General features: G+C 44.4%; 1 protein-coding gene across 1 annotated transcript; it reads left to right on the top strand.

Annotated features, from left to right (window-relative positions):
• The first annotated feature begins 5590 nt into the window (after positions 1 to 5590).
• Positions 5591 to 99388, top strand: MOB3B (MOB kinase activator 3B). Its single transcript, XM_040417178.1, has 4 exons — positions 5591 to 5727; positions 17162 to 17682; positions 52713 to 52915; positions 98601 to 99388. The coding sequence occupies exons 2-4, from the start codon at positions 17265 to 17267 to the stop codon at positions 98628 to 98630; spliced, it is 651 nt and encodes a 216-aa protein (XP_040273112.1). The 5' UTR covers positions 5591 to 5727; positions 17162 to 17264; the 3' UTR covers positions 98631 to 99388.
• The last annotated feature ends 44791 nt before the right edge of the window (positions 99389 to 144179 follow it).

Raw genomic sequence — 144179 nt, forward strand, 5'->3', positions numbered from 1 at the left:
CGTCTCCTCCCCATTGCCCCAATGCTCAGTATTAGCATACTGAGCAGGGAAAATACCGGGAGGCACAGCGCGGCGTAGGAGTGCTATTTTAACAAAAGAGGCAGGGTGGTAGCATCAGCGGGGGGTACCCCGCAAGAACAGGTACTTATCTCAATTAATAAAATCTGGTGAAAGGTCCTCTTTAAGTGCACCGAGGGCAGGCCAAACCCATTATGTGTACCCGTATGCCTCTGGTTCCCTCTGCTAGCTCTTTCCTCTCCTGAAAGGGTCAGGTTCCTGCAATCAATATGGCTGTATTCACACCGTTTGATATTTCCATCAGTGATTGTGAGCCAAAACCAGGTGCGGCTCTAAACATAGAACAGGAGCAGATCTTTCCCTTATACCTTATGTCTGTGGAGGCTCCAATCCTGGTTTTGGCTCCCAATCACTGATGGACATCACTGACCAAATACTGATGTTTGAATAAGGCCTTAGGAGAAAGAGGGACTAACAGGGGAACGTAGAGAAGCAAGGGTACACAGGCCTGCCCTCCGTACATGTAACTGCTCATTTACATATAAATTAAGTGCTTACTCTTCAGAATGAAGTAACGGATCACTGAGGCTGAGTTCACATCAGAGCCTATGAGCCCCATAGACTATAATGGGGTCCGTTATGTTTCCGCTCTGAGGAAGATTTTTGAAGTGGAGACAAAAGTCCTGCATGCACGACTTTTGTCTCCGCTTCAAAAATCATCCTCTGAGCATTATAGTCTATGGGGCCCAAAGGCTCCGTTATGTGTCAAATCCGTCCTTTCTGTTCTTCTGCTCCTATAACGGATCAGGAGAATGGAAAGGCTGAACGCTGATGTGAACTCAGCCTAAGTGATAGGTATCAGTACAGGTGAAACTCGAAAAATTAGAATATGGTGCAAAGTTCATTTATTTCAGTAATGCAACTTAAAAGGTGAAACTACCATATGAGATAGACTCATTACATGCAAAGCGAGATATTCCAAGCCTTTATTTGTTATAATTTGGATGATTATGGCTTACAGCTTATGAAATCCCAACGTCACAATTTTGAGGTGCCCTTTGCTCAGGGGTATGGATTAATTAGCCGACTAGAGTGAGACACTTTGAGCCTTTTCCCAAAATTCTAATGGGAAAAGGCCTGCCCCTCTTGATTGATGTCCAAGTTCCATGCACCGTTGATGAAATCCCGCGCCTGCGCCGTTCACTTCTGTATTCGGCGCAGGTGCAGTGAGTGAAGGCCGCGCTCCTGGTGCCAGATTCCTCACTGCGCCTGTACCGACTACGTCACAGTGAGGAAGCCGGGACCAGGAGCGCGGCCTTCACTCACTGAGCCTGCGCCGAATACAGAAGTGAACGGCGCAGGAGCGGGATTTCATCAATGATGCATGGAACTTGGACATCAATCAAGAGGAGCGGGGCTGGCAGAACCGAGGACCTGGGCGGGATAATGGATGAGTGGACGGAGCCTCTAGGTGCTGAATCTACGCACACATAGCACCTAGAGGCTCATGAGCATATTATAAAAGTGCTTATTTTATCAGAACGGCTGCAGGGAGAAACGTAAAAAACATACTGTTATGTAGTGCTGACATTAGCGCATCGCTAATCTCAGTCAGCTACATAATAGTAATTCTGGTGGTAGAAACCCTTTACTGCAATTCCTTTTAATTTGCATTAATGAAATAAATGGACTGTTGCACGATATACAAATTTTTAGAGTTTCACCTGTATATCCAGCTGAGCTAGCCCTACAAGGCGGTGTGCCTGGAGCCAACTACCACAAAAATAGAAGCATAAAAAGCATTAAAGGGAATATGTTACCCCGATTTTGGACTTTTATCTGCAATTATACATGAGTAGTACTGTAGTTAAAGAGGACCTTTCATGGGTCCAGGCATTATGAAATAAGTAGCAGGTTATGTAGGGATCTAAGAGCGCTATTTTTTCTGGGCCCCGCTCCGTTTCGCCCGCTGTGACCCCGTTCACTATTCCCGCTTGGTATGCTAATGAATAGCATCGGTACAGGGAGGAGGAGACTTCCCTGTTTCTCAATGGGCGGCTCCTTCTCCCTGGCTGTAGCGCGGTCCAATCACAGCGGGGAGCGTCACAGCCAGGGAGAAGGTGAGTTTTTTTTTTGTCCCTGGCTGTGACGCTCTCCGCTGTGATCGGGAGAAGGAGACGCCTATTGAGAAACAGGGAAGGTTCCACCTCCCTGTACCGATGCTATTCATTAGCATACCAGGCGGGAATAGTGAACGGGGTCACAGCGGGCGAACGGAGCAAAGCCCAGGAAAAATAGTAAGCGCTCTTAGATCCCTGCTCTATGCCCTACATAACCTGCTACTCTAGTGTCTGGACCCATGAAAGAGCCTCTTAAAGGAGTGCAGATCTTTTGACACCCAATGTTTATGGATCACGCTCCCCATACTTCACATATTGGGAAGGGGTTAAGGCAACTGGTCTGGGGTCTGTATTTATTTAGGGGGTCTAGTGCCTGTAATTGGTTAGTCATTACCTTAGTATGGAATAGAGTGGTCTCCTGTGCTATTCCATGCTTTTTCTCTTGCTTTATATTGACATACTGACATAGACGGTGAAGGGGGCCCACTCATGTAACCATTGCACTGGGGCCTACCAATTTGTAAAAATGGTCCAGTTTCGGAATACGTTGGGGTGCATGCGGACCTACTGATACAATTGGTGCTTGAAAGTTTGTGAACCTTTCAGAATGTTTTATATTTCTGCATAAATCTGACATAAAACAATATCAAATTTTTACACAACTCTTAAAAGTAAATAAAGATAACCAAATCAAACAAGTGAGTTAAACATATTAGACTCATTAGGTCATTTATTTATTGAGGAAAATGATCCAGTATCACGTCTGTGAGTAGCAAAAGTATGTGAACCTTTGCTTTCAGTATCTTGTGTGACCCCTTGTGCAGCACTAACTGTGGATTAGTCCTGCACCTCAGCTTGAAGGATTTTAGCCCATTCCTCCATGCAAAACAGCTTTAACTCCAGGAGATGCTGTGTCGGTATGTGGTGCCCAGGTATTTGGCGGGCATTATAGGGGTTCGATTTGACTACCACCACCATATTTCACAGATATAATGAGGTTTTTATGCTAGCATGCAGTGTTTTACTTTCCCCAAACATAGCGCTTCTGATTTAAACCAAAACGTTCTACTTTGGTCTCATCCTTCCAAAAAACATTGCTCCAATAGCATTCTGGCTTGTCTAGGAGATCTTTAGCAATCTGCAGGCGGGCAGCAATATTTTTTTTTGGAGAGCAGTGGCTTTCTCCTTACCTCAGGCAGTACCGATGATGCCATCACCTGCCACAGTATCGCCTAAGCCCCGGATGTTCTAGACTAGTGACGCCCTTGTGCAGAGTGTAAGCAGGAGCGTCCCCACAGAGAGCAGGTCACCTGTGTTCGCCAACGCTGCCCTCTCAGAGACACTTCAGCTGCCACCTGTGGTAAGATGCCCATCTCACCTCATGGCAGATGCTGCCCTGCAGTTGACTGAATCGATCCTCCCACAACTATACATCGATCTGCTCAGCTCCTCCTGCTCTATAGCACACTGCCTGCGGATTACACGGTCTTTTCATGGTGACAGGTCCTCTTTAAAGAGGACCTTTCACCGATTCTTACCCTATGAACTAACTATACAGCCATGGAGAGCGGCGCCCGGGGATCTCCCTGCACTTACTATTATCCCCGGGCGCCGCTCCGTTCTCCCACTATGCCCTCCGGTATCTCTGTTCCCTAAGTTATGGTAGGCGGAGTCTGCCCTTGTTCTTCTGTAGCGCTGGCCAATCGCATTGCAGAGCTCGCAGCCTGGGAGAAAATAACCTCCCAGGCTGTGAGCTCTGCGCTGCGATTGGCCAGCGCTAGGGCAGACTCCGCCTACCATAACTTAGGGACTGGAATCTCCGCCTACTATAACTTAGTGAGCGGAGATACCGGAGGGCATAACGGGAGAACGGAGCGGCGCCCAGGGATAATAGTAAGTGCAGTGAGATCCCCGGGCGCCGCTCCACATGGCTGTATAGTTAGTTCATAGGGTAATAATCGGTGAAAGGTCCTCTTTAAATCATTTTTGTATTTACCTCACTAGACAAGACGAAGGGAAATGCAGAAAAATGTAATGTGGGCCCTATCCCTCATAGGCTGCCATTTCTCTGAATCCATTGCACAGACAGGACACCCAAGATGCTCAATGCATACCTCCCAACTCTTTGGACTTGGGGGTCATTGAGTGAAAGTCCATTTTTCCTGCATATTTATACACTTTAATAGTTTTCTTAGGCTACTTTCACACTTGCGGCAGAGTGATCCGGCAAGCAGTTCCGTCGCCAGAACTGCCTGCCGGATCCTGCAAAACCTATGCCAACTGATGGCATTTGTAAGACTGATCAGGATCCTTATCCGTCTTAAAAATGCCTGATCAGTCAAAAAGTTGCATTGAAATGCCTGATCCGTCCTTCCGGTGTCATCTGGCAAAACAGATCCAGCATTTTTTTTTTCATGCATGCGCAGACCAGGACAGCTCCGGCATGCCGGTATTTTGAATGCCGGATCCGGCACTAATACATTCCTATGGGGAAAAATGCAAGTCTTCAGTTTTTTTGGCCGGAGATAAAACTGTAGCATGCTACGGTTTTATCTTTTGCCCGATCAGTCAAAACGACTGAACTGAAGACATCCTGATGCATCCTGAACGGATTACTCTCCATTCAGAATGCATGGGGATATACCTGATCAGTTCTTTTCCAGTATAGAGCCCCTAGGACGGAACTCAGCGCCGGAAAAGAAAAACGCTAGTGTGAAAGTACCCTTAGCGCACAATAGCGCAAAAATTATCTGAATAAAGAAATTTCTAAACTCCAAATTACATCAAAAAATAAAATAATATACAAGACGGGTGTAATATAAAGGTAAGGAACCCCTTTCTAGATCAATATTGTAATTGTGAAATTGCAAATCTATCCCTCAGTGTTGAGCGCATTGAGCTTGGGATCCTAGATTGACGTTTGAACGCTATACGGAGATTCGTCTCCATACATTAGTAAAGTACGGGCTCCAGCGATGGAAATTCGTTACGGTGAATACTTTCAGACTTTGATTTTTAAACCATTTGAAAACTTGGATAGAAGTTGGCTTTGGTACCGAGGTACCAGTAGGGCTTCAGCCCACAACGTTTTGGGCGAATTGACTTCGGATCTTGGATCCGAAACTTACCTCAGAGGGACTTGTCACAAATAGGGACTGTCCCTCTGGGAGTTCTGCTAAATGTGTTGCATTTAACTTCACATCACAGTTTCATACTGCTAAAATATAACCCCAATACTATCTGAAGACTTGTCCATGTCCAGCAGCAGTGCCATGTAAAAACCCGAGCATGCACAGGACTTCGCCTCTCAGATCGCAGCCTGTTTGGGATGCGCGCCTTTTGTAGTTGGTCTCTGACCAGGGGGCGTGCAGCCCCAGCAGTCACCACCAGGGGGAGCAGGCTGCCGTGTAGAACACCTAAGAATGAAACACCCATTGGCAAGACATGTCCCTGTCCTCCTGGCGCTGCTCACTTCACCCAGTGCCGGAGTTCCGTGCAGCACGGGCTCTGGGAACTTTCCCCTCAGCACTTTCTGTTTCGGATTGGAGAAGTCGTCCCAGGCAGCTGGCGTGAGCTCCATGGACAGGAGGTAATGGGGAGCGGTGGGCACAGCGTGTTCTGTGGAATAGGGCATGACCTCGTGTGGCATCAGCCTGCCTGAGCCATACCTGAGCACGTGCTGTATGTCTGCCTACGTGTGCGTGTGGAAGTGGTGTCTTCTAGTTCCTCCTGCAGCCACATGACCAGCTCAGCTCTGCTGTGTGGTGGTGGAGGGCAGGGGACATCTGGAGGGGGGTGCTCCTGGCTGCATGGGGGACTTGTGCAGGGTTCTCACATACCCAGGTCATTTATTCTGTTTATACCCCTATAGCTGGCGGTTTATGTAGACGTGCCGGCCTCTTCAGAACTTTGGCGCATCCACCGCCGGTCTTAGTGTAAGACAGCTTCCTTTAGACCAGTGGTCCCCAACCTTTTTTGCACCAAGGACCAGTTTCATGCAAGACAATTTTCTCAGGGAACGGGTGGAGTGGGGGGTTCTGGGGCGGGGCTTAGGGGGTGGGCGGGGCTTTAGGGGTTGCTGGTCGGCGCTGACTGATTCACGCACATAACAAAACGATATAACGACTATATAAACTGACTAGGGTCTATGCTGCACTGTACCGTATTTTTAACCCATAAGACGCACCTAGGTTTTAGAGGATAACAATAAGAAAAAAATATTTTCCATTACACCTTAGGTCAGACCAGCAATCAGACCCCTAATGTTAATCAGACCTCAGATCAGACCCCCAATGCCTCAGATCAACCCCCCAACCTTCAGCCATCTATCATCCACCATATCAGCCATCATCCCCCATGTCAGCCTTTAGTCCCCCATGTCAGCCTTTAGCCCCCCATGTCAGCCAGCCTTTAGCCCCCCATGTCAGCCAGCCATCAGCCCCCCATGTCAGACAGCCATCAGCCCCCCATGTCAGACAGCCATCAGCCCCCCATGTCAGCCAGCCATCAGCCCCCCATGACAGCCAGCCATCAGCCCCCCATGTCAGCCAGCCGTCAGCCAGCCATCAGCCCCCCATGTCAGCCAGCCATCAGCCCCCCATGTCAGCCATTAGCCCCCATGTTCAGCCAGCCATCAGCCCCCATGTCAGCCAGCCATCAGCCCCCATGTCAGCCAGCCATCAGCCCCCCATGTCAGCCAGCCATCAGCCCCCCATGTCAGCCAGCCATCAGCCCCCCATGTCAGCCAGCCATCAGCCCCCCATGTCAGCCAGCCATCAGCCCCCCATGTCAGCCAGCCATTAGCCCCCATGTCAGCCAGCCATCAGCCCCCATGTCAGCCAGCCATCAGCCCCCATGTCAGCCAGCCATCAGCCCCATGTCAGCCATTAGCACAAATAAAATAAAAAAAAAACACTTACCTCTCCTGCTCCTGGACGCCACCGCTTCTCACCATCGTAATCCTCTTCATCCTGCTGTCGGCTGTGTATCGCGGGCGTGGCACACAGTGTGAGGTCACAGAGCGACCTCACGCTGTGCACAGCCGACAGCCAAGCCGAGGACCAGGAAGCGGTGATTACAGATCCTTCACCGATTCCTGGTCCTCCGGTTCTAATGAAGCGCTTCCATAATGGAAGCGCTTCATTACTACCTCGTTAAAGACCGCCCTGATTGCTGCAGCCCGGCAAACAATCTTCCAGGTCCTAGGCCCGGTGGTTGGGGATCGCTGATTTAGACCATTTTCTGCTCCTAAGGCCTCCTGCACACGACCGTTTTTTTTCCCCTTTTACTGGCCGCTTTTTGCGTTCCGTATACGGAACCATTCATTTCAATGGTTCCGCAAAAAAACTGCCCTCCCCTCCCCTCCCGGCCACCCCCCTTTTTAGACCTGGTGTGAGCGGGGATAAGTTGCGGATTGCGGCGCAAATAACCTTTGTGTCACAAACTGCACCAGAAATACGCCTAATATAGGCGTATTACTGGATAGTCAATGACCTTCAAGGTGTTTTCCACCCACATTTTCTTCCTTGTGCCAAACTCGGAAATACAACTTCCCTTTATACCACTCCACCCAGTTTGATATCATCCAAGGTTGATGCCGATAATCGGGCAAATTGCTTCATGGGAATTCAGTTCTCATCCCTGCTGATGATCAGGCAATTATCAGGAACGTTCGGTTCGTTCCTGATTATTGCTTGAAACATCAGTCCATGTTAAAGGATCTTAAAGGGGTTTTCCGGTAATAATTATTTTTTATCACGTGCCTTCAGCCTACCCCTGAAACAGAAGATACGGTACATACTTACCGGCTCTACGCTGCTCCAGTCCGCTGCCTCCATCTTCCGGTCCTGTTTACATCCGGTGGTGCATGGGCATGGTCACATGCTTTTCTCCAGCCAATGACTAGCTCCAGTGGTGATGTGACCACAAGAAGCATATCACTGGTGAAGCCAATCATTGGCTGGCACAGTGCATGTGACCATGCCAATGGCCAGTGGCATGTAAACAGTGCAGGACCGGAAGATGGAGGCAACCATTGGAGCAGCGTGGTGCCGGTAAGTATGTATCGTCTGTTTCAGGGGGTAGGCTGCAGGCACGTGATAAAAAATAATTATTACCGGAAAACTCCTTTCAGAGATAAAGCACGTCGTGGTGCATCCCTGCTCAGGAAAGTACCATGCTATATCACCTTCTGTCAGTAAGCAGAAATTATTATTACTGTGCATGAGGCAGATCCCAGGAGACAGATCCCAGGGGGGGCGATCCAAGGGGGCAGATCCCAGGGGGCAGATTCCAGGAGGCCTATCCAAGGAGGCAGATCCCAGGAGGCAGATCCCAGGAGGCCTATCCCAGGGGGCAGATACCAGGAGACAGATACCAGGGGGCAGATACCAGGAGACAGATCTCAGGAGGCCTATCCCAGGGGGCAGATCTTATTAGGCAGATTCCAGGAGGCAGATACCAAGGGGTAGATACCAGGAGACAGATCTCAGGAGGCCTATCCCAGGGGGCAGATCTTATTAGGCAGATACCAGGAGGCAGATACCAGGAGACAGATACCAGGGGGCAGATACCAGGAGACAGATCTCAGGAGGCCTATCCCAGGGGGCAGATACCAGGAGACAGATCTCAGGAGGCCTATCCCAGGGGGCAGATTCCAGGAGGCAGATACCAAGGGGTAGATCCCAGGGGGCAGATCCCAGGAGACAGATACCAGGGGGCAGATCCCAGGAGACAGATACCAGGGGGGCAGATTCCAGGAGGCCTGTCCCAGCGGGCAGATCCCAGGAGGCAGATACCAGGGGGGCAGATCTCGGGAGGCAGTCAGCAGAGCATGTTGCATTCAAGTGCAACTGTGTAACACAATAAGACCCCTTGCAGACGAGCGTGTCTGGATTAGGTCAGGATGCGTTGCGAATGCGTTCAGGGAAAAAGGCGCGATTAGTTGTTCCTTTTTTATTGCGCAGGTGCAATGCGTTTTTCACGCGCGTGATAAAAAACTGAATGTATACATACATCTCTTAGCAACCATCCATTGAAATGAATGGGTCCGGATTCCGTGCGGGCGCAATGCGTCACGCATTGCACCCACGTGGAATAATCGCTCGTCTGCAAGGGGCCTAAATGATACCACACTTTTTTAGTGGCAGTCAATGCTAGCCTCAGTTCCTAGCACATATGCCAAATTTCACACAATGGAGGCCAGGAGTAGGGGATATTTATCAGTACATGCGGCACTTTTTATTACAGTATCGTAAACGACACTTTTACTATACATTGTGCCACACCAAAGAAAACGTATGCTGCATGGCCGCTGGGCGGCATATGTCAGAACTATCTGTTGGAGGCGTACATCAGGGAAAACGGACATATACCTCATTGAAAGGAATAGAGACATTCTACTTTAGAAAAGCCGCAACCATCATTATAATTATTTGTAGCAGAATGTTATTCCTCAGCGGAACACAGGGCCAGGATTGATGCTGCGTTTTTTTTGGAAGCCCTATTGAAGTGAATGGGGCTGAGCACGATGCCAAGCACAATAATAACTATACAATAATAACTATACAATGTACAGTGCTGTGCTTGGTGAGCAGAGAGAAGGCCAAGGCGCTCACAGCTGATCGGCGGGGGTCCCAGGTGCCGGACCCCACCCGTCAGATACTGATGACCTCTATCCAGTAAAAATATTTCAAAAAACCCTTTTAAAGAGGGTTTAACACAGGCCAAAGGAGCTGTCGATTGTTGGGAAGGAAGCGTTCACTGGAGGTGGAGAGCGGCACTTACGTGCCGTGAGTGAGCGACGACTGCTATCACTCGTCCTCGTACACAGATTGCACCATTTACTGCCCAGAAATGATGACTGAGCTGTCCGCATGAAAGATTGTTCATTGCTCATTCATTGGGTGATCTGTAGCAAGTTTAGGGTGCATTCACACGACCGTAAGTGTTTTGCAGTCCGCAAATTGCGAATCCGCAAAACACGGAAAGCGGCCGTGTGCGTTCCGACCACACATGGCCGTGCTATATAGAGAATGCACCGCGGACAAGAATAGGACATGCATTATATTTTTTGTGGGGCCACGGAACGGAACAACGGATGTGGACAGCACACGGTGTTCTGTCCGCATCTCTTACTGCCCCATTGAATGGGTCCGCATCCTATCCGCAAAAAAAACTGAACAGACACAGAAACAAAATACGTTCATGTGCATGAGGCCTTAGTTTTTGGTCAGACAACACATTCACGTCTCATGATAATTTTGCGGAACGGATCCATTTTTATGGTTTTGTGAATGCACCCTTACCCTTGACAAGCGTGAGCGGATTAGGTCCAGTGAAAAATGCGCGATTTTGCAAGCAAGTTCATTCAGTTTTGTATGCGATTAAGTTCAGTTGTTCAGGTTTTTATTGCGCGGGTGCAATTGTTTTGATGCATTTTGCACGTGCGTGGTAAAAAACGGAAGGTATACAAACAACATCTCTTAGCAACCATCCGTGAAAAACGCATCTGCGGATGCGATTTTCATGCAGCCCTATTCACTTCTATGGGGCCAGCGTTGCGTGAAAACGCAGAATATAGAACATGCTGCTATTTTCACGCAACGCGCAAGTGATCCGTGAAAAACAACGCTCATGTACACAGACCCATTTAAATGAATGCTTCCAGATTCAGTGCAGTTCGCATCACGCATTGCACCCGCGTGGAAAACTCGCTCACCTGCCAGGGGCCTAACATGGGTAGGTTATCAGGATCGAGTGTTCATAGGAAATGCACCTCTACTCCCATTATCCACTGCAGCCTATTGCCAGGCCTCCTCGGTTCTGCAGAAGTGTTTATGATACCAGCATTAGAATGGGGAGCTATGTAGTCTACAGAAGCACAGCCTGGGGTAAATATTAGAGTTAGATGTTATCTGTGGAATGCTGCTTGGTCACAATACCAGTTATAACACGGTACATGAGTTAAGGTCAAAAGTACAAAGCCTGCTGAGATGTGCATGCGCTAGTAGCCAAGGACTGGTGGCATGGAGATCTCTGGCAGCTGGAGCCTTCCTGTTGCATGTTGTCCTGGCCCCAGGGTTGCCGCTTGTATGTCTCTCATAATCAGCCGACAACCCAAGCGATCATTTTACGGTTATGAAGATAATGTAGCCAGGAGTTTCCATCTGCCCAGGCTTCTTCTAAGCTCACTTGCTTTAACCTCTAAAATGTAATATCCACTTAGGATTTCAGGCTCTTAAAAATGTTCATTTTCTTGCCTGTTGGCCAGAAGCTTGTGTCTAAAGGTCCATTGGGATTAGACATCTATATATCCCGGCATGCAGTGGTCCGCAGCTGTTTAGTGTTTTTTCCTGCGGGCACCACTTAAAGGGACAGATAGTTTATACGCTGCCGCCACTGTGGTAAGAATACGAGCCCATGCTATTAGCAGTCCTGATCCATGTCAGATCATGCTTTCTTCTGGAAGCAATTACACGTTACTGGGCTGTGTCGCTGTGTGCTAAATACAGTTCAGTGTACATCATCCGTAAGATAGCCGTCTCTTCAGAAGGACTGAACTATGGCCAGGACATCAAATTTGTATTCTTGAGGGGTTCTTCTAAACCTGACATCATAGGCTGCGTTCACACGGGCGAGATTTCCGCGCGGGTGCAATGCGGTAGGTGAACGTATTGCACCCGCACTGAATCCCGACCCATTCATTTCAATGGGGCTGTTCAGATGAGCGGTGATTTTCACGCATCACTTGTGCGTTGCGTGAAAATCGCAGCATGCTCTATATTCTGCGTTTTTCACGCAACGCAGGCCCCATAGAAGTGAATGGGGTTGCGCGAAAATCGCAAGCATCCGCAAGCAAGTGCGGATGCGGTGCGATTTTCACGCATGGTTGCTAGGTGACAGTCTATTCACTGTATTATTTTCCCTTAGGCCTCTTTCACACTTGCGTTGTCTGGATCCGGCGTGTACTCCACTTGCCGGAATTACACGCCAGATCCGGAAAAACGCAAGTGTTCTGAAAGCATTTGAAGACGGATCCGTCTTCAAAATGCTTTCAGTGTTACTATGGCAGCCAGGGCGCTATTAAAGTCCTGGTTGCCGTAGTAGTAGTGGGGAGCGGTATACTTACAGTCCGCGCGGCTCCCGGGGCGCTCCAGAATGACGTCAGAGCACCCCATGCGCATGGATGACGTGCCATGCGATCACGTGATCCATGCGCTTGGGGCACCCTGACGTCACTCTGAAGCGCCCCGGGAGCCGCATGGACGGTATGCTGCTCCCCGCTACACTTTACCATGGCTGCCAGGACTTTAGCGTCCCGGCAGCCATAGTAACCATTCAGAAAAAGCTAAACGTCGGATCCGGCAATGCGCCGAAACGACGTTTAGCTTAAGGCCGGATCCGGATCAATGCCTTCCAATGGGCAATAATTCCGGATCCGGCCTTGCGGCAAGTCTTCAGGATTTTTGGCCGGAGCAAAAAGCGCAGCATGCTGCGGTAATTTCTCCGGCCAAAAAACGTTCCGGTCTGGAACTGAAGACATCCTGATGCATCCTGAACAGATTTCTCTCCATTCAGAATGCATTAGGATAAAACTGATCAGGATTCTTCCGGCATAGATCCCCGACGACGGAACTCTATGCCGGAAGAAAAGAACGCAGGTGTGAAAGAGCCCTTATAACATGGTTATAAGGGAAAATAATAGCATTCTGAAAACAGAATGCTTAGTAGGTGATCAATTGAGGGTTAAAAAAAAAAAAATTATTAACTCACCTTCTCCTCTTGATCACGTAGTTGCTGGTCTCTTCTTTACTTTAATGATGAGCTGTGGGCTAAAGGACCTGTGGTGACGTCAGATCACATGCTCCAATCACATGGTCCATCACCGTGGTGAACTTTATTTGGGGTTAATCAGAGGCACTTTACATGATGGCAGGTGTATGCTGACTCCTATTTAACATAATTTTGAATGTGATTGTTAATTCTGAACACAGCTAATCCCCAGTTATAAGAGGGTGTGCAACCACATTAGTTTAGTTTTCTTTTGTTTTCTTCCCTCCACCTAAAAGATTTCAGTTTGTTTTTCAATTGAGTGGTACAGTTTATAGGTCACATTAAAGGTGGAATGATTTATCTTTGTCTCATTTTCTTACATCACAGAAACCTGACATTTTACCAGGGGTGTGTAGACTTTTTATATCCACTGTATATATATATATATATATATTTATTTATTTATTTTTTTTTTTTTTTTTTTCTCTAAAATGCTTCTCACATCCAGTGGCCTTCTCAGTAATCCCCTTTCCTGGTCACGCAGTCCTAGGATTGGAAAATGCAGTGTAGAGACTAGCAGGGTTTTCCTGTTGGCATATAACCGTGTAGGTAAGTGGCCCAGACTATTGTACAGAAAATGGATTTTTGAGATGTCCGATGGGGTCAAAATCCGTAAAGGCAGCGCACGCACCAGCTGTTGTTATCTGCAGTAAGCCCTGACCGCTAGATTACAAGTGACTCCACGTAGCCTCCTCAGCAAGTTCTGCTAGTGGCTTCATGTCAGTGATACATCCCGCCTAATAATGGGGGTGATTGATCGCCTGTGATATTGAGTCCCCTGATTTACGACATAACAATGGAGGCAGATCAGATGTGATGGGTGAGTTATTCTTTAACTTGGGATGACCTCTGTAGCACACACAATGACGGCACAGTGCAGGACATTTATAGGTATGCTATGTTCAGAGTACATGTTAGATCTACTATAATGACAGGCTACCATTTCACTCCTTTGGTAAAATAATACAATTGTTGAAAATAGCAGAGTTCAAGGCTGACTATACACATTGGAAACACATTAGCCAGGCGTACACGCTTAGGAAACCAGAATACGGCACTCCTAGACCCCTCTGTGCTTATCCAATGGGGGGCACAAAGTATTGGGTATGATGTCTGATTACTTCTTATCTCCCACTGCAGACATCATAGGGCTGTCCCTATAAATGCAAGGCTGTATTCATATTCACAAATCCCCCTGATGTATGCCTCCAACTCATTACACTGTAGAGACTTCCAGAGGCAAAACAAATGATACCACGTGGTATATGTTTATTTTTTTACTGAATGCCTCTGTAACAAGAAACAGCATACTGTGCCTTCCTATACAGTGAAAAAATAGTTATGTCCACAAATATCACCCGGGCAGATACCAGGGGTACCTGTTTTGTGGGTATGTTCACCGGTATTAGAAAATAGTGCAAAAACGTGATATGAGCAGAGATTTAGGGTGATACCAGACATCACATCTGGCCGTAAGCAGCTGAGCCATGCCCACCCTCGGCAGCCAATTGCTGTACACTGTGAAATCATATGGGCATTGGCCACCGCAAGTGTGGGTGGCTGGGCCACGTGCGACCAAACACAGCATTTGGTTTCACTCATAGACCAGTCAACGTTTATACAGTGGGGGTGATTTATCAAACTGGTGTACAGTAGAACTGGCTTCCACCTTTTATTTTCCAAAGGAGCTGTATAAAATGAAAGGTGGAATCTGATTGGTTGCTATGGGCAACTAAGCCAGTCCTACTTTACACCAGTTTGCTAAATCTCCCCCTGTGTGTTTAGTCAGCAGCAGACATAAATGGATGTGGACTGAGAAGAAGAATGAATGGCAAACTACAGCTATTGGATGTTAAGACCATTAGTAATAATAATTGAAAAATAAGTACAGTGCCTTAACCCCTTAGTGACCACCATTACGCTTTTTTCACGGCGGTCACTAAGGGGCCTTAGGCTGGGCCACTTTTTTACGGCGGCCCAGTCTAAGCGATGCACGGGTCCCCCCCAGCTCTCACATGAGAGCCGCGGCCCTGCTCTAACAGCCCGGACCGGCAGGAGTGCCGATCCAGGCTGTTTAACACTTTACATGCAGCCGGCAATGGCGCCCGCCACATGTAACGTGCTGACAGAGGGAGCAGACTCCCTCTGTCTCCCATCAGCACCCCGCAACTGTGATTGCGGGGTGCCGATGTGTGTGAAGACTGGCAGGGCTCTGATGTAGGCCCCAGACCAGCCTTCAGTAATTTCCAGCAGGCTGTGCCTCTCTGGCACAGCCTGCTGGTGAATGTTAGACTAGCATTGCCATTAAAATGCAATGCACTATAGGGATAATGCATTGTATTTTAAAAACAATCAAAATACTGTCTGTTATAGTCCCCTTGTGGGACTATTAAGTGGTTAAAAAAAAGAAAAAAAAACACATTTATTAAATAAAAAAATTCCGTAAAAAAAAATTGAAAATACACTTTTCAATGAAAAAAATTGCAAAACAAAAAAAAGCTTCCCCATATGTTTGGTATTGCCGCGTCCGTAATGACCCAGACTACATATATATCACATAAATTATCCCCTATGGTGAACGCCGTAAAAAAATAAAAATAATACAAAGACAGAATTGCTAATTTATTCTTAGTTGCCACCGAAAAAAACCTAATAACAAGCGATCGAAAAGCGCCATTTACTCCAATGATACCAATTAAAAATACAAGTCATCCCACAAAAATCAAGCCCTCACACAACTCCATAGAAAGAAAAATTAAAAAGTTATGGGTCTTGGGAAGCGGCAATGCAAAAAAAAAAATTCTTTTAAAAGAAAAGTGGGTTTTATTGCAAAAAAGTAGTAAAACGTAAAAAATAAATATGTATTTGGTATCACTGTAATCGTACTGACCCAGAGAATAAAGATATTATGTTATTTATACCAAAAAATGAACGCTGTAAAATTTATAACGTAAAAACGCAGTGGCAGTATTCCTGTTTTTCCCATCTCCATCCCATAAAGAGTTAATAAAAGTTAATCAGAAAGCTATGTGTACCCCAAAATGGCGCCATTAAAAACTACAACTTGTCCCGCAAAAAAACAAGCCCTAATACAACTTCACAGACAGAAAAATAAAAAAGTTATAGCTCTTGGAAGGCGAGGATGAAAAAAGGAAGAAAAACACTTGGTCAGTAAGGCCCAAAACAGGCTGGGCACTAAGGGGTTTTCCAAGACTTTAATACTGATGACCTATCCTTTTGAATAGGTCATCAATATCTGATCGACACCCAGGACCCCCACCGATCATCTGTTTGAGAAGGCACCAGCGCTCGCAGTAGCGCCACGGCCTTCTCTCAGCTTTCCCTAGGCCATGTAACGACACATTTCTCAGTGACGTGGCCTAGGCGCAGCTCAGCCCCATAGAAGTGAATGGGGTTGAGCATGATACCAAGTACAGCTGCTATGCAATGTAGGGCGCTGTGGTTGGTAGGCACAGAGAAGGCCATAGCGCTCACAGGCGTGCCAATGCCTTCTCAGACAGCTGATCGGTGGATGTCGGACCCCCAGCGATCAGTATTAAAGTCTTGTAAAATCCTTTTAAGGATTTTTTTTTATTCATTACTATAAAAGACGCATATTTGCATCTCCTCGTCGTTGACCTGCCTTCCTTTTTCTGCTATAAGGATACATGCAATGCATAATGAGCTCATGTAATGTAGAGTAATGGTTGTTTGGTCAGTCAGTTCTCAGACCTCCAGTAACATGCAAATTCAGCTCAGCCAAGCAACAATTTGCAGTCAGTATAGTAAACGGAGATGGGTGGCACTCTGTGTCCAGTTGGATCTTCAGTCAAGGCTGTTCCAGGAACCATAAATGATCAGTAGGTCCTCTCCAGATCTCTGGCATTCTCATAGAGAGTGAATGGAGCAGCAGTGTACATGCTTGACTTGGCGCCCATGGGACCCTTGTTCTGATGATTATTGGGGTTCTAGTGGTTGGACAGTTACTTACCTGCTGTGGTTAGTGAATACATTTGTATTATGGAAAAAAATAAAATTAAATTAAAACGATTTTTCACATGCTTGCTTGCAGTAACTGATGTTAGCTTTGCTAATGTGTTGTTGTACTACGGCTAATGGGTTTTATAATAAAAAGAAATGTTTAATGTCCATTAATCTAATACACTTACTCACCGCTCTTTTTTTCCCAGAATATGAAGTTTCTCAGGAAATAGGCGTCTCTTACTTTCCAGTCCTCCATCTTGCACAAACCCAGTTCACGGATTACGAGGATACAGCACACACATAAAAGACATGTCTATAGGACTAAAGCAAGTATTCAACAAAGACAAAACTTTCCGACCTAAGAGAAAGTTTGATCCTGGCACACAAAGGTTTGAACTACATAAACGTGCACAAGCTTCTTTAAGTTCGGGAGTTGACTTGAAAGCCACAGTTCAGCTGCCCAGTGGAGAAGACCTCAATGACTGGGTGGCTGTTCACGTGGTGGACTTCTTCAATAGGATTAACCTCATCTATGGTACCATATGTGACTTTTGCACAGAAAGGACATGTCCCGTTATGTCTGGAGGTGCAAAATATGAATATAGATGGCAGGATGACATGAAATACAAGAAGCCGACTGCCTTACCAGCACCTCAGTATATGACCCTACTCATGGATTGGATTGAAGTACAAATTAACAATGAGGATATATTCCCTACAAGTGTGGGTAAGTTGAAACATTTCAAGGATGTGCCGTTTAGAAAGTTACCATTCTTTCAAGGGACAATGTCTTGTGTTTTTTGCTGGTGTCTGTGCAAATAATTTATTAGACCTAAATAACAAATCTGGGCATAAATGTGTAGGCATTGCAATGTCATTGGTACGCTTCTGAAAGAGGTAAATCATCTTGAGTTCTGTTGTTCTGTATTTTTTTTTGTCTACTTTTAATAATCAGTTCTGGATTTTTATAACTCCTACTGAAGTGTCTTTTGTATCCAAAATTTGCCAGGCGGCTTTACATCAGGACAGATAGGGTACGTGCACACAGTCAGGTTTCCAGGTTTTGGAAGCTCAAATCAGGAGTGGATCATAAAATGGACAAAAGTATAAAGGATAGATACTATTTCTCTTCTTTTTTGATTTTCCCTCCTGGTTTTGGCTCCCAGAACTGCATCAGGTAACCTGACTGCGTGGCCGTACCCTTCTTGTCCTAAATAACTGATGGTTGTACACGGGGGAGATGTTATCAGTGATTGATAGCATTCTCTGTGTAAGTGTGTATACATCGATAGCTGTCAGTCACTGATAGTTGGAAGTGAGGAGGTGTTTTTAGTGATTAATAGCATTCTCTTTGTGGTGTACATACAGGGGTTGCAGTTGCGACCGGGCCCGGCTGCCTGTGGACCTCCCTGGCCCCTGTGGCAGCTTAAAGGGAGCACTGACTGCAGGGGCCAGGGGGGTCCACAGGCGGCCGGGCCCCCTGAAGTGCCAGGCCCGGTCGCAACTGCGACCCCTGTATGTACGCCACTGTTTGTGCCGCCCCCCTCCCCAGATAACCAATGTCTGACACCTGACGGCTGACGACGGAGTTTAGGCTGAGGGCTGACACCTGATGTCTGACCCCTGACGGCTGATGGAGTTTAGGCTGAGGGCTGACAACTGATGTCTGACCCCTGACGGCTGATGGAGTTTAGGCTGAGGGCTGACACCTGATGTCTGACCCCTGACGGCTGATGGAGTTTAGGCTGAGGGCTGACACCTGACCCCTGACGGCTGATGGAGTATAGGCTGAGGGCTGACAACTGATGTCTGACCCCTGACGGCTGATGGAGTTTAGGCTGAGGGCTGACACCTGATGTCTGACCCCTGACGGCTGATGGAGTTTAGGCTGAGGGCTGACACCTGATGTTTGACCCCTGACGGCTGATGGAGTTTAGGCTGAGGGCTGACACCTGATGTCTGACCCCTGACGGCTGATGGAGTTTAGGCTGAGGGCTGACACCTGTTGTCTGACCCCTGACGGCTGATGGAGTATAGGCTGAGGGCTGACAACTGATGTCTGACCCCTGACGGCTGAGAGCTGACACCTGATGGAGTTTGGGCTGAGGGCTGATGGAGGAGGTATTTTTTTACTGACATCTGAGGGACGAGGGACTTTTGAGTTAGTGGGGAGGGAGTTTTGGCTGACGTCTGAGGTAGTAGGGAGTTTTGGATGAGGGAGGAGGGAGTTTTGGCTGATACAGGAGGGAGTTTAGTCTGACGGAAGAGGGAGTTTGGTCTGAGGGAGGAGAACTGATGGAGTTTGGGCTGACACAGGAGGGAGTTTAGTCTGACGGAGGAGGGAGTTTGGTCTGAGGGAGGAGGACTGATGGAGTTTTGCCTGACGGAGGAGGGAGTTGTGGATGATGTCTGAGGATGTCCTAATATGTATGCCGTACCCCACAGTCACTTCACCTGACTGCACCCCTATGCCCTCATAGTCATTTTACACTTTTCGGCATAGTCTCTAGACTGTATTATCCCCATAGTCAGTACATACCACGATATCCCCACCATACCTGCACAACTTAACCTCCTACCCCAGCTTATTCTATATAATAAAATCCCTCTGTGCCTGCGCTGTGTTCCTTCGTGTGTGGCGAAGTTAAATGCGCATGCGCCGAGTTAAATGCGCATATGCGATGTGCCGATTTAAATGCGCAATGCGCCGGCCAATAAGATTGCAGCGCAGTACACAGCTGTCCTCCCACATCAGCGCGCCGCTGGCCAATAGAAACACATCGCACCTCAGGCCTCCTGAACCGCCGACAGCATCAGCGCTGTCCTACACACCACCGGTACCGCCCACAATTGCGGCACCACACGCCGCTCGTACCGCCCACAGCAGCGCTCCATTATTGTGGTGTGCTGTGTTAGTTTGAGCGCCGCCATTAAATGAAACAGAAGCGCCCCCATTACAGTCCTGTCAGATACAGCAGATGCTGCTGCCATAAGTATTAGCCACCAGTTGCTGCCAGTGGTCTCAGCACCACCAGTCAGTGCCAGCCATCTCAGCCATCAGTGATTGCCACCAGTCACAGTGCCCGCAGTCTCAGCACCACCAGTCAGTGTCAGTCGTCTTAGCCATCAGTCAGTGCCAGCCTTCTCAGCCATCAGTCAGTGCCAGCCGTCTCAGCCATCAGTCAGTGCCACCAACCACAGCCACCAGTCAACGATCAACACCGCCCCCACATGCCGTCCGCACCGACCACACCACGAGCTCCGGCCGCTCCACGCCGCCCGCGCCGTCCATGAAACGCGGTGTGATGATTGCTCTTCGCAGCGGCCAATTCTAGTACCCGTTTTTGTAACGGGCATAATGTCTAGTTCATTAAATTTGCCTTTGCTGTGACTTATCCTTCCATACACCTCTCCTCACTTACATTCACTTCTCTTCCTAGCCTTCCCCCACCACAGTGGGCCTGGACAGTGCTATACTATAGATTACACAAGGCAGGCAGCACTGGGGACTTTCCTAGTGATTTACAGCTGCTTGTTTTCTAGGGGGAGGGGACATAGGAAATGTAGCAGAGTCAGGACCTGGAGTATTGAGGGCGGAAGCGGGCGCCAGAACTGCAGTAATCAGCACAGCCACTCTCCGGCTGTCTGTACTGGTGATGTGTGTTGTTCATTCTGGGAGATGCGCTCCTTGGGGTAGCTGTATTTCCCTTTATGAACACTGCTCATCTAAAGTGGATTTGCGGCATCATTATGATTTCAATTCCTTACTGACTGTGAGTCTGCTGAACTGTAGTCACATAATGGAATGACTACAGTTCAGTAGACATCATAAATGATGATGCTGCGAATCCACTTCAGATGAGCAGTGTTCATAACGGGAAATACAACTCCCACAAGTAGCACATTTGAAACTACCCTAAAGACCTCTTGGCTAATTGAGCAGATGATTATTCAGAAAGAAGCGTTCCTTCCTGACAATTGCCTTCTCGTCAGCGGAGGAGACAGCGATCTCCTCCACAGTATGGGGAGCAGTGATCGCTAATGCCATCGCTCGTCCCCATACACAATCATTGTTGGCCGTCAGCAGAGGCTGTTTACACACCACAATCTGCTGCCTGTGACTACATGAACAATCTTATTACCTGATGAGCGAGCGTTTTGCTCATTTATCGGGTAATCAGCGGCACCTTTACACACTAACGAGCGTTCCTATGAACACTTTTTAGATATAATCTGCCGGATGCTGGAGCAGTGTACAGGGGCCATAAGAGTGAGCTTTGAGTCAACCTATCCCTCAGAGAGTGCAGATCTAGGATGGGGAGAGGAGCAGGACTGCACAGCTAGAGAGGAATCCCACAGGGTCATCCTACTCAGTAAACACTTCCCCCACATCTGACACAAAGCCATACATGGGTTAACTGAACATATGGAGAAGAGCAGTAAATCCAGGAAGACCTTGATTGTTTATAGGATTTAGACCTGCAGTGAGCTGATGACAAGCGCAAGCGCTTCCAGGGTCATCTCAGAACAGCGCGCTGCCACTGCGCTCCTGAAAGGGCTGCCATTGTTCCCTGCATTCATTATCTAGTGTTTCCACGGCTTCATTAATGGGCATTCTTTACATGCCCATTGTATGATAAATGTGATGCCCCTCAGTAGTCGTGTTAGATGTTATTCTTTTGCTTATACCACATAATGACTGGCATACGTTACATACGCGTTGTGCACCAAAATTATGGTGCACGTGTTGTTACATTTTCAATCTCTTCTAAGACATGCTCTTTTTCAAAACTGTTGAGGCAGGAGTGAAAAGTGTAGAAAACTTATATAGATATTGCTGTGAATTCCTCCATGCTTCACATTTAAACATCTCATCTACACGGCCGGTTGTGTAATAGGTGATGGATTTTCTGTGCGCAAATCTGCATGGAAAATCTGCAGTAGATGCATTACTCGCGCAGGAAAAAGCTGACATTTCCTTTTTTTATATATATATATATAAAGCATGTTAAGATGTGAGACGGAGCCCTAATGTAGTTACTTCTTGAGGGCTTTTGCACGTGGTCGTATCTGTTTCGCGGTCCTCAAATCATGGGTCTGCAAAATGTGGATGTAGTTGGTGTGCATCTCGCGATTTTCATAGGATCAACTGTAAAAAAGCTTTTTTTTGTCCACAAAACAGATAAGAATATGACAGTTTCTATAATTTGTGGCCTGGCCGCACGGATGTGGACAGCACGCAGAGGACATCTGTTTGCTGTCCATTTTTGTTTTTTTTGTTTTTTTTTGCAAAGCCATAGAAGTAAATGGATTCGTGTGCGATCTGCAAAAAATGCGGATTGGACACGGAACAAAAATACGGTGTGCATTAGGCCTGACCTGAGCTTTCTGCGATTACATTTCTACATCTGTTAATAAGTTCCAGTACGTCAAGAAGGATCCAATTAAAAACTTCTCTGCGCCGCAATCTCCGACTTTTCCCCGCTCACGCCAGGTCTAAAAAAAGTGGATGTGGCGGGGAAGCAGATGGTCTGATAGGACCCTCTCATTCACCATTTTCTATGCTTGGTTTAGGCATAGAAAATAGTCTAAATGTAAGACAGCTAGGAAGAAGTGGCCGGCGCCTCTACATAACTCCGGCGGATCCACCACCAGCTATAGGGGATATTAAGAATGGCCTGTAAAACGCCAGTCTTAATAAATGACCCCCTCAGTCTTTATTATTACGATTTCTACATGTGTACAACATTCTGTACAACCGTATACAACGGGACCATTACTTAATCACGGACAGCACACGTATCCACTGATTTTATTAACAGCCTTGTTTTTCTGCCAAACTTGGGTCAGTGGAAAAACAATGGACGCATGCACTAGTTTGGTCCATGTTACGGACCGAGGATGTCCATTGAAGTCTACAGGTCCCAGTGACACAACGTGGATGGGATCTGTGACCGTTGTTAGGAGGTGCTCTTTAATACCCATCTTCTACAGTATATAGACTATGGATGGCACAGAGGGTAAAAAACAGAAATGTGTAACAAAAATGGACATCTTCATGGATAAAATACAGTTTTCTTACTGACCATTGGACATGGAGGTGTGAATAAGGGCTTACTTTAGCCTCCTTTCAGGACTGTGTACTGAATCCGGGAATCGCTTGCCCAGATGATCACCGTCCGTCTTTGGTACAGTTGGTACAGACACAATTACCACTTTCAGCTATTGTGAATCGTGCAACCAGATGGTCCACACAGGCCATTAGCCGAGTCTACAAAGCAAATGCTAAGGCCTAATTCTGATGGTGCGCTGGGTCATTAAAAGCCTAGCAGATGTTACACGGGTCAAGAAACAATCTCAGCGGAATATTAATCATGCAGTGAAATAATTCTACAAAAATGTAAATTCATTTGTAGCTGAATAACTTGTAGTAAGAGTATATGAGTAGAGAGAAGCCCCAGATAGGCCTTCAGGATACCTTTAGTTTAGTTTTTAGCCAGACAACATATTCACGTCTCATGAGAACTGTCTGTAAAAAAGAACCCATTGAGTAGCTGTAAAGCTGTGGCAGGGTGTGATTAATATGACGTCCGAAGCCTTTATTACATTAGTAATGATGTGTTTGTCTGCTCTTAGGTTCTTTCTCTTTTACGGTGGTTTTAGATGCAAATCCTGGGTAGTTTTTGACAGCCTGAAGGAGGAAGCCACAGACACAGGCTCCAATTCATGTGTATTTTTGGAGCTTTGCATGTTTTGTGTGCAGACCTAAATGATATTGTAGGGCTCGTTGTCTAGTTATTTCCTTATTATGTTGTAGTTACTGCTCGTAATGGGTTGGGTACATTAGGAAATTTATATTATACACTACAGTGTATAGTATAAAGCACGCGTTCCTAAGGCTGGGTTTTTTCCCATCTGTTTAAGGCTACTTTCACACTAGCGTTTTAGTTTTCCGGTATTGAGTTCCCTCATAGGGGACAATACCGAAATAAAACGCTTACGTTTTGTCCCCATTCATTGTCAATGGGGACAAAACTGAACTGAACAGAGCAGAATGCTCCAAAATACATTCCGTTCCGTTTAGTTGCGTTCCCATATCATGTTCTAGTTTGCTTTCCATCCTGGGATGTGGAGCAAGACGGATCCGTTTTCTCTGACACAATAGAAAACGGATCAGGCCTCTATTAACTTTCAATGGAGTTCATGACAGATCCGCCTTGGCAATGTTACAGATAATACAACCGAATCCGTTCATGATGGATGCAGACGGTTGTATTATCAGTAAGGCCTCATGCACACGACCGTATTTTTTTGCGGTCCGCAAAAACGGGTTCCGTTTTTCCGTGATCCGTGACCTTTTTTTCGTCCGTGGGTCTTCCTTGATTTTTGGAGGATCCACGGACATGAAAAAAAAGTTGTTTTGGTGTCCGCCTGGCCGTGCGGAGCCAAACGGATCCGTCCTGAATTACAATGCAAGTCAATGGGGACGGATCCGTTTGACGTATGGTGCAATTTCAAACGGATCCGTCCCCCATTGACTTTCAATGTAAAGTCAGGAGTTATTATACCATAGGATCGGAGTTTTCTCCAATCCGATGGTATATTTTAACTTGAAGCGTCCCCATCACCATGGGAACGCCTCTATGTTAGAATATACCGTCGGATTTGAGCTACATCGTGAAACTCAAATCCGACAGTATATTCTAACACAGAGGCGTTCCCATGGTGATGGGGACGCTTCAGGTTAGAATATACTAAAAGAACTGTGTACATGACTGCCCCCTGCTGCCTGGCAGGTGCTGCCAGGCAGCAGGGGGCAGCCCCCCCTGTAGTTAACACATTGGTGGCCAGTGCGGCCACCCCCCCCCCCCTCCCCTGTAGTTAACTCATTGGTGGCCAGTGGGCCCCCCTCCCTCCCCTGTAGTTAACTCGTTGGTGGCCAGTGGCCCCCCCTCCCTCCCCTGTAGTTAACACATTGGTGGCCAGTGCGGCCGGCCCCCCCTCCCCTGTAGTTAACTCATTAGTGGCCAGTGGGCCCCCCTCCCTCCCCTGTAGTTAACTCGTTGGTGGCCAGTGGGCCCCCCCCTCCCTCCCCTGTAGTTAACTCGTTGGTGGCCAGTGCGGCCGGCCCCCCTCCCTCCCCTGTAGTTAACTCGTTGGTGGCCAGTGGGCCCCCCCTCCCTCCCCTGTAGTTAACTCGTTGGTGGCCAGTGGGCCCTCTCCCCTCCCTCCCCCTCCTAATTAAAATCTCCTACCCTATCATTGGTGGCAGCGGAGAGTACCGATCGGAGTCCCAGTTTAATCGCTGGGGCTCCGATCGGTAACCATGGCAACCAGGACGCTACTGCTGTCCCGGTTGCCATGGTTACTTAGCAATTTGTAGCAGCATTATACTTACCTGCGAGCTGCGATGTCTGCGTCCGGCCGGGAGCTCCTCCTACTGGTAAGTGACAGGTCTGTGCAGCGCATTGTTTAATGACCTGTCACTTACCAGTAGGAGGTGCTCCAGGCCTGACGCAGACATCGCAGCTCGCAGGTAAGTATAATGCTGCTACAAATTGCTAAGTAACCATGGCAACCGGGAAAGCAGTAGCGTCCTGGTTGCCATGGTTACCGATTGGAGCCCCAGCGATTAAACTGGGACTCTGATCGGTACTCTCCGCTGTCACCAATGATAGAGGGGGGAGATTTTAATTAGGAGGGGGAGGGAGGGGAGAGGGCCCACTGGCCACCAACGAGTTAACTACAGGGGAGGGAGGGGGGGCCCACTGGTCACCAACGAGTTTACTACAGGGGAGGGAGGGGGGGCCCACTGGCCACCAACAAGTTAACTACAGGGGAGGGAGGGGGGGCCCACTGGCCACCAACGAGTTAACTACAGGGGAGGGAGGAGGGGCCCACTGGCCACCAACGAGTTAACTACAGGGGAGGGAGGGGGGGGGGCCCACTGGCCACCAACGAGTTAACTACAGGGGAGGGAGGGGGGGGCCCACTGGCCACCAATGAGTTAACTACAGGGGAGGGGGGCCGGCCGCACTGGCCACCAACGAGTTAACTACAGGGGAGGGAGGGGGGGCCCACTGGCCACCAGCGAGTTAACTACAGGGGAGGGAGGGGGCGCCCACTGGCCACCAGCGAGTTAACTACAGGGGAGGGAGGGGGGGGCCCACTGGCCACCAACGAGTTAACTACAGGGGAGGGAGGGGGGGCCCACTGGCCACCAATGAGTTAACTACAGGGAGGGAGGGGGGGCCCACTGGCCACCAACGAGTTAACTACAGGGGAGGGAGGGGGGGCCCACTGGCCACCAATGAGTTAACTACAGGGGAGGGAGGGGGGCCGGCCCACTGGCCACCAATGAGTTAACTACAGGGGAGGGGGGGGGGGGGGGCGGCCGCACTGGCCACCAATGTGTTAACTACAGGGGGGGGGGGCTGCCCCCTGCTGCCTGGTAGCACCTGCCAGGCAGCAGGGGCAGTCATGTACACAGTTCTTTTAGTACATTCTAACCTGAAGCGTCCCTATCACCATGGGAACGCCTCTGTGTTAGAATATACTGTCGGATCTGAGTTTTCACGAAGTGAAAACTCAGCTCTGAAAAAGCTTTTATGCAGACGGATCTTCGGATCCGTCTGTATTAAAGTAACCTACGGCCACTGATCACGGACACGGATGCCAATCTTGTGTGCATCCGTGTTCTTTCACGGACCCATTGACTTGAATGGGTCCGTGAACCGTTGTCCGTCAAAAAAATAGGACAGGTCATATTTTTTTGACGGACAGGATACACGGATCACGGTCTCGGCTGCAAAACGGTGCATTTTCCGATTTTTTTCACGGACCCATTGAAAGCCAATGGGTCCGCGAAAAAAAACGCCACAACGGCCACGGATGCACACAACGGTCGTGTGCATGAGGCCTAACTGAAGAGTTTTTGCTGAACCCTGCCGGATCAACAAAAACACAAGTGTGAAAGTAGCTTAACGTATACAAAAAATGGTAACGGATGCCTTGGACTGATGTCATACAGTGGCATTCGTTCACCATAGCGTTCCATTGTAAAAAAAATGTATATGTTAACGGATACATTTTTTACCAGACTCTGCAGGATACAAAAGTGTGGTGTTCTACAACTTGCACTCTAAACGGATGGCAAAAACGTGATGTGAACCCTCCCTTAGAGAGGACCAATGAGCTCTACTGACATGTCTGTTTTAGGAAATACATGCAAGAACGGCACAAAGCAGATGTATAGGATACGCTGCTCCATAATGGGTGTTTCATGGAGAAAACAAGTATTTACTAAAAAAGACATGATCCAGTGGATACTCTTTAAAGGGAACCTGTCACCTAGAAAATGCATATTAAACCGCCAGCAGTACCTTATTGCAGCCTGTAGCATGATTATAGGTGTCTGTGTATTTTCTGTGCAATGAGTCTGAAAAAAGACTTTTATTCAACTGGCCACGCTATGTAAATGATAGTCTTGAAGTCAAGGGGACAGCAGCTTTCTCGCCTGAAGTCAAGCTCGCCCGGCCCCCTTCCCTGTCCCCTTTTCGTTTAAATTGATAGGAATTCCAATTCCTTCACCACTGGACGCTCAAACGTAGTCTTGCGCGTGCGCTGTGTCCCTGCAGTGTCGGCGCCTGCGCACTGTTCCACTCAGCTGTGAGGTAGGCTCAATGATAAGGCACTCGCACATGAGAGCCTGCGCATGCGCGAGACTACCATCGAGTGCCCAGCAGTGAAGGAATTGGGTGAAATTTGGCATTTAACTAGGGTTGTTTTTCGGGTTTCGAAATTTCGATACCCAATCGATACTTTTGTACCGGTTTCGATACGATACCAGGATTTCCATTTTTTCGATACTGGGCTGCGCTGCTGCGCATTCTAGTATCACAGAACTTGGAGCACGCTGCTGTCAGCGCACTTGAAGTTCCCTCAGCAGCACAGGGGAGAAGGAAGAAGTCTCTCCCTCCACCCTGTGCCGCTTCTGCCAATGAAGAGAGACGAGAGGAGGAGGGGCGGGCGCACTGCGCCACCAATGAAAGTTAACTTCTAATACAAATACAGGAGGCGGCAGAATCACATAGCCGGCACCCTGCCTCTATGACAGGGCACTGCGATCACCCACAGTTAACCCCTGAGGTGCCGCACCTGAGTGGTTCACTGCCGCTGATCGCAGCTCCCTGTCAGAGGAAAGGTGCCGGCTATGTGATTCTCCCGGGACCGGCTCCTGTATTAAAGGTTAACTGTCATTGGTGGCGCAGTGCGCCCTCCCCCCTCCTCTCCAGTATTAAAAACATTGGTGGTGCAGTGCGCCCCCCCAGTATAAAAGTCATTGGTGGCAGTAGTCACAGGGTCCCCTCCCCTCCTCTTCATTGGTGGTACAGTGGCAGTTAAGATCGGAGCCTCAACAGTGTAATCCTGGGGCTCCAATCGGTTGCGCTACTGAAGCCCTGGCTGCCATGGTAATCTCCCTGCTGCTGTGTGCACTATGCACGGGGCAGCAGGGAGAGTGTAGAGCTCTATCAGGGTGAATAGGACAAGGGATTAAAAGATCCCAGGTTCTAGCCCGTAAGGGGGGAAATAGTTATTAAATAAACAGTAAAAAAAAAAATTAAGTAAAAAAAAACCACCAAAATATTAACTATAAATCACCCCTTCCCAATTTTACATATGCAGACAAGAATAGGCATTTCTATTGGGGTGCCGACCCGGTGTTTTGCGGATCCGTAAAACACTGCGGACGTGTGAATGGACCCTTACGGCACCCAGTCTAAGTGCTGCATGGGTCTCCCATGTAGCAGGGGCTCAGTACTCACATGAGACTTGGGCTTCTGCAGTCCAGGGCGTTTAACCCCTTAGATGACAAGGACTAAGTCTCCTATCAGCACCCCATGAACAAGATCATGGGATGCCAATGTCTTGGCATGGCAGCCTAGGGCCTAATGACGGCTCCAGTCCTTCCATCAATGCACTCCAGGCGCAGACAATAATACATTGCATCTCCTATTAAAGTTCCCTTGTGGGACTAGTAAATAGTTTAAAACAAAGTTTCAATAAATTAAAAAACATGTTTTCCATTGAAAAGAAAGGTTTTCAATGGATAAAATTGTTAAAATAAAATCCCCTCCACACATTTGGTATCGCCATGTCTGTAATGACCCACACTACACATTACATTATCATGTAATTTATCCTGTATGTGAACACCGTAAAAAATAAATAAAAAAATTGCTGTTTTTTGCTTATTCGCCACAGGAAAATGAAATAAAAAGCTATCAAAACGTATGACAAAATAATACCAATGAAATTACAAGCTGTGCTGCAAAAATCAAGTCTTCACACATGGGTCTTTGGATGCAAAAACATTTTTTTAAAGGGGTTTTATTGTGCAAAGGTAGTAAAACGGAAAAAAAAGTTATATGTATTTGGTATCTCCGTAATCATACTGACCCAAAGAATACAGTTATCACGTTATGCTGAAAAATTTATGCCGCAAAATTTACGGTATAATGTAAAAACTCAATGACGTTATTGCTTTTCATTCCCCTTCCCCCAGGAAGATTTATTAAAAGTTAAACAATAAGTTATTTGTACCCCAAAATGGCAGCGTTAAAAACTAAAACTTGCCCCGCAAAAAAACAAGCCTTCATAAACCTACATAGACGGAAAAATAAAGAAATTATAGCTCTTGAAATGCAACAAGGAAAGAAATTGTGTGGTCGCTAAAGTCCAAAACAGGCTGGTCACCAAGGGGTTAATTGGCATTACTTGGGCGCCTGTGTTCAGATAAATAAAATGTAATTGCAGGTTGCAAGCACTTGCTTGTGGTTACATTGTTTGCCATCTTTCAGGGGTTAAAGATTCGTCCCAAAAGTCCTTGCTGCTGTGTCCTCAGGAGGCGTATGAAGCCTGCAGCTTACTCTGTGCCCCATGACCACAGGAGGGGTGCTTATAGCCAGAACCATGGTGACAGACCATGTGATGAGCGCAGTGAAGTCATCAAAGGTCCTTTAGCCAGGTCCTGAAGAAAGTAGAAAGAAGAGGAGATCCGCTACTGGGATGAGTTAAATTTGTTTATTATTTTTAACCCCTCAATGGACATTTTACTATGCATTCTGTATTCAGAATGCTATTATTTTCCCTTATAACCATGTTATAAGGGAAGATAATAATGATCGGGTCCCCATCCCGATCGTCTCCTAGCAACCGTGCATTAAAATCGCACCGCATCCGCACTTGCTTGCGGATGCTTGCGATTTTCACGCAGCTCCATTCACTTCTATGCGGCCTGCGTTGCGTGAAAAACGCACAATATCGAGCTTGCTGCGATTTTCACGCAACGCACGAGTGATGCGTGAAAAACACCGCTTATGTGCACAGTCCCATAGAAATGAATGGGTCCGGATTCAGTGCGGGTGCAATGTGTGAGGTGAACGGAATTCTCGCAGTGCAATCAAAACTGACTACATTAGGCCTCTTTCACACGAGCGTGACGGACTGGCTCCAGATACGTTCAGGGTGCGTTCAGTGAGACTTGGTTCCGCAAATAAACGGAATGTACTCCGTATGCATTCCGTTTCTGTATTTCCGTTTTTCCGTTCCGTTGAAAGATAGAACATGTCCTATTATTGCCCGCAAATTACGTTCCGTGGCTCCATTCAAGTCAATGGGTCCGCAAAACAAAAAAACGGAACACATACGGAAATGCATCCGTATGTCTTCCGTATCTGTTCCGTTTTTGCGGAACCATCTATTGAAAATTTTATGCCCAGCCCAATTTTTTCCATGTAATTACTGTATACTGTATATGGCATACGGAAAAACGGAACGGAAACACAACGGAAACGGAACAACGGATCCGTGAAAAACTGATTGCAAGACACTGAAAAAGCCATACGGTCGTGTGAAGGAGGCCTAAGGCTGCCTTCACATGGATGCGAGTGAACGAACATAAGATCCACACAAATTTCTGTGTGGATTTCTGGACCATATCCACTAAAATCTGCAATTTCTAATAGTGGTTTTTGGTGCGGTTTTGCCACAGATCTCACCCTTCATTGGAAAAGGGTGAAATCCGCCACTAAAACCGCAAACATAATTGACATGCTGTGGATTTAGAAATCTGCAATGGAGGTCAATTTCCACTCAAAAAAAAATCTGCAAAATGTACATGGAATTAGTGTAATCTCATGCCCATTGCTGGTACTGTACTATGGTACAGTTTTTCTGCAGGGAATCAGCACAGAAAAAAAGCACGTATTCCGCAACGTGTGCAGCTGGCCTAAGGGGGCCTTCACATGCTGAAGATTTTCTTTCAGAACTTTCCATGACTGAAAATCAGTTCCACTTATTTGAATGGGGCATCAAGCACATGGATTTCTGCAAACCCCATTGAGGTGGATGGAACTGATCTTCACTTGCGGAAAGGTTCCTAAGTCTCATGCGCAGGAACATAAGGGCTCTGTTCCCGTGCTGCGGACCGCAAATAGCCATTGACTTGAATGATAGGACATGTCTTATCTCTTACAGAGCAAAGGCATGAATCGGAAGGCCACGGAAACCTCCGTGGGCTTTTGGGTCTGTGCCTCTGCTTTGCAAAAGATAGCACATGGTCTATCTGTCGCTGTATCTTGTGGATTGCAGACCCATTGAAGTCAATGGGTCCGCAGCACGGAGTGCACGCGGTCAGTGCCCATATATTGTGGACCCACTGTTTGCTGTCCACAATACATTCGTATGCATGAGCCCTAAGGGTGCTGCTGACCAGACTCGGAGCGTTTCTTCTCTCCTGCATAGGTTACATCTACATCTCCATCTAGACTTTGTTATATTCTACAAAAAAAAAGATGTGAAATTGTTGTCATGGCCTAAGAGATTTCCCTCTTCCCCCACAGTTTGTGTCTAAAATGGTGCTAGTGTCTGCCAAAAATATTCATTCTTACTTTTCAGACACCTTGTACATTTACAGTTGTGTTTTTAAAATGCATCTTTGCTATTTGATGATTATCAGGTTTTTAGCATTGGTATGGCTTCACATCTGCCGCAGCTATTCCAGAAGAACGGCATGCAATCACTGATGGATGAAAGACATGACAGACCCCCTTGTCTATGGTTTCTGACAGAATCTGTGATGGAGGCTCCTAACAGAGCCAGTGTGAACAGGAGCGCCGCTTCCTTCTCAAACAGCTGATCGGCGAGGGTCCCGGGCTTCTGACCCCCACCAATCAGATACTGATGACCTATCCTGAGGACAGGTCATCCGTATCAAAATCCCGAAAAACCCCTTTAATCTGTACAAAAGCATTGATCTAAGGAAATCCAAAAATAGAGGCCTGCAGCCCTTTAACATCATACTGCCTAGGTTCTTCTTCAGCTACAAAGGATCGACTTCCGCTTCATGCCCTCATCCGTCTCTGTTGTTTTGAGTATTTCATCATTCTACAAATCTCAGCATGCCTCCAATTATCATCCTAACAGACGAGCAAGGTTCCTTTCATTCTTTCAGCACTTGTAATGACACATGCATTGCTACCAAGTTTATACTCGCTCATCTGGTCGGCTACACATAAGATGGAGTCAGCATACCAGACAAGGTTCTAAAGTCTTATTTAGGTAGCATAGGGGCACATTTATTAGGTCCTGTGCCGGTGGTGGATCCGCTGAAGTCATAAAGAGGCGCCAGCCTCTACATAACTTCGGCGCATCCAGTGTCAGCTTCTGAGCGGTCTTACATTTATCCTATTTTCTACACCTAAACAGGGGTTGAAAATGATGAATGAGACGTCCCTGCCCACACCACACCCACGATTTTAGACCCTGGATGAGCGGAGCGAAGTCACAGATAGCGGCACAACTAACCATTGTGCCGCCATCTGAGCCTGAAATACGCCTAATTTAGTCGTATATCAGTATAGTGAATGACCTCCAAGGTTGGTTATGTCATTTGCTCCGAACAGTCCATGCAACTCCTGTCATAATAATAGTAAGCATTTCAGCCACCTAATTTCTGTATACAAGTTAATTAACCCCTTAAGGACCCTGCCATATTTCACCTTAAAGGGGTTCTGCAGTTTGTTTAAACTGATGATCTATCCTCTGGATAGATCATCAGCATCTGATCGGCGGGGGTCCAACAACCGGGACCCCCGCCGATCAGCTGTTTGAGGAGGCAGCGGCGCTACAGCAGCGCCGCGGCCTTCTCACTATTTACCGCTGGCCCAGTGACGTCACGACTAGTATCACTGGCCTGGGCGCGGCTAAGCTCTGTTCACTTGAATGGAGCTTAGCCCTGCCCAGGCCAGATCAAATGTGCATACGCCAGTTTAAATTTTTTTTTTTTTCACGGTGTTCATCTGAGGGGTTAGGTCATGTGATATGTTTATAGAGCCGAACGATACTGACGCGGCAATAGCTAATATTTTTTTCCCTATTTTTTCCCTTTTTATTTTTTTACTTTATTTGGGGAAAATGACGTTTTGTATTTTTGTTACTTGAAACTTTTAATTTTTTGGGGGGTAAACTTTATTTTTTAAACTTTTTTTTCACTTTATTTTTTGTCCCACTTTGGGACTTCAACTTTTGAGGGTCTGATCCCCTTTACAATGCATTTCAATACTTCTGTATTGGAATGCATTGGCTGTATGAGTAATACAGTGTGTATTACTCATACAGCTTCCGGCCTGTGAGATCCAGGGGGCTGGATCTCACAGGGTCTCCACCAGAAGGCAGCCCCGATGCCTAAGGAAGGCATCTTGCTGCCTTCCATGCCATCGGGTCCCCCCCTCCCCCCACAGCAGCACGGGGACCCGATAGCAGCGCTGATCCCTGCCCGACATCGCACGTGCCGTGGTCAGCGGTGACCGTGGCACATGAAGGGTTAATGCGCCGGCTATCAGTGACTGCCGGACCGCTACTGCTGATCGGGCAGGCGCAGCTCCTGCAACCGCCTGATCCCCATGAAGTACATGTACTTCCTGTACTTTAAGTCCCGCAAAGAAATGACGTACATGTACGTCATGGGTTCTTAAGGGGTTAAAGAGGAATTCCATCTAAAAGCAAAATATCATATAAGTGGGGTCCCCCCATTTCCCTTGGCTGTTTCCATATTTCCCATTGTGTTATATACAAACTACTCCTAAGCCTACATGCACACGAACGTGTTTCGTTTCCTCGTCCTTTCCGTTGTTTTTGCGGCTAGGATGCAGACCCATTCATTTCAACGGGTCCGCAAAAAATGCGGACAGCACGCTGTGTGCTATCCGCATCCGTATGTCCGTTCTGTAGCCCCACAAAAAAAATAGAACATGTCCTATTCTTGTCCGTTTTGTGGTAGTATTCCAAAGTGGAAGCGTTTAGGAACCACAACATCTCAGCCATGTGCTGAGGAGCAGAGTACATAGAAGTCACCAGTGCCCTGCTGGCTACAACTGCAAGGCTCCAAACCTACTCTGACATTAATATCACCACAAACACTGTTCTACGGATGCTTCATGGCATGGGTTTCCCTGGCCACGTAGCTGCATGCAACCTTACATCACCAAGCACAATGCCAAGCCTTGTTCTGTAGAAGGATGAATCACATTTCTTTATGCTGTAGTCTGAGTTTGGTGATTGAAAGGAGAAAGTTACCTGCCCGACTGCGTTGTGCCTACTGTACGTTTTGGTGGAGAAGTCCTATGATCTTTAGTGCTTCAGCATACCAAGACATTTTGGAGAATTGTATGCTTCCAACTTTGAGGGAACAGTTGTGGTAAATTCTTGTTGAACTGTGCCTCTGTTTTTTAAGCTCAGTTATTTGTGTAAGGACTAAAGCCTTGTGTGTGGAGCCTGTACACATACGTTTGGCTTCCGATGGAACGTGCCATCATTTTGTTTGTTGGATTTGGACAGAATGTAACAAAACAGATCCATATCTGAGGCACATGTACTTCTATGGCAGCCGTTTTACAAAATGGAGATGCAAGATGGTTGTACCTCCAAACTTCTCCCTTGAGTTTCAGGAACAGGAAGCAAATGGCTGTCTGATTTGCACACCCTTCTATACTGACGCTATCCATCACAGTTTGATTGAAGACATGCTTTAGAGCGGTATTGCATTAGATTAAGTCTCGTTCATGTCTAATGAATTATTTTTACAGTTTAGCAGATATGAAACTTGCAGTAGCTGCCATCTACTATAAATGTTTGGAGGCAACTATCCAACATGCTGTATCCACTGGTTGGGAATGTGCAGTCATTGTATTAGAAGCAGTCTGTATGTACAGTAACCTATGGGGAGCCATTTGTATAACTATGGCTGGTATCCAATACCTGACAAGTTTATGGAGCATGTAGAAGAGGTGCTGAGGGCAGAGTAGATGTACAGTAGGTAGTCAGGGCTGCAGACAGGAATGTGTTGGGTATCTTCATATGTCCAGTCTTCTCCAGTAATATTCAGTTAGACTTCATATTTTTATCATTTATCAGTTGTGGATGAACCCCATTAAATGTTGGGTACACAGTAGGAACAGTAATATTCTGTGCCTTCAGTTTTCTTTGAATTGTGCTTTATTCCACAATGCACTTTGAGAAGTTCTGGTCAAATTACTCTCAACTCCTAAAGTAAGGTCAACATGCCTGCAAGGATTTGGCTTCTTGGCACAGTCCAACATTGTGTACAACTATTAAGAAGTCAACAAACTTTCCCCAGACAGCGTGCCAGCTGTGCCATTTATTAAATGCCCCTTAGCTTTTCAAGATATGCTGCAAAGATGATTAGGATCAAATTATTTGTTACAAAGTCTCAAGTTGTTCCCGACCATAGTGCACCCTGTCAGGTGAGAAAAGCTGACCAGCTCCCTGGTTACAAACAGCTAATGCTGTGACGTTTAGGAGAAAGCGTAGTTTGAAGTGAGCTATGAACGAGGAGAAGTCACCCTGGTGGCTTCTTGTCTGGCTTGACTTCATTGACAGGTCTCTACCTAATGTGTATAGGGAGAGACCTGTCAATCAAGCCAACTTTGATTAAAGAGCTGGTAGCTCAAAATGGTAAGACTAGCCTCACTGAAGGGGCTTTCCTTCCACAGACATTTATGGCATATTGATTGTATTCACCAGAAACGTGATTATGGTCTGGCCAAACAGTCTCAATTACAGTTTGTTAAAGGCAATACATGAGATGCAGTGATTTTGACATAATTGCAAAGGCTACTGATAATTATTTTATGATAACAGCTTACGGTGAAAAACATTTAGACTACTGACACAATGAACCTTATTTCAATGAGCTATACAGTGAAAGGGAGTCCGTCACTAGCGACCTCTCTGTCCAACTTAGTGTATGGACACATACAGTTGCAAGAAAAAGTATGTGAACCCTTTGGAATTATATGGATTTCTACACAAATTTGTCATAAAATGTGATCTGATCTTCATCTAAGTCACAACAATAGACAATCACAGTCTGCTTAAACTAATAACACACAAAGAAATAAATGTTACCATGTTTTTATTGAACACACCATGTAAACATTCACAGTGCAGGTGGAAAAAGTATGTGAACCCCTAGACTAATGACATCTCCAAGAGCTAATTGGAGTGAGGTGTCAGCCAACTGGAGTCCAATCAATGAGATGAGATTGGAGATGTTAGTTACAGCTGCCCTGCCATATAAAAAACATACACCAGTTCTGGGTTTGCATTTCACAAGAAGCATTGCCTGATGTGAATGATGCCTCGCACAAAAGAGCTCTCAGAAGACCTACGATTAAGAACTGTTGACTTGCATAAAGCTGGAAAGGGTTATAAAAGTATCTCCAAAAGCCTTGCTGTTCATCAGTCCACGGTAAGACAAATTGTCTATAAATGGAGAAAGTTCAGCACTGCTGCTACTCTCCCTAGAAGTGGCCATCCTGTAAAAAGGACTGCAAGACTGCTCAATGAGGTGAAGAAGAATCCTAGAGTGTCAGCTAAAGAGTTACAAAAGTCTCTGGCATATGGTAACATCCCTGTTAGCGAATCTACGATATGTAAAACACTAAACAAGAATGGATTTCATGGGAGGATACCACAGAATAAGCCACTGCTGTCCAAAAAAAATATATTGCTGCACGTTTACAGTTTGCACAAGAGCATCTGGATGTTCCACAGCAGTACTGGCCAAATATTCTGTCGACAGATGAAACCAAAGTTGAGTTGTTTGGAAGAAACACACAACACTATGTGTGGAGAAAAAGAAGCACAGCACACCAACATCAAAACCTCATCCCAGCTGTGAAGTATGGTGGTGGGGGCATCATGGTTTGGGGCTGCTTTGCTGCGTCAGGGCCTGGACGGATTGCTATCATCGAAGGAAAAGTTAATTCCCAAGTTTATCAAGACATTTTGCAGGAGAACTTAAGGCCATCTGTCCACCAGCTGAAGCTCAACAAAAGATGGGTGTTGCAACAGGACAACGACCCAAAGCATAGAAGTAAATCAACAACAGAATGGCTTAAACAGAAGAAAATACGTCTTCTGGAGTGGCCCAGTCAGAGTCCTGACCTCAACCCGATTGAGATGCTGTGGCATGACCTCAAGAAAGCGATTCACACCAGACATCCCAAGAATATTGCTGAACTGAAACAGTTCTGTAAAGAGAAATGGTCAAGAATTACTCCTGACCGTTGTGCACATCTGATCTGCAACTACAGGAAACGTTTGGTTGAAGTTATTGCTGCCAAAGGAGGTTCAACCAGTTATTAAATCCAAGGGTTCACATACTTTTTCCACTTGCACTGTGAATGTTTACATGGTGTGTTCAATAAAAACATGGTAACATTTAATTCTTTGTGTGTTATTAGTTTAAGCAGACTGTGATTGTCTATTGTTGTGACTTAGATGAAGATCTGATCACATTTTATGACCAATTTGTGCAAAAATCCATATAAATCCCAAGGGTTCACATACTTTTTCTTGCAACTGTAGCTTTAGCTCACCTGATTAAAACACTGTGGCGCCATTTTTGGGCTTATATCTGTCGCAGATTGCCGCGTAAAGGTGGGCCGGGAGGCCCGTCTTATTTATCATTTTGTACGCAGGCATAGATTTAGACCGGCAGAGGATGTACCGTAGTTATGTAGAGGCCGGCACCGGTCTTAATAAATGACCCTCTGTGTTTCTCTTGATCAGATGATCTGTTCCTGATTTATGATACTTTTTTTTTAAAGGGTTTCTGTCATGAGAAATAACGTTATGTAGCGATGTGCTAATGTCAGCAGTACATAACAGTGTGCTTTATAACTCCCTGCCTGCCGCATTTCTTATAAAATAAACACTTTTAAAATATGCTAATGAGACTCTAGCTACTACTGGGGCATTGCTTCAGCACCTAGACCTAGAGGCTCGGTCTACTCACCCTTTGGCACTCCCAAGTCCCGTTGATTGACTGTCGAGTTCTCCTCATCGTCACGTAAATACCGCGCCTGCGCCGTCCCGTTTAGTATTCGGTGCAGTGAGTGAAGGACGCGCTTCTGGCGCAGGCACAGTACAAGCGCAAATGTACTGTGCTTGTCTTGATGATGATAGCCTTCACCCTGTGCTCTGTGATGCCGATGTCCAACTTGGGAACAGAGCCTTGGTTCAACAAAAGAAAACCAATGTTTTAATCAGGTAAACTAAAGCTATGTGTTTATGTGCTTAGTTGGATAAGGCGGTCACCCTTGATAGACTTAAAGGGGTTGTGTCACTTTCGCAAATGGCTTTTATCATGTAGAGAAAGTTAATACAAGGCACGTTCTAATGTTTTGTGATTGTCCATATTGCCTCCTTTGTTGGCTTGATTCATTTTCCCATCATATTATACGCTGCTTGTTTCCATGGTTACGACCACCCTGCAATCCATCTGCGGTGGTTGTACTTGCACACTATTGGAAAAGGCGCCAGCCTCTCTGGTGGCCAGAACCTCGGGAGTGTACATTGGCTGGAGCTTTTTCCTATAGTGTGCAAGCACGGCTTGTTACAGCAACCGATCAGAGCCCTGGAATTTTAGCGCGGGGGCTCCAATCAGAGTACAGAAGGACCCCTTTCCCTTTTTCTAACCACACAGATGCTGTGGTCACCATTGATAATTGCATCTGAGGAGTGAATGCTATGGGGGACTGCCAAGGAAGCCTGTTTAGCTATTTTCAGAGGTCCTATAGCAGTTAATGGAGAGAGTTGCTTATGCACAGAGTCCTCTCCATTCACAGTGGGGTCCTGTACTTGAGATAGGTGCAGGTCCCAGAGGCTCATATTGGACATTTCCAGAGTAAATGCCTAGATGGGACAACCCCTTTAATATTAAATGGGATACTTCTTTTTAATCCATTAATGCATAATTCCGTACATGTACGGGATTAACGGTAAGAGGGAATGTATGGAGCAAGCTTACATGCTGTCATGGACGTACCGAGACATATGGAAGTCCCCGCAACAGTGGGTGATAGAAGATCTGTGAGACTGGCAACACGTGCTTTGATCTGACAGGTTTCCTTGTGGATAAATAGACGTCTGTGTTGTTTCTGATACTGGCCACACCTCTAACCTCCAGGTGTTGCTATTGTAGTCGTTTAACTTTCCTTATTTAGGACTCTTGCACACAAACGTTGTGCATCCGTTCCATGCATTGGGAACCGCAATTTGCAGTCCCCAATGAACGGGCAACTTGAATGGGTCCATGATCGATCCGCACCGCAAAAAAATAGAACAAGTTCTATATTTTGCAGTGCGGAGGCACGGACAGAAGCACCACGTGCTTCCGTGGGGTTCCGATCCGTGCTTCCATTCCGCATCTCCGTGATTGCGGACCCATTCAAGTGAATAGGTCCGTATCCGTGATGCGGAGTGCACACGGGCCAGTGCCTGTGTATTGCGGACCCGCCATATGCGGGCCGCAATATGGCCACGGGCACACACTGTTCATATGCAAGAAGCCTTATAGTTGCTTCTCCCACAATGCTGTGCGGTTTATAGCTTCAGTGGTAGCTGTGGTCTGCTGGTGTTTGGTTCTCGGCTGAGTTCCTGTTGCTGCTATAGCTACGGTAAAGTTAAGTGTTTCCTTGCCCTTTGGCATTTTGTTTTGGTTTATCTGTGTGTTGTTTTTCCCCTGCCCTTTGTTGTAGGCCTGAGGAAGACTCCTGGTAGTCTCAGTCCTGTCACTATCGCCAGTGTCTTATAGGGTGAGTTAAGAATCTAGGTACTCCTCCTTGCTTCAAGTCAAGGTAACCGCGCCCCCTTCCTGCCCCTTTGCTGTGACTGACAGCCGGCTGTTCGGCAAAGGCAGCCGAACTCTCTGCATAAGCGCTGTCAGTCACAGCGAAGGGGCAGGGAAGGGGGCGTGGTTACCTTGACTTGAAGCATGACTAGAAAATCACGCGGGCAGGGGATAAAACAACGTTTTCTAAACTTTTGCATCATTGGCCTTCAGGAAACACGCTGCTGGCTACTCTCAGGTACTGCTGGTGGCTTGGGATGGTTTTTGGAGGTGACAGGTTCCCTTTAAAGGCTTCCGTTTTGCAGTCCGTCATAATACAAGTCTATAGGCAGAAGAACGGATCCGTCCTTCCGTCTTATGGATTCCGTTATTTTCCGTTATAACGGAAAGCCAGAACGGAATCCCTAACGCTAGTGTGAACCCACCCTTATATATGGGCATAAAAATTCCTCGGGTGTTCACAGCACATTTCCCCAAGCAAACAGGGATGCAAATTGAATGGGGATGAACCATTGTATTATTAATAATAATAAAATTAATAATTTTAATAATTATTCTTCCCCATAGAGTTTGATCATTGCTAGATGTAAATGGCATGTTATAAGCGCTGATCAACTTGCTGGATCTGCACTTATTATGGGCAGAAAATTCGCCTGTTTAAAAGAATCCTTAGGCCTCATGCACACAAGCGTATTTTCTTTCCGTGTCCGTTCCATTTTTTTTGCGGACCGTATACGGAACCATTCATTTCAATGAGTCCGCAAAAAAATCAGAAGTTACTTCGTGTGCATTCCGTTTCCGTATGTCCGTATTTCCATTCCACAAAAAAATAGAACATGTCCTAATATTGTCCGCATTACAGACAAGGATAGGACTGTTCTATTAGAGGCCAGCTGTTCTGTTGCGCAAAATACGGAATGCAGAGACACCATCCATATTTTTTTGCGGATCAGTTTGTTTTTCTGTTCATATAGCCATGTTAGGCTGGGTTCACACTTGAGCGTTTTACAGCGCGTTCAAACGCGCTGTAAAACGCTCAACACATGAAAACCAATGCTTCCCTATGGCCCTGGTTCTCACTTGAGCGTTTTACAGCGCTGAAAAACGCGCTGCAAAACGCCCTACGCTCAAACAAGTACTTGAGCTTCTTTGGGGCGTTTTACAGCGCGTTTGTGGCCATAGGACATTGCAGTCAATCACACAAACGCGCGTCAAACGCGCGTTTACTATTGCAAAAAACGCGCGTCAAAAACGCGCGTTAAACGCGCATATCAAAGACGCTCAGGTCTGAACCCAGCCTTAGGGCTTGTTTTTTGCAGGGCACATTGTTTCTAGTGGTACGTGTGCTGAATGCAGTTTGTCCTTTGTAGGTTGTACTAGCATTATTCTAGAATAAGAGAACATCTAAATGGTGCAGTTAGTATTATGCTACATTCACACGAATGTGCTGTTTTGCGGATCCGCAAAACACGGACACCGGCCCTTGTGCGTTCCGCAATCTGCAGACCGCACATGCCACGGCTGTCATAGAAAATGCCTATTCTTGCGGACAAGAATAGGACATGTTCTATTTTTTTTGCAGGGCCGCGGCACGGAGCAACAGATGCGGACAACACACGGTGTGCTGTCCGCATCTTTTGCGGCCCCATAGAAATGAATGGGTCTGCACCCATTCCGCAAATTGCGGAACGGATGCAGACTCATTCATACGGTTGTGTGAATGTAGCCTCAGGCCTCATGCACACGGTCCGCAATTCCGTCTGCACACTTAGGAGTGCTTCCGTGGTGTTTCTTTCCGCTGTTCCGCACCACAAAATAAATATGACATCTCATTTTTTTTTTGCGGTGGGGACAGACCACGGACCCATTCAAGTTGAATGGGTCCGGCCCGCTGCACGGATGTTGCACAACGGCCGTGTGCATGAGGCCTAAATTATTAGTATTTTTTATATTTATGTATTATTTTTACTTTTGTATACCTGTCTGTTCTTTTCTAATTTACCTGGTGATCAGAGGGAGTGTCTATGTGAACGCCTATATTCCTGACACTGGGACTCAGACCTGTCTATGTTTAAGGACCCAGAGGGGTCGGAAACGCGTTAGGTTGGTGCTATTCTTCTACTTATGGACAGTATAACTATGTTTTATAGGTTACATTTTTATACGTTACTCATGCAGTAAAACTTCATTCTGTGCATCAGTACAATTACAGCAAGACCACATTTGTATAGTTTTTCTTAAAAAATGTGACATTTAAAAAAATATATATTTTTTTACTTTGCATCGTCATATTCTGACCCTGATAACTTTTTTATATTTACCTCTACGGGAGATGTGTGGGGGCTCCTTTTTGCGGGGCAATCTGTAGGTTTGATTTATACCATTTTAAGGTGTGCATGACCTTTTGATCAAATTTTATTCCATTTTCTGGGGGGGAGGTAAAACAACCAAAAAACTGTGAATCTGCCATTTAGATTTTTTTTTCCCATTATGCTGTCAAAGTGGTTGTCTGGGTTCAGCTCTGAACCCGGACATACCCATATTTTCACCTAGGCAGCCCCCCGACTTGAGCATCGGAACATCTCTTGCTCCGATGCGCTCCCTTGCCCTGCACTAGATCGCGCAAGTCACGGGCTCTTTTGTTTACAATAACACACTGCCGGGCGGGGCAGCGCTAAAGCCCGCCCATCAGTGCCGGTGACATCGGGCTTCCTGGCAGCCCCATGGAGAGCCTGGTTCATCACCGGAGCTCGTGAAAATGCTTTTGCCCTGCGCGATTTAGCGCAGGGCAAAGGAGAGCATCGGAGCATGAACTGCTCCGATGCTCAAGTCAGGGGGGCTGCCGGGGGGAAAATGGAGGTATGTCCGGGTTCAACTCTGACCCCGGACAACCCCTTTAACAGTACAGGATAAATACTTTTAGTTTTATGTTTTACTAGTACATGCATTTTGGAACACGGTGGTACCAATACTCACTATTTTTTTTATTTGTTTTTAAAATAGGGAAAGGGGGGTAATTTGAATTTTGAATTTTTACATTTGGGGGGAGGGTTACGTTGTAAAAACTTCTTTCCTTTTTTTTTTTTTACTCTTATTCAAGTTCTTATGTGGCAAATTGCTTGATCGATAAGGCCCAAATAGCCTTGTCATTTAGGGGTTAAAAATCTTCCTCCTTTAGATGGGTAATACGTTCTACAATATTAAAGGGCATCTATCAGCAGATTTTTACCTATGAAACTGGCTGACCTGTTACATGTGTACTTGGCGGCTGAAGACGTCTGTGTTGGTCCCATGTTCATATGTGTCCGCATTGCTGAGAAAAAGGATTTTTTATAATATGCAAGTCAGCCTCTAGGAGCAATGGGCTCTGCTCTCTCTGCAATGTCAAGGCCCCCGTTACCCCTAGAGGCTCATTTGCATATATTAAAACTTTATTTGTCTCAGCAATGTGGCCACATATGAACATGGGACTAACACAGATGTATGTGCGCTTGTCAGCTAAGGACAACAGGTCAGCCGGTTTCATAGGTACAAATCTACGTCACCGATGATGCTAGGGAGGCTCGTCCCCATCACGGCCTGCTATTGGCTGCTCCCCCCAACTTTTTGATGACCGAAAACTGGCATAAAGATTATTGGCCCTTTAGGGTGGTCCCACACATAGGTTTTTTTCTGACATTTTTTAAGAGGTTTTGCAGCAATTTCTAGGCAAAAAACCCCACCAGCTCCAGATGTTGCATGAAAGTCTATGGGAAATATTAAATGCAGGACAAACAGGCATTTTTCTGTAGGGGCATTCTTTCAAGCTTGATGGCATTTAAAAAAAAAAATGCAATATGCTCTGGGTGTAGCATTTTGTTTCTGACATTTTCCTATAGATTTTTCTATAGGAAAACAAATACATAGAAAAATGTTGTGTGGCTAAAAACTAACACCCCTAAAACACTTGTAAAAATACCAGAATTATATCGTTTTTTACAATAGAAGAAAAGGTTAAAAAAAAGACTGAGTGTCAGCTCCCTGACTGATGCCGCAATGATAACATCAACTGCTATTAATGAACCATCTGCTAACTTATACATTTAGGACTTAGAGGAAGAGGCACGATGTTATTCCTATTAACAATGGTATGCGTTTCTACAGCAATTGGACTGTTAGGATCTCTTTTTTTTGTTTTTACAGCTTTATGACTAGTACAATTGTATTTTATAGGGTTATTACCATTCTTGAAGTGTACGGGCTTGTCTGCCTATTTTGAAAGAGGCAGTTCATGCACCGTTAGCGTGCACATTCTTTGGCGTACACATGGTCTGCACATTCCAGACATCCTGCTGCTGTCACTAGCTCATTGTCTTCTGACATGTTGTGTAAAAACAGCAATGTACAGATGATCCAAGGCTCCGGAGATGCCCATAAAATGGTATTTTGGTCACTCCAGGCAAAAAATGAAAAATTCATCCTTTGGCCAAAGTCATGATGCTGTATATGTTCTCAAAGCTTCATTGATGCCATTCGAGATCTCCTGCTGTCCCCTACTAGGGCTGTGACCAGAACGCTGCTCTCCGGAGCTACTTCAGAGTCATTCACACGGCCGTATCTTTGCTCCGCATCGGCGGATAGGAAGTGGACCCTTTCATTTCAATGTGTTCACAAAAATTGCGGACAGTACACTGTGTGCTGTCCACATCCATATGTCCGTTCCATGGCTCCACAAAAAAAAATAGAACATGCCCTATTCTTATCCGTTTTGCAGACAAGGATAGGCATTGTTACAATGGATCAGAAAAAACATGGAACATTTTTTGCGGACCACAAACTACATACGGTCGTGTGAATGCACCCTGTGTTCACATCACGTTTTTGTCCCACATTTAATTTATACACATGACGTATGCGTTAAATGAATGCCTCAGATGGATGCCAGTTGGGTTAAAAAAAAAAGAAAACATTAACATATACTTTTTTTTTGCCGGAATCTGCAGGATGGTTTTGCATTTTTTTTTTCCAATACGTATGTTAAAAGCAATCCATTTTTAACGACTGTTTATTCAGTGATGCCTTTCTGAAATAACGCACGTTAAAAATGTCCCCCTTCAATTGCATGGGGCTGTCGGGCCATGAAAACGGACAAAATAGGACATGTCCATTAAAAGAAAAAAAATGCCGTGTGAATAAAACCATGGACTACAAAGGTTCTGAAAACAACTGTGTGATGGATATTGTTCACTGTCATGTCAATGTAGCCTAAGAAATATACACAGACATTATGATATAATGTCCCCCTGCAGGACATTAACAGGACACCAGTGAGGATGAGGCTTGGATAAAGATGTAAAATTTCCTCAGGTTCCATACAGTTTACATTCTCACCGCTGTGGGAGGGGCTTAGTTGTGTGTACCGCCCACTGACATGTACCGTATGTACTGAGAGATAACCGCTATACAGCTGACTCAGTCATAGAGTCATAGAGATAGCAGCCACTTAATGCTGCAATGTGGAAAATATGTGGTAATTAGAAATAAAAGAAGAAAGCCTGAATAATATAAAAATAGACAACACATATAAAAACCAAGTGATGGCTGAATTTTCAATTTTGACCAGAGTGGTCCTTTAAATCTTCATTAATAATGGTGAAGAGATATTCCGGCCAAATATCTCAAGACAAAAAGCATATTACACATAACTGTGAAAATAGTCCCGTCATGAGCCACAAATTGTCCTCTACTCTTCCAGGGTCACACCCACATCACTTAGATTACTATAAACAGAATGACTGTATATATATATATATAGAGAGAGAGAGAGAGAAAATCCTCAACTGTATAAAACTGGATAGAGGGATTAGTCTCCCAGAGATCTGCAGTATCCTGCCTTATACTTCCAGTGGTAACATCCCGTTGTTGTGGTGCTCACACATCACTCTTGACTGGTGTGTATCACATATGTGACGTGTTATATACAGTGTTGCTCTGCACCTAGCACCATAGATGGTGTAACTTTTTATTGATAGGTCCATTTTATCGTGTTTACGATCTGCTGCCCAGAAACAATGGTTTTGGTGTCCACATCAGTGATACCTTCACCCAACAAACGAGCAATAAATCGGTGGTACGTTATCAGGAACTAGTATTCATACCAAGTACTTATCTGGCAGAGGCTGCGCCACCACCCTGCTTCTCCTGGCTGGGCTCTGTTTACCTGCTGCAGCCAGTCACTGGTAGAAAAATGGCAGATCTGTTAGGCTAAGTTCACACGAACGTGTGTGATCCGTGGCCGTATTGCGGGCCGCAATACACGGCCACAGTTCCGTGTGCATTCCGCATCACGGATGCGGACCCATTCACTTCAATGGGTCCGCAAATCCGGAATCGCGGAACGGCCGCACGAGACGGGACCCCTCGGAAGCACTTCGGAGTGCTTCTGTGGGGTTACGTCCCGTACATCCGTTCCGCAAAAAGATAGAATATGTCCTATCTTTTAGCGGAACGGGTGGATCGCGGACCCATTAAAGTGAATGGGTCCGCGATCCGATGCGGCTGACCTACGGCCGGCGATCGTGCATTGTGGCCCGCTATTTGTGGGCTGCAGCACGGGTCAGGCTGCTTTCACACCAGCGTTTTTGCTGATCCATCATGGATCAGCAAAAACGCTTCCGTTACTGATAATACAACCGTCTGCGTGTGTTATGAACGGATCCGGTTGTATCATCTTTGACATTGCCAAGACGGATCCGTCACTAAAACCATTGAAAGTCAACGGGGGACGGATCTGTTTTCTTTTGTGTCTGAGAAAACTGATTTGTCTCCATTAACTTACGTTACATTGTGAGTCATGACGTATCCGTCTTGCTCCGCATCCCTGGACGCACTCAGAAACGAGGCTTGCTGCGCTTTTGTGTGTGTCATGGGAACGCAATGAAACGGAGCAGAATGCATTCTGGTGCACTCCGCTCCCTTCAGTTCCGTTTTGTCCCCATTGACAATGAATTGGGACAAAACAAGCGTTTTCCTCCGGTATTGAGATCCTATGATGTATCTCAATAGCGGAAAGGGAAAGCTGAGCTGGGTATACACAAACATATTTCTGACCGTTTAGATCTTAATAACAGATGATGAAATTATTCAGAGTTAGCCATTTATACATATTTTGTTAGGTTAGAAGACCTTTTCATCTTTCTCGCCAGTTCTTCCTAAAATGAAAGCTATGAAGGCTGGCATAGCAGACGTCGGCCTTGATAAATCAGGGCCAGTGTTGGATTTTTTGTAAGCACAAAACTGCAACCATATAAATTGCATGAACACATTTAGGGATGAGCGAATTGACTTCGGATGAAACATTCAAAGTCGATTCGCATAAAACTTCGTTCTAATTCTGTACGGAGCAGGAGCTCTGTACGGTATTAGAATGTATCGGCTCCGATGAGCCGAAGTTATTGCTTTGCGAAGTACCACTTGGAACCGAACCAGAGTTCGGGAAATGGTTTTTTTACAGTACAAATAAAATTTATGAAGTTACTGCATGAAGCTCCTGCTCCGTACAGTATTAGAATGAGGTTTTATGCGAATCGATTCGCTCATCCTCATCGCTCAACCTTAAACTCATTATTTACTCCCCTCCATTGGGATCTATAACAACTGTAACCTTGGTGCATAAAATCTTATTGGAGCCCCGGTGGTAGATTTTATCAATACTGACAACAGTGGATGTTGTTCTTTTTCTAACCATTTTTTTAATTCTGACCTAACTCTTGATATATCATTACAACTTGTAGATTGCAAATTGTGCTCTTGCTGCAAGTGCTTTGGAACGTTAAGAACCTGTGCAAATGTATAATCTCAGATTAACCTGCTTCTTTATTTTTCCAAGCACGTGCTAAGCACAAAGCATTTGTCTTATGTGCCCCTTTGTCTTGTTCACCTTATTTACCCTCTTTCTCTACCACCCAATACGAGTGGATGCCGACATCCGGAGCATGAAAGAGTGCCAAGCCCCGCTCCGGACAGCAGAGACACGGAGCAGTAACATGATAATGCTCCGTGCCACTCTGTGATCTTTTTACTATAAAATCACTGACATAAAGTTGTCACCATGATTTTGTAGTAAAAAGATCACAGAGAGGCAAAGAGCATTGTCCATCATGTTAGTGCTCCGTGTCTCTGCTGTCCGGAGCGGGGCTTGGCACTCATTCACGCAGCGGATTACCCGCACGGCATCCGCTCGTGTGAAACAGCCCTTAATGTGTTTGTTCACATACTGGAAAAAACAATGGAGACAGGCACTACAGTGGTCCGTGATGCAGAACATACACACCCATTGAAGTCTATGGGTCTGTGAAAAACAGAACACAGCTCACCAAGCACAGCACCGTCCATTGGATAGTGACCGTGCTTGGTATTGCAGCTCAGCCCCATTCTCTTGAATGAGCCTGAGCTGTGCTTAGGCCACGTGACCGATGAATGTGACATCATTGGCATAGGAAGAGACCATGGTGCTGTGGCCTCTTCAAACAGGTCATTGGCAAGGGTGTCGGGAGTCAGAACCCCACGATGAGTTACTGAAGGCCTATCCTGAGGACAGGTTATCAAAGAACTCAACCCCTTTAAGGCTGGGCACTACATGACATGTCATGCAACAGCAAGTCGCAGAGAATTTGCGTGACAAAAAAATACGTGCAACTTGCTGTAGTGCGATTAGTCAGTGGAGTCACTAAAGTTAACTTGACACAGAATCCATCAGTCACAGCCGCAGCATGTTGCGTTGCGACACCATTGACAGTCATTAGATTCATTGTTGCTCAGCACATGTTGCCATGTAGCTCCAGCCCTATAGTTAAAATGAATTCAAAGTGCTACAAAAAGTCAGGGTATGGATGCCGTCTAATGGTTTCATAGAGGCAAATACCTATACAGCAGAATCATTTGTTATCAGTATTAGGCCTTATGCACACAACCGTTGTGTGTTTTGTGGTCCACAAATCAAGGATTCGCAAAACCCGGATGGCGTCCGTGTGCTTTCCGCAATTTACGGAACAGCACAGACAGCCTTTAATATAACTGCCTATTCTTGTCCGCAAAGCACGGACAAAAATAGGACAGGTTATATTTTTTTTGCGGACCACAGAACGGAGCAATGGATGCGGAAAGCACACGGAGTGCTGTCTGCATCTTTAGCGGCCCCATTGAAGTGAATGGGTCCGCATCCGAGCCGCCAAAACTGTGGCTCTGATGCGGACAAAAACAACGGTCGTGTGCATGAGGCCTTATTCCTGCATTTCTCTTTACACCAGCATATACGTAGCTATTAAGGATCGACCGATATAGATTTTTTAGGGCCGATACCGATAATCTGTGAACTTTCAGGCCGATAATTTATACCGATATTCTGTGAATTTTCATTTTTGAAAAAATAAAAAAAATTCCTACACAAATCTACTGAAAATAAATATGTTTATTGTTAACGTGTAGTTGTTTTTTTTAAATCTTTTTTTTATTTATTATTTTTTTATTTATTTTTACTAACTATTAGCCCCCTTAGGGACTAGAACCCTTGTCCTATTCACCCTGATAGAGCTCTATCAGGGTGAATAGGACTTTACACTCTCCATGCTGTTCTGTGCATAGTGCATACAGCAACAAGGGAGCTGACAGGCTTTAATAGTGTCCTGGCTGCCATGGTAACCGATCAGAGCCCCAGGCTTACACTGCTGGGGCTCCGATCAGAAGCTGCCACTGAGGAGGAGGGAGAGGGGACCCTGTGGCTACTGCCACCAATGATTAATACTGGGGGGCTTGGGTGGGGGGCGCACTGCGCCATCAATGATTAATACTGGCATTGGGGGGGGCGCACTGCACCACCAATGATTAATACTAGGGTTTTGGGGGGTGCACTGCGCCACCAATGAAGATACCTCTCTCATTAATTCATATACAGGAGGCGGGAGCTGGCTACAGAATCACATAGCCGGCTCCCGACCTCTATGAGCGTTAGCTGCGATCGGCGGCAGTTAACCCCTCAGGTGTGGCACCTGAGGAGTTAACTACCGCAGATCACAGCTACTGCTCATAGAGGTCGGGAGCCGGCTATGTGATTCTGCAGCCAGCTCCCGCCTTCTGTATATGAATTAACGAGAGGTTTATCTTCATTGGTGGCGCAGTGGCCACAGCCACTTCCCTCCTCTTGTTCTCCCTCCTCTCATTGGTGGCAGCAGCACAGGGGACAGGGAGACACTGCATTCTTCTCCCCTGTGCTGCTGAGGGAACATGGAGAGCGCTGACAGCAGTGCGATCTGTGTTCACGATTCGTTATTGGAATATCGGCAAAATAGATGCCGATAACGTTAAAAATCCTGAATATCGGCCGATAATATCGGTAAAACCGACAATATCGGTAAAACCGACAATCGGTCGATCCCTAGTAGCTATGTCAGTTAACAGATTGCCAGCCGATGGAGAAAAAATGTAAATCAAAAGCAAAACTAGCTAGAAAGCACTAAAATAACTGAATGGATAAAGTCACATAGATTATATTTTTTCATAGTTAAAAAAAAAATAAGATTGGGTTGTGATGTCTATGTGGACGTTTCTGATTTACAGGAGATAGAAGTACTGATTACTTAGTCTACTTTCTATATTCGCCTTTATTTATTTCCATTCTAAGCAAGTTTGAATTGAACTCTTCTATGATTTATAGGCACAGAAAGTAATAGCTGTGTTGCAACATGTCTTGTTTCGTTTTGCTCTTGTTTTTCTGCCGACTTCATCATTTTAGATATAACATTGGAAATCCTATAAGTTCCCTTAGCTCATTACTTGCACTGGGTCATTTTATCTGTCACAAAATTATACTCTGACATACTAGCAATTCTGTATTGATCTCTTCTGAATACACAGCCGTGAGATAAGCTTGTGCCTTTTCGATTTATTTTTTCCATATCATTACTGCATTTTATTTCTGCTATATTTTATCCTGCACAAAGAAAGATTGAAATGGAAAACACGTTAAATGCAGTATAAAAGATGCTGCTGGTATCAGTGATCAAAATAATAGATATAATAGTGTGAACACTGGAAAAACAAAGACACAATTGCATTTTTTTCCTATTCCACCCTATTAAAAATATTTTACAGCTTCATATGGAATATTAAATGTAGTGCCATTAGAAAGTAGGACTTGTTCCGTAAAAAACAAGCCCTCATATGGCTATGTGAATGGAAAAGCAAAAAAGTTATGGCTGTTGGAAGGAGGAAGTAAAAAACAAATCTAAAAAATGGAGTGAAGGGGTTAAACGGGTTATCCCATGATTATTGTCAAAAATGAAAAACGGACAATATACAGTACATGGCGACCTCTTTCTAACAAAGCTAGAACCAGCCCTGTACCTCACATGGATCCAGAGATCTCCTCATTCATTGCTCTGCTAGATTTATATCAGGCTGACAGCTCAAGGGGCGTGTCTTTTCTGCTGCAGATCAGGAGGCGTGTCTTAGCTCTCCCTATCACAGTTCAGGAGGCGTGCCCATGCTCTCCCTATCACAGCTCAGGAGGTGTGTCCATGCTCTCCCAATCACAGCTCAGGAGGCAGTTGACAGATGAAACTGAGCATGTGCGGCCATCTAAGTAAGCCGGACAAAGAAATAAGAGAAAGGACAAACAGCCGGTGGCGCTATACAGATAGATTTTATTGAATAACTCAGTGGCTATACAACATTTTTAATTACATGCAATTACAAAACTATTCAGATCCAGGTGCTGGTTTGAAAACTTCTAGGAGGAATAACAGAACAGCACAACAAGAAAAGATGTTCCAGACGTGTCATATTATGGGGGAATAAATTTCTTTGCTAAAATAGACATGCCTAGAGTGCTGACCGGTTCTTTTTAAAGGGGTTGTCTGTTTTCACAGGAGACCCACGTTTAGATTTGTCTCTTGATTTTTAGACTAAAAGTAAACGACCATCGACCAAACATAGGCTACTTTCACACTGGTGTTTAAGTTTTCCGGTATTGAGATCCGTCATAGGGGACAATACCGGGAAAAAAAACGCTTCAGTTTTGCCCCCATTCATTGTCAATGGGGACAAAACTGAACAGAGCAGAATGCTCCAAAATGCATTCCGTTCCGTTTAGTTGCGTTCCCAGACCGGAGAGCAAACCGCAACATGTTGTAGTTTGCTTACCGTCCTGGGATGCGGAGCAAGACGGATCCGGCATGACCCCCAATGCAAGTCAATGGGGATTGATCAGTTTTCTCTGCCACAATAGAAAACAGATCCGTTCCCTATTGGCTTTCAATGTAGTTTATGACGGATCTGTTGTGGTAATGTTTAAGATAATACAACCGGATCCGTTCATAACTGTATTATCAGTAACGGAAGTGTTTTTGCTGAGCCCTGCCAGATCCAGTAAAAACGCTAGTGTGACAGTAGCCTGAGATGTATCATACAGATCACCAAGTATTATGTAATCATCTAATGTTATAATTCAGAAGATTATCGCTTCCATCATAGTAATCTTGCATTTGAACTGTTTTTCTTGATAGGAATCCCTTTCCCAAGGAACTTTCTCCAGATCTGCAAGAAAATCCTGTGCAGACTATTCCGTGTGTTCGTCCATGTATACATTCATCACTTTGACCGTATCCTACTCATGGGAGCAGAAGCACATGTTAATACCTGCTACAAGCACTTTTACTACTTTGTAACAGAACTGAACCTCATAGATCGCAAGGAGCTAGAGCCACTGGTAAGATAAGTGTATCCATCTCATTGTTTCATCATCTGCCACATTTTCTGAAATACAGGAGAGCACCATCTGCAAAAGGTGGCCCTTGAGACCATTTTTGGTGAAATGCAAATCATCAGATTTTTCCATGCCATGAAGAAGTTAATTTTCCTAAAAAGTATAATACAATAATAGAGTATAACACATTTTCTATCAGATTATATTGCCAAGGACAGACACCGCAGAAGGAGAACTTTGCTAAAGAATTTATAAAGCCTCTTTGGATGGTCCTTCAAAAGCGACCCTCTATTCCAAAAGTAAAATTTGACTATATACATGGGAACATACTTGGTGCCTTCCTTAGAAAAGATGGTACCTGCGTTCTGATCCCTCAACTCCTTCATACAATGACCATCACTTCTTAAGCTTTACTGTACAGATGCTTTCATAAATTCTAAATCATCTCATCCCCCTTCCACTGCCCTGCAATGCACCAGCACTGTGTCCATTGCATCTATGTTTTCCTCTGCAAGTGTTGAAGCTGGTTGACCCAGAGCAGTGGAAGGGGGTGTGGGACATACGTTAGATTTTCTGAGAGTATCTACATAGGAAAATCTAGGACTGCAGCGGGCATTTTGTGAAGAAGTTGGGGGATCAGAATTCTACAATGGAGGCAACCTCATTCCTAAGGAAGGCACCAGGTATGTTGACTATACATTCCCTATTGATAGTCACTTTAATCCTTTACTTGTGCTTGAAGTGCCTGGTGGCCTTGTCTCTTCTGGCCCTGATGACTGTTTTCTTGAAAATGTTGCATTATTTTAGAAGACTGATCCGCATGAATGTTAATGCATACAAGATTTACAGCCATAGATGCTGTCTGTAGGGAACTACCACACAACCATCTTTCCAGGATTCAATGTTTTAGAGGAGGAAAGGCCCATACGTACAGCATCTGTTGGGACGTGCCACCAGTTACTGTTGTATTCGTACAGAATGCCACCGGGAAAAACAAAACTCTGACAGTTTAAGAATAAAGGGATACAGTTAGGTTTTATGTTATCACAGCTCTGTACATAATGAATTATAATATGACTGTGTGCATGAGGCCTAGGGTGGTATTACACTGCCCAATACACGGGCAGCACAAGCGGCGATGAATGATAAAATATCCATCGGCACTCGTTTGTATCGGCCTGATCACACAGGCCAATGCCAACTGAATGCAGGAGAAATAATTGTTACTGCAGTCGTTTCTCCTTCCTTTACTTTTAGAAAGAAGGTATGTACATGAGCTGTTAACAAGCTCTGCCTGTGATGCTACCAAATGTAAGGTATTTATGGTATAAGTAAGTGTTCAACCTTTTAAAATAAGCCAGCACCTCATCTGCAGACAACTGTTTCCGGGTGATTTCCCTTCATCAGTGCAGAGTAGATAGTACTGGCTTAACTGGGTGAGAGGCCTAGGTCAGGATATGGGGACATATTTTATTCCCCAAATCATTTACTTCTATTTATTATCGGCACCACATCCCTGATTATACAGGGAGATGTGCTGCTGATAATCGGGCATCTTTCATCCCTATGAAAGATGCCCATCAGCCTACAAAAGAGCGTTTGCTCATTCATTGGCTGACTGCTTGATTATACAAGCAAATTATCGGAGACGAGCATTCTTGTGAACATTTGTCCCTGATAATTAGCCCGATTATCGTGCAGTCAAATAGGGGCTTTACTGTGTGCAGGCATTGGATTGTGATTAAGGTCCGCATCATTGTTCTCTATGGCAGTGTTAATTGCTGGGAAGTGTTTTTAGAAAGGCTGATGATAACCCTTACTGAACTGTCTGGCAGAGGAGATCACTAAGGGCATAAGTAAATCATTCATATAAATTTTCATGAAACTCCAAGCAAATAAGGAAAAATGACCACACCCCTGGTTCACGTAGTAAGGTGTCTCCTGCATTCAGCATGTAGCTAGGCACCTGACCGGTAGAATTCTCTATGTGCACAACTTTAGGAAAAGAAAGTTTAAAGCTACAGTGGAGGCATAGTTACTTGGACACTATGGGGTAGATATATCAAGACTGGCGGATCCATCCACCACTGGTGTGATATGCAACTGATTTATTAAGCGACAGAAGCCTCTGTGTCCTGCGATGCGCCAGAAAGTGAAGTCTACGCCAGTCTACTTCAGCTATAACTTCCGCCACTCTCTGGTGAAAGTTATAGTACATCTGAGCCATACCCCTTTTTTCTCAGCACTTCAGGAAAAGATGCTGTGCGCCTTAATGTGTGGCTTTTTTACGACACAATTGGGACGTATAGGGCTTGATAAATGTCCCCCTATATCTTGCTCCCTGTTCCTAATGGAATTTGTACGTCTCAGAATTTTATCTGACTGTTGAGGAAAGTACAGGGGTCCCTCAAGATACAATATTTTCTACATACAGTGGTCTTTTCCAGGCAACTGTAAGTTAAAACTAGACTCCGCATACCATGTCTCAGACTCAGATCCAACCAACATGGCCCTTTCTCTAGTATTGGTTGTCTAGTAGCGCCTCTATACAGTACAGTGTGGTACTACATGTCCTGTACTGTCCTCTATCTGTGCCAGGATGACCTGCTCCGTTGGATTTCAGGTGAGGGTGGCATCATTGTATTTTCTGTTACACTGGACGCTATACAGGACCCCTCGTCATAGATAGTGATTTACAGCTCCCAGCAGCCATTTCTGTTAGGACTTGCTTTATGTGTCGTAGTTATCTTCTCATTTTCTTAAATCTTCATTTTCTTGGGATGGCATTTTGGGGCTTTGGAACCATTTACCAGTTTTTCATAGACTTATGGACTTAAGTTAGAATCAGGGACCTACATAAAAATCATTGGGCCCCATAGCAACTATCGAAATTGGGCCCCCATGTCCAGATGCGCCGGATCTGGCACCCCCGTGATTTTTGTTGTGCTCCTGTGACAGAGCTTAACAACAACCGTCACTAGCGCAGATGTGCGACAAAGCCTAATATACAGCTCATCTGCTGCAGAACGTCATAATAGTGATAAGAGAACAAGTCCCATGATGACCAGTAGTTCCAGAAAACTGTTCCGACAGGTTGTACTCTGCTTGAGCTGTCTGTGTACAATGGGCCTCTAGGAATGCTGAACCCAGAGAGCTCTGGCAGGTTGTTTTCTGCCGGAACAGTTTTTTGGAACTTCTGCTGGCAATGTAAAACAGGTGAAAATTTGTGGGCAATACATGGAGGGTTAAAGAGGAGAGAACTACAACTCCCAGCATGTCCAAGCTGTTATTATGGAACACAAGTAGACATTACAGGGAGAGGGAACTACAACCCCCAGCATTACCAGTCTATTATACAGCGTCAGTGGATATTATAAGAGGAGAGAACCACAATTCCTAGGATACCCAGACTGTTATTGTAGGGCATCAGTGAACATTACATGGAGAGGGATACAGTAGGACAAAACTACAACTCCCAGTATTAGGATGTTATGGGCTATCCCAGGACACCACTCACCTCTCTTCCAGGCACACACAGAAGCTTATCCCCATGTAGTTTCACTGCATTTTACTCTCCACCTCTGAGCTCCATCTCCCTGCCCTGGTCACATGACGATGACATCATCACAGGTCCATCAGCTGTAAAACTAATGGCTCTGTACTCTGTATGGCTGCCCTGATCACATGCTGATAACGTCATCGCAGGTCCTTCTGCACAGCTAGCTATGCAAGTGTAATTGGGTGTGGGGCTTTCCTGCAGGTCCACAGGTCCCATAGCAGATGCGTGGTCTGCCTCTATTAGAGGTACGCCACTGATTACAATGGTTTTAACATACAATGGTCTTTCTGGAACCAATTAATATTGTAATTTGAGAGGCCACTGTATATAGTTACATAGAAGTCCCATGTAAATTTCTATGCAGCTGTCATACAGAAAGACTGTGTGTCTATACTGTAACTACCACTCTATAGTTAAAGGGAACCTGTCACCTAGAAAATGTATATTAAACCACCAGCAGTACCTTATTGCAGCCTGTAGCATGATTATAGGTGTCTGTGTCTGGGCCACGCTATGTAAACGATAGTCTTGAAGTCAAGGGACAGCAGCTTTCTCGCCTGAAGTCAAGCGTGCCCCGCCCCCTTGTCCGCCCCTTAGTATTTGATTGATAGGATGTCGAATTCCTTCACTGCTGGGCGCTCGATGGTAGTCCCGCGCATGCGCAGGCTCTCATGTGCGAGTGCCTTATCATTGAGCCTACCTCACAGTGGAGTGGAACACTGCAGGGACACAGCGCACGCGCAAGACTACGTTTGAGCGTCCAGTGGTTAAGGAATTGGAATTCCTATCAATCAAACGCAAAGGGTGCGGGCACGCTTGACTTCAGGTGAGAAAGCTGCTGTCCCCTTGACTTCAAGACTATCATTTACATAGCGTGGCCAGTTGAATAAAAGTCTTTTTTCAGACTCATTGTACAGAAAATACACAGACCCCTATAATCATGCTACAGGCTGCAATAAGGTACTGCTGGCGGTTTAATAGGTGACAGGTTCCCTTTAATATTGCCTTTTTACTTTGAATTTCTGGTTTGCTAATTGCTGCTTTACATGAATAGACCCAGAAATCCATTGTCTTGAAAGATTTCTAGCGGCTCTAATTAAGGATGTAATAGACACAAAGGAAATGAGAAGAGATAGTCAGCATTAGGCAGAGCACGCAGACACATTGCAGTCAGATCATCATCAATATGATCTATCTGGTATACTAATATGCCATTAAATGTCTTTTTCCAGGAGGACGAGTTCTGGATATTACAGTTTGCAATATACCGTCTTCTTTTTAGGAATTCCTAAAATCTAGAATAAATATTGCATGATGGGACCTCGAGAAAATGAGTTTCCTACCCTGAAAGGAGATTGTGCAAATTCCTTGACCTGAGAATGTGAGCAAAGCCTTGTATCATCATTAGCTTCCTCCCGAAGGCTACAGAGGTGCCAAGTGATCGCTTAATCAGTCATGAAGCCGAGTGGTACCTAATTATTAATGAGAGAAGTTCAGGCCCAGGTGGAGGAGAGCGCCTCCGGTCATCGGTGGTATGGTGTCTCCCTCTTCTTTCACGTCCTCTCACCCACTGCTAGTGTTACATGTAGCTCAGTATGCAGGTCATAGACCTGACTGTGCCAACTAGCGTACCATATTGGAGATGTTTGATCAAGATGACAGAATGTGCCCACAGTGACAGGCTTTCATTTCATTGTACAGGCTAGGAAGAGGCTCAGTTCTTATGACTAGTACTATTATTTGCTTCACTAGAAACACCGTAGATCGATGGGAATTTCCTGTGCAGTGTGTGGCCCTGCAGCTTAGCCTTGGATACCAGGGGTCAACGACACAAAATAATTTAATGGCTACCTTTCAGTAGTTTCTTTTGTCACTGCCCTCAGTAATTCACAGTGTAACTAATTTGGAAGGGTTCCCTAATATAACATAACATTCTGCGGCCCTCCATTTATTTACCACAGAACAGAATAATTGCTGCTACATTATGTGCGATTATGGTATGACTGATTGGCGCTATGACTACAGTCTGCACAAACAGTGCTGTAGAGTCTTATTCCACAGGCGCTAGTATACTGCTGATGCTTATCTTTACATGTGAATGCTGTGGTACTGTGGCTGTACTGCCACCAGTGCAATCTATGATGAACTATCAAATCAATTGTACCGTGCAATCATTCAGTATAACACACTATCCTTTTACTCTGGTACCCCCAGATGCTTTATTCTATGACCGTAGGTGATATGACAGCACGATCCACAGAGATAATTACCTGTCCTTGTCACTGTCTTCTTCTCCCATGGTACTACACTAGATAGGTCTCGTCAAGGTCTTTGCTGTTTTATCTCTTTTTGCTGTGATGTTAATTCTGAGTCATAGGGTATAGGTGTACGCTTGAAAGTCTCTGCTTTTACTTCATAAAATAGTTATTACTTAACATTCCCCATATGTTGGCATCCACTGTATTTTTTATTAGAAAGTTTAGAAGTTTAGAAGCAAATTTTAAAATTTGGAAGAAAATTTCCAAAACCCATTTTTCAAAGGACCAATTCAGTTTGGAAGTCCACTTTGTAGGTAAGGATTACATAATAGAAACCACCCATAAATGACCCCATTTTGGACACTACACCCCTCAAGTTTTTCAAGACATTTTAGAGACTGTGTTAACCCTTTAGTTGTCCCACATGAATTTAAGGAAAATAGAGGAGACATTTCAAAATGTCACTTTTTTTTGCAAATTTTCCTTTTCTAACCAATTTTCCTGTAAAACCGCATACTGCAGTTTACAGAAACACCCCATGTATGGCCGTAAACTGCTGTATGGCCACACCACAGGACTCAAGGGAAGGAGTGACATTGTTTTTGGAGGGCAGATTTTGCTGGAATAATTTCCTGGGCCCATGTATTTGAAGATCTCCTGATGCACCCCTACAGTTTAATCCCCCAAAAAGTGACCTTATGTTGGAAACTACAACCCCAAATAAATATTTCAAGGGTGGTAGTAAGCACTTTGTTTCATAGAAAAAAGAAACACTTGGCCCTAAAAATGAAAAATTACATATTTTACAAGAAAATGTCAATTTAGGCCCAATTTCTTCATTTTAACAAGGGATTACAGGAGAAAATGCACCCCACAATTTGTTATACATTTTCTCCTGAATACAACAGCACCCCTCATGTGGTCATAAACTGCTGTATGGGCACACTGCAGGGCTCAGAAGGGAAGGAGCGCCATATGGTTTTTGGTGGGCAGATTTTGCTGGGATGGCTTTTGGAGGTCATATCATATTTGAAGAGACCTTGAGGTACCCCTAGAAAGGAAACCACCAAAAAGTGACCCCATTTTGGAAACTGCACTACTCAAGGCATTCATTGAGGGATGTGGTGAGTGTATTGACCCAACAAGAGTGGCATAGATTATAGAAACAGTTGGCTGTGAAAAATTACTAATAAAAATGTAATTTTTTCCAATAAAATGTTGCTTTAGCCCCAAATTTTTCATTGTCACATGTGGTAACAAGAGAAAATTCACCCCACAACTTGGGGGTGAACAAGGGGCCATAACTTTTTCATTTTTATTGTTGATATTGCTGTGAGGGCTTGTTTTTTGCAGGACAGGCTGTAGGGGGGTTTTTTTGTACCATTTTGGTGACTTTTTTAAATCGCTTTTTATACAATTTTTTTGGTAGGTGAGGTGGTCAAAAATTTTTATTCTGTTTTTAATTTTTATTTTTTTATGGGGTTCTCCATGCAGTATATATTTGATAACTTTATGCTGTGGTTCTATACGGTTATGGCGATACCACATTTATATATATTTTTTCCAGTTTTCCAAGTTTACATCACCACATACTAACATCCATAACATTTTTATTTTTCCACTAACGTAGCTGTCTGAGGGCCTGTTTTTTGCGGGACAGGTTGCATTTGTTATTGGTACCATCTTGGGGTACATTTGAGTTTTTTTTTATTTTTCGGAGGTTAGGGGCAAAAATTGCAATTCTGGCAGTGTTTTTGCTTCTTATTTTTTTTATGGGGGTTCTTCATGCGGTATATATTACATGATAACTTCATGCTGTCGGTTGACACTGTTATGGCGATACCACATTTATATAGTATTTCTGCATAAATTCATTTTTTATTAAAAATAAGTTAAATTTTGCATCACCATATACTAACATCCATAACATTTTTATTTTTCCTTCAACGTAGCTGTCTGAGTGCTTGTTTTTTGTGGGGCGGGTTGCTGTTTTTGTTGGTACCATTTTGGGGTATATATGACTTTTTATTACCATTTTTTGGGGAGGTTGGCAAAACTTGCAATTCTGTCCTTGTTTTTCTTTTCTTTTCTTTTTATAGTGTTCACCATGCAGGATTCTTATATAGATCAGGTAATTTTTAATTGACATTTTTATTTTTTTCAATTTTTCTTTAACACATTTTTGTACCAAGACTCACTTGGTTCTTGAAGATCCAGTAGGTGTGATGGCTCTACAATATACTGCAATAGTCTATTGCAGTGTATTGTTAGTAAGCCTGTCACTGAAACAAAGCCTGATCAGGGTGTCCCTGTCCCTGTTCTCTACATCTTGATGCGCCTAAGTTATGTAGAAGCGCATGAGCCGGTGGCCGTTTAACAAGATTAAAGTCATTTTCTACGCCAAAAACAGGCGTAGAAAATGATGAATGAGGCGGCCTGTTGGCCTGCCCTCTTCCCTGCCCACACCACGCCGCTTTTTCTCAGAACTTGACTGCTATACAGTGAAAAAGGCGCAGATTTTGCCGCAAAACACTGTTGCGACAAAATCTGGGCATTAAATATGCCAAAAAGTGGAGTATATTTTTCCATAAATGACCCCCCCCCCCCCAAAAGGCGTACTTACACGAGCCAACCGAGAGACCTTCTCTGATAATTGCCTGCTCGTCAGTGGAATGGAAGAGCTGCATTTACATGTTGTAATCACCGCTACTGTATGGGGATGAGCAACGGCATCTGCTCTCACTCATCCTCAAACAGATCCATTGTTTCTGGGCAGTAGATTGCTGTTTACACTACATGATATACTGCCCAGAAACAATGATTTAATGTTCTGAATGAAAGATCATTTCAGATTTATCAGGAACGAGCATTTGCAGTAACGATCATTTCAGATAATCTGCCCGACAATTGTGCGGTGTAAATCTGCCTTTAGCTGTATGCACACAACCTGTCCATATAGTCTGTTGTATGAGGAACTTGACGTTTGATCGTGATTATAATTGTTCTGTGTGGGGTCAGGTTACTCAGTAAATCTATAGCAGCTACTCGGTAACTCTAAATTTGGCAGATCTCTAGCAGCCTAACCGGTATAATACACATGCAATGTTTAACTACAACCTTCAAACAGACGAACAAAGCATATATTTAGTGTACGAATGCTGGCTAGTCATTGGGATAATTACAGTTTACGTTTCACATCTGGAGCTGTAATGACTAACCAGCTGCACGTCTAGGGCAGGCGTGGCGGACCAGTTTTTCTCCACAGCTGGTTTCCTTTCAGAGTCATTGCCTTCGAAATAATGGACACTAAATGTTATTGGGCTTTCGAGTAACTGTGTTGTGTGAAGCTTTACGAAATAGCTGTGGTTTTTTATGGCGTGGGTCAGTAATTTGCCGTGTTAAAATAAATAAGAGGAAACAAACAACACATGCTTCAGCGCTACATCAGAAATCCCTTCTGCACAGATTGGACCATCGGTGGCCAGCAGATGACGGCCAGTGTGCATGTTTATGAGGATGTTTGTCTAGGGGTTGATGTTGTGCACGTGGGATGGTTGAGCACAGTCTGAGAAAAGAAAAAGGTAAACATAGAAATGTTATGTCATTCCATAAGAGCCAAGTCTGGAACGGCATGGCATGGTGCCATTTAAAATACATGAAAACCATTTTGAATGCTGGTGCCTGCACCTAAGTGTATAAAGAAAAGGTGCTAATTGGCACCAACTGAAGGGCACAGGTTAAGCTGACTCTTTAAAATGACCTCATCTTGGCAGATTAAAGTATAAGACTCAGCTGGGACTTAGTCAGAGATAGTTCAGCCAACAGCTTTTGCAATTGTATGGCCTTTAGATGCATCTTCTCAAGTCTAAATAAATTTAAAGGGATTATCCAAGACTGAGCAACCATACTTACCCGGTCCGCGACGCCAGTGTCCTTCCTGATCACTCCACGACCATCTTTGCATCTCCCCCACGTGCAGATAACAACATCAGTCGACGGGGGGGTGCAGCCAATAGTAGGCTGCAGGGTTAAAATGCTCCCCATGCGCCTAATGATCGGGAAGGAAACCTGCATCGGGGACCAGGTAAGTATGGTCAGTATCGCGGGTTGGGCACTGGGCGGGGGGGGGGGGGGGGGGGCTGGGGCTTCTTAAGTCTTGGATAATCCCTTTAATTCTTTTAAAAGGGTTTTCTAGGATTTTTCTGAACGGTGGAGGTCCGACACCTGGAACCCCCGCCGATCAGCAAAAAGCAGCGGCACTCCTTTGAGCTTATGAAGCACAGCGCTGTACATTGTATAGTGGCTGTGTTTAGTATTGCAGTCAGCCTCATTTACTTGAATGGGGCTGAGCTGCTCCTAGGCCACGTGACACATGAAGGTGTCTTTACTCAGCCTAGGAAAAGCAGAAAGAAGGCTGCGGTGCTCTCAGGAGCGCCGCTGCCTTCTCATACAGCTGATCGGCAGACCCCCACTGATCAGATACTGATGACCTATCCTGAGGATAGGTCATCCGTATGAAAATCTCAGAAAACCCCTTTAATCTTTCCTCATAATTAAAGGCTCCTTTACACTGCTTGATAGAGCAGACGATTGTCTAAAAGAAATCGTTCCTTCCCTCAAGCGCCTGCTCGTCAGTAAAGGAGACCGTTTCATTTACATGCACGAATCACCCATACAGCATCATTGTTTGCCGGCAGCAGAATGCTGTTAAATGATGATCTAGGTGTCCGCACAAACATTCATATTAGCCGATGAATGAGCATTTTGTTTGTTCATTGGGTAATCGGCGGCACCTATACACCAGCAGATTATTGCTAATGAGCATTGCTATGAACGCTTGTTAGCGATTATCTGGCCAGTGTAAAGGGGCCTATACGCCCTCCATGCTTCTTATCAGTTTAATTGCTCTTCTTTCTAGCTCCAGGGAATCCTTACTATGAACCAGTGCCCAGAAATGAACTGCATTATCTGCATTAGGCCGTACCAAAGCTTTGTAAAGTGCCAATATGACATGCCTTTCCTGTGAGACCATGCCTCTTTTAATACATGACAATATTCTGCTGGTCTTAGAAGCAGAATAATGTGTCAGCTAGACAACACGTTTAAACTCCATTTGCACTAAGTGATTATCCATCAGTTCTGCATCCTGCTGAGAGCTGGTGTATTAATCTGACATGGTATCAGAAAGTATGGCCTTTTTAGTGATATTTTATCATGTGTTTGGCATATCAACCACCCAAAAAGAACTCCCAATTATACAAACAGTGAATGTGTGGCAAATGACATTGTGGTGATGGGAAAGCCTAAGATGCAGTCACAACTGTGTAATATCTGGCTCTTGAGGTAAAATACAAAACTGGCATAAACACTGTAAAGCTACTTTGTTTGCCTCTTTTAATTTTGACATAAAACCTCCCCTGACATTAAAGGGAAACTGTCGCCACCTGCAAGCACTGTTACCTGACACCACAATGTACAGTGCAATCTGCAGTCAGAATTTTATATAGCACGAGAAACTGATTCTGTAAAACTTGTAATTTATACATTTATATCTCTGCTGTTTCAGCCTTCAGTTGTACACGGGGGAGATGTTATCATTGATTGAAAGCATTCTCTGTGTAAGGTTGTATATAGGGCTAGCTGTAAGTCACTAATAGATGTACACAGGGGAGGTGTTACCAGTGATTGATAGCATTCTATATGTGTGCATACATAGATAACTGTCAGTCACTGATAACTGTACACAGGGAAGGTGTTATCAGTGACTGATAGCATTCTCTGTGTAAGTGTGTATACATAGATAGCTGTCAGTTACTGTACACAGGGGAGATGTTATCAGTGATAGCATTTGCTGTGTAAGTGTGTATACATAGATAGCTGTCAGTCACTGATAACTGTACACAGGGAAGGTGTTATCAGTGATTGATAGCATTCTCTGTGTAAGTGTGTATACATAGATATATGTCAGTTACTGTACACAGGGGAGATGTTATCAGTGATAGCATTTGCTGTGTAAGTGTGTATACATAGATAGCTGTCAGTCACTGATAACTGTACACAGGGAAGGTGTTATCAGTGATTGATAGCATTCTCTGTGTAAGTGTGTATACATAGATATATGTCAGTTACTGTACACAGGGGAGATGTTATCAGTGATAGCATTTGCTGTGTAAGTGTGTATACATAGATAGCTTTCAGTCACTGAGCTGTACACAGGGAGATGTTATTAGTGATTGATAGCATTCTCTGTGTAAGTTTGTATACATAGATAGCTGTCAGTCACTGATAGTTGTACACAGGGGAGGTGTTATCAGTGATTGATAGCATTCTCTGTGTAAGTGTGTATATTGTATTTTTCGCTTTATAAGACGCTCTCCCCCCCCCCCCCCAAAGGTGGGGGGGGGGGGGGGATGTCAGCGCGTCTTATAAAGCGAATGGTGCGCTGATACATTGCTGGCCTCTATGAGCATAGAGGCCGGCAATATATCAGCGGGGAGGAAGGAGGGGCTGGAGCCGGCAACTGATGTTGCGATCACAGCAGGGCCCGGTGCAGTCACTGTACTCTATTACACTGGGCCCCGCACACAGCAGTCTTCATATGTAAAGTGTAGTCATTTAATCCTTAACCTCTTGGTTAGCTGTGTTAAAGTAGCGCAATCCTCTGTAGTAGTACTCACTTTCAGACTACCGTAGCAGGCCGGCCGGCCGGCAGCGTAACGTCACTCACTCCATCACATGCCTGCTTCATTAATAAGGTGGGAGGAGCAGGCACGTGACGGAGTGAGTGAAGTTACGCTGCCAGGACGGCCTGCTACTGTAGTTTGATAGTGAGTACTACTACAGAGGATTGCGCTACTTTAACAAAGCTAACCAAGAGGTTAAGGATTACATGACTACAGTTTAGATATGAAGACTGCTGTGAGCGGGGCCAGGTGTATTGGGGGGTCACTATTTACACAGAGACACTGTTATGGGTGGGATCTGTGGATGACACATATATAGCATAAGATGCTATATATGTCATACACAGATCCCCCCAATAACAGTGCGTCATCCACAGATGCCCCCATAACAGTGCGTCATCCACAGATGCCCCCATAACAGTGCGTCATCCACAGATGCCCCCATAACAGTGCGTCATCCACAGATGCCCCCATAACAGTGCGTCATCCACAGATCCCCATAACAGTGTCATCCACAGATCCCCATAACAGTGTCACCCACAGATCCCCATAACAGTGTCACCCACAGATCCCCATAACTGTGTCTCCCACAGATCACCATAACAGTTTCACCTACAGATCCCCAATAATAGTGGTTCAAAATATTTTTTTCTTATTTTCCTCCTCAAAAATCTAGGTGCATCTTATCATCAGGTGCTTCTTAGAAAGCGAAAAATACGGTATATAGAAAACTGTCAGTCACTGATAGCTGTACACGGGGAGGTGTTATCAGTGATTGATAGCATTCTCTGTGTAAGTGTGTATACAGAGATAGCTGTCAGTCACTGATAGTTGTATATGGGAGAGGTTTTATCAGCGATTGATAGCATTGTCTGTGTAGGTGTGTATACATAGTTAGCTGTCAGTCACTGATAGCTGTATGTGGGGGAGGTGTTATCAGTTATTGTTAGTATTCTCTGTGTTATTGTGTTAGAGATATAGCTGTCAGTCACTGATAGTTGTACATGGGGAGGTGTTATCAGTGATTGATAGCATTCTCTGTGTAAGTGTGTATTCAGAGATAACTGTTGGTCACTGATAGTTATACAAAGGGAGATCTTAAGTTCAGAACGAGCAGAGGTTTATATGTATAAATTACACTCTTTTCCCCAAAACTACAGTATATATCAGTTTGCTCATCTTTTCCTGCTTTATAACAAATAATTAATGTATAGAACAACTTCAGCTGAGCTCACCTCAGTAATTTGTATGTTGTGCCTCATCTCTGTTCCCACACTATCTGCCCGTAAGCGCACGCACATCATGGAGAGGACTGCAGAAGTCCTCTCAATGCATTACATGGCAAGTTTGCGGGTGCACAGTAGGGAAACTGTGATATCGACATGCAAATTATTGATCTGAGTGTTCTACATGAGGTAATATTCCCCTTTAACTACTTCCTGTCTTCTGACGTACATATACGGCGGATGTTCGGTCTTTAAAGATAACACCCGCTCAACAGATGAGCTGGCACCATAGTTGGAGGCAACTCAGTTAAAACCACAGCATTTGAGGAGTCATTTACCTGGAGAGGGCTGCTTTCCCCGTCACGGGAGATCAGATCAGTTGTTCAGTTGCAAAAGCAGTTGAGAGCCTTGTGAAGGCACCTCAGTCTGCCATAGTAAAGTTCCTATGGAATCTTACCTCAGGCAGGGCTCAATAGGAACATAATTTTAAAAAAATGCCCAAAAAATTAGTAAGCTCAATAACAAATATCTTAGATCAGTGAGCACAATAGTTTAAAACATGTCCTATGGAGCCAATGTTAAGGCACTTTCACATATGCTCTAAAACTATCTGGCAGGCTGTTCTGGCAGAGGTCATTGACTATAATGGAAATGTGTGCACCAGTTTTTGTCCAGCCGAAACCTGGCGCTCATGCTGGAAAAAAGCCAGATCTCCGCCAGATCCAGTTTATTGTCAACGGGGTCTGGTGGTGAAAGGCATTTTCCAGCTAGGCCAGTTATGGTGAACTCCGCCAGGCTGTTCTTCTGCCAGAGCAGCCAGCCATATAGCTTTAGCGCAGGTGTGAAACTAGCCTTAAATGACACATTTACACTCCTCGACATTGACATTGCAACACCAAAATGGAAAAAAATATTCAAAACATCTCAATTTATTTACACACCTTAGCATGCTGTCAATAAGGTTATTGATGGTTTTCTGAGGAATGTTCTGCCATGCCGAATGTACTTGGCCATGCAAATCATCAAGTACTGCTGCTGGCAGTTCCCTTTGCATTTGCCGACTTATGATGTCCCAGATGTGCTCGATGGGAGACGAGTCCAGAGTGCTGCAGGCCATGGTAGCACACTTAGGCCATGCAAGCTAGGCAGATTAGCATGAGCAAATCTGCTGCCTGGCATTGTCCTGTTGGAAAATGGTTCCCTGGGACACTTTGGAGAGATGGCAGTACCACTGATTTCATGTCCAAATGAATGTAAAGGCAACCTGTTAGTGTACCTGAAATGAAGATTAGAGGGGTCTGATTACCATGCATTATTCCATTTCACACCTTAATACCCTTGTGAAGGTCTGGTTAAGGTATTGTCTGCATGGTCTCCAGACCAATGTCCAGTTATCATTGTGTCCAACACAAAAGTGGTACTCATCGCTGAAGAGGATAGACCTCTATTCCAGGCTCCACTCTGTCTTGCTATACACCATGATAGCCCATGAGTGCGGCCGTGTAAGGTCAGTTGAACAACTGTGCCTGGATATCTGGATCATAGCACAATTTTGTGCAACCACCTTTGTCATTTGACAGGACTTGATACGATTTTTGAGGTTTAATGTGGCCCAAAAAAAAATCATTTCAATCTGGCTTTTATGTCCCTACATGCCACAAATTGGAGCTAGGTGCTTTAAAATGTGATCATCTGCATATCTTAGCGACACCTGCTACTTATTTGATTTGCATAACCATACGTCCTTCTTGGTGTTGCAATTTCAATGTTGAGGAGTGTAGACTGAATTATCAATTCGATGTGTGATACTATTCAACTTAATGTTGAGAGGTGCTAAAAGATGTCCTTTTCCTTACTCTTTATAGGGCCTTAAGCAGAGCACAGCAGATATAAGGATCAACCCACTTGTTTCCCTAGTCTCCAACATTTGCCTCTGCCTACCACATAGAGTAACCACACCAAAAATGGCGTTCCCGAAAGCTATCTCTATACATATATGATAATGACACTTAGCTTGCTTTGTGTGCAGTCAGGGGCCACCCTAAACCACATGGAACACCCCTTCCAGCGATCAAGGGAATCCCTAACAGGTCTATTAGCAGTGGGGTATTAGATGTGGGTTAGTGTTGAGCTTGACTGCTCATTGATCTATGGCAGGCATGGCCAACCTGCGGCTCTCCAGCTGTTGTAAAACTACATTTCCCACCATGCCCTGCTGTAGGCTGATACCTGTAGGCAGTCTGGGAATGCTGGGAGTTGTAGTTTTACAACAGCTGGAGAGCCTTAGGTTGGCCATCCCTGATCTATGGTATTTGTTTATTGTGCTTATTTTGTTTTGGCATATTTACTATTTTTTATTAACTAGAAGTAAAAGTTATACTATTATCACATCTTTTTTTTTTTTTTGCATATAAAGTTTGAATTGAATAATACAATGGACATTGTTATATCAAAACAATTACATACATGTGATAAAGCAGTTTGGTTTCAAATCATATTTTTGTATGCATGGAAACGCTAATAGGGTATGTCATACAATTTTCACTTTCCCCAAATCATCCATATATCAAAACTGCCTTTTTCTAAAGTTATTAATCTACCATTGCACCCTGTGGCAAATCTCTTTTGATAGTCATTTGGTTATGTCTTGCATTGGAGCCTTGTAGTGGGTCACAAGCATCAGCTCACTGCCCTAAGGCATGATGGGACAGCAGACCCATGATAAACCGCAAATGAGGTAAATTTGAAAGAAAAAATTCAAGGAGGAATGGGAGCTACAGTAATTGATGAAAATAAACTGCCTTCTAATTCAGATCTACAGAACATTCGGTTGGAATGTCATTCATTTAGCTGGCTCATGAGAAGTCTGCACCACACTTCTATATGGCTGACACAAGTCCCGCAGTGTTTGGAATGCAGTAGAGCTGCCCACAGAGCGGAATGAAGGAAAATGAGACGTTTATTGCTGCATAATTGTGTGAGTGGGAAACAATTCAAGGAGCTGTGCTTATATTATGCTATCACCACAATGCCTACTGTGGTCATTTAAAATATATGTATTAAATGCCTACCCACGGACATCAAAGTTATCGGTTACACTCAACAACACACACACTGTGTATTTTACAAAAGAAAGACTATAGGAGCCAGAAAATAAATGGTATCATATTGTACATAATGCATCATATAATGCTGCCCCCTACTGTAAATTTACAATTTGAAGGCACAAGAGTGGCCATTTACAAGTCACATAAATTCATCTTCCACTCAGTGAACTAATATTACTGGGGTTACACCAAGTTTCAAGTTAGCTAACTGATCAGTGAGCGTCTGACCAATCCTGAGAATGGAGGTCCCATTCCCCGAGCAGGTACCCTGCCGATCCATTTTCTGTGGGGCTGCTGGAGATAGAAACATAAAAACATTCCTCTAGTTTTCCTAAATCTTTTTCCATTTGGTGTATCCCTCCAGGAACATCAACCCTGTTACAAATCTTTGTGTCATCAGCAAAAAGACACACCTTACCATCGAGGCCTTCTGCAATTTCGCTGATAAAGATATTAAACAATATGGGTCCCAGAACAGATCCCTGAGGTACCCCACTGGTAACAAGACCATGGTCTGAATATACTCCATTGACTACAACCCTCTGTTGTCTGTCCCTCAGCCACTGCCTAATCCATTCAACAATATGGGAGTCCAAGCACAAAGCCTGCAATTTATTGATGAGCCTTCTATGTGGGACAGTATCAAAAGCCCTACTAAAGTCTAGATAAGCGATGTCTACTGCACCTCCGCCATCTATTATTTTAGTCGCCCAATCAAAAAAAATAATAAGATTAGTTTGACATGATCTCCCTGAAGTAAACCCATGCTGTTTTTCATCTTTCAATCCATGGGATTTTAGATGTTCCACAATCCTCTCCTTAACCACCTCCGGACCGCCTAACGCAGGATCGCGTTCCGGAGGTGGCAGCGCTGCGCACAGTCACGCATATACGCGTCATCTCGCGAGACGCGAGATTTCCTGTGAACGCGCGCACACAGGCGCGCGCGCTCACAGGAACGGAAGGTAAGAGAGTTGATCTCCAGCCTGCCAGCGGCGATCGTTCGCTGGCAGGCTGGAGATGTGTTTTTTTTAACCCCTAACAGGTATATTAGACGCTGTTTTGATAACAGCGTCTAATATACCTGCTACCTGGTCCTCTGGTGGTCCCATTTGTTTGGATCGACCACCAGAGGACACAGGTAGCTCAGTAAAGTAGCACCAAGCACCACTACACTACACTACACCCCCCCCCCCATCACTTATTAACCCCTTATTAGCCCCTGATCACCCCTAATCACCCCTGATCACCCCATATAGACTCCCTGATCACCCCCCTGTCATTGATTACCCCCCTGTCATTGATCAACCCCCTGTAAAGCTCCATTCAGACGTCCGCATGATTTTTACGGATCCACTGATAGATGGATCGGATCCGCAAAACGCATCCGGACGTCTGAATGAAGCCTTACAGGGGCATGATCAATGACTGTGGTGATCACCCCATATAGACTCCCTGATCACCCCCCTGTCATTGATTACCCCCCTGTCATTGATTACCCCCCTGTAAAGCTCCATTCAGATGTCCGCATGATTTTTACGGATGCACTGATACATGGATCGGATCCGCAAAACGCATCCGGTCGTCTGAATGAAGCCTTACAGGGGCATGATCAATGACTGTGGTGATCACCCCCCTGTCATTGATCACCCCCCTGTAAAGCTCCATTCAGATGTCCGCATGATTTTTACGGATGCACTGATAGATGGATCGGATCCGCAAAACGCATCCGGACGTCTGAATGAAGCCTTACAGGGGCATGATCAATGACTGTGGTGATCACCCCATATAGACTCCCTGATCACCCCCCTGTCATTGATTACCCCCCTGTCATTGATTACCCCCCTGTAAAGCTCCATTCAGATGTCCGCATGATTTTTACGGATGCACTGATAGATGGATCGGATCCGCAAAACGCATCCGGACGTCTGAATGAAGCCTTACAGGGGCATGATCAATGACTGTGGTTATCACCCCATATAGACTCCCTGATCACCCCCCTGTAAAGCTCCATTCAGATGTCCGCATGATTTTTACGGATGCACTGATACATGGATCGGATCCGCAAAACGCATCCGGTCGTCTGAATGAAGCCTTACAGGGGCATGATCAATGACTGTGGTGATCACCCCCCTGTCATTGATTACCCCCCTGTAAAGCTCCATTCAGATGTCCGCATGATTTTTACGGATGCACTGATAGATGGATCCGATCCGCAAAACGCATCCGGACGTCTGAATGAAGCCTTACAGGGGCATGATCAATGACTGTGGTGATCACCCCATATAGACTCCCTGATCACCCCCCTGTCATTGATCACCCCCCTGTCATTGATTACCCCCCTGTAAAGCTCCATTCAGATGTCCGCATGATTTTTACGGATGCACTGATAGATGGATCGGATCCGCAAAACGCATCCGGACGTCTGAATGAAGCCTTACAGGGGCATGATCAATGACTGTGGTGATCACCCCATATAGACTCCCTGATCACCCCCCTGTCATTGATCACCCCCCTGTCATTGATTACCCCCCTGTAAAGCTCCATTCAGATGTCCGCATGATTTTTACGGATGCACTGATAGATGGATCGGATCCGCAAAACGCATCCGGACGTCTGAATGAAGCCTTACACGGGCGTGATCAATGACTGTGGTTATCACCCCATATAGACTCCCTGATCACCCCCCTGTCATTGATCACCCCCCTGTCATTGATCACCCCCCCTGTCATTGATCACCCCCCCTGTCATTGATCACCCCTCTGTAAGGCTCCATTCAGATATTTTTTTGGCCCAAGTTAGCAGAATTTTTTTTTTTTTTTTCTTACAAAGTCTCATATTCCACTAACTTGTGTCAAAAAATAAAATCTCACATGAACTCACCATACCCCTCACGGAATCCAAATGCGTAAAATTTTTTAGACATTTATATTCCAGACTTCTTCTCACGCTTTAGGGCCCCTAGAATGCCAGGGCAGTATAAATACCCCACATGTGACCCCATTTCGGAAAGAAGACACCCCCAGGTATTCCGTGAGGGGCATATTGAGTCCATGAAAGATTGAAATTTTTGTCCCAAGTTAGCGGAACGGGAGACTTTGTGAGAAAAAAATTAAAAATATCAATTTCCGCTAACTTGTGCCAAAAAAAAAAAATTTCTATGAACTCGCCATGCCCCTCATTGAATACCTTGGGGTGTCTTCTTTCCAAAATGGGGTCACATGTGGGGTATTTATACTGCCCTGGCATTCTAGGGGCCCCAAAGCGTGAGAAGAAGTCTGGTATCCAAATGTCTAAAAATGCCCTCCTAAAAGGAATTTGGGCACCTTTGCGCATCTAGGCTGCAAAAAAGTGTCACACATCTGGTATCGCCGTACTCAGGAGAAGTTGGGGAATGTGTTTTGGGGTGTCATTTTACATATACCCATGCTGGGTGAGAGAAATATCTTGGTCAAATGCCAACTTTGTATAAAAAAATGGGAAAAGTTGTCTTTTGCCAAGATATTTCTCTCACCCAGCATGGGTATATGTAAAATGACACCCCAAAACACATTCCCCAACTTCTCCTGAATACGGCGATACCACATGTGTGACACTTTTTTGCAGCCTAGGTGGGCAAAGGGGCCCATATTCCAAAGAGCACCTTTAGGATTTCACAGGTCATTTACCTACTTACCACACATTAGGGCCCCTGGAAAATGCCAGGGCAGTATAACTACCCCACAAGTGACCCCATTTTGGAAAGAAGACACCCCAAGGTATTCCGTGAGGGGCATGGCGAGTTCCTAGAATTTTTTATTTTTTGTCACAAGTTAGTGGAAAATGCTTATTTTTTTTTTTTTTTTTTTTTTCATACAAAGTCTCATATTCCACTAACTTGTGACAAAAAATAAAAACTTCCATGAACTCACTTTGCCCATCAGCGAATACCTTGGGGTCTCTTCTTTCCAAAATGGGGTCACTTGTGGGGTAGTTATACTGCCCTGGCATTCTAGGGGCCCAAATGTGTGGTAAGGAGTTTGAAATCAAATTCTGTAAAAAATGACCTGTGAAATCCGAAAGGTGCTCTTTTGAATATGGGCCCCTTTGCCCACCTCGGCTGCAAAAAAGTGTCACACATCTGGTATCTCCGTAATCGGGAGAAGTTGGGGAATGTGTTTTGGGGTGTCATTTTACATATACCCATGCTGGGTAAGAGAAATATCTTGGCAAAAGACAACTTTTCCCATTTTTTTATACAAAGTTGGCATTTGACCAAGATATTTATCTCACCCAGCATGGGTATATGTAAAAAGACACCCCAAAACACATTCCTCAACTTCTCCTGAATACAGAGATACCAGATGTGTGACACTTTTTTGCAGCCTAGGTGGGCAAAGGGGCCCACATTCCAAAGAGCACCTTTCGGATTTCACAGGTCATTTACCTACTTACCACACATTTGGGCCCCTAGAATGCCAGGGCAGTATAACTACCCCACAAGTGACCCCATTTTGGAAAGAAGAGACCCCAAGGTATTCGCTGATGGGCATAGTGAGTTCATGGAAGTTTTTATTTTTTGTCACAAGTTTGTGGAATATGAGACTTTGTATGAAAAAAAAAAAAAAAAAAAAAAATCATCATTTTCCACTAACTTGTGACAAAAAATAAAAAATTCTAGGAACTCGCCATGCCCCTCACGGAATACCTTGGGGTGTCTTCTTTCCAAAATGGGGTCACTTGTGGGGTAGTTATACTGCCCTGGTATTCTAGGGGCCCAAATGTGTGGTAAGGAGTTTGAAATCAAATTCAGGAAAAAATGAGGAGTGAAATCCGAAAGGTGCTCTTTGGAATATGGGCCCCTTTGCCCACCTAGGCTGCAAAAAAGTGTCACACATCTGGTATCCCCGTACTCAGGAGAAGTTGAGGAATGTGTTTTGGGGTGTCTTTTTACATATACCCATGCTGGGTGAGATAAATATCTTGGTCAAATGACAACTTTGTATAAAAAAATGGGAAAAGTTGTCTTTTGCCAAGATATTTCTCTCACCCAGCATGGGTATATATAAAATGACACCCCAAAACACATTCCCCACCTTCTCCTGAGTACGGAGATACCAGATGTGTGACACTTTTTTGCAGCCTAGGTGGGCAAAGGGGCCCATATTCCAAAGAGCACCTTTCGGATTTCACAGGTCATTTTTTACAGAATTTGATTTCAAACTCCTTACCACACATTTGGGCCCCTAGAATGCCAGGGCAGTATAACTACCCCACAAGTGACCCCATTTTGGAAAGAAGAGACCCCAAGGTATTCGCTGATGGGCATAGTGAGTTCATAGAAGTTTTTATTTTTTGTCACAAGTTAGTGGAATATGAGACTTTGTAAGGAAAAAAAAAAAAAAAAAAAAAATCATCATTTTCCGCTAACTTGTGACAAAAAATAAAAAGTTCTATGAACTCACTATGCCCATCAGCGAATACCTTAGGGTGTGTACTTTCAGAAATGGGGTCATTTGTGGGGTGTTTGTACTGTCTGGGCATTGTAGAACCTCAGGAAACATGACAGGTGCTCAGAAAGTCAGAGCTGCTTCAAAAAGCGGAAATTCACATTTTTGTACCATAGTTTGTAAACGCTATAACTTTTACCCAAACCATTTTTTTTTTACCCAAACATTTTTTTTTTATCAAAGACATGTAGAACTATAAATTTAGAGCAAAATTTCTATATGGATGTCGTTTTTTTTGCAAAATTTTACAACTGAAAGTGAAAAATGTCATTTTTTTGCAAAAAAAACGTTAAATTTCGATTAATAACAAAAAAAGTAAAAATGTCAGCAGCAATGAAATACCACCAAATGAAAGCTCTATTAGTGAGAAGAAAAGGAGGTAAAATTCATTTGGGTGGTAAGTTGCATGACCGAGCAATAAACGGTGAAAGTAGTGTAGGTCAGAAGTGTAAAAAGTGGCCTGGTCTTTCAGGGTGTTTAAGCACTGGGGGCTGAGGTGGTTAAGTATGGTTTCCATTAATTTTCCCACTATTGCGGTCAGGCTTACTGGCCTATAGTTGCCCGATTCCTCCCTACTACCTTTTTTGTGAATGGGCACAACATTTGCTAATTTCCAATCTTTTGGGATGACTCCTGTTACCAGTGATTGGTTAAATAAATCTGTTAATGGTTTTGCTGGTTCACTGCTAAGCTCTTTTAATAGCTTTGAGTGTATCCCATCAGGCCCCTGTGACTTATTTGTATTAATTTTAGACAGCTGTAAAGTAGGGTTGTTGCGGGTATCAAAATTTCAATTTTTTCGATACTGGCCTGCGCTGCTGCGCAGTCTAGTATCACAGAACATGAGCGCGCTGCTGTGAGCGCGCTCATGTTTCCTCAGCAGCACAGGGGAGAAGGAAGCAGTCTCTCCCTCCCCCCGTGCTGCTGCTGCCACCAATAAGAGGAGAGAGGACAAGAATGATAGGACGACCTTTTTTATGGGTTCGGACTTAGTTAAGTTACCAGGCTAAATAGAGCGGCGCCCAGGGATCTCCCTGCACCTACTATTATTCCTGGGCACCGCTCCGTTCCCCCGCTGTGCCCCAGTTACAGTCTCCTGCTCCGTATGCTTATTACTACTATCGGAGCGATGGGGAAGAGCCTGGTAACTTAACTAAGTCAGAACCCACGAAAGGTAGTCTTTAACTTTTAATACAGGAGGCAGGTGCCGGCAGCAGAATCACATTGCCGGCACCCTGCCTCTGACAGGGAGCTGCGATCAGCGGCAGTTAACCCCTGAGGGGTTAACTGCCGCTGATTTGCTGGCAGTACCCGCCTTCTGTATTAAAGGTTAATTATCATTGGTGGCGCAGTGCCTCCTCAACCCCTCCAGTATTAAAATCATTGGTGGCAGTGGCCACAGGGTCCTCTCCTCTTCATTGGTGGCAGTGGCAGCTTCTGATCGGAGCCCCAGCAGTGTAATCCTGGGGCTCCGATCAGTTACCATGGCAGCTAGGACGCCACTGAAGCCCTGGCTGCCATAGTCAGCTCCCTGCTGCTGTGTGCACAAAGCAGCATGGATAGTGTGAAGTCCTATTCACCCTAATAGAGCTCTATCAGGGTGAATAGGACAAGGGATGAAAAAAATCCCAGGTTCTAGCCCCTAAGGGGGGAAATAGTTATAAAATAAAAAGTAAAAAAAAAAAAAAAAACAACACCAAAATATTAAGTATAAATTACATAGAAAATATATAAACAATAAATAAATATACATATTACATATCGCCACGTCCGAAAAGTCCAAACTATTCAAATCGAAAAAAATCTATGCGGTGAATGCCGGAACAGAAAAAAAAAAAAAAAACTGCGCGATTCGCCATTTTTAAAAAATGCGGAATGCACATGGCTTTTTTGGTTTATTTTTTTCGCATGGTATCGAGTATCACAATACTTTTTTATGGTATCGAAATCGAATCAAAAATTTTGTATCGCAACGACTCTACTGTAAAGACACATACATCAAAAGATTATTTAGTCTTCCTCCCTAACTGAGGTCCTTTTCCTTCATTTTCCTTTGTAAAAACTGAACAGAAGTATTCATGGAGGCAGTCAGCTAGTTCTTTATCTTCTTCCATATACCTTCCTTCTTTTGTTTTTAATTTGGTAATTCCTTGTTTTAGTTTCCTTTTTTTCATTTATATATCTGAAGAATGTCTTATCGCCTTTTTTTTTTACTGACTGAGCTAATTTCTCTTCTGCCTGTGCTTTAGAAGCTCTTATAACTTGTTTGGCCTCTCTCTGCCTAATCTTATAAATTTGCCTGTCATCCTCGTTTTATTTTATTTTTTTATAATTACTAAATGCTATCTTTTTGTTTTTAATGATTTTGGCCACTGATAGCAGAGTACAGTTCTCGGTTACATACAGAATGAATGGAGCAGCAAGGTGGATGCTCAACCTGCTGCTCAATCAGATGGGTGGAACAGGACCCCTGTTATTGGGATCGATGGGGGTCTGAGCAGTCAGACCCCAACTGATTAGTGAATTATCCCCTATCCTGTGGATAGGGGGTAACTTCAAACTTGGCACACCAGTTTAAATATCCAGTTCAGTCCTGGGCACCAGTTTACATAAAGGATGCCATGCTCACCAGCCATTTGAACTTTATTTTTGTAGCCATACAGAAGGTGACTATTCACATTAGTCTAAAATTAATAAAAATGGGTGATTTCAACTGTGCTTCGGGTGAAAATTATCAATCAATGATCATCATAGCCAAGGGTAATTGTCTGGAAAGAAGTTGGCCATGTTTAAAATTTTAGACTGATAGTCCATAGTTCTCAAATAATCTTGAATGTTGTCTAAAAGATTGTTTGTCCTTTGCCCGGTGTTGTATGGCTAGTTTGAATAACTGTAACAGTCAATACAGACTAAAATGTGTATAGCTGCGTCAGTGCCACTTTTATGTCTTTGGTAAATTTTGGTAAATATATTTAGTTTTTAGTTTTTCTATAAAATTATTTTCTAATTATCTAAAATTTTCAGAAAAAAAAATTGCAGATTTTTGAACATTTGAATTTCTCTGCTTTTAAAACAGATATGTCCACTTTATGTTGGCATCATTTTTGAAGCATACTTTTTGGGTACATTAGCAGGCTTATATGTTTAGCAGTAATCGTTCAAACTTTCCTGAAAATTTCCAAAATCCCAAAGTGGTTTTGAGAGTCCTATATAATAGAACCCCCCCATAAAGCAGCACTTTTTAAAATCTGCACCTCTCAAACTGTTCAAAACTGAAATTCGGAAGTTTGTTAACCCTACAAATTAACAAAAACCTGCAAAACTACATAGCTATTAAGAATAAAAACTGTTTCCAGTTCCAGCGCTGAGATGTATCGCAGCAAGGTAGAGCTCTCCGTCCCACCGAACCCTATCCCACCTACAAAACTTACCAGCATTTTTATTTTACCCCGGCAGCTGGGCCATACCTGGAGAGGTGGGGGTTTTGTATGGAGTGGTATTTCCTCTGGTGCAGTGGTTGTGTGGCTGTCAAATTCGGCAACTGGCCTCTGAAATAAAGATGGCGACGTTGGCCCCCACATATTCTTACATGCTTCCTTCAATTGCTAGTGGAAGACATTGAGATGCCCGATTCCGAGGGAACAAGGATTCTCCTGGATTACAGAAGATTGGCTATAGAAGAGGCTAGGAAGCTTTAGAGGAGGAAAATATGAAAAAAATATTTTTCATCAGACCTCAGCTCAGCCCCCCAATGTTAACCAGGCTCCCAAACAGACCTCAAATCAGGCACCCAGTGCTATTAGACCCCAATCAGACCTCAGATCGGACCCCAAATTTTAATTAGACCACAACTCAAATCCTCAAAAAGACCTCAGATCAGACCCCAATGTTAATCAGACCCCAAACAAACCTCAGATCAGACCTTAGACCAGACAAAAAAAATATCAACTCGCCTGCTCTGGATGCCGCCGCCGTTCCTGAGATACAGTGCTCTTCCTGCCACACTATGCTGTGACCCGATGTTGCAGCACAGTGCACATGAGGACACAGAGCATGCCACAGCACAGCGTGTGGCACCTGCAAGAGAAGACCAGCAATGAGTACTGGCAGCACAAGGAAATCTATTCACTGTTTCCAGGTCCTGCTGTACTAATGAATGCTTTCACAATGGAAGTGCTCATTAGTATTCGCCCCCTTAAGACACACTGACAATTTTCTTCCACTTTTGGGGGGCAAAAGTGTGTCTTATAGGGAGAAAAATACAGTATTTGTGGAGGTCTTACCAGAAGCGCTTGCATTGGCAGGAGCCCAGAGGGTAGAAAGGGCTCATTGGGTGGGGCCTCCATAGTCAAAAGAGCCACCTGAGAATGGCAGTCCATTTAAACTGAGTCATTGGGAACTATCTGGACTATAACCACAAAGAGGAAATCCATCCCACCTTTAGGGCTAGTAAATCACCACTGCATCTCAGGGGAACTAAAGTACTTTTTTTTGGCAGACTGTTCAGTGGGGGTGACCCGTAAAAGAAGAGAATTCAGCACGGTGTGTACCACCTTATAAGCCAAGCATATTAAATGGGTTGTCCGGGATAAATATATATATTTTTTTTAAAGTGTACTCACTATTAACAGCTCATTCAAGGTCCCCCCCATATGTTTTTAGTTATTTTCGCCATTTCTACAGGGCTCCGACGGTCCCCCATGCAATACATCTATGTTTGTTTGCCTAACTTCCTGTCGCACTGCCAGCTGTGGGTACCACGCGGCATCACATGGTTTCAGATGATTATCATCTCCGCCATGACTACCCCCCCCTCCCCCCGAAATCATATCCCGCCTCCTGCTGCACATATTGCCTCCTTCATTGAGAAGAAAACGCCCTGCCCGGTAATGTCACCGGACCAGAGGGGCTTGGCTTAGCGTGATCTGTTGCTGCCTAGTTACAGCCCCTCAGAGTGCTCTGCATAATCACTGCGGCTGACGGCACCGGGCTCCCTGCGAATCGGAAGAAGCGGCTTCGCGCTGCAGAAAGGGACCCGGTACATCACTGAATCTGAGAAAATACTCACTTCCGGCTGAGAATTTGTGCAATGAATACAGGGCATCAGAAAAGTCTGGCAAAGGTAGGACAGTCATGTATGTAATATTTATGTGCTTGTTAAACAATTACACCAATGTCCCCAATCCCGGACAACCCCTTTAAATTTCAGTTACAGTACCCTGCTACAGTGCAAGTGATCCAGTCAAAGAGTACAGTGGTTCGCAGGAATGTAGGAGTACCAACGTTGCAGTACAGATGGAACTTTTGGGTCTGTATAAACTAAGGCCTTATGCACACGACCGTTGTTTTGGTCCGCATCGGAGCCACAGTATTTGCGGCTTGGATGCGGACCCATTCACTTCAATGGGGCCGCAAAAGATGCGGACAGCACTCCGTGTGCTTTCCGCATTCATTGCTCCGTTCCGTGGTTCACAAAAAAAATATAACCTGTCCTATTCTTATCAGTTTTGCGGACAAGAATAGGCAGTTATGTTAATGCCTGTTTGTGCCGTGTTTTGCGGATCCCTAATTTGCGGACCATAAAACACACAATGGTCGTGTGCATGAGGCCTAACTACGTTATCGAAAGAACAGCGGCATCTGAAATGGGGAGCTACTAATTATTATATGCCTCACCCCATTCTTTCTGCATGTTTAAGTCTGGAAATATAGACTTGCAATTACATTTGTTTTATTATCTTAACCCTCACTCCCATCATTGACACTTTTGGGGTAGAGTGGGGACAAGGGGTCTACACCCAATAGAAAGTGAAGTTCTATGGTGCAGTGGGTGATGATGGAGAGTGGTAAAAAGGTTGAATTTAGCATAATCTCACCCTGCATGTTATCCTATATTTTTACTTGTTGTTTTTAGTGTATAAGCTGTTTTGTATCATTTGGTTAACCAAAATTTGCCTATATCTGTGCCTGAGATGGAGTAGTTGTATTCCCATCAGTGTTAGCTTGTGACTACCTTCCTCATCCCTTGGGAATTTTGGCCGTACTTCTCATCTACTTGCTTTATACGCATTATGCATTTTGTTTTCTGGAACATTAAGGTTTTCAGCTCTCCAAATAAGTGGATGATGGTTCTTAGATATTTAAAGAAATTGAGGGCAGCCATAGCTTTACTCCAGGAGATGTACTTGGGAGATCAAGAGTACCACTGAATTTGTAATACGCTGTGTGGAATGCTTACTTTATACAATGTGTACGGTTGTCTTGTCACTCAACCAGTACTAGTTTTTTTAATCCATTTTGGAATCCCAACTACTACATGACTTAGTTACCTTTAAAGAGATAGGAGGGGATTTAAAATGAATATTGGACCGCAGAGAGGATAGGAGATTGGGAGGCAGAGTCCCTGGAGTGGCGCCACTCCAACAACAAGATAATGTGCTAGATAATACCAGGTTGATACATCCATGGAGATCCATAACCCAGCAGAAAGGGATTTTACTCACTATTCATGTGTAATCCTGGTCTAGACTGTTTGTTAGTACACAAAGGCTGCTGGCGGTGATCTCAACAGCCATAGAAACTATGTTGAGTTTAGATAATTCTTATTATCATTTTATACAGTTGCTAGCTCAGCTCGACCCATTGGACGGCTTACATGACCTATGTAGCCAATCCATCCCCAGTATTGTTTACGGCTTAGAAGAATGCTCAGCAATCTATGACTGACTGGACTTTGGAAAGAGAGAAACATTATTGTAGAGTTAGAGGCCACTATATTCCACTGTGGGAATAAATCTTGCAAACTTTTGGCAAACCTAGTGAGCGGCAGATTTCCTATGACTTGACTGGAGGTGGCGGGGCAAGCTATAGATCAGGGATGGCCAACCTGAGGCTCTCCAGCTGTTGCAAAACGACAACTCCCAGCATGCCCAAACTGCCTACAGCTATCATCCTACAGCAGGGCATGGTGGGAGTTGTAGTTTTACAACAGCTGGAGAGCCGCATGTTCGCCATCCCTGCGATATATGATCCAAATTGCATTAACAAGATATTGGGGAATTATTATAGCAAGTTATAATCTAACTTACAGTGCCTTGCAAAAGTGTTTGTGTTTTGTTACATTACAGCCTTAAGTTCAATATTTTTTTAATCTGAATTTTATGTGATGGATCAGAACACAATAGTCTAAGTTAGTGAAGTGAAATGAGAAAAATATATAAATAAAACTATTGTTTGGAAATAGAAAACAGAAAATTGGCATGTGCGTATGTATTCACCCCTTTGTTAGGAAGCCCATAAAAAGCTCTGGTGCAACCAATTACCTTCAGAAGTCACATAATTAGTGAAATGATGTCCACCTGTGTGCAATCTAAGTGTCACATGATCTGTCATTACATATCCACACCTTTTTTGAAAAGCCCCAGAGGCTGCAAAACCTAAGAACTGCCATGAAGACCAAGGAACTCTCCAAACAAGTAAGGGACAATGTTGAGTACAAGTCAGGCTTAGGTTATAAAAAAAAAAAAAATATCCAAATCTTTGATGATGCCCAGGGGCACCATCAAATCTATCATAACCAAATGGAAAGAACATGGCACAACAGCAAACCTGCCAAGAGACGGCCGCCCACCAAAACTCACGGACCGGGCAAGGAGGACATTAATCAGAGAGGCAGGACAGAGACCTAAGGTAAGCCTGGAGGATCTGCAGAGTTCCACAGCAGAGACTGGAGTATCTGTACATAGGACAACAATAAGCCGTATGCTCCATAGAGTTGGGCTTTATGGCAGAGTGGCCAGAAGAAAGCCATTACTTTCAGCAAAAAGGCATGTGAGAGACTCTCAAGATGTATGGAGTAAGGTGCTCTGGCCTGATAAAACTAAAATTTAACTTTTCAACCATCAAAGAAAATGCTATATCTGGCACAAACCCAACACATCACATCACCCAAAGGACACCATTTTTAAGCAACTGGGACTGGGAAACTGAGTTGAGGGAAAGATGGATGGTGCTAAATACAGGGATATTCTTGAGCAAAACCTGTACCACTCTGTGCGTGATCTGAGGCTAGGACGGAGGTTCACCTTACAGCAGGACGATGACCCCAAACACACTGAGTGGTTTAAGAGGAAACATGTAATTGTGTTGGAATGGCCTAGTCAAAGCCCAGATCTCAATCCAATAGAAAATCTGTGGTCAGACTTAAAGATTGCTGTTCACAAGCGCAAACCATCCAACTTGAAGGAGCTGGAGCAGTTTTGCAAGGAGGAATGGGCAAAAATCCCAGTGGTAAGATGTGTCAAGCTCATAGAGACTTATCCAAAGCGACTTGGAGCTGTGATTGCCGCAAAATGTGGCTCCACAAAGTATTGACTTTAGGGGGGTGAATAGTTATGCACATTGACTTTTCATGTTATTTTGTCCTATTTGTTGTTGGCTTTACAATAAAAAAATAAAATAAATACATCTTCAAAGTTGTGGGCATGTTCTGTAAATTACATAATGGAAATCCTCAAACGATCCATGTTAATTCCAGGTTGTGAGGCACCAAAACACGAAAAAAGTCAAGGTTAGTGAATACTTTTGCAAGGCACTATATATTCTCCTATAGTACATCCTATATTATTGGATAAAATAGATCTTCCACAAAATTGTTCAAGAGTTCCTGACCCACTTGAATGCCCCTATAACAATAGATGAGGTTAAGAAGACAATTTAGAGCCTAGGGGCTTCCAAAGCTCCAGGGCCAGGTGGGTTTACAGGTGAATTATATAAGGCACTGCAGGACCAAATAGCTTTAAACACTCTGTATAATGTGGCCCTGGGGGAGAGAAGCCTACCCCATAGGCATCCATGCCTTACATTGAACTCCTCTTAAAGCTTGGTAGGGACTGTACCCAACCAAGTTCTTACCGACCTATATCCTTCATTAATTTGGATGGCAAAATTCTCTCTTAGGATCGTGGCCGATAGATTGGTGGCTGTAGCGCCGTACCTGACAGGCACAGAACTGGTTAGCTTTACTCATTAGTAACAAATATTAGGATTCTGCATGCAGTGTTGATCACCAGCCTCTGCAGAGAGCTCACCCAGCCTTATTTACTCTAGACACTGAAAAGGCATTTGATTATGTCTGTTGGGACTGGTGCTGGACAGAATGAACTTTAGTGGACTCTTCTGTATTCTACTTAATCATATGTACAATCGCCCGCAAGCTAGGATATACACGGCTGGTTTTGTGCACCCCACCCCCATTTCTTAAAAAAAAATAAAAAAAAAAAATGAACATGACAAGTGTGCCCCTGTCCCCATTGCTTTTCAACAGTGCCTTAGAAACCCTAGCCTGTTTTTTGTCCTCCTCTGATTTATTTGTGGGAATACAAATTAGTAGAGAGGAGGTAAAATCATCCCTGTTTGCTGATGAAATCATCTTCTTCTTGTCTGATCCAGAACAGTGCATCCTCAGGATTCTGGAAACCCTTCGGGATTTTATGAATTATTCAGGCTACTGGGTCAATATTTTAAAATGTGAATTGTTACGGTTGGGGAGGAAGGTCATTCTGAGATCCGCCACTTTCGGCTTGTTGGGTATCTGTACATGTAAAGATGAAACATTTTTTTTTACTCTTGTATCCCTGATTTGATCTTCTTGTGCAGGGTGTTGATTATGTTGTGTGTAAATTCTATAAAATAAAAACAGGAAAAAAAGGGGGAATAAACAATAAAGTTCTAATTAGTTAATATGATGACGCTGTGGCTCATACAACTGCAGGGTTCTTGGCTGCAATATGGCTACATCCCATCCACAGCACGGCTACTCATGGTCATACCCTAAATCAGCTCCACAGGCTAACCACTTTCCTACTCACATTTCACAACTGGAGTGAGTGGTGTAGAATTTCAAAGTGTTGCAAAATGCGCAACTAAACCCAAAAAAAAGCAGAGCCCCATTTTTCAACTTTTTAAAAGCTAGGATTGCTGAAGTGCAGGGCTTGATAAATGTTTTCTTATTGTTTATTGACTAAATTAAGCTATGTTCACATTACTGTACTTTTTTAATCATTCTGATTGTTTGGCAGTGCTATAGATGCAATTAGTGGAGAGCCCAATAGTCAACCCCAACCAATTTGCAAAAAAAACAAGCGCATCCACCTGTATTATACTAATCACTGACAAAATAGCCAGGATCAGAAAAACCTCTGAACCTGGCTGTTTAACCACTTAGATGCTGTGATGAATAGCAACCACGACATCTAAGGAGCTTAGAGGGTACAGTTAATTTGAAAGCTGTGCCAATATGCAATGAAAAGAAGAATATTTTCCAATTTTTCCAATATTTGGTATTGCAGTATTTGCTCTGAACCATAGATTAAAGTTAACCTGTCCCTTTTTAGCACACAGTAAATCGTCAGCAAGATAGTCTTGTGATTTGTGTACAGTAAATGTTTCCTTCCAATGACCATTTAGAGAATGGAGTTGCACCAATTAGCTTGCCTTAAAGAGGTTCTGCAACTGATGATCTATCCTCTGGATAGATCATCAGCATCTGATCGGCAGGGGTCCGACACCCGGGACCCCCGCCGATCAGCTGTTTGAGAAGGCAGCGGCGCTATAGCAGCACTGCGGCCTTCTCGCTTCAAGTGAACAGAGCTTAGCCCCGCCCACGCTAGTTGATACTAGTCGTGACGTCACTGGGCGAGCGGTAAACAGTGAGAAGGCCGCGGCGCTGCTGGAGCGCCGCTGCCTTCTCAAACAGCTGATCAGCGGGGGTCCCGGGTGTCGGACCCCCGCCGATCAGATGCTGATCTATCCAGAGGATAGATCATCAGTTAAAACTAACTGCAGAACCCCTTTAATCAAGGTGAGTTCATATGCTCTTCACTTGAAAATCTGGTCAGCCTTCAACAATTAATTTGGAAACCGCACCAATTTGCATCAAAACCGCGCATGTGGATAGGTCGTCCTATAGAGTAGCCTGCTTAAAGAGGTTGGTTCCAGCAGCAAATTTCCTTTAAGATATTGGAGCTTTAAATCATGCCTGAGAAATAAAAAGTTATACATCTTTCAATGTTATCTGTTTCTGTATTCTGGTGCAGCTAAATCACGTAATTACTAACATTGTTCCCAGCAACAACAAAAAGAACTTTTAATCACGTCTGACCAGAGTCATTTCCCTTCTTCTCACAAATAGGCAGTTTCTGAATACTGAATGAAAGTATAATGGAGCCATGCTGGTTTAAGTTATGTGTTGTGCAACCCAGTCACTGAGTTCTGTGTTAAGTGCTTATCACTGCAGTCATAATTCATTGCATGCTTGAAGAAACTGGAGATCAAAGCGAGAGCTCTAAAACACCACAGCCGGCTGCAGAACTATTGGGCTTATATCAGTCAATTTAATGAGGAGGAAAAAGCAGCATGCAAGATAGGGTGGGAAGTAGAGATTCAGAATACCAAATGTGTGGGTGTAGAGCAGAGGACTGATCATTTATTAATGACCAGTTATTTATGATTATGTTCCATTATTTTTTATTATGAATGATTAAATTTAGTGCCAATTTCTCCCTTTGGGAAGTTCAAAGCCAGAATTACATATTGGATCACTAAAGTAGAAACATAAATACAATATTTTAACGACAGCTTAAAAGAAACATTGCCCATCAGGCAACAATTTCAAGGACATGGTATTATCAATACTTTTAAAAGAATCACCAGTACATGTAAAGTTAGCCATACACATACACAAGATGGCCCAACTCGCTGAATTACGTGGGATTAGCCAACAATCTTATGTGTATGGGGGCCTGGCTGATCATTTCTTTATACAGGGGATGAGCCACAGAAGTGTCTGGTAGCAGCTTATTCACTATACCCATTGAAATTAAAATGCACATTTATCCAAGCCTATTGACCATGCTAACTGCAGAGTCAAGGAAAATAGTTAATGGCTTTATGCATGGCACGGCCAGCTTAAACTGGCTGTGCAGTGCAAAGATACTGTGATGTGAGTAGGTAGGGACGGACTCGGACAGTGAGCCCTAACTAGAACCTCACCCACTTTCCCTGCCTACTTGCATTGCAAGACCTAGGCGGCAAGTCCGCAACTGGTCAACATTCCCTACCCTACTAAGGTGCAAGACAGATGAAACACAGAGACAAAACCTTACAAAAGCAAAGTCATACAGAAATTAGTCAGAACCAGGAGGACCATACAGTGCCAAATCAATAGACAGAGGGTAGTCAGATAGCCAAGCCGGGATCAGAATCAGGCGGGAGACAAAGTACCAGAAACACATGGAAGAGATGGTCAAAAGCAAGCCGAGGTCAATAATATGAGCAATCCAAATGCACAGACAGAACTTAAACCAGGAACACAGCTAGGGAGTCACAGACTATCAATGGCACTGGTATAAGGCCAGGAAGGGGTTTAAATAGAGCACCGAGTCCCAGAATCAGAACCTGATAGGTCAGGACTCGGCACTCCATTAGTCTGAACACTAGCACACATGAATAGATCAGCTGTGCAATCAGCCCACTGCTAGTCTCCTCCAGCACACGCCCGCTGTGGGGAGAAAGAGCATTGCATCCTGTTGCTGTTATGTCACCGGGGGGCATGGCCTGGCAGCGAGATAGCAGCTTGAAAGTTCCCCTGCAGCAGAGACCAGATCCCTGTACAGGAGTTAAAGGTTGAATACCAAGGGAGATATTTAGAAAACACCCTTAACCCCTTAGGGACCCATCATGTATAGTTCCGATCACCGCCGCCCAGTGGGCGGTGATCGGAACCCGGTGCCTGCTCAAATCATTGAGCAGGCACCTTGGCTAAATGCGCGGGGGAGGGGGGGGTGTCACGGGACGTGTCGGCGATCGCCGCAAACCGCAGGTCAATTCAGACCTGCGGTTTGCGGCTTTTACCTGGTGCGGCGGTGGTGCCATCGGGTCCCCATGGGGCTGTAGGGGGGACCCGATGGCATGGAAGGCAGCGCGAAGTATACATATTAGGTATCAACACGTCCGTATCGACCGGCTCTATAAACATATCACATGACCTAACCCCTCAGATGAACACTGTAAAAAATAAACTGTGCTAAATAAACCATCACATAAAGTACAACAGCAAGCGATCAAAAAGGCATTTGCCCACCAAAATAGTACCAATCTAACAGTCACCTCATCCCGCAAAAAATGAGCCCCTACCTGAGAATCGCCCAAAAAATAAAAAAAAACTATGGCTCAGAATATGGAGACACTAAAACATGATTTTTTTTTTTTGTTTCAAAAATGATATTGTGTAAAACTTACATAAATAAAAAAAAAAGTATACATATTAGGTATCACGGCATCCGTATCGACCGGCTCTATAAAAATATCACATGACCTAACCCCTCAGATGAACACCGTAAAAAATTTAAAATATTAACTGTGCTAAATAAACCATTTTTTGTCACCTTACATCACAAAAAGTGTAATAGCAAGCGATCAAAAAGTCACACGCACCCCAAAATAGTGCCAATAAAACCGTCATCTCATCCCGCAAAAATCATACCCTACCCAAGGTAATCGCCCAAAAACTAAAAAAAATTATGGCTCTCAGACTATGGAAACACTAAAACATGATTTTTTTTGCTTCGAAAAAGAAATCATTGTGTAAAACTTACATAAATAAAAATAAAGTATACATATTTGATACTGCCGCATCCGTGACAACCTGCTCTATAAAAATACCCCATGATCTAACCTGTCAGATGAATGTTGTAAATAACAAAAAAAACGGTGCCAAAACAGCTATTTCTTGTTATCTTGCCTCACAAAAAGTGTAATATAGAGCAACCAAAAATCATATGTACCCTAAACTAGTACCAACAATACTGCCACCCTATCCTGTAGTTTCAAAAATGGGGCCACTTTTTGGAGTTTCTACTCTAGGGGTGCATCAGGGCGGCTTCAAATGGGACATGGTGTCAAAAAAAAACAGTCCAGCAAAACTTGCCTTCCAAAAACCATATGGCATTCCTTTCCTTCTGCGCCCTGCCTTGTGCCCGTACAGCGGTTTACGCCCACATATGGGGTGTTTCTGTAAACTACAGAATCAGGTCCATAAATATTTAGTTTGGTTTGGCTGTTAACCCTTGCTTTGTAACTGGAAAAAAAAATATTAAAATGGAAAATCTGCCAAAAAAGTGAAATTTTTAAATTGTATCTCTATTTTCCATTAATTCTTGTGGAACACCTAAAGGATTAACAAAGTTTGTAAAATCTGTTTTGAATACCTTGAGGGGTGTAGTTTATAGAATGGGGTCATTTTGGGGTGGTTTCTATTATGTAAGCCTCGCAAAGTGACTTCAGACCTGAACTGGTCCCTAAAAATTGGGTTTTTGAAAAATTTCAAGATTTGCTTCTAAACTTCTAAGCCTTGTAACATCCCCAAAAAATAAAATATCATTCCCAAAATGATCGAAACATGAAGTAGACATATGGGGAATGTAAAGTAATAACTATTTTTGGAGGTATTACTATGTATTATAGAAGTAGAGAAATTGAAACTTGGAAATTTGCAATTTTTGTACAAATTTTTGTTAAATTTGGTATTTTTTTATAAATAAAAATGATTTTTTTTAACTTCATTTTACCAGTGTCATGAAGTACAATATGTGACGAAAAAACAATCTCAGGATGGCCTGGATAAGTCACAGCGTTTTAAAGTTATCAGCACTTAAAGTGACACTGGTCAGATTAGCAAAAAATGGCCAAGTCCTTAAGGTGAAATTGGGCCGAGTCCTTAAGGGGTTAAGAGTAGCCCCAGCTCCGATCTGTTCAAGTGATTAAGCGGATTGACTGTTGTACCCGTGTCCTGCACACATTCGTGCCCTGGACTTCCTGTTTGAAGCTGGCTATGACTTCCTTTCTTGACAAAGTGGATCTATTTCCACTTTCGTAACAACAGTTGTAGTTTCAGTCTTTGTTTCGGACATATTGTATATTTCATGTCAGAAATTGGGCCTGGATCCCAAGATTTCATTTCTTTCCTCTAGTGGTATCTATTGCCATCGCTACATATGTTAACATGGCCTGCATAAAATCTTTCACCCTGTTTTCATCCTAAAGGCCCCTATTACGCTGACAATCTAATGTGTATGGGGAGCTCCTGACTCTCCTCTAGCAGATAATCTTAGGGGATAGGAGGATTGGTTGTGCTGAATTTCAACATCTGAACCTTTTGTTCTCCTGGTTTTGTCCCGCTTTTGCATGGACAACAATATCCATGCTCAGCCAAACCAAGCACTGGTATCTCTGGCAGTCCAAAAGACCTGTTGCTCCAGTTATTTGGGGTTGCAGAACCCAAGTTCTCGTGAACTGGTAGGACCGCCAGATACTTAGCCCCTGCCTTGTCGATAGGGGATACATTTGTATTGTAGGAATATTCCTTTAAAGGGGAAGAAGGGCTATAATATGTTTTTTTGTGCATTTTCTGTATTTTATGATGCCAATTTTAAATATAAGGCCAAAGCTTTCTGCTTCACTGAATATGATGAGTAGTAAATATAGGTAAAATTGCATTGACTTGAACAATTTATGGCTATGCTCCTACTTGTCTTGTGTCACAATCAATTTTCCCAGACAACTTGCACTGGGGTGTGATGATTTCTATCATGTGTAGCTCAAATCACTAGAACACATTAAGGCTACATGCACACGAACGTCGTTTGTTTCCATGTTCGTTCCATTTTTTTTGCGTATAGGATGCGGACCCATTAATTTCAATGGGTCCGCAAAAAATGCGTACAGCACACGGTGTGCTGGCCGCATCTGTATGTCCATTTCGTAGCCGCGCAAAAAAAAAATAGAACATGTCCTATTCTTGTCCATTTTAGGCATTGTTAGACTCCATTCACACATCTGCACTTCCGGGTCCGCAATTCCGATCCCGAAAAAAATAGAACATTTCCTATTCTTGTCCGCAATAGCGGACAAGAATAGGCATATTCTATTAGTGCCGGCGGTGTGCGGTCCGCACATTGCCGCTTTCCGTGTTTTGCGGATCCGCAAAACACAGACGGATGTGTGAATGGTCCCTAACAATGGATCCGCAAAAAAAAACGGATGGCATACGGATGTCATCCATTTTGTTTTGCGGACCGCAAAACACATACGGTTGTGTGCATGTAGCATAACGGAGAAAGTGGTACTTGTCCAAATCCAAACTGATGTGTGGCATCACACACGATTTCTGTCTGACACTTTGGAAGTAGAGGTTATACAGTAACTTTTCATGTCCAGTGCTATGATTTACACATGCTGCCGTAAAGCAGTTTTCTTAATGCTTTCTAAATGCTGTTAAGAACAGCTCAGGCAAGATGGCCGCCCCCATAAAATAATCTGTAATCAGAAAATAAAAAGAGATTAGAAAAAAAGGATATGTGCTGCTATCTGGTTTTAACTGGCAGATACAAATTTTGCTGACATATTTCCTTTAATGACTTCACAAGAAAGTGACTTCCCCAAATAATAAAGACTAAAGTACAACTTGAGTATTTTATTGGTGTTGTTCTGATTAACACAATTGTTCATATTGCAGCTACATTTATTATAAAGATTAATAAGATTCAGTGTAGTGGATATATGTATTATATAGTATTCCTCTGCTGACACCTTGTGGATTTTCTTGAAAATGCAGTGCAAAGATAGTGTAAGCTTTTGTTCCATGAACAGAATAAAAAGTCAGTTGAGGGACACTGAAATGAGGGGTGAACTGTAATACCAGACCCAGCCTGTAAACAAACGGGGTGATCTTTTAGGTGAGAAAATGGTGATTATTTCTACAAAACTTGGAAAGATATCTTAGGTGAAGTGATGTTTTAGATCTGAAGAACATTCGTGTACTGAATCACTCCTAGGGGGAGACTGATGAAACTGTCTTGCTATGAGCAACAACGTTTTTCTTTTTGACATCATAAATCTGCCCCCATAGTGTTCAGTACTAATATGATAGTACTAGATTACCAGGGATTAAAGTTGCCCCGTGGTATCCTTACCATGAAGGCAGATCATTTCTGTGGTGAGGAGGAAGGGGGGGAAGGGGGCAGTATTGAACTCCTTCTCATGTCTGGCATAAATATATTAAGAATTATGGTGTTCATATTTAGGCCGCATTCACACGACTGTGTGACGGCTGTGCCCATGTTGTGGACAGCAAACCGGGCATGGCCATCACGCATTAGTGTGAATGCACCCTTAAGTACTTTTTACATTTTTTTTCTGACATAGAAGTCAGGTAAAGAGTGTGACTTTCACTTAAAGGGGACCAGACAACTCGTTTATGTGATATAAACCGCTGACAGTACCTTCTTCATCTGGTTATGGTGCTGCAGAGGTGGCTCACATTTATTTTTGTTCTCGCTGCATGCAAATTAGCTGCTTGAAGTCAAGGAGGGTGGCGCAAACCTCCTGGAAGTCAAGCTGTCCCCACCCACCCCTCTCCCCCTGCAGCTTGATTGAATAGTGCTTCACTGCACATGCGCCAGAAGGGCTCTCCTGTCTACAGTTGCTGTACTCCATAATTCACTGGTCATGTGCCGGAAGTGAAAGCAAACAGAACCTGCACAAGATCTCATGAGAACAGGGGATGATGTTCTATGGCCTGGAGAACGTCAGTCAAGTTGCAGGTGGAGCCAAAGCTCCAGAAGGTTTGCGCCAGCCTCCTTGACTTTAACAAGCTAATTTGCATACAATGAGAACAAGAATAAAAGTGTATTTTCTGCAGATTTGCAAGTTATGCAAGGCGATCAAGAGTCACCTCTGAGCCACAATGACCAGATGAAAAAGGTCCTGTGGGCTGTCAGGTTCCCTTTAAATAAAAAATCATAAATTCTGCTTACTAAGCTTTGTTATTGGATCTGATGATATTTGAGCACTCCCTTGAAGGTGCCCATGAGCTGACCTCTGGTTCAGATTGATAGAGTGAGCACTAAAGAGATTGTAACAATGGCGGACCGTGGAGAGTTCCACAGATTTTTCCACTACCTTGTGTTGATTTTTAAGGGTCAGCAAGTGCAAAAACAGAGCGCCTTAGAAATCAGCACGAGGTAGTGGAAAGATCGGTGGAACTCTCCACGGTCCGCCATTGTTACAATCTCTTTAGTGCTCACTCTATCAGTACTTACTAACGCTATTCTCAGCAGCCTTCCGCCACTGTACTTTTGCCTTCCCTCTTGGACACCATCTTTTTTCCTATCCATCACTGCTGGCGCCCAAAGGTTACACACTCTCTTCAAAGGGTTCCACTGATCCCCTGAAGAATTGTTTAGCCACCTACTCCTCTTTTTATTTATCTATCTCTGGTTCAGATGACAGATATCCCTCCTGACCCCCATACATATACATGCACAATTCAGTATGCATGTATTTCCAATGGAAAAAGAGGAGAAAGCCATTGCCAGACACTGCCAGAACACAATGATCAGACGTGGGGAGGCTCATACACATGAGATAGTTGGCTGGCATCACCAAATTTACGAGGGTTTGGTCAACAATAATGTGCATAGTTGGCAGCAGTCTAAGGAGGAAGAGCAACTGCAAAGGAGGAACGTTTGGGCAGTTTACGGGAGTTTCAGGGTGGTCCCGCTGCCAGGCGGGGTGTTCCAGGGACAGGGCTGGGCTGTTTAGTGTATGTGGGCATATTCATGAGTTCACAGCTCTCCCCGCCCACCTGCCTCTGATTGACAGTTTCTTTCCAGTTGCGTCAGCAGCAGGTGTGCGGGGAGTTCATTAATATTTGGGACTCGTTGGCATGCGCTGAACCTGTTCAATATAAGATTTTGGCAAAACGGTCAATTAAAGGGCATCTGTCAGCAGATTTGTACCTATGACACTGGCTGACCTGTTACATGTGCACTTGGCAGCTAAAGACATCTGTGTTGGTCCCATGTTCATATGTGCCCGCGTTGCTGAGAAAAATGATGTTTTATTATATGCAAATGAGCCTCTAGGAGCAATGGGGGTGTTGCTGTTACTCCTAGAAGCTCTGCTCAGTCTGCAACTGCTGTGCCCTCTCCACTTTGATTGGCAGGGCCAGGCATGATTGATGTTTTTTCTGCCAATCAAATGAGAGAGAGCAGAGCCTCTTAGAGTAATGGCTCATTTGCATATATAAAACCTTCATTTTTCCCAGCAATGCAGGCACATGCAACAGGTCAGCTGAAAGATGCCCTTTAAAGAAAGTGACCCAGCATTTTGCTAAGGAGATCTGTCACTTGTTTATGATGCCCTTAGTTAGGACATAAAACTGGTGACAGATTCCCTTTAAGAAACTACAACAAGTAACCTACCAATGGTCTCCATGAAGCAGTTCTTTGATCCTTTATCACCAGAATGTGGGTGTTATGGTGGCAGTCTGTGCCCACTACTGCTCCTCTTCTGCAGCGGCCTTGCTGACCCACTCTGGCTGTCCGGTCCCACAAGCCTCCCTCTCTGCTTTGCCCAGCGGTCCTAGCCACTGGAAGTACCACTGTCCTCCCACACAGGCTGAGGGCTGCTTCCTGCCAGCAGTGCCTCTCACTGCCCATACGGTGCATGCGCTCACTGCAGCTATTAAAGGGCCAGCGTGTGTAGCTTAAAACATCAAATTCAAAGTAGAGGACCTACTGTAATACCTAATCTCCCCATCTGGAAGTATTTGTAGGATCTGTCTTGCCCTGGTTGCAAGGGACATACCGATTGCCCTGATCATTTGACCACCCAACCTGGGACTGCTTATCTATGGAGCATTTCTATGTCCGTTTTATTTCTAGCATCAATCTGAATCTGAACCATGTTTACAACGTGTCTGCCATGTTTATTATGTGTCTATTGTGGTGGCATCGTCAATGTTGGGACACCTGGAGGGGGAGCTTTACTCTTCTGCAGGCTAGTATAGAACCCCCTAACAGGAAGCTTTTGTATTATAAGTTTGCACCGTATGTTGAGGATTATGGGTAATATTTATGTCCTGTTTTTGTGTATGGTCATATATCAATAAAAGCACTTTTTCGATACTACAATTGTGATTGTGGATGATATTTATTGTGGTGGACTTTCAACCCTTACCCATTATTAATTTTCTTTGGGACTGTCATATGTATCAATGGTCTAAATAGTGTGACATTTCCAATGACTTCTTTTGCCAGCGTGTGTACACCCTCATCTTTCCCAGCTACTGACTGGTTACCCTGGGGTATTTAAAGCACCTTTCCAAGTGGAAAGGTTCCTGATCAATAGGTTATAGTATGCTAGTTTCCTGCAAAGGTGTGCCATTAGAGCTTGCCTGCCTGTTCTATAAACCCCTATGTAAACACTAGAACGCCACACAAAATTGTTGCACTCTTGCACCTTTGCACTTTTTCTTGCCTGTTCCTGTTTTTAGCATTATTTTAATTTGTGCATGTCACTTTCACTCACATATGTAATACCGGTAGTATTAGTACTTTTATTCTATTTTATTGTATTATGTAATCACTGTCCTTCACGTCATTTATGTATTCATATCATGTTTATCACCTTTTTATATATATATGCATCATTGTTTATCATTGTTTATTAATTTTGCAAAGGACTTTTTAATATGAGGATGCTTTTTATACGAATAATGTATTGGGCGATGTGCCCCCTATTTGTATGTTTTTTATGTGATGAGATTGTAGGTGATGGTAATAGATGGGTTTGGGGGGCTTTTTGATAGTTACAAGGGGTTAACTTACTTTACATTTGTTTTCAGCCACTATGTACAGTACAGACCAAAAGTTTGGACACACCTTCTCATTCAAAGAGTTTTCTTTATTTTCATGACTATGAAGGCATCAAAACTATGAATTAACACATGTGGAATTATATACACAACAAACAAGTGTGAAACAACTGAAAATATGTCATATTCTAGGTTCTTCAAAGTAGCCACCTTTTGCTTTGATTACTACTTTGCACACTCTTGGCATTCTCTTGATGAGCTTCAAGAGGTAGTCCCCTGAAATGGTTTTCACTTCACAGGTGTGCCCTGTCAGGTTTAATAAGTGGGATTTCTTGCCTTATGAATGGGGTTGGGACCATCAGTTGCGTTGAGGAGAAGTCAGGTGGATACACAGCTGATAGTCCTACTGAATAGACTGTTAGAATTTGTATTATGGCAAGAAAAAAGCAGCTAAGTAAAGAAAAACGAGTGGCCATCATTACTTTAAGAAATGAAGGTCAGTCAGTCAGCCGAAAAATTGGGAAAACTTTTAAAGTAAGGTCTATTTGACCATGAAGGAGAGTGATGGGGTGCTGCGCCAGATGACCTGGCCTCCACAGTCACTGGACCTGAACCCAATCGAGATGGTTTGGGGTGAGCTGGACCGCAGAGTGAAGGCAAAAGGGCCAACAAGTGCTAAGCATCTCTGGGAACTCCTTCAAGACTGTTGGAAGACCATTTCAGGGGACTACCTCTTGAAGCTCATCAAGAGAATGCCAAGAGTGTGCAAAGCAGTAATCAAAGCAAAAGGTGTCTACTTTGAAGAACCTAGAATATGACATATTTTCAGTTGTTTCACACTTGTTTGTTATGTATATAATTCCACATGTGTTAATTCATAGTTTTGATGCCTTCATAGTCATGAAAATAAAGAAAACTCTTTGAATGAGAAGGTGTGTCCAAACTTTTGGTCTGTACTGTATATTTACCCATTGCCGATCGTGTGACTGCCGCGTGATGCTGCGTCCCGTGCGTTGGGCCATATCATGTGATCGGTCACGTGGTGCGTCCTCCCGTGTGATGGGCTGTGGCATCGCGAGACTGCACATGATCGGATGTGCCGGTGACGTAGTAGGAGGTGCGGGCAATTGAGACAGCTGATTGGCTGTTGGCTACTTATGAGTAATATAGGAGGAGTTAGATGATAGGTGGGTTGTGCCCTGTGAAAAAGCGCAACTGCGAAACGGACGTTGGGCCGTTCCCTCTAACCTTGGTCTGTATTATCTTTTTGCATTATAGCTCTCAGTTTATATTTGGTTGACTTGGCAGTTCCCGTTTTGGGTTTACTGCTGATGTCTTCAGTGATATGTCTCTTGGAGGATGCCGGTTGGCACCTATCAATTTCAGTATTATGGGCCTGTGTTTATCATACACTACCGTGACTGTTGAGCCTCATTATTGATGTATATCTGTCCCTGTGGTTGGAGGGATCTGTTCTTCATATCCTCGCACTCTTTTCAGTACATGTTTTTTTAATATTTATGTCATATGTATATGTCCACATGTTGGATGATGGAATAAAATTTTTGTTCACAATTTTGTGTGGCGTTCTAGTGTTTACATAGGGGTTTGAGTTATGGTTCCATGCATGGTATATAGGTACAAGATATATATTGGAGTAATTTGCCTGTTCCATGTACCGACTTCTGGATTTGACGTCTTTCTGCCTGGTCTCAGTACTGACCCTAAGCTGCCCACCTTGCCTTGGACTGTTTATCGGAATGTACGTACTCGGTCTGTCCCTAACTATGGCTTTGCTTGATCTCTGCAGTGGAGTTCAGATCCTTGTAACAAGGGTTAAAGGGTGAAGACCAGGGTGGGGTGGGGGGGGCACTCAGGTAACGCCCTTGGGACTAGTCCCAAGTCAAATCTGTTCATGTGACACAACAGATCTTTTCAGTGGGTATGTGACCACTGACCTGCAGAGATTGCACTTGCCCAATGAGCCACTATAAAATGGAGGGAATTTTGGATGGTGTCTTAAAGGGGATATGCTGTGATTGATGTAATAATGAAAATCGATTTTCTAAAGAATCTAGAACCAGCCTTTTACATTGCGTAGATCCAATTTTCTTCAGGCTGACAGCCCAGTGGGTGTGTCCTTCCTCGGGGTGTGTGTCCTTTTGATACAGTGCTCACAGCTTGCACCAGTAGATCCAGCGGATGGCAATTGAAAGATAGAACTGAGCATGTGCAACCTTGTGGACATACACATTAGAGATTCAATTTCGGGGGCACCTTTATAATGAGGTAAACAGAATATCACACAACTGGAGAATTTTTGTAACAGAAAGTAAATGACAAAAGTCACTAGTTTCTCATGCTGAGTTATATTCAAAAAACATTTATTTTTCTCACAACCCCATAAATGATCACTAAGAAAAAACTATTCCACAGTGAAACAAGGCAATAGAAGTTTTACCACTGTCCACTATTTAATAGATGTTACCCTTCTGGGTCACCAGGGTGTGGATGCTATCTTATTGGGTCAGAACGAATGTTTGTAGATAGGGTAGTGTTTGACACTGATAAATCTCGATGTATGAAGCCTATATAGTAATGCACTGAATATCATTTTTCATTACAATATTATAATTTCATTATTTTTCAGAAAGAGATGACATCACGAATGTGCCAGTGAAGTGAGATGACCAACAAGAAAAAGGCAACACAGTCGCCCCCCTGGATTGTCCTATTAACTCTTGGCAGATACTGCTTGTGATTGACCGCCTGGATCGTGGTTGTGTTTCCATCTCTTATTGCCCAGACTTCAACAATGCTGCTACTCAAGTTCTGACGTTGATGTAACTGGAAAATGAAGCAGAACTTGTCCTTCTCAATGGGATGTTAGAATAATATGTATTCAAGAGAAGCAGACTTGTTATGGAGCATCACTAGAATTCAGCTTTTGGGCAGGCACGCATTTTTGTTTTTGAAAAACTTAATTTATACTAATTTAAAATGACAAATGTTTAAGGGAACTCATATTCTTAAGCTAGGTTTAGGTTTAGGATCACCAATGTACTTCTCCAATGGGTGATAAATGTTACATTCAGAATGGGACTGAGTATATGGATACAATGCTTTGTCCTTAATACTAGTGAGCGTCTATATTTGACAGCAGGTCACACGGAGAGTGAATTCACCACTTGCATTATTGTACAGGCAGAATATGTCATTTCTGAATATATGTGCATAAGGGTTTGATTGCTGCTTGAGTTGGAAGGTCAGGAACGGGTGAAAAGAGAACATATCACTGACTGCAGAAGAGGTGGAAGGTGAATGGTCACCCTACTCTTCTCCTGAGCGGTGCACCAGCAGTTGACCGCAAATATAACAAGGTTCCTATGTTTCTCCAACAGAAAGTTTAATGATCTTTAAAGTGAACCTGTCACCATGATTTTGCGCATATAGCTGGGGACATGGGCTGCTAGATGGCCACTAGCACATCTGCAGTACCCAGGTCCCATAGCTCTCTGCGCTTTTATTGTGTTAAAAAAACGTTTTGAGTGATATGCAAATTACCTGATATGAGTCCTGTAGCCGGAGATGAGTCAAGCGGAAAGGAGCCCAGCACCGCCCCGCGTCCTCCGAATCTCCTCCTTGTCAGCTGACGTCACAGAGCTGGAGCGCCGAAATCTCGCGATGCGCGAGCTAGCGCATGCGCAGTGTCGGCATCATGTTCATTCCCTGTGCTGGCATCAGCACAGGGAACGAACTACGCATGCGCTAGCTCGCGCATCGCGAGATTTCGGCGCTCCAGCTCTGTGACGTCAGCCGGCAAAGAGGAGATTGGGAGGACGCGGGGCAGTGCTGGGCTCCTTTCTGCTAGGCTCATCTCCGGCTACAGGACTCATATCAGGTAATTTGCATATGACTCAAAACGGTTTTTTAACACAATAAAAGCGCAGAGAGCTATGGGGACTGGGTATTACAGATGTGCTAGCGGCCATCTAGCAGCCCATGTCCCCAGCTCTATGCGCAAAATCATGGTGACAGGTTCACTTTAAGCCACTGGTTTGAGATGACTGTCTAAAACAACTACCACATACAATAGTCCTTATTACTTGAATCTGGGGTAGATTTTTATGTTTTATTGACCCTACAGCCACTGTCATTGTTTAATCTCAACCACTGTTCCACTACTGTAAATGCTGTGGATTTTTTGCATGCCCTTATGCTGAAGAAAATCCGCAGTGTTACTTTGCATGTGGCCGTTACCTGAAATCTGTGGTGGATATCCGCAGCATAAATTGACATTCCGAGGTTGTAAAATCTTCACTGCAGGTCAATTTACGCCACAGATTTTTCTGGTACTGCAGTAGTAAATCCGCAGCCCATCCGTCCCATGTGGACATACCCTTAATATGGCAGAGACCAATTTCAAACCATGATTTTCTCTAACAAGATCTCTTGACTCTTCTCTTCCTAAACAAGATCTGTTGCCAGGCCAGCCTATATTAAGAGGTTGGTTACCCTTAGTCTTTTGATATAAGAGATATTAAGTATAGCCATTAATATTATAAAATCATTTTCCTGACTTGAACAAGTAACTGAAAGGATAAGGACCCATAGTTATGGAGCCCCATACATCAGAACCGAGATTTATTAATACTGGTATTTCATAAGGCAATATTAATTAAAAAAAAAAAGTGTTTTGGTGTAGGATGCAATACATTTATTAAGATGCACATATATATGTTTCATTTATTCAGCTTAAGGAGGTTTTCCAGGCTTTTAATATTGAAGATCCACCCTCAGGGTAGCTCATCAATATCCCGGAACCCCCACAATCAACTGTACGAAGAGAAGGCATGCTCGCCACCGCTATGTCTACAGCAAGCAGGAAGAGAGACAGCACGCACGAATGGCGCCTGCCTTCTCTTCATACAGCTGATCGGCAGGGGTGCCGGGTGTCGGACCCCCGCCGATATGATATTGATGACCTATCCTGATCTGCCTGGACAGAGAGGAGACAACCTCTCAAACAGTAATGTGCGGTCAGTATACCAGCCATGGTGCTTTTGAATACCATTAGATTGTCCAGGAATAAAGCCTGCCTCCACTACTGAAAGGATCATACTTACTTGCTCCCCCTGCTCCAGTCTCCATCTTCTTGTCAGGGGTTTGTTTTCTACCTCCCCACCATGGGCAACATGAAAACAAAGCCTGGACTGGAAGATGGAGATGCAGGAGGCAGAGCTGAGGTCCAGAGCGATGGGGAGCAGGGTAGTATGATCCTTTCAGTAGGGGTGGCAGGCTGCTGGCACGAGTTAGAAGTTATGTATTCCCGTACAACCCCTTTAAGCCGTTTTATTCATCTTGAGTATTAAAACATTAGGTAAAACGAGCCAAATGACCAAAGAGAACAATTGCTATGCATTTCTATTCATATTTCTGACAATTATTATAATTTAAAAGAGCTTGTCACTATATTTTCTGTATTAAATTTCTGGTTATTAAAAAAGATTAAAAAAACAATACTCAGGGTACTTTTAGATCTACTACTTAATAATATGCACTATACCGTGTGCAGGATGGGGAAAATTTATATTTTATTACCATAACATTTGAAAATAATACTGCAGGTTACGGCTTCCTTCACACATACCGGTAGTTTTTTTTCAGTTGTATTTTTGGCTTGTAAAAAATGAATTTCATGCTTTTTTTTTTAAAACATGATAAACAGCCAAATCTACTGCATGCCGCATTTACTGATCCAAATAATGCATTAAAAGCGAAGAGGATTGCTACCAAAGTAAGCACGGTTAGCAGCATGTTTTATATTTCACTATTGGCTTAAGGCCTCTTTCACACTACAGTTTTTATTTTCTGTTTTGCGGGCCGTTTTTTGCGTTCCGTATACGGAACCATTCATTTCAATGGTACTGCAACAAATGTACTCCTTTTGCATTCCGTTTCCGTATTTCCGTTCAAAGATAGAACATGTCCTATTATTGCCCGCAAATCACGTTCCGTGGCTCCATTCAAGTCGATGGGTCCGCAAAAAAAACGGAACAGATACGGAAATGCATCCATATGTCTTCCGTATCCGTTCCGCTTTTGCGGAACCATCTATTGAAAATTTTATGCCCAGCCCAATTTTTTCTATGTAATTACTGTATACTGTATATGCCATACGGAAAAACGGAACGGAAAAGCGGAAACACAACGGAAACAAAAAAAACGGAACGGATCCGTGAAAAACGGACCGCAAAACACTGAAATAGCCATACGGTAGTGTGAAAGAGGCCTAAAGCTTACTTCAGAAAACGCTGGGTTTTTCCTAAAAAATATTATGTATGAAAGCACCCCATCTGTTTTCACACTGACCCAGATTTACTAATTCGGTTTAATTTTTGAAACAATCAATTTAGACAGTCTTAAAATATTGGCAAATTTATCACAGTGACTGATGCTGGAGGATAATTTGGCACATGTTTAGACTGTGTAGTCTAGTTTATACCAACTACAATATTTTTTGCCTTACCTAACACGAAAAATTTCTACTCATGCGGCATAAATCTGCACACCCAAAGACTTTAGACCAACTCTAAATTTGTTTACTCTGCTTCATTTTTTGCACCAGAATTGTGGATTTCAGCTTCATAAGTGTATCTAAGCTGACCACGCCCACATTCTAGTTAAAAACAGGAGATGTTTGAAAGAAATCATCTAAATTATTTATGTGTCTAAAGTGATATTCACCAAAACCTACTAAGTGGCGGACAATGTGCTTATGCTAAAAATTCCACTTCGAAAATGTATGTATTTTTTTCTGGAAAATTGTAACTAGATCATGAAGAGACATGAAGTATATAGCTTTTTATATATTTCTGGCTTATAATCTCCTTTTCTGATTATACTCCATTCCTTACATCCCCCTCCTTCCCCCCCAAAAAAACACAATGTAACCAGTGGGTGGATTTTAAGAAGAAAAATGTAATTTTGCAGATAGTTGTTTGTATGTGATATGCATCATATTCATAGGATTGGCGCACATAAGTGAATTTGTTGCAAACAATGGCCCAGATTTATTAATGTGTTTGCGCCCAAAATTTGTCAAAAAAGTGGAACAACTAGGGTTTTTTCAACAAGGTGTGGGGGCTGCTGTAATAAATCTGATGCAGGTCTGGACAGCCTGTATAAAGCTGGATTTACATTGCTGATTGTAGGGCAGAGTATCGGGAATTAATGTTTTTCCAATTATCTGCCATGTAAAGGTGCATCAGATCACAGAATGAGCAAAACGCTTGTTCAACAAGTAACATAGTACATAAGGCCGAAAAAAACCATTTGTCCATCCAGTTCGGCCTGTTATCCTGCAAGTTGATCCAGAGGAAGGCCAAAAAAAACGTGAGGTAGAAGCCAAATTTTCCCCACTTTAGGCTGGTTTCACACGGGCGTTGCGGGAACATGCACGATTTTTCCGCGCGAGTGCAAAACATTGTAATGTGTTTTGCACTCGCGTGAGAAAAATCGCGCATGTTTGGTACCCTTATAACATGGTTATAAGGGAAAATAATAGCATTCTGTATACAGAATGCATAGTAAAATAGCGCTGGAGGGGTTAAAAAGAAATTATAATAAACTCACCTTAATCCTCTTGCTCGCGCAGCCCGGCTTCTCTTCTGTCTCCTTCTTTGCGGATTGCAGGAAAAGGACCTGTGGTGACGTCACTCCGGTCATCACATGAACCATCACATGATCCATCACCATGGTAAAAGATCATGTGATGACCGGAGTGACGTCACCACAGGTCCTTTTCCTGCAATCAGCAAAGAAGGAGACAGAAGAGAAGCCGGGCTGCGCAAGCAAGTGGACTAAGGTGAGTTTATTTTTTTTTAACCCCTCCAGCGCTATTTTACTATGCATTCTGTATTCAGAATGCTATTATTTTCCCTTATAACCATGTTATAAGGGAAAATAATAATGATCGGGTCTCCTTCCCGATCATCTCCTAGCAACCGTGCGTGAAAATCGCACCGCTTCCGCACTTGCTTGCGGATGCTTGCGATTTTCACGCAGCCCCATTCACTTCTATGGGGCCTGCGTTACGTGAAAAACGCAGAATATAGAACATGCTGCGATTTTCACGCAACGCACAAGTGATGCGTGAAAATCACCGCTCATGTGAACGGCCCCATGGAAATGAATGGGTCAGGATTCAGTGCGGGTGCAATGCGTTCAACTCACGCATCGCATCCGCACGGAATACTCGCCCGTGTAAAAGGGGCCTAAGGGGAATAAAAATTCCCGACTCCAATCATGCAATCAGAATAACTCCCTGGATCAACGACCCCTCTCTAGTAGCTATAGCCTGTATTATTATTACACTCCAGAAATACATCCAGGCCCCTCTTGAATTCCTTTATTGTACTCACCATCACCATCTCCTCAGGCAGAGAGTTCAATAGTCTCACTGCTCTTACCGTAAAGAATCCTCTTCTATGTTTGTGTACAAACCTTCTTTTCTCCAGAAAGAAAATCTTTCCTGCTGAATCTCAATCATGGTTTCTGGGCACCAGATTGTGCTGTGTAAACAGTGATCTGCTGCCTAGAAACAATGAAACTGTATGGGGATGAGTGATGGCAGTGGGCATCGCTTATTCCCATACAGTGGAGGGGATCACTCCATGTAAATGTAGCTTTTCAATGGAATTGGAGATATATTTTTCATACAATGTCTTGGTTGCTATGTATGATTGTTGTGTTCTTTTTCTATTCAATAAAAATAGATTCAACACTAAATGTAGCTTTTCATCTCCACTGTTCTATCAGGCTGTGTAAGGCTACTTTCACATCTGTGTTTTTGCTGGATCCATCATGGATCAGCAAAAACTGTTCCGTATGAACTGCATCCATTATGAACTGATCCGGTTGTATTATCTCTAAAATAGCCACGGATCCGGGACTAAAACCGTTGTAAGTCAATGGGGGACGGATCTGTTTTCTTTTGTGTCCAAGAAAACTGATCCTGCATCATTGACTTACATTGTGTTTCATGCTGGATCCGTCTTGCTTCGCAACCCAGCATTTTTCTGTTCATGATGGGAATGTAACCAAACAGAACGGAATGCATTTTGGTGCATTCTATTCTGTTCAGTTTGTCCCCATTGGCAATGAATGGAGAAGAAAACAGAAGTGTTTTCCTCTGCTATCGAGATCCTATGACAGAGGAAAACACTGATGTGAAAGTGGCCTAAATCCAGCAAGTCTTTACACCATCTACAGGATTAGTAAATCTGGGCCAATGTCGTTGGTCAATGTGCAATCTTCTAAAACAGATTTCTTCTTTAAAAAATAGTGCTGTCATAAAGGATTTCTGCCTGTGAACTTTATGGGGATGTAAAAATCCATTTTTAATAAACTATTAGAACTTCCAAAGTTTATAAAGAGGGGACCTCCTTTAAGTGCACTCATTCATTCCTGTATATTTAGAGTGATTTATGGCTCTAGCGGTCCCAACATGGCCATATAGCGGCATATATATGGCCATATATATTCATTTACTGTGTTGGTGCTGCAGGGGAATTGACTGTACAGAATCTGGGTCCTTCCATATGAAATTAGAGGGCATACAAAGGTACCGTACATACAGTATGGTAGTCCTATTACAGCGCTATACAAGGCACAAACATATAACGATTGTATTAGTGAATTTTTCTACTAAAAAAAGTCTTTTATAAATGTGCCCCAATGTATGAACTGGCCCTCAATACTTTCCTCACTATTATAGGGCCAGTAAATGTAATTTACATTTCATAATAATGTAATCTAACAACTATGCAACATAATATGGCAGAGAGTATTTGTCTTTTGTAGGACTAGAATAACCTAAATGATTTTCTAAAATTATATTTATTAAAAAAAAGTGTATTTTTCTGATGCGTAGGGAAATCTCATATATCTATGTTTGCCACAATTACACCGTAACACACATTTTTATTTTAATGAGCACGCTCTAAATGATAGAAGACAGCAGCCTCCCCATAATCATACCCAACCGCCCTTGTACACAGCACAACATAAACCGAGTGGTAATCCGTGTAAATTGCTCAGTGCCGTGACATTTATTAAAAGAAATGATTTCACCAATTTTACATGTAGTGACTTCCTACAGTAATCCAGCCTGACGTGAACAAAGCAAGTCTGTGCTAACCCAAATGAAGATTAGTGGGCTAGGTATGCTTTTCTTGTTCTTAATCTCTAGAAATAATGAAATAAAATTGTTATTTATTCACTTGATGCCATGTCACATTTTGTTAATTATTTTTTTCCTGTGAGAAATTGCTGTGCATAATTCTTGGCCTGGCTGCTTCAGTTTGTAATTTTAAATGGAAATTCCAATTTCTAATGAAATGATATATGTTCGGTCAAGCATTTTTTTGTATTACGATTCTCCAATTAGACGTGAGAAAATGTTTCTATTTAGAATTTGATTGTAGAGAAATGGTTAGATTAATAAGAATTTGTAGACTAATGGTTAACACGACGGCTATGGAGGTAAAAAAGTAAGATTGATAACCAATAAAATAAATTAATGAAACATGCCGGCTCAATTATTTGTACTTGATGTGTACTTTTAAAGATGTGATCACTAGGACTGCTTTGGTCCAGCTGAAAATATTGAGTCATTTTTTAGTATGTGATTATAACCTAAAATGTCCAAACCCTCATTGTATGTATCTTCTAAAACCAATTACCAACCAACCATTGATTTAGATAGACATGTTTAGATACAATATATACTGTATATACAGTATGGTGCAAAGGTTTTAGACAGGTGTGGAAAAAAGGCAGCAAAGTGTTTTTCATTTTTAATCAATTAACAAAATGCAAAGTGAATGAACAAAGGAGAAATATAAATCAAAACAATATTTGCTGTGACCATCATTTGCCTTCAAGACAGAATCAATTCTTCTAGGTACACTTGCACACAGTTTTTGAAGGAATTCAGCAGGAAGGTTTTTCCAAACATCCTGGAAAACTAACCACAGATCTTCTGTGGATGTAGGCTTCCTCAAATCCTTCTGTCTCTTTGTGTAATCCCACACTTGATGTTGAGGTCAGGGCTCTGTGGTGGCCATATCATCACTTCCAGGACTCCTTATTCTTCTTTATGTCAAAGATAGTTCTTAATGGCATTGGGTATATGTTTGTCCTGCTGCACAATACATTTGGAGCCAATCAGATGCCTCCTTGATGGTACTGCATGATGGAAAAGAATCTGCCAGTATTTCCAAGCATTGAGACAGTGGAACTAGTACATGTGCAATCCGTCCCTAGTGTAAGTGTATGGAGGCCATTTATAATGATTATTACTAGCTGCATGCTTGTGCTGTTCCTAGCACGTGTCCAGTGAGTAATGTAATCAGGCCAACACCTTGAAGCATAGGTAGCCTAGATATCAACACAGCAGGGCTTAGGGTACTTTCACACTAGCGGCAGGGGACTCCGGCAGATGAACAGCCTGTCGGATCCGTCCTGCTGCTAGTTCACGTGTTCCCCCGGACTGCCGCTCCGTCCCCATTGACTATAATGGGGACGGAGTTCCGACGGCAGGGCACGCCGAGACGCGGCCGGACTAAAAGTACTGCATGCAGTACTTTTAGTCCGGCTGCCTCTCGGCGTGCGCTGCCATGCTGCAGCCGGAACTCCGCCCCTATTATAGTCAATGGGGACAGAGCGGCAGTCCGGGGGCACACGTGAACTAGCGGCAGGACGGATCCGCCAGGCTGTTCACCTGCCGGAGTCCTCTGCCGCTAGTGTGAAAGTACCCTTAGCATTCCTACGGCAGCTATCTCATCAATGGAAAAGGGATAGGAACAGCTGCAGGAATGTTGTAGTGAGGAGCGTTTCATCAAGATCATTCAAATTAACAAACAGGATTTATAAGCATTTATTTTGCTGCTACAACTGATGTTGAGTGGCAGCATAGCCTCCAGGCAATGTCCATAAACTGCAGAAAGCAAATCCACAAGAAGAAATTGGTCAGCACTTCAAACCTGTGCAGATAAGAGGGTAGGTGAACACCTTTATGAGACTCTGTGTCCACTCCAGCTCCTAGATAATAGTCCAAAAGGGAGGACAGCACATGTCCTAGACTGCCTGGTTGGTGAAAAAGAACCTTAATGCAGGGTGATCAAATCCAGTGATGCAATGTTTCAGCCACACATGAGCTTTTTTTTTCAAGCATGCACATGTTATTGCTAAGGCCACTGTTTGCCTGGTGGTGGTCACAGGAGTGTATATGAAACACCATCACTGGACCGGAAGCAGTTGCGAAGGAGTGTGCTTTTTTTTTTGCTGTACAGGAGCTCTCTTGTTTTTATTATTGATCTAGGGCAACCTCTTTAAACGTTATATGGTGTTGCTGCTAGGTTGAAGAAAGAAAAAAAAAAAAACACAATGCAACAGCACTCTGCAAAAAACAAATAACGTACAATAATGCCATAGTTATAGAAAATATTTTGGTGCTAATGCTACACTTATTTTGTAAATTTGAGATTGTTAGCAAATGCATTTTGTACAAAATTATTTTGACCCGTCTGCCAAATGTCAAAGTAATCTCTAGAAGACGGAAACTTAACACTAAATACTACCTGTTATGTGCCATAATGGCCACCATAAAATCCAGGGAGTGCAGGTTCCACATGCATGCTGGGTCCGGTCCACTCTGCCTTTTGTATTTTTGGTGTCATAATGGCCTCCATTAAATCCAGGGATTGCTGGTACCAACATGCATGCTGAGCCCACTCTATAACTCTCCTGGTGCCAGACGGCTTCCAATGAAAGCAATGAGAGCAGGCTACAACTTTATACTTACACTAATTAAAATCAGCCTATAAGGCAAAGTGGACCTAGCATACATGTGGAACCTGCGCTCCCTGAATTTTATGGTGGCCGTTGTGGCACATAACAGGTAGTAATTAGTGTTACGTTCCCATCTTATAGAGATCTCCTTGACGTCGGCACATGGGGCCCAAATAATTCTGTACAAAATGTATTTGCCAAGAATCTCAAATTTACAAAGTAAGCGTAGCATTAGCACCAGTGCTGTTGCATTGTGTTTTTTTTCTTCGTGTTTCTAGCCATGGCGGCGTGCACCTGCGCATTGGATTGTGCTGACTGACCCCCTCTTTTTGCAGCTGCTAGGTTGAAGCCATATCCAGTTTGTCAGTATTCTTCTTTACAAGTAACACATTCTTTAATGGATATGCGATTTCACTTTTGTAACATTTCTCACACCGCTTCTTCCATGGGCATAACTAATTGTTCTATCTCATGTCTAAGTGGATATTCCTTCTGCTATGTCACATCTATCAGCGCTGAGAGAAAACAGACATCACAAGACCCTGTAACACAGACTGATGTACAAATAGTTTGTTTCCTATAGGTGCCCAACCATTTTGGTTATTTGTGGGGTGATCTGGGAATGTGTGTTCATACAAGTGCTTGTTCCTAATTGTTGCCTCAATCCTCAGGCACTAGAACAAGCATCAAAGTGCAGGGGGGAATTACCAGAGCACAGGGGCATTTTGCTAGCGGTACTCCTAGCACTACAACCAGCCATTGGTGCTCCAAGTAGTTAATTTGCATAAATATAACAATTAATAACGACTAATCAGCCTAGAAGGAAAATCAATATAGTGTTGGCATAATCCACCCTCCCAGGCAGTATGCCTAGTTTAATAGGGTTGATCATGCTGACAGATGGTCTTTAAGGCTCTATGCAGAATTTATCTCTCTTTTCAGTTATTCTGCAGGATAGTAGATAACTATTAGATCGGTAGGAGTCAGGGCCGGTACAAGGCAGGGGCTGAAGGAGCGGGTGCCCTGGGCGCTACAAGGAGGGGGGCGCAGCAGGGCCGGACTGGCCTGCCGGGATACCGGGAAATTTCCCGGTGGGCCGGCAAGCCTGAGTGCCGCAAGGCCGCGGCCCTGGTGACAAGTGGGGGCGGCCGCGGCCGGCGGCAGGGCAGAGCAGGAGATGAGCGCTTCCATTGCGGAAGCGCTCATCTCCATAGTCATCTGTATTGCCGTCCTCAGGACGGCAATACAGATGCCTGCGCTGCGGCAGAGGAGGGAGAGGTGTGTCCCCTCCTGTTCCTCTGATAGGCTGCCAGCACTAGGCCGGCAGCCTATCAGAGGCCGGTGCAGGCGGCGCGATGACGTCATCGCGTCGCCTGACTGCCGTATAGCGAGGGACACAGACGGAAGAGGCGGCCTGCATCGCATCACATTGCTGGAGGTAAGTATAAGTTTTTTTTATTATTTTTTTTATTTATATAGGTACAATACTGGGCTGGGCTGGCACATAAGGGGGGACTACTGGGCTGGCACATGATAAGGGGGGGACTACTGGGCTGGGCTGGCACATGATAAGGGGGGCTACTGGGCTGGCACATGATAAGGGGGGACTACTGGGCTGGGCTGGCACATAAGGGGGCTACTGGGCTGGCACATGATAAGGGGGGGCTACTGGGCTGGCACATGATAAGGGGGGACTACTGGGCTGGCACATGATAAGGGGGGACTACTGGGCTGGCACATGATAAGGGGGGCTACTGGCACATGATAAGGGGGGCTACTGGCACATGATAAGGGGGCTACTGGCACATGATAAGGGGGGCTACTGGCACATGATAAGGGGGGCTACTGGCACATGATAAGGGGGGACTACTGGGCTGGCACATGATAAGGGGGGACTACTGGGCTGGCACATGATAAGGGGGGACTACTGGGCTGGCACATGATAAGGGGGGACTACTGGGCTGGCACATGATAAGGGGGGACTACTGGGCTGGCACATGATAAGGGGGGACTACTGGGCTGGCACATGATAAGGGGGGACTACTGGGCTGGCACATGATAAGGGGGGACTACTGGGCTGGCACATGATAAGGGGGGACTACTGGGCTGGCACATGATAAGGGGGGACTACTGGGCTGGCACATGATAAGGGGGGACTACTGGGCTGGCACATGATAAGGGGGGCTACTGGCACATGATAAGGGGGGCTACTGGCACATGATAAGGGGGGCTACTGGCACATGATAAGGGGGGCTACTGGCACATGATAAGGGGGGCTACTGGCACATGATAAGGGGGGCTACTGGCACATGATAAGGGGGGCTACTGGCACATGATAAGGGGGGACTACTGGGCTGGCACATGATAAGGGGGGACTACTGGGCTGGCACATGATAAGGGGGGACTACTGGCACATGATAAGGGGGGCTACTGGCACATGATAAGGGGGGCTACTGGCACATGATAAGGGGGGCTACTGGCACATGATAAGGGGGGCTACTGGCACATGATAAGGGGGGCTACTGGCACATGATAAGGGGGGACTACTGGCACATGATAAGGGGGGCTACTGGCACATGATAAGGGGGCTACTGGCACATGATAAGGGGGGCTACTGGCACATGATAAGGGGGGCTACTGGCACATGATAAGGGGGGCTACTGGCACATGATAAGGGGGGGCTACTGGCACATGATAAGGGGGGCTACTGGCACATGATAAGGGGGGCTACTGGCACATGATAAGGGGGGCTACTGGCCCATAAGGGGGCTATTGGCACATAAGGGGGGCTATTGGCACATAAGGGGGGCTACTGGCCCATAAGGGGGCTATTGGCAATAAGGGGGGCTACTGGCACATGATATGGGGGGCTACTGGCACATGATATGGGGGCACTCTGGCTACTGGCACATGATATGGGGGCACTCTGGCTACTGGCACATGATATGGGGGCACTCTGGCTACTGGCACATGATATGGGGGCACTCTGGCTACTGGCACATGATATGGGGGCACTCTGGCTACTGGCACATGATATGGGGGCACTCTGGCTACTGGCACATGATATGGGGGCACTCTGGCTACTGGCACATGATATGGGGGCACTCTGGCTACTGGCACATGATATGGGGGGCTCTGGCTACTGGCACATATGGGGGGGGGCTCTGGCTACTGGCACATGATATGGGGGCATCTATGGGGGCACATCTTACTGCAGATTATTTAGGGGCATCTACTGAGGCTAAAAGAAGATATTTTATATGGGGGGCTCTGTATAGGGGCATTTTATACTGGGACACATTATGGTGGGTACTATGGGGAAGGGGGGAGCACTATGGGGGTCATCTACGGGGGCACTGAGAAGGGGTATTTTATGTTGGCACATTATGGGAACATTAGCTCAACTGGGGGCATTACAAAGGGGTATGTTTTGCATATTATAAGGAGAATTATTACTACGGGGGGGGCATTATGGTGGGCTTTATTACTCCCCCATGGTATGACCCCCTAGTAGCAGCACCAGCCTCTCCCTGCTCTGCTATTCCTCTGCCCCTTCTCCAAATCCTTATTATGAAATCTTTCTCATTAGGATAAAGCACAACATCAGCTCCGCCGAGCCCCCGGCCAAGTGTTGAAGTGGCGTCCGAGATCCCCAAGGGCCAAGTCAAGTAACTGTAAGTTTGCCATCTTCGCCCTGGGCACCAAATGGCCTTGTCCCAGCCCTGGTAGGAGTGCTACTGCTGGGACCCCCACCAATCATATGAACGGGGACCCCTGAAATGAACAGAGCAACAGGTCTGGCATACGTACTGCTGCTCCTTTCATCTCTATGGGAGTTCCAGAGACAGGCAAATACAGCGCTCCGCTATTCCCAGAACTCCCATTGAGATGAATGGAGCGACAGTGTGCATGTCCGACTTGCCGCTCAGTTCATTTCAAGGGGGACCCCAAGGGGTATGGGGATACCCATTCTCATGATTGGTGGGGGGCCCAGCAGTAGGACGCCCACCGATCTAATAGTTATCACCTATCCTGTGGATAGGGGATAATGTCTAACATCCGGAATACCCCAGGGAACCTGTCACATTGAACATAGTGGGCAGAATGTTATGGAGCAGCTGAGCAGACTGACATGGGGAAAGATTCAGTAAAACTTGTATTTCATTCATTTAAATCCCATCTGTTTCTGGGCTTTGAAGTAAAGGAGGACGCACTAATAGTGACTGCAGTGACAGCCTCCCCTCTATGACTGTGTATACAGAGACAGTTGTCAATGGGATAGGCAGGGGCGGATTGGCCATAGACCTTACAGGGAAATTTCCCGGTGGGCCAATGCCCAGGGGGCTGCCTGAGCCCTCCTCACGGTCGGCCAGTGGAAGTTTTTGGAGATGCATTTTGTGATGGACTGTAGTATTTGGCTCTGTTGGGGTGGTATAATGTGCCACGATATGGTATTGCGTGTATTAAGAGGCATGGACATCTTACTACGGTGGATATGTTACTAAGACTAGCGCATGAATCTTTAGTAACTGCCCCATTATTTCTCTTCTATAAGCATATCTAATTACTGGTACTAAACTAAAATACCTGAGATATGCCCTTTAACGCAATCTGTCCTTAGACATACTCTAAATCATCTCCTATATACAAATACCATAAACTAGGCTGATGGTATGTCGAATGTGTAAAATGAACATAGGAGTCTTGGAACTTGAGATAAAATATATAAACTCCTCACAGTTGCGGCTGGTGTGATTTTATTTTTAATTATAATGTCCTAATATTTCATCTGAAGTACCAAAAGTAGAGGTAATTGAAAGCTTCTTGATTTTTTTTTGTTAACGTAATTTTGCTGACTTCTTTGGTTCACATTAAGTTGATTGACTTATTAACCTCTTTTCAACTTAAATTGCTATTTCAAAATCATGACGAATTGGTATTACAGAGGACAACTTGTGGAAAAGTAATGTACTTGAAAGAGAACATTAATTAACTATGTGGAGTTAATATTCTTACAAATATACTGGGATTAATTAACTCTCATCAAATAATGGAAATGAAAGTATAAGCCTGAGAAGCTGTGGCTACATGTAATTATACGTATTCCTATGAGTGTGGCGAGAGTAACGTACACTAAGGGGATTGTGTTTGTATATCTGATCGTGATACTATATGATTGTCTACAAATATCTATATACAGAATATATACTGTATATATAAATCTCAGCATCTCTATCTTTATAGTGTGTGTTTGATGAATACTTAAAGGGGTTATCGCATGATTAATTTAAAGAATGAAAACCAGACAATATATAGTACATGACAACCTCTTTCTAACAAAGCTAGGACCAACCCTGGACCTCACATGGATCCAGAGATCTTCCCAGTCATTGTTCCAATTGTTCTGCTTTATCTTAAAGCGAACCTTTCACCAGGATTTCACCTAATAAACTATTAACAGTACCTTATAGATTATGCTCATTCTGTTTAAATGCATTCTTGTCCCGCTTTCCTGGGATGTATATTGATGAAAAAAACGACTTATAAAGTCCTTGTCTCCAGCTCCTGCAGTCACGGTGGAAGTCAAGGGATAGCCCTTCCCTCACTCCGGGCTGTACCTCCCCTGCCCTAACCCCTCCTCTAACTAGTGAAACTGACACCCGGCTCAGTCGCCGGGACCGCGCTTGTACTGGCGGCGCATGCGCCGTTGGTCTCAGTAGCAGCGCGATCCCGTCTAGGCGCGGACTGAAGCGCGATCCTGTGAGTGAATTGCGCATGCGCCGTCCGTCCCCAATGCCCTCCCTGTCTTCTGTTCTTCAGGCGCGCGCCTGAATAGAAGACAGGGAGGCATCGGGGACGGACGGCGCATGCGCAATTCACTCACAGGATCGCGCTTCAGTCCGCGCCTAGACGGGATCGCGCTGCTACTGAGACCAACGGCGCATGCGCCGCCAGTACAAGCGCGGTCCCGGCGACTGAGCCGGGTGTCAGTTTCACTAGTTAGAGGAGGGGTTAGGGCAGGGGAGGTACAGCCCGGAGTGAGGGAAGGGCTATCCCCTTGACTTCCACCGTGACTGCAGGAGCTGGAGACAAGGACTTTAGAAGTCGTTTTTTTTCATCAATATACATCCCAGGAAAGCGGGACAAGAATGCATTTAAACAGAATGAGCATAATCTATAAGGTACTGTTAATAGTTTATTAGGTGAAATCCTGGTGAAAGGTTCGCTTTAAGATGGTGGGGTGGGGGTTAGGTCCTTTCTCAGGGGGTGTCCTTTTGCTGCTGCTAGTGGCAGTTGAAGGATAGCCAGCAGTCTCTGGGTCAACAGTCTCAGGGAGCAGGACAAAGAAATTAGAAAAGGAACAAACAGAAGGTGGCGCTATACAGATAGATTTAATTGAATAAGGCCTCTTGCACAGGAACTTGTGTCTGTTCCCTTTTTTTTGCGGACCATAAACAGAAGCATTCATTTCATGGGTCCGCAAAAAAACAAGTTACTCTGTATGCATTACGTATTTACGTTCCACAAAAAAATAGAACATGTCCTATTTTTGTCTGCGGTACTGTTCTATTGGGGGCCAGCTGTTCTGTTCCGCAGAATGCTGGTTTGAAAACTGTAGAAAATTATTCATGTGAGAAAACCCCTTTTATATTAGATTAAAACATATTCTTGTGAGAGTATGCAACAAATGGAGGGATGTTTATCAAGAATGGCGTACCCATACGCCAGTCTTGATCTCTCTTCTCTGAAGTGAGATATACCTAATTTGTTAAGAAATCAGCCACATCTCTGCCCTGCTGTGCACTAAATACTGGCTACAGGCTGGTGTAGACTTCAGCTATAACTTCTGCCAGCTTCTGGTGAAAGTTATAACGAATCCGGCGGACCACGCCAAGCCCTGCCCATTTTTTTCTCGCCACTTAAGTAGTGCACATGGTGTGAGTCACACTTTGCACCTTTTTCTCACCGCTATTGCGGTGTAAACACATTGATACATGTCCCCCTTGTCTCTTTTTTTAGTGTCACATTGAAGGTTTTCCTAACTGCTGTAGGTGAGAACAAGGGAAAGAGTTGTATCAATGTCTGAACAAGTCTATAGAACAGGAATGATAGATGTAGTAAATTATAGCTAACCCTCACATAGTGAAAAATACAGATTATTTATTATGTATCTAAAATCTGATGCAGATAGTTCTAGTATATTCCCAAAGAACTGTATGAGCGATGTCCCATGGATCCATACCACAATTATCTATAATGCAGCTGTGTGAAAAAGCCCTCAATCTGCTGTGAATCTCACCACCATAATTTTCTTTTTATTAAAAAAGTTGTCCGCTATTTTTATATTGATGACCTATGACTACATCTTAGTCGAAGCGTCGCTGCTATTATTGGTATTTTTTGTACATATGTCATGGATTAACAACAAATAAAGAATTAATGGAGAATGATGCTGCCGTCATCTACTATTTGAACGTCTATCCTCAGGATAGGTCATCAATATCAGATTGGCGTGATCAGACTCCTGGCACCCCTGCCGATCAGCTGTTTGAAGAGACTGCAGCACTTGTACAAGAGCTGCCTACTCTTCATTGTTTATTTGCTCCCCATTGCAACCGCAGCAGTGAGCAGAGTAATTACATCTCAGCCATTTCATTCACTTCTATGGGACCTCTCCTTCCACTTCAAGTGAATACTATAGAGCCGTCCCCATTAAAGTGAATCGGACCCCCACTGACCTGATATGATGACCTATCCAGAGGATGGACAATCCCTTTAAAGACATTGTCACGGCGGACAGGATACAAGATACACAGAATATCAACAAACAAGTGTCTAGGCAAGAAGCTGGGGATAAAGGTCACCTCCTGACAATCCCTACCAGCTCTCCCTAGACTTCTAAGCCCACGTTCAGACCCTGAAGGTGGGAATAAACGTGTCCCCGTGCCTGGGCCGAATATTCCCTAAAATCCCTAAGATGGTGAATGGGGGAAAGAGGCAGCCTGCTCCCTCAGACCTGGAGGGGGCTGGCGTCTCACTAACAGCCTAGACAGACAACCACAAGAAAACAAAACCAACTTATCTTTTACTGAGCAGGAACAGCAAATTCTTCCTTCCTTCCTCTGAGCCAGACAGAAGCTATAACCCGCACAGGACACTGGGAGTGGGCGTAATTTAAACTCTAACCAACGACCCCACCCAGTGCACCTGAAGGGAGGCGGATATAGCTCAAACAAAAGGCTACACACGTGCTGCTAACCTGTCAGACCTCCGCACATAGCCTGAGCAGGGCAATGACAGTACCCCCCTTCTACGGGTGACCTCTGGACACCCGGCCCAACTTTATCCGGATGGGATCTGTGAAAAGCCCTCACCAGTCGGCTGGCACTAACATCCACAGCCGGAACCCACATCCTCTCCTCAGGGCCGTATCCCCTCCAGTGTACCAGATACTGAAGGGAACCCCGAAGAACTCTTGAGTCGAGAACCCTGGAGATCTCGAACTCTAAATTTCCATCAACCAGAACAGGGGGAGGAGGCAATGGCGATGGTTCCACCGGTTTCACATCTCTTCAGTAAAGACTTGTGGAACACATCATGGATCCTCCAAGTCTGCGGAAGATCCAGACGAAACTCTACTGGATTGACCACCGCAGATATTTTGTAAGGTCCAATAAATCTTGGACCCAGTTTCCAAGATGGTACTCTCAAATTAATATTTTTAGTAGATAACCACACCAGATCACCCACACACAGGTCGGACCAGTCATACCTCTATTGTCAGCCATTCGCTTATACCTCTCACCCATCTTCTCCAAATTCACTTGGATCCTCCCCCAGATAGAAGACAAGGCAGAAGAAAAATCTCTCCTCTCTGGCATCCCAGAGGAACTAGTCCCAGAAAAGGTACCTATTTGAGGATGAAAGCCGTATGCGCCAAAAATGGCGACTTACCCGTGGACTCCTGCCTACGGTTATTCAAAGCAAACTCTGCTAGGGACAAGAATGAGGACCAGTCCTCCTGATTCTCAGCCACAAAGCACCTCAAGTAGGTCTTCAGGTTTTGATTAGTACGCTCTGTCTGCCCATTCGACTGCGGATGAAAAGCCGAAGAGAACGAAAGTTGAATGCCAAGCCGAGAGCAGAACGCCTTCCCAAAACCTGGAGACAAACTGCGTGCCAGTATCAGAAACCACATCCGAGGGAATGCCATGCAATTTCACGATATTATCAACAAAAATCTGAGCAAGAGTCTTGGCATTGGGCAAACTGGCTAACGATACAAAGTGAACCATTTTACTAAACGGTCAACAACCACCAAAATTACTGTTTTCCCGGAGGAAACTCGGCAGATCCGTAAGAAAGTCCATAGACAAGTGCGTCCAAGGACGAGACGGAATAGACAAAGGAAGAAGTGAACCAGCAGGTAGAGTATGAGCAACCTTTGACCGTGCACAGGTTTCACAAGCTGCTACGTAATCCTCAACACTCTTACGTAACCCGGGCCACCAGAACCTCGGGACACAAGATCAAAGGTGGACTTACCACCAGGATGTCCAGCAAGGACAGTATCGTGATGTTCCTTGAATACCTTGTATCGCAGTCTATCAGGAACAAACAACCTCCCTGGGGGACAAGAACCAGGAGCCCCCTCCTGAGCTCCCAACACCTCCATCTCCAATTCAGGGTACAGAGCGGAGACCACCACCCATCAGCCAAAATCGGAGCAGGAGCCTCCGAATCACATCCCCCAGGAAAACTGCGAGAAACGCATCTGCCTTGACGTTTTTAACCCCTGGGCGAAAAGTAACCACAAAATTGAACCTGGTAAAGAACAGTGACCATCTAGCCTGTCTAGGATTCAGACTAGGGGTGCACCGAAATGAAAATTCTGGTCCGAAACCGAAACCGAAAATTCAGGATGCCCTTGACCGAAAACCGAAACCGAAACTGCCTTTTTGCCCAAATACTTTAAAATAAACTTTTTTTTTAATGATTTTATTAATAATTCTTTTTCATGAATGAAATTCATCTGTGGGTGGCGCTGTTATAGAGAGGGGGATCTGTGGGTGGCTCTGTTATGGAGAGGGGGATCTGTGGGTGGCGCTGTTATGGAGAGGGGGATCTGTGGGTGGCGCTGTTATGGAGAGGGGGATCTGTGGGTGGCGCTGTTATGGAGAGGGGGGATCTGTGGGTGGCGCTGTTATGGAGAGGGGGATCTGTGGGTGGCGCTGTTATGGAGAGGGGGATCTGTGGGTGGCGCTGTTATGGAGAGGGGGATCTGTGGGTGGCGCTGTTATGGAGAGGGGGATCTGTGGGTGGCGCTGTTATGGAGAGGGGGATCTGTGGGTGGCGCTGTATGTGAAAGATCTGTGGGTGGCGCTGTTATGGAGAGGGGGATCTGTGGGTGGCGCTGTTATGGAGAGGGGGATCTGTGGGTGGCGCTGTTATGGAGAGGGGGATCTGTGGGTGGCGCTGTTATGGAGAGGGGGATCTGTGGGTGGCGCTGTTATGGAGAGGGGGATCTGTGGGTGGCGCTGTTATGGAGAGGGGGATCTGTGGGTGGCGCTGTTATGGAGAGGGGGATCTGTGCACTGTTTGGAAAGGGGATATGTGCACTGTTATGGGCATAACAGTGCACAGATCCCTTTCCCCATAAACAGTGCACAGATCCCTTTCCCCATAACAGTGCACAGATCCCCCCTCCCCATAGCAGTGCCATAGACCGATCCCCCTACCCATAACAGCCCCGGCCCCACTGCTCCAACCCCCACTTCCGATGCATCAACCTCCACCACGAATGGCTGAGACACATCGGGCTGCACCAGAATGGGAGCAGACGCAAGATATTCCTTAATAGCCGAAAGGCCTGCCTGCCGTCCCATTCCAGAACCGCCCGGACCTTTTCGGGGGTCCATACGAAAACCAGAGTCAGAAAGCAGATATCCAGAAACGGAAGCTCCTGCACAGAAAACACACATTTCTCCAATTTGGCATATAATTTATTGTCCCGAAGGATCGTCAAAACCTGTCTCACATGATCCTGATGGGTCTTCAGATCAGGAGAGTAAATTAGAATGTCATCCAAGTAAACTACCACGAACCTCCCCACAAAATGATGGAAAATGTCATTGACGAATCGCTGAAATACCGCTGGCGCGTTAGTTAACCCAAAAGGCATAACCAGATTCTCGAAATGACCCTCGTGTGTGTTGAAGGCCGTTTTCCCCTCATCCCCTTCCTTGATTCTGATCAGATTGTAGGCCCCTCTTAAATCCAACTTGGAGAACACCTTGGCTCCAACAATCTGATCAAAAAGATCAGAGATCAAAGGAAGGGGATACGGATCACGGACCGTAATACGGTTCAATTCCCGGAAATCCAAACAAGGTCTCAGTGATCCATCCTTTTTCTTTACAAAGAATAAATCCACTGCCACCGGAGACTTAGATGGCCTAATATGACCTTTTGCCAAACTCTCGGCAATATACTTCCGCATGACCTCTCTTTCAGGCTGAGAAAAATTGTAAAGCCGAGACTTTGGCAACTTAGCCCCTGGGATGAGATTAACTGGACAATCATAGTCACGATGAGGGGGCAATTCCTGAGCCCCACCCTCCGAAAAGACATCCGCAAAATCTGAGAGATACTGAGGTAAAGCCATAGTAGACACACCAGAGATAGATGTGCCAAGACAATTGTCTGAACAAAATTCACTCCAACCAATGATCTGTCTTGCTTGCCAATCTATAATTGGCTTATGTTTTGTCAACCACGGCAACCCCAAGACTATAGGAGCGGGCAAGTCCTTCATGACAAAACAAGACATGATCTCAACATGTGAATCCCCCACCCTTAACAGAATACCATGAGCAATATGAGTGAGACTCCTTTGAGAAAGAGGGGAAGAATCAATTGCGAAAACCAGAATCTCTCTTTCTAAAGTGCAAGTACTTAGACCCAGATTTTGAAGAAAAGAAAATCAATAAGGGTTCACTCCAGCACCACAGTCAATGAATACTTCAAAAAAAGGAGAAGGAGAAAACGAGTATTACAGGGAGCTTGCATACCTGCTTGCTCCACCACTCCATTCACACTACCAAGCGTCAGGGATGTTTTTATTTTTTCTTTAAGTAAACCTCTTTCTGATTCTCTCTCATCAACATGCGGTTTAACAAAAGGACAAGCAAAAATAAAATGAACACTTTTTCCGCAGTAATAACATAGTTTATGCAACCTCCTAAAGTTCCTACTACCAGAACGGAAACATACCTGACCCAGCTGCATGGTTCCTCCCCTACTCCAGAGTTAAATGTCATATCACCCTGGGGAGCAGATGAGACAAAACCACTCACAGAAGGGATCCCTTGCGTGGAGGGAACCTTTCACCTCTCTCTAATACGTCTATCTAACCGTACTGCCAAAGACATAGCATTCTCCAATGTATCCGGGTACTCATGAAAAGCAAGGACATCTTTCAATCTCTTAGATAACCCGTGACAAAACTGACTACGTAACGCGGGGTCATTCCACTCTGACTCGGTAGCCCATCTCCTAAACTCAACGCAGTAAGCCTCAGCAGTATGTTCACCTTGTAATAAATTACACAATTTAGATTCCGCCATCGAGACGCGATCTGGATCATCATAAATTAATCCCAAGGCTTTAAAAAAATTCTTCCACCGACCAGAGGGCCAGAGAACCGGACGGCAGAGAAAAGGCCCAGGATTGCGCGTCCCCTTTAAGCAGGGAAATGATTATCCCTACCCTCTGACTCTCATCACCAGACGAAGATGGACACAGCCGAAATACAACTCGCATGACTCTTTAAAGCGGATAAAGTCATCCACACCAAATCTATCAGGGAGAGCGACTTTAGGCTCCCCATAAATTTGACTTCCTCCCTATTGCACCTGATGCCAGAGCATTCTGACACCGTGTGACCGAATTACGCAGATCCGCAACCTCTAGGGATAATCCTGCATGCGATCAACTAGCGCATCAATTGACTCCATCTCAAAACAGCTGAGAAATGGCAGTCAAAGTATTGGCGGGTTATAATGTCACGGCGGACAGGATACAAGATACACAGAATATCAACAAACAAGTGTCTAGGCAAGAAGTGGGGATAAAAGGTCACCTCTTGACAATCCCTACCAGTTCTCCCTAGACTTCTAAGCCAACGTTCAGACCTGAAGGTGGAAATAAACTTGTCCCTGTGCCTGGGCTGAATATTCCCTAAAATCCCTAAGATGGTGAATGGGGGGGAAAGAGGCAGCCTGCTCCCTCAGACCTGGAGGGGGGCCGGCGTCCTCTCTAACAGCCTAGACAGACAACCACAAGAAAACAAAACCAACTTATCTTTTACTGAGCAGGAACAGCAAATCCTTCCTTCCTTCCTCTGAGCCAGACTGAAGCTATAACCCGCACAGGACACTGGGGATGTGGGCGTAATTTAAACTCTAACCAACGACCCCACCCAGTGCACCTGAAGGGAGGCGGATATAGCTCAACTCCAAAACAAAAACAAAAGGCTACACACGTGCTGCTAACCTGTCAGACCTCCGCATATAGCCTGAGCAGGGCATGACAGACATTGTGGCATTTCCCTGGGACATGCCACAAATGTCCGATAAGCTGGGGTGTGACTGTTATGACTCCATCTGTTACTTGGACATGGCACAATGGCATGGCACAAAAATGTGCAACTTTTCTAGGCCAGAAAGCTGGCATTCAACTTTGGTAAATATGCTCCATTGTGATGTAATACACCTTTTGTATAAGATAGCAAGTACAGGAAGGTATGCTATTAGTTTTTGATGCTTTTTTTTGTTTTCCATTGTTATTAACCCAATTAACGACATTGCACCGTAATGTCTCTTTCAAACAGCAGACAACCCGGGGCCAATGTCTGCTGATCACAGACGTTTAATCCCTCAGGTACCGTGGTCATCTGAGGTGCCTTTCCCCAGGGAGCGCTGTGCTCCCGGGGCTCAAACGGCTTCCCCTTGCTGGGATCAGTGAAGCCGCTCATTTGTAGTAATAGCAATGGTCTCTCTGAAGGGTTCCAAGCTATTACAGCTGTAGTTCTTAGGGAGACCTGCAGGTGGCAGAGCTCCATAAGATAACAGCGAATCTACCATACACACAGTCATTGTTCAGTCAGTGTTTTTCATCAGTGATTTTTAACCAAAACCATGTGCAGGTCTAAAAACAGAACAGATGCAAACCTTTCATATATCTTATGTCTGTGTCGGCTCCACTCCTGGTCGGCTCACAATCACTGATGGAAATCCTGATCATACACTGACAGTGAATAATGGCCTAAGGGCCCTATGACACGGGCAGATAGAGCAGACGATTGTTGGGAGGAAACGTTTCCTCCAGTCAATCACCTGGTCACTAGAGGAGGAGACCTGCTGCTATTACATGCAGCGATCACCTCCCTCAGTATAGGGACAAGCAATCGCTAATGTGTCACTTGTCTCTATACTAGGGTTGCACCGGGTATCGATTTATCGATACCCAATCAATACTTTTGTACCGGTATCGATTCGATTTGCCATTTACTGTGCAGCCTAGTATCAGAGAACATGCAGCGCTCTCAGTGTGCACCATGTTCCTCAGCAGCACAGGGGAGAAGGAGTCACTCTCTCCCTCCCCCCTGTGCTCCTGCTGGATGCGGGTTCTGGCGGCAGAAACACATAGGTGCGGCACCTGAGGGGTCAACTGCCACTGATCGCAGCTCCCTGTCAAAGAGGTCGGGTGTGGCTATGTGATTCTGCTGCCGGCACCCGCCTCCTGTATTTGTATTAATGGTTTAAAAATATTGGTGGCGCAGTGCGCCCCCCCAATTCTTCCAGTATTAAATCATTGGTGGCAGTGGCCACAGGGTCCCCTCCCCCTCCTTCTCATTGGTGGTGAGGTGGTAGCTTCTGATCGGAGCCCCAGCAGTGTAATCCTGGGGTTTCCGATCAGTTACCATGGCAGCCAGGACGCTACTGAAGCTCTGGCTGCCATGGTAATCCTCCCTGCTGTCGTGTGCACAAAGCACAGGGCAGCAGGAGTGTGTGAGGTCCTATTCACCCTAATAGAGATCTACTAGAGTAAATAGGACAAGGGATGAAAGATCCCAGGTTCTAGCCCCTAAGGGGGAAATAGTTATTAAATAAAAAGTAAAAAAAAATATTAAGTATAAATCACCCCCTTTCCAATTTTACATATAAAATATATAAACATATTACATATCGCCACGTCCGAAAAGTCCAAACTATTAAAATATAAAAAATATCTCCTATGCGGTGAACGCCGTAACAGGAAAAAAAAAAAAAACGCATGATTCGCCATTTTTTAGTCACCCTTCCCTCAAAAAATAGGATAAGACTGTTCGATTATGGGCCAGACGTTCCATAAATGCGGAATGCACACGGCTTTTTTGGCGTTTTATTTTTTTTGCGCGGTATCGAGTATCACAATTCTTTTTTATGGTATTGAGATCAAATTAAAATTTTGGTATCGTGACAACCCTACTCTATACTGTCTCATTGTTTGCAACAGCAGAGCATCTATTACACGGCACAATCTGCCGCTAGCAAAAACAGATTTTTTAACAAGTTAAAAGATCCCATTTGCTCTTTCATCGGGTTAATCGGCGGCAGTATTAGGCCCCTTTCACACGAGCGAGTATTCCAGCGCGGATGCGGGAGGTGAACGCATTGCACCCGCACTGAATACTGACCCATTCATTTCTATGGGGATGTGCACACGAGCGGTGATTTCACGCATCCCTTTTGCGTTGCGTGAGAAATCGCAGCAGGCTCCTCTTTGTGCGTTTTTCACGTAATCGCAGGCCCCTTAGAAATGAATAGGGTTGCGTGAAAAATCGCTAGCATCCGCATGCTAGTGCGGATGCGGTGCGATTTTCCCGCACGGTTGCTAGGAGACGATCGGGATGGAGACCCAATCATTATTATTTTCCCTTATAACATGGTTATAAGGGAAAATAATAGCATTCTGAATACAGAATGCATAGTTAAACAGCACTGGAGGGGTTAAAAAAAATTAAAAAAAATTTAACTCACCTTAATCCTCTTGCTCGCGTATCTGGCATCTCCGTCTGACACTTTTACTGTATAGGACCTGTGGTGAGCATTAACTATAGTTCAAGGACCTGGGATGACGTCACTCCGGTCATTACATGGTACGTCACATGATCTTTTACCATGGTGAATCACCATGGTAAAAGATCATGTGACGTACCATGTGATGACCGGAGTGACGTCATCCCAGGTCCTTGAACTATAGTTAATGCTCACCACAGGTCCTATACAGTAAAAGTGTCAGACGGAGATGCCAGCTACACGAGCAAGTGGATTAAGGTGAGTTAAAAAAAAAATTATTTATTTTTTAACCCCTCCAGTGCTGTTTTACTATGCATTCTGTATTCAGAATGCTATTATTTTCCCTTATAACCATGTTATAAGGGAAAATAATACTATTTACAGAACACCGATCCCAAGCCCGAACTTCTGTGAAGAAGTTCGGGTTTGGGTACCAAACACGCGTGATTTTTCTCATGCGAGTGCAAAACGCATTATAATGTTTTGCACTCGCGCGGAAAAATCGTGGGTGTTCCCGCACACGCACCCGCACATTTTCCCGCAACGCCCGTGTGAAAGAGGCCTTACACTGCCAGATGATTGCTTACAGAGCGTTCATACAAACACTTGTCTTAGGAGAGCTTAAAAAAAAAAAAGGAAAAAAGAGGAGTTAAAACATTTTTTAAAAATATAAAAATTCAAATCACCCCCTTTTTTCGTAATAAACAAAAAAAATAAACATTATCTGCTAAAATATTTTTTTTTTCAATTCACCCCATATGAATTTTTTCCAGCTTCCCAGTATATTTTATGCATATTAAATGGTGACATTAGAAGAGCAACTTGTCACACAAAAAAAATAAAAAAAAAACAAACCCTCATACATCTATGTGAATGGAAAAATAATAAAGTTATGGCTTTGGGTCGGCGGTGAGTAAAAAAAGCAAAAACTGAAAAGTGCCAAGTCATCAAGGTTTAATATGTGTCATATATCTCACAGTGGTGTGCACAGAATTTATTCACTCACATTGGTCCATATTATTAAATTTAATCTGGAATGAACATATTAGGAGGCTAGTTTTATAGGGAGACGATTAACTCATCAGCTTTTAATGTTCATTCAACAAGAGTTTTACGACACCATTAGATGCATATAAGATTAGTAACAGTCATTTCTATTCCGCACATACAGTATTTCAGATTGGGAAAGCAATAAAATCAACACATCATGAAAAGGTGATGGAGCCAATGTTTTCTTTCTCTCATGTGCTGAAGAAGTGTAACTACCTTCTTAGGCCTTATGCACACGACCGTTGTTTTATTCCGTGTCCGTTGTGCCGTTTTTCGTGATTTTCTGCGGACCCATTGACTTTCAATGGGTCCGTTGAAAACTCGGCTAATGCACCGTTTGTCATCCGCGTCCGTGATCCGTGGTTCCAGTCCGTAAAAAAAATATAACCTGTCCTATTATTTTTGTGGAAAACGGTTCGCGGACCCATTCAAGTCAATGGGACCGCTAAAAAACACGGAGGCACACAAGATTGTCATCCGCGGCGTGTCCGTTTTTTTCCTTTTCATTTGCATGGCAAACCTGTCTTGGATTTTTTTTTACTTTCCTTCATGTCTGGTGATCCTCCAAAAAATAAAGGAAGACACACGAAAACGGAAACGGATCACGGAACCCCATTTTGCGAAACGGAACACAACAACGGTTGTGTGCATGAGGCCTTAAGCAGTAAGGATTATCCAGGGATAAAATGAACTGCTATTCCAGCTTTTAGTTACACAGTCATCTCTCATTTTGTCTTTTTTACTAAGCAATTCTCTATAAAAGTGTTTTCCTTGAGACTGAGACACCTATCTTGATTGGAAATGAGCACACAGGTTAAATCGAGGGTCTTGTTTTCCATCTGAAGGACATCTGAAGCAGCCCGAGCACAATGCACACTCTGAACAAAGGTCCTCCACTCTGTATGCAGATCATCTCTTTAATTATCATGGTGTCTTTTGGACTATACAGCATCATGAAGGGGCATGTCTTTTGGTCTGTTCAGTTGGTGGTATTGTACTTGGTGCTACCTGCATGGTGGGCTCTGCTTTCGCTTCCTTCGCATCTATGAAGTTTGCAGCCTTGTTGCATACAGGGAAACAGACCTCATTCGCAATCCATAAGTTGACAGCATTTGAGAACAATATCACCATAACGTTTCATAAATCTGAACTTTGACAGCTGTATTATTTATTGCTACTTCCGTTATTTTTGTATGTACTACAGCAGTATGTGACCAATCTTGTATTTCTTATCCTTGAAATGTCTATGGCTATACGAATGCCCAGTGATGTGGAGACATGGCTTTATGGACACCACTATGCTAAATCAAAGTCATTTGCTGCATAATGTAGAAGTAGTTACTAAGACTTTGTATTATACGCTTGACTACGAAATTGAATAAAATAGTAAGCTCATGTGTCAAGGTTCTTAAGAGTTCCTTTTGGATTGTGAAGTAATGTGTAATGATACCATAAACCACTACTTGACTACATAGGTTAAAACTTGGACTTAATCAATTTCTCAGTAATACGTGTGTTAAAAGTCCGCTAGCAACATTTCAGAAGACTTCTGCGTCCAATAAATTGTGACTTAAACCTTTTCTATGTCATGAAACAGCCCCCCCCAATCCATAAACCAACAGAGCACATGCTAGGAGAGGTGTATAGTATATACCGTTATAGTTAAATGTGGTCAGAATCTGAACTTGGAAATGATAGCCCTGTAATTTTAACCTTCATTGTGAGACAATTGTTTGAGGTAGTCTCAATTAGGTTCACAAAGGACAAGCTTGTCAAACCAGACTTTATAAGAAGGTATATTAAGTTCTAATGGTTTTGACAAGGCTGGTAATGTTTTATGTCTAGACTTTTCTAAAACATTTGACACTGCTCTGCATGAAAGATCTATAGATAACGTGTAAATACCAGCACTTGGAAACTATGATAAAGAGGTTGTCTCAAACATCTTAATATATGAGAGTCGCACACCTTCAGCAAACTGCTAGTACACGGAGTAGGCTTGTCTCCTACCTAGGGCACCATGAACTGGGGTGGTCAGCGCACAATTTATGTATTCAAACAAGAAGTACCAATGATCTGCCTTTCAACTTCTTTTATAGTCAGACACCAGGTCCTAACAGGTAAGGAAAGCCCTAGGGATTGGCAGGAATAGATTATTTTTTCCACGTGACAGGTGCTCACGTCTGCATTATCACATTCTGCCTCACAGGGGCAGACTGGGAACTTAAAGTGGCCCTGAAAAATTGTAGGCAGGTCCAAAATAACAGAAGACGGGAATAACAAAATTAGGCGGGGCCAGCAATAACAAAGTGCAGGACAAAATGCCGCCCCAGGAGAACCAAATATCACAGTGCAGCACAAAATACCCCACCAGAAGCTGCCCTTCTGTGGTGCCCAGCACCAAATGCCAGGTTCTGTCTTTTTCATCCTTCTCCAGTTGTCTCTAAATAAGATACGGAGCAAGGGGCTGAGGAGGTGAGACAGGGGCCACAGCACTAAATCAGCCCTACCTTCAGCGCTACCAATCATACAGTGGGGACCCGCTGAAAGGGGTTGTGTCATTTCAGTAAGTGGCATTTATCATGTAGAGGAAGTTAATACAAGGCACTTACTAATGTATTGTTGACTTCAGTGGGAGCAGCATTGCAGTGACAGGTGCTGTCCACTAAAATTTTGACAGTACTCTGTAGCTCCGGCTTTGACTTCCGTTGACAGAGCTACACAGTGCAACTGATTGGCAGGAGTATGTGGTATTAGACCCTGCAGATCGGCTAGCGATAGCCTATCCTGAGGATTGGCTAGGAATAAAAAAGTGCTGGACAACAACTTTAAGTGTGTCATGTAATTGCACCCATGTATGATACACCATATGTATTATGACATGTAACCACAGGTCAATGTGAGAGTCAGGCTGCTGGTGTTCTCACATGAGCCATTATGTCCCTAGAGGACATTAACATAATGGCAAGCAGCTTTGCGGAGAGTTGCACGAGAGACTGAGAACAAGACAAAGCACTGAGAGTGAGCTGGAAGCCGCTACAGATTCCAGCATGTAGCCATCTAGAAGTGTAGGTCAGTGGCACTAGCTCATAAAGGTGTGTCATCTCTGTCAGGGCAAAGATGAAGCTAAGCATTGCAGAGGAGATGAGGTCAGAGCTAGGTATCCTGATAGCAGCTGTGGCTTGTGTACTAGTCAGCAGTGATGGTCAGTTCACAGTGTTCGCCAGCGAACACATGCGGGCTGCCATCTTTAGTAAGGTAGACTGACCCCTCCGGCGATGCACAGGTAAGCCCTTACCTGTGCCTGTGCCGGGAGCCGGTCTGAAATCAAATGCAGTCACCGGGAGCAGGCAGTACTGAGAACAGCCGCCAGGGGCCTTTGTGACTGCATTTGATTTCAGACCGGCACAGGCACAGGTAAGGGCTTACCTGTGCATCGCCGGACGGGTGAGTCTACCTTACTAAAGATGGCAGCCCGCATGTGTTCGCTGGCGAACACACCATCACTGCTAGTCAAGCCTGAAACCAAAAACAAACAGCATGCCTGCCATCTGTGAGCAATGCTGTGTGAGAAGCATGAAGAAATTCTGCAGCTTGTTTAGCTCTGTGCATATTGTGTGGAACTGCACCACGTCGAGTAAGGCTAGGTCTACACGACGACATTTGTCAAGCGACATTGTTGCACCAATGTCGCGCAACAATTTTTATAATGGCAGTCTATGGTGTCGCACTGCAACATGCAACATGCTGCGATGCAACAGTCGCAGATGGATTTTTCTGCGACTGTCGTGTCGCAGTCGCAGTATGTCGCATGTTGCAGTGCGACACCATAGACTGCCATTATAAAAATTGTCGCGCGACATTGGTGCAACAAAATGTTGCGCGACAAATGTTGCAGTGTAGTTGTGCACTGTCGCGCGACAAATGTTGTTGTGTAGACCTAGCCTAAGGCTACATGCACATGTTCATTAAAAATGGATAAACTGTCCATTTTTAAACGGATATTTTTTTCACTGATGCCTTTCTGACAAATGGACATTAAAAAAGGACCCATTCAACTGTATGGGGACAGTCAGTCAGTGAAAAATAGACAAGATAGAACATGTTCTAATTTTTGTGTCTGTTATTCACTGACAGTGTGCATGCAGTGCAAGAGCTGAGATCTTCATTGCTGCCGACCAGAGGAGACTTTTCCTGGAGTGTCGATACCCATCAGATTTGGATGCCACGCAGTCAACAAAGAAAGTAAGCTGCTGCTACGTAAAAGGACAGTGTATAATTACCTGCTGCCATTTAACCACCTCCGGACCGCCTAACGCAGGATCGCGTTCCGGAGGTGGCAGCCCTGCGCACAGTCACGCATATATGCGTCATCTCGCGAGACGCGAGATTTCCTGTGAACGCGCGCACACAGGCGCGCGCGCTCACAGGAACGGAAGGTAAGAGAGTGGATCTCCAGCCTGCCAGCGGCGATCGTTCGCTGGCAGGCTGGAGATGTGTTTTTTTTAACCCCTAACAGGTATATTAGACGCTGTTTTGATAACAGCGTCTAATATACCTGCTACCTGGTCCTCTGGTGGTCCCCTTTGTTTGGATCGACCACCAGAGGACACAGGTAGCTCAGTAAAGTCCCACCAAGCACCACTACACTACACTACACCCCCCCCCCCCGTCACTTATTAACCCTTTATTAGCCCCTGATCACCCCTGATCACCCCATATAGACTCCCTGATCACCCCCCTGTCATTGATTACCCCCCTGTCATTGATCAACCCCCTGTAAAGCTCCATTCAGACGTCCACATGATTTTTACGGATGCACTGATAGATGGATCGGATCCGCAAAACGCATCCGGACGTCTGAATGAAGCCTTACAGGGGCATGATCAATGACTGTGGTTATCACCCCATATAGACTCCCTGATCACCCCCCTGTCATTGATTACCCCCCTGTAAAGCTCCATTCAGATGTCCGCATGATTTTTACGGATGCACTGATCGATGGATCGGATCCGCAAAACGCATCCGGACGTCTGAATGAAGCCTTACAGGGGCATGATCAATGACTGTGGTTATCACCCCATATAGACTCCCTGATCACCCCCCTGTCATTGATTACACCCCTGTCATTGATCAACCCCCTGTAAAGCTCCATTCAGATGTCCGCATGATTTTTACGGATCCACTGATAGATGGATCGGATCCGCAAAACGCATCCGGATGTCTGAATGAAGCCTTACAGGGGCATGATCAATGACTGTGGTGATCACCCCATATAGACTCCCTGATCACCCCCCTGTCATTGATTACACCCCTGTCATTGATTACCCCCCTGTAAAGCTCCATTCAGATGTCCGCATGATTTTTACGGATGCACTGATAGATGGATCGGATCCGCAAAACGCATCCGGACGTCTGAATGAAGCCTTACAGGGGCATGATCAATGACTGTGGTTATCACCCCATATAGACTCCCTGATCACCCCCCTGTCATTGATTACCCCCCTGTAAAGCTCCATTCAGATGTCCGCATGATTTTTACGGATGCACTGATAGATGGATCGGATCCGCAAAACGCATACGGACGTCTGAATGAAGCCTTACAGGGGCGTGATCAATGACTGTGGTTATCACCCCATATAGACTCCCTGATCACCCCCCTGTCATTGATTACACCCCTGTCATTGATCAACCCCCTGTAAAGCTCCATTCAGATGTCCGCATGATTTTTACGGATCCACTGATAGATGGATCGGATCTGCAAAACACATACAGGCGTCTCCCTGGAGCCTTCCAGGGGGGGTGATCAATGACTGTGGTGATCACCCCATATAGACTCCCTGATCACCCCCCTGTCATTGATCACCCCCCCTGTCATTGATCACCCCCCCTGTCATTGATCACCCTCTGTAAGGCTCCATTCAGACATTTTTTTGGCCCAAGTTAGCGGAATTATTATTTTTTTTCTTACAAAGTCTCATATTCCACTAACTTGTGTCAAAAAATTTAATCTCACATGAACTCACCATACCCCTCACGGAATCCAAATGCGTAAATTTTTTTAGACATTTATATTCCAGACTTCTTCTCACGCTTTAGGGCCCCTAGAATGCCAGGGCAGTATAAATACCCCACATGTGACCCCATTTCGGAAAGAAGAGACCCCAAGGTATTTCGTGATGGGCATAGTGAGTTCATAGAAGTTTTTATTTTTTGTCACAAGTTAGTGGAATATGAGACTTTGTAAGAAAAAAAAAAAAAGAAAAAAAATCATTTTCCGCTAACTTGTGACAAAAAATAAAAAGTTCTATGAACTCACTATGCCCATCAGCGAATACCTTAGGGTGTGTACTTTCCGAAATGGGGTCATTTGTGGGGTGTTTGTACTGTCTGGCCATTGTAGAACCTTAGGAAACATGACAGGTGCTCAGAAAGTCAGAGCTGCTTCAAAAAGCGGAAATTCACATTTTTGTACCATAGTTTGTAAACGCTATAACTTTTACCCAAACCATTTTTTTTTTACCCAAACATTTTTTTTTTATCAAAGACATGTAGAACAATAAATTTAGAGCAAAATTTATATATGGATCTCGTTTTTTTTTTGCAAAATTTTACAACTGAAAGTGAAAAATGTCATTTTTTTGCAAAAAAATCGTTAAATTTCAATTAATAACAAAAAAAGTAAAAATGTCAGCAGCAATGAAATACCACCAAATGAAAGCTCTATTAGTGAGAAGAAAAGGAGGTAAAATTCATTTGGGTGGTAAGTTGCATGACCGAGCAATAAACGGTGAAAGTAGTGTAGGTCAGAAGTGTAAAAAGTGGCCTGGTCTTTCAGGGTGTTTAAGCACTGGGGGCTGAGGTGGTTAAAGAGGACCTTTCACCCCTACTGACATACCTGTTTTAATAGCTTCATGCATTCCTCATGTAATAACAATTCGGGAGCATCTGTTCTTATGTCTGTATTTGGGCTGCACGATATGGGAATTTTGTGCGATTGCGATTAGGGCCCTAAAAATTGCGATAACGATATGCGATGCAATATTTTAAAGGGAATTGTGCTAGAGGTCTATTTGCTTGGATTTTCAAGGCAAAAGCAGTTTTGCCTTGAAATTACTGATAATGCTGAAATGTACAGTCGTGGCCAAAAGTTGAGAATTACATAAATATTGGAAATTGGAAAAGTTGCTGCTTAAGTTTTTATAATAGCAATTTGCATATACTCCAGAATGTTATGAAGAGTGATCAGATGAATTGCATAGTCCTTCTTTGCCATGAAAATGAACTTAATCCCAAAAAAACCTTTCCACTGCATTTCATTGCTGTCATTAAAGGACCTGCTGAGATAATTTCAGTTATCGTCTTGTTAACTCAGGTGAGAATGTTGACGAGCACAAGGCTGGAGATCATTATGTCAGGCTGATTGGGTTAAAATGGCAGACTTGACATGTTAAAAGGAGGGTGATGCTTGAAATCATTGTTCTTCCATTGTTAACCATGGTGACCTGCAAAGAAACGCGTGCAGCCATCATTGCGTTGCATAAAAATCGCTTCACAGGCAAGGATATTGTGGCTACTAAGATTGCACTTCAATCAACAATTTATAGGATCATCAAGAACTTCAAGGAAAGAGGTTCAATTCTTGTTAAGAAGGCTTCAGGGCGTCCAAGTCCAGCAAGCGCCAGGATCGTCTCCTAAAGAGGATTCAGCTGCGGGATCGGAGTGTCACCAGTGCAGAGCTTGCTCAGGAATGGCAGCAGGCAGGTGTGAGCGCATCTGCACGCACAGTGAGGCAAAGACTTTTGGAAGATGGCCTGGTATCAAGAAGGGCAGCAAGAAGCCACTTCTCTCCAAAAAAACATCAGGGACAGATTGATCTTCTGCAGAAAGTATGGTGAATGGACTGCTGAGGACTGGGGCAAAGTCATATTCTCCGATGAAGCCTCTTTCCGATTGTTTGGGGCATCTGGAAAAAGGCTTGTCCGGAGAAGAAAAGGTGAGAGCTACCATCAGTCCTGTGTCATGCCAACAGTAAAGCATCCTGAGACCATTCATGTGTGGGGTTGCTTCTCATCCAAGGGAGTGGGCTCACTCACAATTTTGCCCAAAAACACAGCCATGAATAAAGAATGGTACCAAAACACCCTCCAACAGCAACTTCTTCCAACAATCCAACAACAGTTTGGTGAAGAACAATGCATTTTCCAGCACCATGCCATAAGGCAAAAGTGATAACTAAGTGGCTCGGGGACCAAAACGTTTACATTTTGGGTCCATGGCCTGGAAACTCTCCAGATCTTAATCCCATTGAGAACTTGTGGTCAATCCTCAAGAGGCGGGTGGACAAATAAAAAAAACCACTAATTCTGACAAACTCCAATAAGTGATTATGAAAGAATGGGTTGCTATCAGTCAGGGATTGGCCCAGAAGTTGATTGAGAGCATGACCAGTCGAATTGCAGAGGTCCTGAAAAAGAAGGGCCAACACTGCAAATACTGACTCTTTGCATAAATGTCATGTAATTGTTGATAAAAGCCTTTGAAACGTATGAAGTGCGTGTAATTATATTTCACTACATCACAGAAACAACTGAAACAAAGATCTAAAAGCAGTTTAGCAGCAAACTTTGTGAAAACTAATATTTGTGTCATTCTCAAAACTTTTGGCCACGACTGTAGTTATGCTTAACTCAAGAACTGAAATGCACTGAAATGGCTGGCTGCATAACTTTTATTGGCGTCACGAACAGGATATTAACCCTTGCGCCATATTTGAGAGACTGTCGCATGTGAATAAGCCCCTTTATTTGATTGAAAGACTTTTGCTTATTGTGCGCTGTTTTGGGCTACAGAACCATTCAAACTGATTGAAAAGTATATGGAGGTGCTATACTAGTCCCCAGCATCAAAAATCGCAGTATTAAAAGTGAGAAAATCCAACATTCGTGTGTCACTATAACTGCTTGCTGTCAGTGAATAGACGGTTTCTATGCAATTAATATGGCCGCAGGAGCTCAGATTTGAAAAATACTGCGTCACTGTGTACAAGTTGGCGACACCCCGGGAAGAGCGGGAAAACATTGTGCCGCCCCTTTATGCAAAACTGTCTGGTCAAGCCCATCTTACCTGTACTGTGTGGGTTCTGAGAGGCCAGCCCTGTATGCGACGCGGCACCGCCCTCTTTGCCCTATGAAGAGTCCTACCATCGAAACAAAATGGGTGGAACTATGTGTGGCCCATCAATGTTCCTACCTATTAAAAGTTGGGACGAAAGCGCAGATGCAGATACAGTCCCCTATGAACATCTTTATACCCAAAAGACGGCCCCAGTCACCAAACAACCAAACCCAATTGGGGTACTGACCGATATTGTGCCAAAGGTCCGACTCGCTGAGACCGCCCCCGTGTGGTGGATAATGGTTGCGCCGCTCCTGTCATTCAAACAGACCTGGGAGGCGGGACTAGAACTTTGGAAGAGCGTGACGTGGGTGCGCACGCTAGAAGCAGAAGCGCCGATTGCTTCTGGTGCAGAGAGAGAGAAGTAAAGTGCTGGAGCAGCATGGCCGAGAAACAAGAGCGCTCTGCACCTGAAAATTAATTCGGAGGGAAAACGGTCGCCGCTCCGACTTGGACCCCCACAGAAATTACTCCGGAGCTGCAGGTTCGTGTGCAGGAGTTCTGGGACCATCACTGGAGGGAGCGTAGTGGAGACGGCAGCCCTGAATCTGCATAAGATAGTGCAGGTCAGCATACACCCGCGACGCCGCGACCCCAGTCTCTGAAAATAACCGAAAGGTCCGGTCAGTCTGAGGATGTTCCCACCATAGCGTGGCCCACTATGGAACATACCGCGCTTTGGGCAAAATTGTCTGCAGAAATAAAGTCTGCCCGACTGCCGCGCAATCATGCCTGCAAGCACTATAATGAGGGACTTACCCAACAACTGTTGGAGGCACCGGTAAAGGATTACAGGGCCGAGTACTGGACTTTTGTAAACAGAGGGGATTCGGATTCATCCGCGATTTGTCAACAGATCGTGAGTATTATGTTAACCGCCGGTCCGTAAAAAGGAAAGAGCTTCCCCCTTGGCTACATAGCTTATATATTGGAGAGTGTGTCGAGTTCACCCCTTCACAGGGTACACGTGGGCCCTATGCCACTGCAGTCTGCAAGCCAGAACAACCTACAGAGCCCCAGGAGCCTACTCAAGACTCTGAGGAAGAGTCCGAAAAGAAACTTCCTACTGCCCCTGCGCGGCCTGATGCCAAGTATATACCACCCAGTACTACACAGAACCAATACGCCACTGGTTTTGCAGGAACTAACATCCTTTGGCAACCCGCCATTGTCACCAGAGATCCTGACACCAAACCCTAACCCCAAAGGGAAAGGGTTAGGAGAAAAAGGCCCGAGTCTCAAAATCCCATTGCAGCTGCAGAGGACTGTGCTATGTTATTTCAGCAGCTAGCTGTACAACAGCAAGGATTCGCCATCCCACACTATGGAGAGGAGCCTGCTGGTTCTTCAACACAGAGAGCAACTGAGAGTTCAAATCCGGTGACCCGGAGTGACCCTACTGTTGGGCTGGCTTATAAAGAGAAGAGAGAGCTGCCCCCTATCTTTGAAAAGGTGAAGCAGGAACTTGGTCTGCCATCTACCCCTAAGCAGAGAGTGATGGAGGGACGACCAGAAGGATCATCCCCTGATTCCTGGGATTCTGGCAGCCCTATTCCGACAGATGTGTCTTCCTGTTCGGATCCCTACAACTAAGTAGGCCATTTAATAACTGTAATATGGAGCGGGACCTGCCATTGTTTGAGAGGACTTCTCTTCTTGTTTTTTTTGAGCCCCTCCAGGACTCCACCTACCTCAAGAATGTTGCACTGTAATTGTGTGTTTTACCATGTTTAACCCCTTTTTACCCCATTTTCAGGTTATCAAGGGACTTTATTAATGCAACGTTTAAAGTGAAATACCCAGAAAGACTTTTCTGTGCTTAACTGTTCTACAACAAAATTTTTGCCCTTTAAAATGTTTTTATACATGTTTTATACCCCATTTTAGGTATGGACTTTACTGCCCTCATGTGAGATCATTCTCTTATAACCATTTTGGCCGTAACACATCTACTATAAAGAAAAATTGTATGTGATATATTTAACCACCTCCGGACCGCCGAACGCAGCGACGCGTCCTCGAGGTGGTTGATTGATTCCTCCTGGAGGCATATACGCGTCCTCTCGCGAGACTTCGGTCACAGCCGGCCCGCGCATGCGCATCGCGGGCCGGCAAAAGTTAGAGGAGTATTTCATCAGCAGCCTGCCAGCCAATGATCGTTGCTGGCAGGTTGCTGATTTTTTAAAAATCGAATCAGAAGCCATATAACACCTTATATTTATAAATATAAGGTGTTAAATGGCTTGTCTGCTCCTCTGCTGGTCCTTTTCATTGGTTGGTTCCAGCAGAGGAGCAGACAAAACTGTGTACCCACCAAACACTACACTTAGCCCCAGATCACCCTCCATCACCCCCATCATCCAAATTAACCCCTTGATCGCCCCCTGTCAATCACCTAGTGAAAAGGGAAAAAAGTGATCAGTGTAAACTCAGTTTTTTTTTTCCACTGGTATTGACTTACAGTTTTAGGATAGTTTAGGTCCCTTGGTTAGGTACAGTTGTGTTCAAAATTATTCAACCGCCACTGAAATTGAGTGTTTTGGCCAGTTTGACATTGATTTTGATCATTTCAGTCATCTTGTTTACAATTAAATCAAAGAGGCACTTGTAAGTCAGACAAATATAACATAACATTTATAATGAAATAACCACAAATGTCTTTTCTGTGCTCACATCATTATCAGTTTTATTCAACCCCCAAGTGACATTCAATCTTAGTACTTAGTACAACATCCTTTTCCAGTTATAACAGCTTTTAAACGTGAAGCATAGCTTGACACAAGTGTCTTGCAGCGATCTTCGGGTATCTTCGCCCATTCTTCATGGGCAAAAGCCTCCAGTTCAGTCACATTCTTAGGCTTGCGCGCTGCAACTGCTTTCTTTAAGTCCCACCAGAGGTTCTCAATCGGATTTTAGTCTGGTGACTGCGATGGCCACTTCAAAATGTTCCAGCCTTTAATCTGCAACCATGCTCTAGTGGACTTGGATGTATGCTTGGGATCATTGTCCTGTTGAAAGGTCCAACGTCTCCCAAGCCTCAGGTTTGTGACGGACTGCATCACATTTTCATCCAATATCTCCTGGTACTGAAGAGAATTCATGGTACCTTGCACACGCTGAAGCTTCCCTGTACCTGTAGAAGTAAAACAGCCCCAAAGCGTGATTGACCCCCCGCCATGCTTCACAGTAGGCAAGGTGTTCTTTTCTTCATAGGCCTTGTTCTTCCTCCTCCAAACATAGCGTTGATCCATGGGCCCAAACAGTTCTAATTTTGTTTCATCAGTCCACAGAACACTTTTGTGGTTTGTCCACATGACTTTTGGCATACTGCAGTCGACTCTTCTTATTCTTTGGAGACAGCAAGGGGGTGCGCCTGGGAGTTCTGGCATGGAGTCCTTCATTACGCAGTGTGCGCCTTATTGTCTGAGCTGAAACTTCAGTACCCACATCTGACAAATCTTTTTTCAGTTCCTCAGCAGTCACACAGGGACTTTTCTCCACTTTGCGCTTCAGGTAGTGCACAGCAGTCGAAGTCAGCATCTTCTTTCTGCCATGACCAGGTAGTGTTTCAACAGTGCCCTTTGCCTTGAATTTGCGAATGATGCTTCCTATGGTGTCTCTTGGTATGTTTAACATCTTTGCAATCTTCTTATAGCCATTGCCCTTCCTGTGAAGAGAAATCACCTCTTCTCTTGTCTTCCTGGACCATTCTCTTGACTTCACCATGTTTGTAAACACACCAGTAAATGTCTAGAAGGAGCTGAGTATCACAGTCCTTTTAAATCTTCCTAATTGGTGCTTATTATGCTTGATTGCTGCTCCTTGACATCCACAGGTGTTTTCAATACCTGATCGAAAACACTTGAATGAACCTCTGTTCCTAAGAGTGGTAGTCTTTAAGGGGTTGAATAATTGTGTCAATGAAGAAATCACAAAAAAAAAACATTTAATACTGTAATACAAAAACAATTTGTCATTTTAGTTGCATTTGGTTCTTTAAAAAGTCCTTGTAAGATTTCTTTCTGAACACAATTACAAATGTACACTAAATTCCCTAAAACCCTTTACAGCATTGGGGTTGAATAATTTTGAACACAACTGTAGTTAGCGTCAGTTAGCGCCCGGCCCACCGCACCGCAGTCACTTATTCGCTGATTAGCATATCGCTAATCAGCATTTGTACTTTTATAGTATCTGCAAGTGATCAAAACTGATCACAGTCAGATCTATAATTGTATTAGTGTCACCTTAGCTCGCCCTCCACCCAAAACGCAGTGTTTGCCCGATCAGGCCTGATCGGTCGCCCACACGTGCGTTCACCCACGCCCGCCCCACCGCAGTGACAAAAAAATATATTTTTTTTGATCACTGCACAATCACGTTACAAGCACTGCGGCGATAAAAAAAAATCAGTTTTGATATTTTTTTATCAACCGCAGCGGCCTCCGGTACTTCGCTAGCCTCCCATTTGTAAGACAGGCTTGCTTTTTTTTTTGGGTAGTCTCAGGGAATACCCCTAAATTTAGTAGTCCAAATGGCAAACAGGGGGTATTCTTCTGAAGAGGCCTACAGGATTCTTACCCAGTCGGATGAGGAATGGGAACCCTCATCTGACAAATCTAGCGGGTCAGAATTTGAACCTGTAGAAAGCAGTGGCACTCTGACCCAAAGTTCGGACGAGGAGGTTGAGGTCCCTGATAGCACCAGGCATACCAGGCCCCATGTCGCTAGACCACAGGTTGTGCAGGATCCGTTTCAAGAGCAGCAGAGTGGGGCTAGCGCTGTCGGATTACGTGGTGAGGCATACACCAGCAGCGCAGCCCATCCTGGACCTAGTACCAGCACTGCCGTACAACATGGTGAAGTGGTGAGCACCAGAAGGGCAGTTGAAGCTGGTACGGTGGCACGTGCAATAGTTACCCCGTCGCAGCCACCGCAAAGACAGGCCCGTAGAGCCCCTAGAGTCCCTGAGGTGCTGGCAAACCCTCATTGGCAGTCACCAACTTCAGCCGCACCTGTAGTTCCCCCTTTCACCGCCCAGTCTGGAGTTCGGGTTGAGACAGCTCAGATCGGTTCGGCCCTGGGATTTTTTGAGCTGTTCTTGACTGCGGAGCTCTTGGACTTAGTCGTGGCAGAAACAAATCGGTTTGCCACTCAATTTATATCCGCCAACCCGGGAAGCTTTTATGCCCAGCCTTTCCGGTGGAAGCCAGTCCAAGTTTCCGAAATTTAAAATTTTCTGGGCCTTCTCCTCAACATGGGCCTGACAAAAAAGCATGAATTGCGGTCATATTGGTCCACGAACCAGATTCATCACATGCCCATGTTCTCTGCTGCTATGTCCAGGACACGTTTTGAGACCATCCTGCGTTTCCTGCACTTTAGCGACAACAGCACCTCTCGTCCCAGAGGCCACCCAGCTTTTGACCGGCTCCACAAAATTCAGCCCCTCATAGACCACTTCAACCAGAAATTTGCAGATTTGTATACCCCCGAGCAAAACATCTGCATAGACGATTCCCTAATACATTTTACCGGGCGCCTTGGCTTCAAACAATACATCCCAAGCAAGCGCGCCCGGTATGGGGTCAAATTGTATAAGCTCTGTGAAAGGGCCACAGGCTATACCCACAAATTTCGGATCTATGAGGGAAAAGATCAGACCCTGGAGCTGGTCGGTTGCCCTGACTACCTGGGGAGCAGTGGGAAGACAGTCTGGGACTTGGTGTCACCCTTATTTGGCAAGGGGTACCATCTTTATGTGGACAATTTTTACACAAGTGTGCCCCTCTTCAGGCATTTGTTCCTAGAACAGATTGGCTGCTGTGGGACCGTGCGACCTAGTCGCGTGGGCTTCCCCCAATGGCTCGTTACCACCCGTCTTGCAAGGGGGGAGAGGGCTGCCTTGTGTAACGAAGAACTGCTCGCGGTGAAATGGAGAGACAAGCGTGACGTTTACATGCTCTCCTCCATTCACGCAGACACGACAATCCAAATTGAAAGGGCAACCCGTGTCATTGAAAAGCCCCTCTGTGTCCACGACTATAATGCGCTCATGGGAGGGGTGGACTTCAATGACCAGATGTTGGATCCCTATTTAGTTTCCCGATGCTGGTATAAGAAGGTGTCTGTATATTTAATTCAATTGGCTGCATATAATAGTTTTGTTCTCTACAGTAAGGCTGGGAGAACACGATCCTTCCTCAAATTTCAGGAAGAGATCATCGAAAACCTTCTGTATCCAGGAGGTTCCGTGGCCCCAACCACCAGTGTAGTGAGCCGTCTACACGAGCGACATTTCCCCAGTGTCGTTCCTGGTACCTCAAACCAACCGCCACCCCGAAAAAAATGTTGTGTCTGTAGCAGGAGTGGAATAAGGCGTGACACCCGCTATTTCTGTCCTGACTGCCCTGACCACCCTGACCTAAGCTCAGGGGAGTGTTTCCGGAAGTACCACACACAGGTACACCTAGCATAGGGATTGCATCTCACAGGACAGGCACACAGGGCTATTAGGGCCCTTTCTCTCACAGCTGCTGCAAACCTCTGCTTTCACCTGGGATAAAGTGCATAATGTACTTCGCCACATCTTTGGGCGATTTGCGCTTTGCACATTGTCCCATGGGGAAGGAGAGGTTTGTTCTATAAAAGGTAAAAAAATAAAATTACCGGTAAGTAAAAAAGTTAACGTTCAGTTGAAAAAGTTAAAGTTTATATGTTCCGTTCAAATTTTATTATAAAGTTAATAAATTTATTGCGTTGCGGCCTGGTTTTTTCTTTTTTGTTTTGTTTTTTTTACCTTCCAGGTGGACCAACCGATCGACTAGCTGCAGCACTGATGTGCATTCTGACAGAAGCATTGCGCTGCTGTCAGATTACACAAAAGTCGGTGTATGCAGCGCTGCAAGACGAGATTTCTCCTCTGCAGTAAAAGATACGTTTGCCGAGGCATATGAGCTGAGGAGGTGGCGGTGTTCATATGCTTTGGCAAACACTTTGTATATAAAAAAATAAATAAAAAATCCCGGCAATTATTTATTCATTCACATCGATTGATGTGAATGGAGAAATCTGGTTTGCCAGGGCATACGGGCTAAGTGGGTATGGATGTTGGGCAGAGCTCCTATGTCCTGGCAGACGCCTTTCCCCTCCTTTATTTTTTTTGGCAGAGATTTTTTCATCCACATTGATCGATGCGAATGAAGAAATCTGTGCCGTTCATTTTTTCTTTCAGCCCAGAGGCTGAACGGAAAAAAAAAATCTCATTACCTGTATGCTCAATATAAGGAGAATACCAGAAACTCCTAATGCTGGGCATACATGTAATGATTGTGGAGACCCTCAAATGCCAGGGCAGTACAAACACCCCACAAATGACCCCATTTTGGAAAGAAGACACCCCAAGGTATTCACTGAGGGGCATATTGAGTCCATGAAAGATTGACATTTTTGTCCCAAGTTAGCGGAAAGGGAGACTGTGAGAAAAAACAAAAAAATATCAATTTCCGCTAACTTGTGGCAAAAAAAAAAAAACATTCTATGAACTCGCCATGCCCCTCATTGAATACCTTGGGGTGTCTTCTTTCCAAAATGGGGTCACATGTGGGGTATTTATACTGCCCTGGCATTTTAGGGGCCCCAAAGCGTGAGAAGAAGTCTGGTATCCAAATGTCTAAAAATGCCCTCCTAAAAGGAATGTGGGCCCCTTTGCGCATCTAGGCTGCAAAAAAGTGTCACACATGTGGTATCTCCATACTCAGGAGAAGTTGGGCAATGTGTTTTGGGGTGTCATTTTACATATACCCATGCTGGGTGAGATAAATATCTTGGTCAAATGCCAACTTTGTATAAAAAAATGGGAAAAGTTGTCTTTTGCCAAGATATTTCTCTCACCCAGCATGGGTATATGTAAAATGACACCCCAAAACACATTGCCCAACTTCTCCTGAGTACGGAGATACCACATGTGTGACACTTTTTTGCAGCCTAGGTGGGCAAAGGGGCCCACATTCCAAAGAGCACCTTTAGGATTTCACAGGTCATTTATCTACTTACCACACATTAGGGCCCCTAGAATGCCAGGGCAGTATAACTACCCCACAAGTGACCCCATTTTGGAAAGAAGACACCCCAAGGTATTCGCTGATGGGCATAGTGAGTTCATGGAAGTTTTTATTTTTGGTCACAAGTTAGTGGAATATGAGACTTTGTAAGAAAAAAAAAAAAATCATCATTTTCCACTAACTTGTGACAAAAAATAAAAAGTTCTATGAACTCACTATGCCCATCAGCGAATACCTTAGGGTGTCTACTTTCCGAAATGGGGTCATTTGTGGGGTGTTTGTACTGTCTGGGCATTGTAGAACCTCAGGAAACATGACAGGTGCTCAGAAAGTCAGAGCTGCTTCAAAAAGCGGATATTCACATTTTTGTACCATAGTTTGTAAACGCTATAACTTTTACCCAAACATTTTTTTTTTTTATCAAAGACATGTAGAACAATAAATTTAGAGAAAAATTTATACATGGATGTTGTTTTTTTTTGCAAAATTTTACAACTGAAAGTGAAAAAATGTCATTTTTTTGCAAAAAAAATCGTTAAATTTCGATTAATAACAAAAAAAGTAAAAATGTCAGCAGCAATTAAATACCACCAAATGAAAGCTCTATTAGTGAGAAGAAAAGGAGGTAAAATTCATTTGGGTGGTAAGTTGCATGACCGAGCAATAAACGGTGAAAGTACTGTAGGTCAGAAGTGTAAAAAGTGGCCTGGTCATTAAGGGTGTTTAAGCTATAGGGGCTGAGGTGGTTAATATATTTGCCTAGAATGTATTTTTGTGCATAACCCTTTATTTACAGGAGGTTATTGAAAAGTCATGATAATGCATTGCAATGTTTATATTCACATGTGCATATTTGGAGGTGTGTATATTTGGTGTATTTCAGGGCATGGCTTAGAGATCCACAGCTTCAGACAATACCAACGTCGAGGGAGACTTATATTTTACCATGGGGGTATGCAGTGT

Source organism: Bufo bufo, chromosome 2 (assembly GCF_905171765.1).
Source record: "Bufo bufo chromosome 2, aBufBuf1.1, whole genome shotgun sequence".
NCBI classification, from domain to species: Eukaryota; Metazoa; Chordata; class Amphibia; order Anura; family Bufonidae; genus Bufo; species Bufo bufo.

Bases quoted from the DNA above. Each gene is read 5' to 3' on its own strand.
- MOB3B (XM_040417178.1), top strand. From the start codon at position 17,265: ATGTCTATAGGACTAAAGCAAGTATTCAACAAAGACAAAACTTTCCGA. The intron at 17,683-52,712 runs GTAAGTTGAAAC...TTTTCTTGATAG, and splicing joins TATATTCCCTACAAGTGTGG to GAATCCCTTTCCCAAGGAAC. The intron at 52,916-98,600 runs GTAAGATAAGTG...ATTATTTTTCAG, and splicing joins GCAAGGAGCTAGAGCCACTG to AAAGAGATGACATCACGAAT.